The sequence below is a fragment of the Gobio gobio genome (assembly GCF_949357685.1).
Source record: "Gobio gobio genome assembly, chromosome: 7".
In the NCBI taxonomy this organism is placed as follows: Eukaryota; Metazoa; Chordata; class Actinopteri; order Cypriniformes; family Gobionidae; genus Gobio; species Gobio gobio.
The window spans coordinates 12,248,737-12,369,157 of record NC_137103.1 but is presented as its reverse complement, the minus strand read 5'-3'; the positions used below and the strand labels follow the sequence as shown (position 1 = coordinate 12,369,157).

The 120,421-nt window shown below is 37.8% G+C and overlaps 4 protein-coding genes across 16 annotated transcripts in view; 2 read left to right on the top strand and 2 right to left on the bottom strand.

The window, feature by feature from the left end:
- The window catches only part of tlk1a (tousled-like kinase 1a), an 83,974-nt gene extending 41,519 nt beyond the window's left edge, over positions 1 to 42,455 (bottom strand). For 5 of the 10 annotated variants that reach the window (XM_079822042.1, XM_079822046.1, XM_079822044.1 and 2 more), the window contains exons 1-2: positions 42,110 to 42,351; positions 6,283 to 6,404 (exon numbers count right to left, since the gene is read on the bottom strand). In XM_079822042.1, coding sequence (XP_079678168.1) covers positions 6,283 to 6,404; positions 42,110 to 42,245 — 258 coding nt within the window. In that variant the 5' untranslated portion in view covers positions 42,246 to 42,351. Of the gene's footprint in view, positions 1 to 6,282; positions 6,405 to 41,637; positions 41,681 to 42,109; positions 42,352 to 42,393 lie in introns of those variants that run through there. The other 5 variants (XM_079822045.1, XM_079822050.1, XM_079822048.1 and 2 more) reach the window with 2 other exon arrangements.
- A 1,350-nt stretch (positions 42,456 to 43,805) lies between these two features.
- Positions 43,806 to 77,070, bottom strand: mettl8 (methyltransferase 8, methylcytidine). Of its 3 annotated transcripts, none has more exons than XM_079822054.1 (10): positions 76,724 to 77,061; positions 76,279 to 76,411; positions 71,987 to 72,078; positions 71,625 to 71,878; positions 68,123 to 68,172; positions 66,121 to 66,181; positions 60,496 to 60,635; positions 51,582 to 51,688; positions 44,651 to 44,716; positions 43,806 to 44,544 (listed from the first exon to the last, which is right to left on the bottom strand). In XM_079822054.1, the coding sequence occupies exons 2-10, from the start codon at positions 76,395 to 76,397 to the stop codon at positions 44,354 to 44,356; spliced, it is 1,080 nt and encodes a 359-aa protein (XP_079678180.1). In that variant the 5' UTR covers positions 76,398 to 76,411; positions 76,724 to 77,061; the 3' UTR covers positions 43,806 to 44,353. The 3 variants fall into 3 exon arrangements, with proteins under 3 accessions (XP_079678180.1, XP_079678179.1, XP_079678181.1); XM_079822053.1 differs by having other exon boundaries at positions 43,807 to 44,544; positions 76,950 to 77,062; XM_079822055.1 differs by lacking the exon at positions 76,279 to 76,411 and having other exon boundaries at positions 43,807 to 44,544; positions 76,950 to 77,070.
- On the top strand, positions 76,532 to 89,492 carry dcaf17 (ddb1 and cul4 associated factor 17). Of its 2 annotated transcripts, none has more exons than XR_013816913.1 (14): positions 76,532 to 77,198; positions 77,270 to 77,373; positions 77,463 to 77,553; positions 77,637 to 77,773; positions 77,943 to 78,021; positions 80,673 to 80,762; positions 81,049 to 81,156; positions 81,252 to 81,351; positions 84,576 to 84,718; positions 86,445 to 86,554; positions 86,749 to 86,836; positions 87,025 to 87,105; positions 88,503 to 88,990; positions 89,070 to 89,492. XR_013816913.1 is itself a non-coding variant. In XM_079822052.1 (14 exons), exons 1-14 carry the CDS (start codon positions 77,034 to 77,036, stop codon positions 89,187 to 89,189), a joined length of 1,572 nt encoding a protein of 523 aa, XP_079678178.1. In that variant the 5' UTR covers positions 76,534 to 77,033; the 3' UTR covers positions 89,190 to 89,490. The 2 variants fall into 2 exon arrangements, 1 of the variants encoding a protein (XP_079678178.1); XM_079822052.1 differs by having other exon boundaries at positions 76,534 to 77,198; positions 88,835 to 88,990; positions 89,070 to 89,490.
- Positions 89,493 to 89,876: 384 nt separating this feature from the next.
- On the top strand, positions 89,877 to 102,842 carry cybrd1 (cytochrome b reductase 1). The gene is made up of 4 exons (XM_079821337.1): positions 89,877 to 90,106; positions 96,552 to 96,760; positions 99,506 to 99,660; positions 99,792 to 102,842. The coding sequence occupies exons 1-4, from the start codon at positions 89,920 to 89,922 to the stop codon at positions 100,051 to 100,053; spliced, it is 813 nt and encodes a 270-aa protein (XP_079677463.1). The 5' UTR covers positions 89,877 to 89,919; the 3' UTR covers positions 100,054 to 102,842.
- Positions 102,843 to 120,421: the final 17,579 nt, after the last annotated feature.

The window sequence follows — 120,421 nt, the reverse complement described above, 5'->3', positions numbered from 1 at the left end:
AATACATCAAACGGCGAAAGAGAATTGTGTGTTTCAGCATGAGGTCCACTGTAACCTGACACGGTCAGAACGTCCTCCTTTTCAGAAAAACCTTTTCTTAAAAAAGCTCATGACAAAAGTAGGAAGACATGAGTCTCTTCCATGAACATTTAAACCCGTTGCCTTATCAAACAGAATCCAGAAGTAAAAAAAAGCCACGTCTGCATCCAGTGTTTGTGTAACATCCTGTCTAGTGCAACTGTAATTGTCAAATCACGTAGGCTGTGAATAAATTAATATATGCACAACCGGTTTCAGAGTGAAGAGTTTCACACAGATTAGAGAGGGGGGGTGGGGGTATTTGGGGGGTTGGTGATTGGCACAAATATCGGCACAAATATTTTGATCTTGATTCAGTATCGATACATATGTATATAGCTTACTGTACATATAGGGAAAAATAAGTTTGCCTTTTTAGCACTATTTTAAACTTTTCTTGGGTTAAATTATATTTGCTCGGATTCATTAATATTCACTTGTGTGTACTTATATAAGTATTATTAAAAAATATTGAGATGTAAGTAATTAACGTTTTAAAATTTCACATTTAAAGAAATCTAGTGTTTGATCATGTCTAAATATGTATACAAATGCAAAACCTAAAAATAAGTAAGTAGTGATGGTCTGCAATACTTTGAGCACATAGATACATGTATATTTATTAAAGAGCCATACAGGCACCTATAGTGGGTAAACCATGGCATTACAAATTAAATGTATTATTTTTCCAGCCACAAAATGACTATGTTATACACTAATTGTAATATAAATAAGAAAAATATTTTAATTCATTAAATTGTCATTAATGGACCATAATTATTGCACAAATAGTAGGCCTATTTAGTACCAAAAGTACCAAATATTCAATAAATATTATTAAACTAAAATATAGAACATTTATTTAATTGAAAAATAGTTAAGGTGTATGGTCACATTTGACCATCAATGAGTAGGAGTGTGACCAATAAGTAAGGACTACCTGAGGGCTAAATACAAGAAAAACAGTAACATTAATGTTAACAATGTTGCATCTCCATCACTCTCCATAATAAAATGATGCTGTAAATGGTTGATTCTATCCATTCAAATGCATTGACAGCGCGGGTTTGTGTGGAACTATTGAGAGCTCAGTGAACCTGGCGCGCCGCCGGGAGATGAGAGCATGTCGCAACTGTTTTTCAACGCCTCTGGCTTTAACTGCCATATTAGCGCCAAAACACTATTTATTATTGGAATTTCGTATTAAAAATTAATTTTAAAAGCTTAGACTTTGTTTCATATCAAAAGCAGGTTTGGCCATTTGAGAGCGAGAGACGTGCGTGAGTGACAGAGAGAGAGCAGGGAAAGGAAATGCAGCTGAACGAATAAGCGTGTTTTTAAATAGCGTAAAAAATAAATAAATAAATGACAACGTGCAATGTGGCGGCCGGTGTTGATTCTGTGGCGCACCACCACGAATTATGTGTGGGAAACACTGTGATATCATGAGCTGCAAGCGTGTAAATGAACACAATGCTGAGCTTCACTTTGAAGCCGGCAGCACATATTCAAATTTCCCAGCAACCTATGAAAATGAAAGCTTGATTAGTTTGAAAATGAACTTGTAAAATGTTAGTATTGTAAGTTTATAGTAAAATAATTACTCTATTTTACTTTTTACTGTAAAATAGTTACTACAATATATTCCTTTTGTTTAATATTTTTAATAATATTTTATAGTAGGGCTGACGATTTAAGATTCATTAGTTACGGTAAAAAATAACGCGTTCAAATTTAACACATTCAACGCACTTGGCCCGCCCCAGACCTACTGGTCATCTTACAGTTCATACAGTTGATTGATGAAGAATATGATGCAGGTCAACTCACTGTGTGATGAAGCCTATAGAATTCAGTTAGAATGGCCCGAAAATTCAAGATATGGGTCAAAAATGCCCTTGTTTGAGTTTTAGTCTTATAAAATAATCAACACTATCATCCCTCATACGTGTTTTATTGAACTAAATACATCGTCATCTGATCAAACGCATGCGCAGGTTACTTTTCTTGCGCACCCGAGTCTTGTGTAGATTTCACTTTCACAGTTCGATTGCAGGTCGAGCACACATCCTACAGGCAGTCTCAAATTCGGTACCGCTAAGGTCTGCTTGAAAGCTTTCACATTACCAATTTTTTCATGTGAACCGTGCACCGTTTAATTTACGCCCTCACATTTACATCATGATACATGAATGCGATACTGATCTTAAACAAGTTTAATACAATAAATAAGTTAACATTGTGCTGTTTTTAGCCTGTTTTGCCAACGAAAAAATGAAGACAATGCAGAACTGTTCGTATTCGATTCCAAGCAATACACAGTGGCGTTCATTTCTGAATCCATTTCATTTCTGAATTAGTCATTTCTAAGCCAAATTTGATATGCGATTAATTAGATTAATGAATTGCCACATAGTGTAATTAATTAGATTAAAAATGTTAAAATCGCTTGAAAGCCCTGTTTTAGTCATATTGAATTGGTCAAAAACAGTGGGAATATGCCCTATGAAAACTCAAGTAGAGAGATTTTATTCCAACACTAGAAAAAAAAATTGGTGTAGGTTTTACATTGAAACGATTTTCACTCAGAAATTGCACAAATAATTACAAAGAAAGGGCAAGTAATACATTTAACTAAACATTACAATTTTGATGTAGAAAGACTGAAAAAGTATTTTCTTGTAAAACGCACTCAAATAATCTTACTTTTCAGTGAAGCTTTTCTTAAATCATTTAGCCCTAAAAGGATTTTAAAGTCTTCATAGTAAAAAGTTACTTTTAGCTTTTGTTGTTTTAATTATAATATATGCAGATATGCAGATGCAATCCCCCAAAAAACACTCCACAGACTCCATAATGATTCATTATTTCAAGTTGAAAATTCCAGCATTATATAATAATCACAACAATATCACAGAAAACCAAAATATTGCAATTTCAGTTGACTAATATCCTGCCTTCTAACATGCTTCCATTCTGGTTGATTTCTCCAAGAAGCCTACATTCTTCAATGCTCAAGGTGATAAGAGAAATGGAGCAGGGACCACAGATACAAAATGTGTAGATTAGAACAATGCATGTTATTGTTGTTGCACATGCATCATTGTCGGTATATTAACTTTCATTGTTAAAATTAAGATTTATGCATCACAACAGTAGGTGCGTTTACATGGAGCACTGTAATCGGTTTAGAAGTCCAATCCGAATTAAAATGCTCCATATAAACACCTCAATCGGAATAAAAATGGCCAAACCGCATGAAATTGTAATCGGTTTGAGAGGGGTGGGATAAAACTTTTCATGAACCGATCAAACGAAAAATTCCTCCATGTAAACGACCTAATCCGATTACTTTGAGTGCACGTCTTTCTGTGACGTGATATATAGCACGTGCGCCGCGCTCACACCAGGCTAATTTTGACGAGAGGAAAGTTCATTTTTCTGAGGTATTAAACTTTTTATTTCGTAACATGTTATGAGCATGATGTTGAAAAAATGACACAGAGATAGCCTGACTACACCAACTCATCTTGACAGCGTTTGTCCAATAGGCTTCAACTGCGTCTGACAGAAGAATTTATTTTTCTGAGGTGATTCTTACACTTCACAACAAATAATTAATAGCTTTTATAAAACTGTATTAAGTCCTGGTGGCCGTTGAAAGCTGCCATTTCAATGGGGAACATTCAAGCTGCTGGAGAGGACGTATCGACATTGTTTCTCGTAAGTTAGATATTAAAAAAAAGTTAAATAACTGCTTCAAATTGGTTAAGTAAGTCTACTTTAATTACTTTTGTTAATATTTATACCTTTGTGATTATGGTATCTTTCCTTAATCATCTGAAATATCTATGCGTTTAGTAGAGTATGCGGAGCACGTCTTGAATGCTTTCATTCTTGTTTCACCATGCATCCTTAATAATTTGGGTGAATTTTATAGTTAATTTTGTGTTTTTCAAAATAAATGAATTGAATTAATTTTGATTCCACATTCATCATTCACAGCTGTTGAAATAGCCATTGTATCGGACATAAATTAGTTTAAACTACTGCATGTCCACCCACAAAATAAATACATATAAAAATTACCAACACAGAACTATTGATCCACGATACTAACGTTACGAATCTGACGCGGCAGACAAACTGTGTGCGCATGTCACAAAATGATTCCGACTGAAAGTCAGCACATGTAAACACCAGATCGGTTTAGATAACGTCTCATGTAAACAGTCCACCGAATCTTTCAATCGGAAGGATTTTAATCGGAATGACAAAAAAAGTGCGCATGTAAACGTGGCTAATGACACAATTCATTAATTGTTCACAGTTGTTTCAAATCACATAATTTACTTCTCAATTGTCAATCTGACAGTAAAATTTAAACGTATGAATCTGCCAATCAAATGAGTATCTGAAATGAGTGCGTGTTCTCTAGTAAAGTGCAGATGTAATGTGTACAACAATAGCAATGTACAGTGACACACTTAAGATTATTTACAAGTCATTACTTTCACAAATAATTGGAATGGAATATCAAAAATGTGTTGATACAAATATATTAATCTGTTAATCTGCATTGCGCGTATCTATTTTGACATGCCATATTTTTGTCCCGTGCTTGTCATCACCATGTCAATTGCAATTAGTGTAGATGTCACTTCTGAACTTTTGCAGTGTGTAATTGCCGTCTGTCCTCTTAGCAGCAAGAAAAACAAAACCGCCTTGTGCCTTGAAAGCGCACATTAAGTACCGCTCCCTTTACAATGACTAAAAGCTGTCACTCATCTCAGCTTGTGATCTCACAAAGTTCCATTAAAGTCAATAAAGTTGTCTTCACTGCATAATGAATGGCTTGCTTTCATTGTGTATTTGTTTGTTAATGAGAGGATTTGTGATAGGGGTGGGAATCTTAAGGCACTTAACGATTCGATCCGATTCCGATTTCTGGGAGTAACGATCCGATTCCCAAAACGATTCTTAACATACATTTTTGGTACTAATTATACTGCTGTGCAAACACATGAACTTTTAAAATAACTTTTCGTTATTTTGGCTCAATTTCGTTTGTTGGTTTGTTGGCGCGCGGTGAAGTGGCCGTTTGAATTAAACACAGAATCGATTCTGAATTTTTGAGAATCGATTCTGAATCATTGGATAACGAATCGCGATGCATCGACCTTTTCTCCCACCCCTAATTTGTGAGCATGCATAACTCAGCACTGAACTAAAACTCTGGCGTTTTGAGCGGTGAGTGGATTCTGACTAAATTAAACACCTCTGATTGGCCATTGCAGGTCAAGAGGTCAACACATATGACTTATTTCTAACAGCTGCAAAAACACATTGTAATAATAAATTTGACGTTCTCCAGAGCGCAAACACAAAAACACAGTGAAACGTTTGCCAAATCTGTTTCACCAGTATGATTTTATTACAGTATTAACTGAGGGTGCGTTTGCTTTTTTTTATTTATATATTTTACACATTTTAATTGAACATAAAATGATTTGTGATCAGACATTAATTGGCAGTTTCTAAAGAAACTAAACCGTTCTCAATTTATAACTAAGTGTGACAATTTTTCATTCTTAATGATTGTTCTTTGCAATTGCAGTATCGCTACAGACCCCTGGTTGAAGACCCTTGGTCTATGATATCCCACAAGCCTGTGTGCAGTTTGATGAGTAAAAATGTTGTCTGAAGAACCAGTTGAAACAAATACATTTACAAATGTATCCTTTTTCTTTTGACTATTCCAACCAGGAAATAAGCATATTTACAGTCAATATTTGCTTGGTGTGCCCTAAACCTTCCTTGAATTTGTTCTAGATCAAACACGAGGCACAATGGTGCCTTTCATACAAAAACGCTACCTTCTCAATGGCTGAATCAGAAATCGCCCTCTAAACCCTTCAAATTCACTATTCCATATGTTAGTCCACTAATACAGTTCACTTGAAGGAGTGAATGAAAAAAAGTGAGTGAATTCGACAGCCGTTGTGTGTACAATTATTGCGGTGCAATGTGGGATTGAATGAGTGCACTCAATAATGTCCACTATGGTTTCGGACAGCACTACAAATGGCTGTCCCCTCAAATAGTGCCCTACTTAAGGGTATAGGGGACGATTTCAGTTTCAGCCATTGTCTGCAAAACTTGTGTGTTTGAAATAACAGTCCGGTGATAAACTCAGCCACTAACTTTGGTTCCGCCGCTAGCACTGCCAGTGCTGCCCACTGTGTTGCCACTGACTCCGCCCAGAAATCTGGCCTCCAGCAGCTCCTGCCGGCGCGGGTCCAAACTGTGCAGCTCCTCCATAGGACCTGAGTGACACACAAACAGGCATATATAGGTCACTCTAGAGGTTTGTAAACGGCTTTCACTTGTGCTCACGTCATATAGGCAGCCAGAAAAAAAGCACACAAGGTCATATCTTACAGTCTCCTGGGTCATGTGTTCACAAACACACAGGTACAGCATTCCCCAGAGCTTGTTCAAAACTAGATCACAAACAGGTTAAACCTCATGACCTGTGTCTAACAATCAATCAGAGACAGAAATATCCAGTCTTATCCAAACAAACAGGCTACGTTAATCCTGGTGTGTGCACTTTGAAAACATTATTCACACAAAAATATTCACAACATAAATCTCTATAACAGTTAAGAAAACTACTGCAAAAAGTCATAAATGGTTAAAGGCTGTATTAAAATTATACTATGACAACAAAATCATGGATCAGATGGAATTCAATTGATGGCAAAGATTCGATGGTAGCAAAGAAAAGAAGTCTTATTTTTCATTTTTCCCATGCTTATTCTCAGGTGCTCTTTCAAAGCCTTATCATCAAACACATTGATACTTCCATACATCAGATCTTTTATGCTTGGCACACACAAAAACTGGGCCTTATTCATAAAATATGAACAAAAAGAATGTCTGTGTAAATAATTCATACGTAGTCAAAACTCTGAAGACATCTTAATTCTATATTATATTACAATCTGCATCATGTAATGCTAAATAAAAAGTAACTTAAACTAAGAAACCGCACACAATTTTGTACTGACAAAAAAAAAGAAAGAAAAGAAATTAAACCTTATTTAAGCTTCTTCTTTGACCTCTTTTAAAATGCCCACTCTGGACATTCTCAACACGTATGTTCATGAAATGGCCTATAGAAATATATATTAGGCCGTTTTCAGTTTTCACACATGAAAGTCCGCACCAAGGTCCGAACCAAAGTTCATGTTTTGATACATTTTATACATTTGGTTAGTTTTGGTTTGGTTTCACACTGCAATTATGCGAGCGCACTAAAGAACTTTACATGACACACTTGTGTCCACTCGTCATCATCTATGTGGGCTGCATCTGGACATTGATTGGTTTGTAAACGAATGTGCGTCTGACGTCAGCGTCTTTGACAAGAATGAATGAACAGACGCATATCATTGCCACTAGTGAACAGTGCGCATTGCTTGACTATTTCTTTTCGTTTTGAATTGTTTCATTTAAAAGTGGACATTTCAAAATTTCCATACACATATTTCTCATGTCTGTGAGGAAAGTAGCCCATATGCTGAGTTTGGGTTTATTTATGAGACCCGCTCCAGTCCATGTGCAATGGAAGTGATCGCTTCCGTGCGCGTTCATGTCACGATTGTTGTCTGCTATAGCCCATTTGCTTCTTATTTATTAAATCCAGGCAACTGGCTGATGAAACCTTGATTAAAATTAAGATACAATTTCACTTTAAAGAAAGGCTTTCTATAAAACAAAACTTAATGAAGTGGTCAAAATCACTTCTGGTCTTCTGATATATTGCGCATCTTTACACTTTTCATAATCATTACAACCTAGATTAAATTGAAAAATAACATATAATTAGTGCTGTGAATCGAGAAAAAAAAAAGATTAATATTTTGATATTGTATTAATTTCAGTTACTCTACAAATTAATGAAGAAACTATTTATTGACAGCATATTTTAAATATTTGTTGTAATGGCATCTAATTATGAATGAAGGCCAGTATCACTGATGTCTCTATGAAACATTAATGACGTTACATTACAGTATAACTGAAAGCTACCAATTTCAACATTTATCAGGCTTTAAAAAATAACTTTTAATTGAATTGACCTTAAAACAATCTTTACATAAACCCATTATAATAAATGTTATATTTACCTGTGGCCTTCCCTGTTAGACAGATACATGAATGTAATAGTTATCAAACACCTTTCTTAAATGCATAAATAATAACTGAAATATAGATTAATCATCATTAAAGCTACAATTTTCTCTGTTCCCCTTTTGCTGTTAGGCCTGTCGCGAAAGTCAATAAATCAATTAAAATCGCACGATAAAAAAAAATTAGCTCGATATTTTTTCCGGCCGCGATAATTTCCAGCGTAGGTAAAAATAACATTTATTATAATGGGGTTATTTAAAGATTGTTTTAAGGTCACTTAAATTAAAAGTTGTTTTTTTTCAAGCCTAATAAATGTTGAAATTGGTAGCTTTCAGTTATACTGTAATGTAACGTCATTAATGTTTCATAGAGACATCAGTGATACTGGCCTTCATTCATAAAAATATTACAATACAACACATTTAAAATATGCTGTCAATAAATTGTTTCTACATTAATTTGGAGAGTAACTGAAATTAATACAATATCAAAACATTAAAAATGTATTAATCGTGATTAATTACAGAAAAAAAATGCAATTAATTAGTTAAATTTTTTTAATCGATTCCCAGCGCTATCTAAAACACAATCATCCGTTGCAGTTTTCCAGCTGTTTATTCAAGTGCATTTTTTTTGTTAACAGACTGAGAGTCCATTGCTTTTTTTGTTTTGGTTGTTTTGTTCGTTTATTGTGGATATTTAAAATGTTTTCCGTTTTCAGTGTTAAATATTCTTTACAAATAAAAGTTGATTGATCTTTGAAAAGGTGTACCTGCATTATTATGCCATTATCATTATTTTAGATGAAAATGGTCTCAGAATGACAATATTATCGTTTATTGCAATAATTTCTTGGCCAATTTATCGTCCAGCAAAATTTGTTATCGTGACAGGCCTAGCTGCTGTCACTTTAAGATCGGCCGCTGCCGAACATGATGCGGATCTGACGCGCTCTCACGCGCATCTCATTTTCTCACAAGTTAATTTAAGAAGTTATTTAACCCATTTAAGACTCCTAATATGAGAATACTCAACAAAACTGGCATTTTGGCAAAATTCTGTGCATGCGTGTGTCAGGGTGTCCCTCGATTAGCTCCATAGGTGGTGAATCAGTATTTCGTGTACATGAATGTGGCCGACACCCTGATCAGTGCCCTGACTACTGAACTAGGGATCTGATTGAGACGCACACACACACACACACACAGACAGGACATTGACATACAGCGCATTCTCTTGTGCCATGTCGCGCTTAGATGGTTTAAAAGCATTTACATGAATAAGAGTTTAATCATATAAATGTAACGCTGGGCAAAAATGGATATCAAAACGGACACTGCGTTAAATATTTTTAATGCGTTAAACTGAAAAAAAATTATCGCCCGCGTTAATTTGCCCAGCACTAATTATAATATTTAAACATAAACAGGAACTTCCTGTCCGAACCATACAGAAAGTGCTTTCACACTAGAAACTAACCAAACTTTGTACAGTTTGATCCGGATCGAGACTACCTCTTTTTGTCGGACCAAATTTTGTCTGATTGGTTTGGACTTGGTCCGGGGGACACCTGTAATTTTGATTCGGCTCAAACTGAAAAGTCCGAAAATCCGGACCAAACAAGGTAGGTGTGAAAGGGCCCTTATGCTGTGTTCACACCAAACGCGAATAGAGCGTCTGCCGTGAGTGATTTCAATGTTAAGTCAATGGAAAGGTGCGTTGACACGCGTCTGGAGGTCCCGCGGCGCGAAGGACGCGAATCCGCCTCATTCGCGTGAATTGAGCGTCTTGCGCGATACACGCGTTTGAAGCGAATTCGCGTCTGACGCCCGAGTTGAAAAATTTGAACTTTGGCGTCAAGTTGCGCCGCGTTAACCAATAAGGAGCCTGCTTGCTGCGGTCACGTGGTAAAGTGACGTGATGCGAAACACTGCATAATTTAGAAATACTAGCAGTGTGTCACAATGTAGTTAAGACTTTTTCAGGTGAGAATGTAGATGTTTAAAGCTCAAATCTGTGGTTTATTTATAAAGAGCGCATATTTTAAAAAAATTGTGAGATCCAGGTGATCACCGGGCAATCACCGCTCATAACCCCGGCGAGGGCAGCCTTTCCTCGGCCAGTCCTTCTGCCGTTGACTCTGATGTCCTGTAGTGGTGCGTCTTGTGTGGATCTAACGGGCGATTTTTGGTGTCATGAATCTATAATTTGTTGTCTGCCAAATCGTTTTGACTGAGGGCAAAGAGAAGTTTCATAACTTTATGTTTTAGGATATTTAAATATACATGTAGTGAAGATAATGTAGGAGTTGCCTGGACCACATGTGTGTGGCTATTAATGATTAATATATATTTTTAATGAAAATGAAAAGAGGCAGAGGTGTTTTATGACATATTTCTCCTGGAGTGCCTTGAACGCGCGTCAATTTCGCTTCCAGCGCTCGATTTCTACGCGCGTCCAACTCGCTGCGGACGCGCGAATGCATTCAAAATGTTCGCGCGTGAAACTAGACGCGGTAGACGCGATTTTGACGCTCTATTCGCGTTTGGTGTGAACGCAGCATTAGAGTTGCATGAGCAACGTTTCTTGGCCATGTCAAATCGCAGCTGTTTGACGGACGTTAAAGGGTGCGTTAAAGATTGCTGCTAGAATGATTTTAGCGGTCAAAAGGCCAACTGGACGGAAAAAAGGATGAACACTGAAAATGCACTAAAAGTTAGTTAAATTTGCTCTTTGTTGATAACAGAATAGCCAAAAAAATGGAAACATGGCTTATGATAATGAGAAACAAATTTAGTCAGATGGCCCCAAACGTTTGGTTTTACATATGAATACCAAAGAAAACTTAGTTCAAACTGTCAGTCTGTGTCGAGTGGAGATGGAGAAGTCGCGGGTCTGTGAGAGCATGCGTGTTAACATGCATTGAGGAAAACTATAGTGAAATGCTGCAGCACACCCAACACAAGCACATTAAAACTGACATTTGAACAAAAATACCATTGTTCGCATGATTACTGTCTCTACACTCCCATCCCTCTTTACCACTTCTCCCTCTGTTTTTCCTTCAAAATCGCCCACTTCCTCCTGCTTTTCCCTCCTTCCTTCACCCTGTTCTCTATCGGCCCCTGAGGTATGATGGAGCGAGTGTCGCTGTGAGGGTTCTCTGGGCGTTTTCGTCCGGGGTGGGCTCCTCGGGGCTCACCCTGCTGTCATTATCTCCATCTAATGAGCCGCCATTATGGCTCTCCTCCAAGCACAGCAGCGCAGTGCAGGAATCACACAGGAACGCTAGCACAGGGAAATACTCGTACGCTGCTGAGAGTAGACCAAGAAAATCCATAACAGTTAATTATAAGGTGAAACTTGTATATTGTTGAGACCGCAATTTTCTGGGTATATTTAGTAATATTGCACTGTTCCAAAATCTAGCAAGCTGCAATAGACAGGATTGTAAGGCATCAAAGGTACGCTCCTGACGTGAAGTCTGGTCCAAAAGGCATTTTCATTTCACTGCCAAACTCTATGGCAACACTGCATCCATCCTTCATGGAGACGGCCATAATGCACTATGTAGTGTTTAGAATTAGTTTTGGTGTTAACAGCATTTAAAAAGGTATACTTGTATACAGTTCATATAACAATGGGAAAATGTAAGCATTATGCTAACTAGATTTTTTGATACGTATCAATACAGACGTATCTGAAACTGTTCCAATACTCATTTTCCGCAGAATAACCAATACCAGCTGTGCCTCTTGCTCTCCGACAGCGAGTGGACACACCAGCCTCCTCTCACTCACTCTTTCATCCGCTCCGGTTGAATAGTGTTGGTGTTACAGAACAGGGCTCCAGACAAAAATATCAATTGAGGAGCCATTGGCTCCTATAAGAGAAAAAATTAGGCGCCACTTTTTTTTTTTTCAAGTGCCAAAAAAAATGATAAACACATTAAAAATTTTCACATGCAATTATATGGGCGGTGTTGAATTTCATTTTTAGCTCCTTCCATTCTCTCATGAAGACAACAGTTTAAGTAAAAAATATAAGGATTATTACATAGTGCATATATTTAGCAAAATGCCCCTTTCTATAGTTATTTTAATAGCTGACTGACGAGTTTATGAGCATTGAATGGCTTTTCTGAGGTAAATTTGACGTTACGTGACATGATTGTTCTTATTCTTAAGCCGTAATTATGCGAGAGCTGCCCTGGTCACTGTCTGCCGTTGTCTGTGATGTTTGTATACTGTTATATTTACTAGTAAATAGTAGGCTGCTAGGTACTTAATTTAATTCATAAAAACAACCGTATTATTATTTTTTCTTTTTAATTTCATTTCTATGAAAAGATTTCCCACAAATTTTGTGTTGTGTATTTTCTGGTAATCAAATGAAGACATAAGACATTAATTTAATTTATCTTTTAATTTATTTAAACTTTTTTTGTCAAAACAAAGTGCTGTACAACTGAGCTTTATACGGTTAAAATTAAAACATGAAGAATTTTTTTTTTTTTTTACTTAAAAAATAAAGTTTTTATAATGTATTATTATTACATTAGTGTCAGCATTTTTTTAACACTGAGACGTATCTAAATTCTACTGCACAACAGTGATGTATTTGTTAAGTGAAACCGAACTTTTCTTTTGACGGGTTGCCATGAAGACCTTTGAGTTTGTGTGTGTTTATGATATGACGGTAGTTTTTCTCAAATGAAACGGTAAAATGCTCATAAAGTGACTCTCAGTGGCTCTGGAGATGACGTTTGTGCGTTCATGTCCTCGTATGAAATGGCAGAGGTGGAAACATGTGACTGTCACGCGTGCGTGTGTGTGTGTGTGTTAAACCGCGCGTCTATGGCATTCATTCGCACAGACAAACAGGATTCGTATTTAAATAGTCTTTTTGCGGTTTAATAGTCACAGACACTAGTCTATATCATATCTACCCACATCTCAGTTTTCAAGAATATATCACTTTAAAATTTACTGTTTATATCCTTTTTGACCACTGCAGAGCACAGTGCGGTTGCGCTGTAATTTGGATGCATTTCTAGACTTGTATTTCTTTAAATGCCGGCAAGTATTTACAAGAGCAATTTATTTCATCAAAAAATAAAAAGAAGAAAAGCACGTTAACATTTGAATTGGGCCGTTATTTATGGCAGCATTTATTCTTCTCATACCAAGTAGGGATGCACCGATACCACTTTTTTTCAGACCAAGTACAAGTACTTACATTTGGGTACTTGCCGATACCGAGTACTGATACAAGTACTTAATAATACCATTACAGTTCTTATAACAATGTTTTATTTTCATAAGATGGTTTTCACTTTCTGACTGTAACAAAGTAAATACACAAATTGATGCTGTTGCTGACATTTTAACATTCAACTTGGTGTTTTCCTAAACAAACATGGCACTGCTGCCCAATTCACATAAATGTAACCTATAACATTCAGTGGATTCCAGTAGCACAAACATAGTAGCAGAACAACTGAATTAAATTATTATATGTTATCATAGCCATATGATAGGCAGGTTCTTTTTGATGAAAAGAAGCTTCTCTGCATTATCAGCTATGAGCCTGTTTCTGTTTTCATCTACCATGTGTGACACTGAGCTAACTTAGGGATGTGCGAGACTAGTCGATTAAACGTTAGTGCTGCAAGACGACTTGGAAAATAAAGATGTTTACATTTTTTTTGGCACATTTAAGGTTTTGCTTTAAATATAGGCTATATATTTTTTTTTTTTACAAAGGCTATGTTTAAATTACTGTCGTGTTAATGTTATATCTTGAATTTCATATATTATTTTGAAAAGTGTATATCTGCAGCAAAACAAAATCATTTAATTTTACCTCAGGTTTTGCATGCGTTGGCTTTCTCTAGCGCTCGCGGAGGCTTCAGATAAATCTCCACTCGGGTGAAGGAGGATTTTGAAAGCTTACACAAAACTTTTCCATTTTCTTCCATGTCATGTCAAACTAGTATAACAATTAAGCTTGCTTAGGCTTGCTTGCTACAGGGGTTAGGCTAGTCATTGCACACATCCCTACTAAACAGCCCTTCACTTTCAGCACTCACTACAGAGAGGATCTGCCTCACGGGCAGTTAAGCTTGGTTTATACTCGCCGCGTCCGCACTAGCACTCGGCAAAAATTAAGCCATACTATGGCAGTCGTGCGCTTTGAGAGCGCGAGACCCCTTTGCACTTGGCGCTGCGGTGTGCGGGTGTGCACGGCGAATTAAGTAACTTTCCGCGCGCCTCCGCATCCAAAGATACGTTGCCATAAAGTGGTCTCGGGGTGTGGTTGTATCGGGGTAGTTTTACGAGTACGAGTACTTCACAACAGTATCGGGCCGACACTCGAGTACTGGTCTCGGTGCATCCCTAATACCAAGCATATGATCTTTTATTTACAGCATACCATCATGTTATGGACCACTTGAGCAGCGCGTTCCCGATCACAAAACTCTCCCCTCCACTGTGAATAAATCAGAATGCACAAGTTTTAGGTTCTCACTGAGGTGGAGTGCACAATCTGCAGTTATTTTTACGGACTTCCATGTGAGAAACAGAGGCGAATGGCGCAGGACATCCGTCACGACCAAACTTTAGCGATTGGTTATGGCAGATCCAGAGTGGCTCAGGGCAGATCCAATAGTTTTAAATTTCAACAGAGTTCCCGCCTTCAAGGAAGTGAACGCTTGTCAATGGAGAGTGGCCAGACTCTCTGTACAAATGAAATGTAATTGAGTCAGGTAAGACCAGGCTAACCCAACCCTAGGTATTAGGGATGGGCAACAGTGGTCGAGTAATCGAGTACTCGAACGTGACAGCGATCATCGATCATGAGAACGATGATCGCCCTGACTTTAAAAAAATGTATTTGTCTTTTTTTTTTATTGGTTATTGCGTCGTTTTGCGCGGTACCGGAGGTCTGATTGGTTAGCGTTATACAGCGCCTCCAGACCGCGGCGAAATAAAGTGAAACTGAGGCGTGCACTAGAGCCCTGCGCGGGACTGTTTTCTTCATCCCGCTCCCTCTAGCGTGCACTGCAGTGATGTCTGGAATCACGTGATCATTGAATGGTTAGTGCAATATGCGCCAATCTGTCATAGCCTACATAGCATTATAATGAGAACACGATGGAAATAGAATGCTGTAAATTATCTGTGCTTAGTTCCCCGTGTATCAGCTGTTAAAGGAAATCCACAGACAAACTATAGCGAGAACACTCAGACTAGCGCGTGAAGTTCATGTGCGCATTCGCGTCCTTTTCTGCAGATGCACATTGTAAGATTATTTTTAGATATATCTGATTAATCCAATATAAGCAGCGTTTAGTTGAGCTTAAGCTAGAAAAGCGCTGCCGTTATACCAGCTGTTCATTCTCTTCAGTTTCAGCTCAAATGCATTAATGCTCGACATGATGGTTTAGAGACGGTCATATTCTTTTTAGATAGGCTATTTATTTCTCAGAATCATTGATATTAGTAATGCAGCAGTGCTATACTGATCTCATATTTTTTAACAGTAGACCTAGTTTATTTAAAGTTGCTTTTCATTATGAGTTCGAAAACGCGCAGTGATGTCTGTAAACACTAGGGATGGGCATTTCAAGCAAAAATAATATTCGAAGATCGCTGGGAATTATTAGATTTTTATTCGAAAATCGCAACTCCTCCCCCGCATGTATAGGCTACACACATAAACAGAGAGAGGGAGAGAGACCATTCACACTCTCAATCTGTATGATAACAAACTGTTTAATTCATTAGGGAATAGGCTATATCAACTCAAGCCATATTATTGTAACATGCTGAAACATATGACTGTAATGTGACATCGGCCCAAGTTACCTGATAAATGCCACAAGTCTACAGCGTGCGCGTGAGACGATGTGTTATTCTTCTGTTGTCTCAGTGCGCTTTTACTCTGGCATTTTAGTTCGGAATGGGGCACGGTTAGCATGAAAAATTGCTAATGTGAAAGCTTACCTACAGAGCTTGGTGTGCACTGAGGTGCCGAACCCGAGAACACACAACCGGAGTTCGGTTGCTCTCGGAGCTGAGCCGTGATTCACGTGAATGTGCAAACAGCACTCGGGTGCGCACTTGTTGTGGAAGAAAGTAACCAGCGCATGCGTTTTAGCCGATTACAATGTCATTAGTTCAATAACATACACGTAAGAGATGATAGTGTTGATGATTTAGCTGAGATACGATCGCGAGAGCGAGCCTGCAGTGTATTCGCGCATAGTGCAATCAGGGCAACAAATGAATGGCAATTCACCGTCTCCGCAAAAGAGTCTGTTTGCAAGCAGCAAAGCCGCCTTCAAGCGACACACATACGGTAAACCCAAGTGTCGTTTACTCAGCTGCACATAATAGCACCAAATTAATTGAAAAAAGCCCAATATATTGACCCGCATTCTGTTTTCTATCACGCCCGTGCACGTTTGTGATGACGTAAGATGAACGCAAACGCACCAGGGTTCAAGTTGAGTGTGAAACCAGACCAACACTGCGGAGGCGGAGGGAACAATCAGACTCGGACCGCAGCAAACGTGTCCAGTATAAAACACCCTGAGAGCTGACTGGCAGCTTTTAGGAGCGTTATTGGCAGCGCCTCTGGTTACATGAACGCGTCAGCACCACATCAGCACCGACAACATGGGGATTTTTTTTAACGTTAATCGCACATACTATTCGATATACTATAATTAAATAACTAATCGAATATTCGAAAATCGCGACCCATCCCTAGTAAACACTTCGGTCATGATTAATTAAATTAAGTGCATGATGTGCAGAGTCAATCTGTCAAAGCATTATAATGAGAACACGATTTTAATAAAATGTTTCTGTGTGCTTTCATTGTCCGTGTATCAGCGTTGTTAAGGGAAGAGCGCATTCAAAATATTCTGTTTCAAACCATAGCCTGTAAAATCTAGCACGCTGAAGTTCACGTGCACATTCACGTCCTTTTGTGTTAATTTATGTCGTAATAGATTCATAATAATCTTCACATTAATATTGATATAGGGTGCGTTTGGTTGAGTTTATTAACCAGCTAGCAAGCTCTGCCGGGTGGTGTTATTTCACAGTTTCAGCTCAAAGGCAATGCTCGATATTACTGACTTGGTTATTTGAGACGGTCATTATATAAAGATGTTTCTTTTTCAAAGACATTTATGCATCATAATCTAGCAGTTATTTTTTGCTTTATATGTTCATGTTTTCATATACCCGTTTTCATATCACGTTTGTATTTGTCAACAACCATTTTCATAACAGTGTTTTCATTATCTCAATGACGGACATGCCCCGCCCCAGAGTACTAGAGTACTCGTTTTTGAGACCTATCGATGATCGAAATGAGAAATTAACAAAAATGCCCATCCCTACTAGGTATTGGAGAATTTATGATCTTACATTTAAGGAAACTGATCCGCAGGGATTTTTTTATTCGCGCACGTGCTCCAAACTACATTTTACAGTTCGCGCACATCTATTTTTATCCGAAAATGCGACTGAATTGGTCGCACTGTCGAGCCCTGCCAATATCAAAACAAATGCTGATGCATTTTGCTCATCATCTCAAGTTCACACAGGTGCCCTAGAGCAGAGTAATCACAGGAGTAGAGAATCACATTAACCATCAACAGGAAACACTGACACTGGCAATGTTTAATAGAGTGATGATGTTCACAGACAGTGTCACAATACTGTTTGTCTTCATTTTAAACAGCATGACTCATCTAAAACCTATCAAACGTCTTTTTGTGAAATGTCTTATAACACTGACCAGTAGCAATTACTTACCCAGTAATTAACCAGCAACCACTATTGACAGTATTCATATTAGTGGTCAAACAATATGAGATTTTCTCAACCTTGGTGACACCACATCACTCTAGACTACATTACCAGTGTCAGATAACATCTTCATGAGCTTCCACATCAACCACAAACTAGAAAATGACTCCCTCCACTGGGACTCGTCTACACCCTAGAGCCTTTCTTGCACACCAGAGATGCCCAAAACAACACCACCATAAAATTAGCTTCTAATAATTCACTCAAAAAAAAAGAAGGGACAGATAATTCAGTGAGTGCAACGTCAAATTAAGCACGAGATGAAAGTGACTGATAGCACGGCTGAAACTGATGCATATTAACACTGATCAATTACTCTCATGTGGAATAATGTTCAAATAAATAACCACATACAAGCATGAGAGAATCGGATACAGGTCCAGATGCCACACACAAACATTCAATTATATCCAATTCAATTCACGTTTATTTCTATGGCACTTTTCACAATACATGTCGTTTCAAAGCAGCTTTATAGAAAATGCATGCGTCTACATTACAATTTAGAGGAATCTGTTATAAGATGTGACTGTGTCCAAGTTATGTACACACAGTGGGGAGAACAAGTATTTGATACACTGCCAATTTTGCAGGTTTGCCCACTTACATAGCATGTAGAAGTCTGTAATTTTTGATAGGTACTAGGGCTGAACGATACATCGAATTTTCATCGTCATCGCGATATGAACTCGCGCGATGAACACGTCGCAACACAGCCTGACACGATAAATAAGGGAAAACAGTTTATTACATGCGCCAATCTGAGTAACGTATTCTGAATACTTGGATTACTTCCACATTGAATTGCATTTTATAAGTCTAGGAATGCGGCCATCAAATTCATGCTTACTAAACATATATTATAAAATATTTAGCTGCCGTCAACGGGGCCAACGGCGCTTGGGCTGGTAAATCAGCGCATAGGAGAATGTAAAGTTGCACGTCAACTAAGCAGGCGGTGGTCGGCCAAAACACCTTTTTTTGTTTGTGAATGCTGTTTTACGTGAATATTAATGACACGAGTGAAGCACAAAGCTTCATTTACAAAATAAATAATAGGTTTGCAATTAAATGTTACATCGCAGCCATGGAAACATAAGGATTCATGCCGAACGAGAGAGGAAGCTTGCGTTTTGCTATCTGGTCACACGATTTTCCTCGAATTTAATAATAGGCTTAGGCTTACTCCATTTTATTCTACCGGACATGGAATCTCTTATTTGTTTCCCCAAATCCTCATTTACGTCTCTCACAGGGGATTAAACGTGTCTTCCTCGTTTGATTAATTTAGGAGTAGCCTAGGCTATATTCGCATCATTTACTGTGGTAAAGTAGAAACGGAGTAGGACAAATACATTTTACTTCAAACTTTACTTTATTTAACACAGTATGTGCTTGCTATTAGACTTGGTCAATTTTATGTGTATAGCGTAGTTCATACACGCCGGAGATTTTTAGTTTCGCTTTCTCTCAAAGCGCGTAATCAAACAAAGCCTGTTCTTGACCCTGTGGAAGATAATTTCGTTCTTCACATTTTACTACAAGTAGCCTATCAGTTTTGGAACATCAGGAGAAAACATTAAGTTATTAGAAAACGATGCTTCTTTCCTGCTCGTGTCTTCCCTTTCAGCGCAAAGAGGCATGACGCACGTCTGTGAGGAAATATAAACGAATTTTTTCTTTAACTAATATTTAACTTATACTATTTATATTTCGATTATTTACAGATATTTATTTAAATGTTTTACAGACTGTAGTTTGTTGTTTCACTGACGGAAGTAGGCCTACTAAAATAAACACGCATGTTTGTTTTTTTTCCGTTTTTCGTAAATAATATTATAAAGCTATATAAATTTGTTATATATTCGTTAAATATAGCTATATATAGCTAATATAGCTATATAAATATATATCGATATATATTCGTTAAATATAGCTAATATATATATAATTGATATATATCTCAATTAAATAGCCTACATTTTGAAAATAAAAAATATAAACGAATAATAGCTATATTTAACGAATATATAACGAATTTATATAGCTTTATAATATAGGCTATATAAAAAAAATATATAGGCGTGCGTGCGTGTATAGCCGCCACCCCAACCACCGCGGCACTGCACAGTTGCACTGCAGTGTTATATTTCGTTCTCCCTTCTCTTTCTTTAATATGAAATGCTGTTTGAATTTCCAACATAGAAACGACTCCATTGTGACTGATCACGCAAACTGTGCATTTTTTCGTTTTCATATTGGGGCGTTCTGAGAAATGCATTGAGTTGCCTTAATTTATTTAGAGAGTAAATAAACTCATGAAACAGAGAAGTATGGTTAATGTTATCCATTGATTTCAACAATGTAACTGTATTCTAAATATCAACTATTTAAATTGTAACTGTAACGGACAGTTACTCATTATATGTATTCTGAATATGTAATGCAGGTACATGTATTCCGTTACTGCCCAACACTGAACACGACCTATTAAAGACATGGGAACAGTATAGCTAACATTCACATTTGAATATTTATCGCAAGTCATATCGCCATCGCAATATTAAACAATGTTATCGCACATCGCAGCTTTTCCTCATATCGTGCAGCCCTAATAGGTACAACTTCAACTGTGACGGAATTTAAAACAAAAATCAAGAAAATCCCATTGTATGATTTTTAAGTAATTAATTTGCATTTTATTGCATGACATAAGTATTTGATACATCAGAAAAGCAGAACTTAATATTTGGTAAAGAAACCTTTGTTTGCAATTTCAGAGATCATACGATTCCTGTAGTTCTTGACCATGTTGGCCCTCTCTTCCATACAGACCTCCAGATCCTTCAGGTTTCGGGGCTGTCGCTGGGCAAAACAGACTTTCAGCTCCCTCCAAAGATTTTCTAATGGGTTCAGGTCTGGAAACTGGCTAGGCCACTCCAGGACCTTGAGATGCTTCTTTTGGAGCCACTCTTTAGTTGCCCTGGCTGTGTTTTTCGGGTCGTTGTCATGCTGGAAGACCCAGCCACGACCCATCTTCAATGCTCTTACTGAGGGAAGGAGGTTGTTTGCCAAGATCTCGCGATACATTGCCCCATCCATCCTCCCCTTAATACGGTGCAGTCGTCCTGTCCCCTTTGCAGAAAAGCACCCCCAAAGAATGAGGTTTTCACCTCCATGCTTCACGGTTGGGATGGTGTTCTTGGGGTTGTACTCGTCCTTCTTCTTCCTCCAAACACGGCGAGTGGAATTATGACCAAAAATCTCTATTTTTGTCTCATCAGACCACATGACCTTCTCCCATTCCTCCTCTGGATCATCCAGATGGTCACTGGCAAACTTCAGACGGGCCTGGACATGCGCTGGCTTGAGCAGGAGGACCTTGTGTGCGCTGCAGGATATTAATCCATGACGGCGTAGAGTGTTACTAATGGTTTTCTTTGAGACTGTGGTCCCAGCTCTCTTCAGGTCATTGACCAGGTCCTGCCATCTGTGTAGATCTGGGCTGATCCCTCACCTTCCTCATGATCATTGATGCCCCACAAGGTGAGATCTTGCATGGTGCCCCAGACCGAGGGAGATTGACCGTCATCTTGAACTTCTTCCATTTTCTAATAATTGCGCCAACAGTTGTTGCCTTCTCACCAAGCTGCTTGCCTATTGTCCTGTAGCCCATCCCAGCCTTGTGCAGGTCTACAATTTTATCCCTGATGTCCTTACACAGCTCTCTGGTCTGGGCCATTGTGGAGAGGATGGAGTCAGTTTGATTGAGTGTTTTGATTGAGTTTGTTTGAGTGTGTGGACAGGTGTCTTTTATACAGATAACGAGTTCAAACAGGTGCAGTTAATACAGGTAATGAGTGGAGAACAGGAGGGCTTCTTCAAGAAAAACTAACAGGTCTGTGAGAGCCGGAATTCTTACTGGTTGGAAGGTGATCAAATACTTATGTCATGCAATAAAATGCAAATTAATTATTTAAAAATCATACAATGTGATTTCCTGGATTTTAGATTCCGTCTTTCACAATTGAAGTGTACCTATGATAAAAATGACAGACATCTACATGCTTTGTAAGTATGAAAACCTGCAAAACCTTGTTCTCCCCACTGTATACAAATCACACAGTTAGCTATCAATGTATTAATTTAAGGCAGAAACAATGATCTTATTGAAGTAATGAATACATGTTAACATTCAGCTTTTCTCTCCTTCTCTGAGAACAACAAAGCCAGATCACACAAATACAATAAGGAGGGAAAACACAACACCCCTGAGACATACAGGATTACATCAGGGGACACAGGGAGACAGTAAGAGAGAAATGGATACAGAATTATGGCTAGTCTCCGACTAACACACTAACGTAATACTGCAACACATCATAACATAAAACCTCCTTTACTCCTCTCTGTGTAACTGGTCTGGTCTGCAGTGACAGAGTCGGACAGATACTTAAGAGAAACCTGAGAAATGTCACGTCACACGATGGGACTGAGAAAACAACATTCAAACCTACAAAGTATGGACTGGCGAAAAAGGTGATGGGGAGGAGGCAGGGATGGAAATTAGCACCCGCCACCAGCCAAATGCGGGTGATTTTGTGTTGTTGCGGGTAAACTCGCTTCACCTACCGGCCACCGTGGCGGGTAAATAAAAATAGCATAGCCTACTGTTAGAGGAGGCACACCTTCAAAAAAAATGTGGCGTTACAAATCAAATTCCCAATAAGTAGTAGAGAAGTTAATTTGCGCGTGGTTGCGTTTTAGCGGCTTTGTTGCCATAGCGGCGGAATCTCGAGAACATGAGCTGTAAACTTGCGCGGTTTTTTAAAAACATATCGAGCTCGCGTCGCGTCCTGAATAGAAAAAAGGTATCAATGGGTCTGTCCAGTAACTCGTGATGAACCTCAGGCGAACTGCACACTTTGCAGTGAAGCATTTCAGTGGCTCAGACTGTCTGACTTAAAGCAGCAGCGCTGACAGACCGGTCTATGTGACAGACACATCCGTGCTTCTAAAGGTATAGGCCTAATGTTTTTTTAAATGGATAATATATTTATATAATATTAATTCCATACATTATCAGAGCTTGGCAGACAGAATTATTATATATATTTTAGACTTGTTAAAATTAATAGATTATAGCCTAATTAATGTTATTATTAATGTATAATTTTAATCATACATAATAAATAATCCTGCCATATAAAGTTTGACATTTATTAAAATAATATTTAGATAAAAGTGGGACAAATAATTGCATAATAATATAGTCATAATTTAAGTAAATTAATAAAAAAATAGAATTGTCAGAATTGTCAAAAAAGTGATTAGTGGTTCAGAATGACTGCTTAAAGGGACAGTTCACTCAAAAATGAAAATTATGTCATTATTTTACTCACCCTCAAGTTGTTCCAAACATGTATACATTTCGTTGTTATGTTGAACACACAGGAAGATTACTATGGAAGTCATTGGTGCCCCCAAAGCAGCCTGGGTACAAACTTTCTGCAAAATATCTTCTTTTGTGTTCAGCAGAACATAGAAACTTATACAGGTTTGAAACATCATGAGGGAGAGTAAATGATGACAGAATGTTTTAGTTTTGGGTGAACTATCCCTTTAAAGTGCACCAAATAGGCTACTAAAGAGTTCTTTTTGAATAAATTAAATTATCAAATGTAAAATAATATAACATTTTATATTGTCGTGAATGGGTGTCCCTTATTTTGCCACACTGAAGGTGGCAACCCTAGTGTGTCGTCAACACGCTTCAGAAGATGCCAAAACTAATAGTTTCATTGTTGGGACTAAAAACCTAAAACTGGAAGCCATAAAAGACCACGAATCATCCAAATGCCACATCCATTAATCTGCCCTACTCATTTAATGAAATGTATATCAGTTCATGGTTTGTGTGTGTATAAGAGAGGAAGAGAAAATGTCAGTATTTAATTGAGACTTGAGATTAAATAAACTGCTTAAGTATTGTAGAGCTTGTAGTATTAATTACTAACCGGTTAAAAACAAGAAAGTGGCTGGTAAAAACATTGAGTGGCTGGTAGATTTTGAAATCCACCAGCCACAGTGGCCGGTGGACAAAAAAGTTAATTTCCATCCCTGGGAGGAGGTGGGGTTGGTGATGAAGCAGGTTGTGAGAAGGAAGGGGGTCAACTCTAATACTGCTAAATACTCATTAATAGGGTTCCCGGCATCCCCAAATTAAAGACTTTCCTAGTCAACTATTAGTCATTCATTTAAACCATTAGTCGACTAATCGCACGTTTATGTTCCATTAATTGCTTAAAGGTGCAGTGTGTAGTATTTATGAGGATCTATTGTAAGGGTGCGTACCTACACTGGTCTCGCGGTTCGGTTCAATTACGATTAGTATGCCATCGATTCGGTGTCAGTCAGTTATATGAACTGAACCTTTAATTTTACCTGCTCAAAGAAAAAGCGCTTCTTGAATGTATCAAACAAAACTCAAGTCTGGGCACAGAAGACAACAGGAGCATTTAGAACAAATACACAAAATACTAAAAGCCACTTCAGGAGGTGGTCTGGGCCGCATTACAGTCTAAACTAAAGTCTAAAAGCATCTGGTTGTTGAAACTACATGTAAATTTTACTCCTCGCAACAATGCTAAAAAAATTTACATGTGAGAGTGTTATGGGCTATATGACGTTATGTAGCCATTTTGCACCGCCATGTTTCTACAGTAGCCCTAAACGGACAAACTTCTCTACAGAGCGCTAGTCACTCTCTGCTGTCTCAGACGGCGACATCTTTAGCCGTGTTTCCACCGCAGGAACTTTCCCCAGGAACTAGGACCTTTGGGGTGGTACTCAGTGTGTTTCCACCGCAGGAACCGGGGTCTAAATGAAGTTCTGGGTAAATATTTCCCCCTCCGAAAGTCCCTGCTCGCGAGGTAGTAGGGGGACTGGGGCGCTGAACATGCTGATTGGTTGAGCTCGCGCAGCATTTTATTTCAACCGCTATTTTTAAAAGTCTTTTGCGAGGTTTGTTCTGCATTCAGTAAATATCAGTCTTGCTCCTTCTGTCCGATGGTGCGCGTTCGTCTCAGCAATCTCACGGTTAATGCCCGTAATAGCTGATAATAAACGTTGTCTTATTTTAAATCTAGCTTTACGAGCTTTCAGAATACGCTTTAGTATCAGTGCTCGTCTCTTTTAGGGCTGTACGATTATTTCGAAAAATAACCGAAACCGACATTCAGAACCTCTAACCGACGTATTTTTCCCATGTCGGTTATTTCGGTTTTCACGTGACTCCGCCCCGTCAGTCACATCACCGCCATTTTTGAAATAGCAGCTAACAGAGGCCCGATTGCAATCTCCGTCTATATACAAATAACGGCGAGCTGCACGAATGCGTTGGATTCGCTGTGTTTTGATGCCGATGTAGGATCGCAAAGCCATGTGCATCAATAGTAACGCAACGTATGACATCAAAGTACTGCGAGAGCCTACGACTCCTTATGCTTTTGACTCGCTCATGCGGTATTTTGATATCATGCACGGATCGGTTTGCGCAGCACCGATGCATCTCGATCAAGCCTGGTGTGTTTCAGTGTTTGTGTTTCCCGCTGCCTCGCTAGCGTTGCTGAGAAAGAGGAGACGTTTACCGTGACATAAGACCTGGCTCTGTGCTGACTCTCTAGCCCGTGGAAAGGCAAACCGGTTCTTAGAAGGCTCATCAGTCCAACCAACTCTGAACCGGCACTAGCACTAGCTCTGAACTAGCACCCGGTTCATTCTGGTGGAAAAGGGGTATCTGACATGCTTGTGCATTGCATTGCGACATGCATTTTTTTTATAAAGCCACACATTTTGGAGTTTTACTTTCACTATTGTGTTGTTTCTCAGCTGGTAAACTGAAAAATTGCGCTTCATTTGAGATACCGGTGTGAGAGCGGCTATGGCGGTTCATAACAGCACTGCTCACCATTCGAATGCGTTTTTATCTGTATAATATAAGTTTTAACATCTACCTCCACTACTACTCTCACTGTCTGTGTCCTAAAGTCTCAGAATGCATTGCTGACTGTTCCCATTCTCTACAAGTACACTCATTCCCTTATAAACTGGCACCCGAAAACATCAATCCGCTACAGACTGAATTAAAAGATTGTAGCTAACAAACTATTAGCTAACAATAGCACATATTAGCATGCTAAGTGCTTCTTTAGCAAAGCAGTAATGACAAGTGCTGTACCAGACCACAGCTTAAGCAAATGCTCCACTCTTCTCCACAATGGAAACACAGTTTAAACAGTTCTAATAATCCTAACATAATTGGACATTAAACACTACTAAACACTATTAAGTCTCCCTCTTTCTCATCTTGCTCAAAAACGCATAAAATACCACTTAATTGCAACATTTTTACTTTTATCATTAAGTACCAAGCAAAGCCTGATGGGAACAGTTTCACTAAAAATAATTTAAGTACTTGATTGGTTTACATTCCCCCTTAATTTAATCTAGCAGATTAGAGAATTACATTAATCGAAAGCAATGAAAAAGTTTTTTTTTTTTGTAGATCGCAAATAAGATGATTGAGTAAACGGTTTGTTGCTGCGCTGCCTGAGGCTCAGACCATCAAGCTGAAGTTTACACACAGCTCTGAAAGTAATGTGTCAAAGGACTAATGTTGCCCACAGTACAGATGGGTTTTATGATGCATGTTCATTGAGTTTATGTTTAAACAGCCACAATAAAACATTTATTGCAACGGTGTAAATGATAACTGTTCTTCTGGAGAGACTCCCACACACTCGGACACTAAATTAAATGAGAGTAGACACGGATAGTGTTAGTATTGCTTACTTCATAAAAAATGAGAGATCATTTAATCAGTGTCACTGAGAGTGATAGTGAGAGAACGTTGTGATTTTTGCAACACCATGTTACAGTGAAAATAAATGTGTGTGTCAATCCTAATTCTCCTAACAGTTTTAGATTGTCACGCTTTTAAACAAGAGTAGAGCGGCACGATTCTGGATAAATTGAGAATTTTTTTTTTGTTTAAATGGAGATCACGAGTCTCCCACGATTCTGAAGATAGAGCATTACAAGACAACGTGATTTACTAGTGGTTCTAACTACTCAATGTTCATTGCTACAGTCTATAGGGTTGGGCGATGTCCCGTAAATTGGCAGTTGACGATGTTTACAGTAAAACATCGTGATGGTCGATGATATCGTCGTTTGGGGGATTTTTACTAACCCAAATAATGACTCATCCGCTAGTTTGCACGTGAGGGGGAAAAAAATAGGTTCCTTCCACTTAAGAGTTGAGCTCTTTTTATTTTAATATATCTCTTTACAAAAATACTATTTTCTACTCTAAAAATTTTTTCGTTATTTTATTAACCCAGTGTTTTGTATGTGAATGCTGTTTCACGTGAATATTACCACAGGAGTGAAGCACAAAGCTTTATTTAGCCTAGAAAGGAAATAATGGTCAGAGAGCACTTTTTCATTCTGTTTTGTGATCTGGATATGGTCACTCGATTTTCAGTGATTTTTAACAATAGGCCTAGTCCATTTTATCCCAATGGACATGGACATCTTGTTTCCTTTCCCAAATCTTCACTCACATCGCCATTTTCGCAGGGGATTATAAACGTTTCTTCCTTTCGTTTGCTTGTAATTAAGTCTATTATAACTATTCACATCCTTTACTGTGGGAAAGTATAAAAAAAACACTGTGGGACAAATACCTTTTTACTTCAAACTTTATTTAACACAGTTTGCTCTTGTTATTAAACTTGGTAATGCGCGTCAAGTTTGGTTTATTTGAATAGCGCATTTCACACACACGCCACGGTGATTTTAGTTTCGTTTTCTCTGGCAGTGAATAATCAAACATTGCCTAAATGTCTTGACCTTGTGGAAGATAAAATCCGCTCTTCAGACATTTTACAACAAGTGTTGCCTTGCAACATCAGGAGAAAACGCGAAGATATATTTGAAAGGTGTCTATCCTGCTTGTGTCCCATTCCTCTCAAAGCGCAGAGCACGTCTTTGCGGGGAAATAGTATGAATCAAATATTTTTAATATTTAATACTAATATTTATTTTTCTTATATTCTTTAGGTAACCATTATTTACTGAAAATCGTTTAAATGTTGAATAGGCTGTAGTGTGTTGTTTCACTGACGGAAGAGCTAAAATAAACACGCATGCTTATGGATGTTTCAGCCTCAAATGATTTCAAAATTTAGGCTACACTAGGCTTGCTACGATAGTCGGTGTTGCCGGTGTTACCGGTGTCCAGACTCAACACCGGTTACATCACTTACCCACCGTGGCACCGCCCACCGTCTTTTTGATTTGTTTATAGTATTAAAATAATTTAGCTCCGTTAGAGAACAGACAATACAAATAAAAACTGAACGTATCTGCTTAAGAAAGCAGGATCCGACCGTGAGTCTCGGCAGCGGCAGGAGTCATTCATCAGATTTAAGAGTGAGGAGCTGACTGAGATGATCGCGGAAGATTTGGTTTCAAAGTGAAACGTAAAAGCGCCTATTTAAGGGAGTTTGTCATTTGTTTTGTTGTTGTGTTTTTCATTAAAAATAATAGGCTAATGAACCCACAATTCAAGCAACCCGCAGCCGAATTGGCGCTAATTAAAAACCGAAAGTAAAATGTGCACGGCCGCACAGAGCGCGCATTGTTTCCTTTCGCCTGGCTCCGCTGTTCGAGTCTCCGCTACGCTGACTGCGCGCATTTATTTTTGCCGCGCGCACCCTCGCGCTCGTGCGGGCGCGTCGAGTATAAAAAGGGCTTTACGGACGAACGGTTATTCATTCATGACGTGCTTCTCAATCATAGACTGATCAATGCTTGATCAGTGCCCTGACTACTGAACTAGGGAACTGATTGAGACGCACCCATTGCCTCACAGAGCGCGCATTTACAGACGAGCTGTCATTCACGGTGTGTGCGCACTGGCGGGTTTTCCGTTCAGAGCGGTCGCGTGTGCATGTTACTTTCGGTTAGATAGAATTAGTGATTTAAAAGCCTCCGCCGGTGATACCGGTATTACCGGTGTTGTCACACATCAATTAACCGGTGGGAAAATTTCCTCACCGTCACATCCCTAGGCTACACGTATATCTGGCATAGACTACCGTATTTAAAATAGCATATATGCATTAGTTACATTCTCAAATTAATTTACAGAGCAATCCCTGCTAAGTTTTTAGTTTAACTATAACTATAGAAGAGGATTAGGGTGCGTCGCACTCACAACAGACTCGCAACGGGGGCGTGACATCACGATGGTGGAGCTCCATTTTGATGTCGGTCAGCCATCACGATGGACGATGATATCGTCCATTGGCACAACCCTAACAGTCTATTAAAAAATACATTTATTTGAATGAAATAATGAAAGGAGAAGGAGTCAATGTCTCATTCATAAAGACTTTTTTTCGAAAATGAAGGAATCAGCCTTTGTGAATGAATCTCTTGAATGAGGGATTCAATGACAAACACTTGTTGTCGTGATTTGCCCTATTTGATTGATAGTACGACACCATATAGATTTCAGTGTTAGGGATGCAACGATTAGAGATTTTGTTGGTACGATGATAGTCTGAGGAATCACAGTTTCACGATTATTATGTATTCATTAATTTTTACAAAACTACAGGGAGTGCAGAATTATTAGGCACGTTGATTTTCTGATCATATTTTTTTCCAGGCACATTTGACCAATTCCAAACCACAGTAATCCTAATAACTACTATTGATTTAGTATTTAATAATGTATAAGTGATATATAATTGTTCATGAAGGCTGGAAATGAAAATCACCTTATATTCAGGTGTGCAGAATTATTAGGCATGTTTTCTTTTACAGATAAATTGAGCCAAAAAAGAGATTTAACTCAGACTGAAAAGTCAAAAAGTATTAAATGCCCATGAGAAGGATGCAATACTAATGCAATACTAGACATTGCAGTTAAGGCATGACCATTGGACAGTGAAATGCTCGTTGGGTCAGCAGGATCTGACAAAAACAGGTGGTGAAGAAAAGACACCTGTTAACTGCAAAAGAATGAAGAATTAAGGTGAAGAATTAAGGGTGAAACCATCAGGAACCCTTTAGTCTCCAGCGCCACCATTTTCCAGAGCTGCAACCTACCTGGAGTCTCCAGAAGTGCAAGGTGTCAGGATCTCAGAGACTTCAGTTAGGAAAAGAATCCTAAAAAATGACCCCCACTAGATAAGAATCACAAGCTGAAGTGTTGTAAAATACATGAAGAAGGTTTTTTTTATAGGCTTTATGGACAGATAGGTTGAGAGTGACTCTTGAAGGACCAGCACCACATCCTCTAGTACCACTGTTTGAAGAATTCATCTTCCAGAATCTGGCAGTACGTTTTGGGAGTTCATTTTTAGTTCATCTCTGCAAAACGGACTTCAGGATGGACTAAAATGAACTCCCAAAACGTACTGCCAGATTCTGGAAGATGAATTCTTCAAACAGTGGTACTAGAGGATGTGGTGCTGGTCCTTCAAGAGTCACTCTCAACCTATCTGTCCATAAAGCCTATAAAAAAGCAGGCTTCATGTATTTTACAACACTTCAGCTTGTGATTCTTATCTAGTGGGGGTCATTTTTTAGGATTCTTTTCCTAACTGAAGTCTCTGAGATCCTGACACCTTCACTTCTGGAGACTCCAGGTAGGTTGCAGCTCTGGAAAATGGTGGCGCTGGAGACTAAAGGGTCCCTGATGGTTTCACCCTTAATTCTTCACCTTAATTCTTCATTCTTTTGCAGTTAACAGGTGTCTTTTCTTCACCACCTGTTTTTGTCTGACCCTGCTGACCCAACGAGCATTTCACTGTCCAATGGTCATGCCTTAACTGCAATGTCTAGTATTGCATTAGTATTGCATCCTTCTCATGGGCATTTAATACTTTTTGACTTTTCAGTCTGAGTTAAATCTCTTTTTTGGCTCAATTTATCTGTAAAAGAAAACATGCCTAATAATTCTGCACACCTGAATATAAGGTGATTTTCATTTCCAGCCTTCATGAACAATTATATATCACTTATACATTATTAAATACTAAATCAATAGTAGTTATTAGGATTACTGTGGTTTGGAATTGGTCAAATGTGCCTGGAAAAAAAATATGATCAGAAAATCAACGTGCCTAATAATTCTGCACTCCCTGTACTAATGTATAAAACCACAGAAACACTCGTTAGATTTTAAAGTGTTATTTATTGCTGACTTTTGAAATAGAAAGAACACAATAGCCAAAAACTACAGCACAAAATAAACATTCCTTTTGGACTTGGGGTAGAGAACTTGGAAATTATGGTAAAAAAGGATTCTGCAACAGTTGGTTGTTGAACTGCAGCTACAGCACCACCAGTCTAAAGCTAAAAGAGCATAAGAAAAATGAAAATAAATAATCCATACAAAGATGAACTTTGACTGGACTTAATAACTAAGTGAATATGAGTAATGACTTAAGTTGATTTTCAATATTTGATTACATTAACGATTATATTTCTATAATATCTAAGTATTATAATTATTATTAATATAAAACTAATAATAGGGGGAATAAACTGAACTGTTATTGTCATTAATATGTAGTCATTTTAACAATCTTTTTAATAATTCATCTCATTTTACATGTGGCTTGAGAAAAGCATGTCTATTAGTGCTTGAATTCAGCAGCCGTCTATGCACAACCCACACGATGGGCAAAGTCCGACACGCAATTAATGTTCATGAGAAGATCAGTCCGTAAAATAAAATGAATGTGCAAAAATATATGAAAATGTATAATGGTGTGCGGGGGTGTGTGAGGGGAGCAGCTGCAGCGCCTCCTACCACACCGGCAGATGCTTGCGCTCTTAATCTTTGGTTCAGGGCCTAGTAGCTCGCCATCCATACGAGAACCTGGCCAGTTCCCGTCTCATTAAAGCACTCAACACAGCAGTCTCAACATGAAATGGAGGCATCTGCAGCAGCTCAACACATCGACTCCCACACACACACAAATCAACAGCGCGGCGCCATATTTAAAGGGAAATGACGCGGCCTCCGTATCAAGTCTCGCGATACTTGGGCAAATCTCGCGATAACAAACAGTGGGGAGTTGTGAGAAAAGAGTATAAAGCCAGGAAATAACCAGGGTTACATATAGGTTTGTCTGTTTGAAGTTTTAGTAAAAATGATGGAAAGAAACAGCTCATGTTATACGCTAGGGGGCGCTATTACGCATCTTCTGAAATGGTGCCGACTCTCCAGATCAAAACAGACGAAGAAGCAGAAAGAAACGAACTCACGTGCAAGCAGATGCATACGTAAAATAACGCGATCATCAACATTAAACAGCGTCTAAATCAAAACGCCCTAATGTTACTGAATAAAATGCCAGGATGAGCTACAGGACCGTGAAGCTCCGGGGTGTTGATGGACTCGATCTGCTCCATCTGTGTTTGATCATCGCTCTGAATCTGATCTGGATGTAGTCTTTGACAAAAACGTGATTTTCTCAGCTTTATGCTAAAATGTTGCATTTTTTAATGAGACGTGCCCACATTCAAGTGTTGATTAAAAAGGATTACATTAAGCTAGAATAAAACAGATTTTTATGTTTCAAAGCAGAGACTCCGTTCGTTCTTTCTTTCTATGCATTACATGTTCAGATATTCATATAATATTCAACGCAATGTTTCATTAAGTAATTTGCCACGCAATTTAACTCAGTTATTATGTATTTTCTTTAATTGAGCGTGTAAAGCTGGGTGATGATCCCGCAGGTGCTGCCTCCCTCTGCTATAGTTAATCTACGGTAGTAAAGCAGTAGCCTCCGTGTCTCCGATAAGCACGTCACTTAAACTGGCGCGCCGCGTGCTGGTGTAACCTTGTTTTCATTCCATACAACAGAAACGCGATGTAGTGGAACCTTTACGATTCATTAACCGTGACGTTTTTAAGCGCGGTTAATCGTGAAACCGGTTAATCGCTTCATCCCTAATCAGTGTTCATATCCCAGTACACTTTATCCCGTTAATCAAGGAACTTTGCTGCCGTCCCATGGGTGCAGCGGCGCAATGATAAGTGCTACCGCCAGACACGGAGATCGGCTGAATGGATTAGAAAACGGTAAAACTGTTTAACTCTATATTTTCAAAAAGAGTGGCGTGTTCCTTTAAGTGAGGCAGGCATGTGATCAGCTAAAGACAAAAAAATATTTAATAATGAGAGTTTTAATGAAGACTATGTTTTCACAACACTATGACACAACATTCTCACATCCATGCATTGTCAAAATTCATTAAAAAGTTACCAGGCAACTGGTGGATAACACCATTTCAGCGCTGATTTGTACACACTTGGTGCTTTGAACCATGAACATGCTAATAGTGTATCGCAAATGACAGTGAGAGAAGGCGGGTGTGAGTCACATTGCCGTCAGAGAGAAAAGAGCGAGAACGCGCAGCTGACGTTATTGCGCTGGCAACAAAACGGACTGGTCACCGTTCTGGGACGGTTGATCGGTGCATCTCTAGTTAGAACTACCTGAAAACCTGAAAAGCAATGTTTATTTCATTTATATCTTTGTTCAATTGTATTTACATTTACATTTATGCATTTGGCAGACGCTTTTATCCAAAGTGACTTACAGTGCCCTTATTTCAGGGACAATCCCCCAGGAGCAACATGGAGTAAAGTGCCTTGCTCAAGGACACACTGGTGGTGACCGCTGGGATCGAACCAGCAACCTTCTGCGTATCAGTTCCATGGTTTAACCCACTGGACCACTTATTAGTCTTCATTAATGTTTTACATTTACATCAACTTATGCTTTTTCTCATTATTAGATCGTTTTCTAAGGCTGCACGATATATTAAAACCGTTTAAAAACCATACTATAGCATAGCGTTGTTGTGAATTAATTTGAAAAAATTTGTGTCGGTTATGTGCGTCTCAGAACGGCTTCATTCTTCTCCACATGAAACGTTATAATTTACATGCCGTTTAATGAACCGTAGGTTTAAGGTCTGTTCACACTGGGACGATTTTCATGGGCGTTTTAGAGTGTGCACATCGACGCGCAAAACGCCAGGCGTAAAAGCGTCATTAAAAAAATTAAAAATAAAAAACACGCCTTGGGTTTGTTTTTTTGTTTTGATGCAACGAGTTAAAAACTGGCCGACCAATGAGATCTGCAAGAATACATCAATAGGTTTCTAATAAACATACACACTTTTTGTTGCCATTTCAAAATAATAGTCTAAACACTCACTCTTAGTTTGCAAGTTTTGATGTCCACATATTCTTGTTCAAGAAATTATAGTGGCTAACATTTAAGTAAACATTTCAATTAAATGAAGTTTGGCCAAAATTAAACAAGGATTTGATCTGCTAAACAATCATCTTATCTACGTTACGAATGTGTTGTTCTATAAAACCATTAGATTATTTGTTTTTGATACTTTATTTAAACCAAATATTAGTGCCTCATTATTATTATAATATGCATTTCATTATAAGTCACTTTAATTGCTATTGTTTGCTTAGGTCTATTTTTTTTTAACCACAAAAAATACCCGAAACGTTTCTGAATGTAAAAACCACGCAAACGTCATAAGTTGACCTCAGACAACAGTATAAAAAAAATTAAAAATCCAGTTCATTACCCCTTTAACAAAGTTATATAAATTAATTTAAAAGATAATGAAATAAAGCAATTAAATACAACTCTTATATAAAAATACAGAATTTTTTATTTCCTCTGCCTGCTCTATAACACGCTTTGATGATTGTCATAATTATGTAGTAACGTTACTAATAGGCTATTGTAGGCTACGATAGCCTATAATTTTTTATATTTCTTAATAAAATTGTGCCAGCTGGAACAAATGTTATAATGAATTATTACGGGTAGATCACCGCAGGATTAAAAGTGGTCGAAAGTTTTTTCAAAGAGCCAGAAAGTCACTTTGCAGCAGGCACAACAAATTAACAATGGTACTAACGTTAGCGTTTCAGGTAGGACAGTAGATATATCAGCAAATATCGTTCTCAAAGAGACTATTTTTGGAATATAATATAACAATTAGGGATGCCACAATTCTCAATATAATATTGAACCGTTCGCTACGGCATTCACGGTTCAATTCACGCTTGTGAATTGCGTTTTTTTCGGTTTCGCATTTAATTATTTTTCTACAAATTCTATCATTTGTCTCCATCCCACTGAACAACGCGACACAGATTCACATCACACGTTAGTGGTAGAGTTATACTCACGGATAGGGTTGGGTACCGAAATCCGGTTCCAATATGGCACCGGTACTTATATAACCGGTATGTACCGGACCGAATCAGAACGCAGATTTCGGTTCCTCATTTCGGTGCCAAAATTCAAACGTGCTTTCGCGCTTTGGCTGAGCCAGAGACAGACGCTCAGCGCTGGTCACATCACAACTCATGACAACTATTCAGTGTTTTCAACCACATCATGTTTATTCCAGGTTTCAGACATTTAAATGCTCATAAGTAGGCTACTAGCAAAAAACACACACTGATGTCTATGAAAGCGGCAATGACAATCCTTTCAGACGGTTATAATTTGACTAACTTTACGCGTTTTATTCACATCAGATAAATGCACATTATATAGTAACTATATAGTTTACTCTACTCTTCTTCCAGTTCACTGGTCACTTACTTTCATGTATTTCGTGAGACGAGAATGAACTCAAGTGTTGTAAATCCGACAGATCCGATTCTGAGGCGCAAACTAACATGGCGCCGCCCATTGCGCTTTATAGATCAACTAACACACATTCACTCACACGTTTGAACATCAGATAGTTCGTGACACAGTTAAGAAGTTTGTGAATATTTTGAATAAAAAGAAAAAACAAAATAAACCCGATACAGCTGAGCTGTCAGCGCTATTGCGGCTGCTGTGTGTCATGTGAGAAACATGACTCGTCACCATGGAAAGATTAAGGCGATGCGTTCTAAAATATTTAGCCAGAGAATATGATCATATTTCAAAATAAAGCTGAAGCTCGAAGCTGGTTTGTAGCAGAGCAAGAATACAGACGACTGCTGTTATTACTGTAACTGTTTAGAGTTATATTAGGCTTGTTGTAGTTGGGTGGCTTAGGTTTTACTGTGAATTTGTAAATATGTCAATTATAATTTGTAAATAAGTAAATTGTGTTTTGTATTTATTTATATTCATACATTTAAGTTTACATTAAACTTTTAATAAATGGTTCAATTTAAATAATAAATAAATAAATAAAAAGCCATTTAATGTCATCCACCTCGTTTGGTGGCCTTTAAAAAAAAAAAAAAAGTATCGGTTCAGGCACCGTTTAGGCACCGGAACCGTTGTAAAAGTATCGGTTTGGCACCGGAATCGAAAAAAACCCAAACGATACCCAACCCTACTCACGGAACACTATAGTTATTCACAATCACAAAAATGTATTATTTGCATGCGTTTTAAAGCCTTGCCGGTTTCATTTGTTTCATTTGTTTCACCTTGCCGGTTTCACCAGTTTAACAAGCGTTTTTCCGAGCGCGCACACTGAAAGCCTGTCAAACACGCGATTACTGGACTAAGTAGTCGTCTTACTGCGCTAATACTGTCAAATACACAGAAGGTTAACATTTAAACACAGTCGGTTATGTCTAAAGTGAAAGTAAAAATCGCAATCGTGTCTGTATATTAGATGTGTAGAGGTCTTAAATTGACAACAGGGCAGTAGTGAACACGCGGTCCTTAAAGGGACAGTTCACCTCTAAAATTATGTCATTATTTACTCACTCTGATATTGTTCCAAACCTGTACTAATTTCTCGATGACAGAATTTTAATTTTTGAGTGAAATATCCCTTTAATGTTAATACAACAACAAAAGACAAAGAGAAAAATCACTCACTGCTCTTGACTGAAAAACTAATACAGTAGCTTTAATAAGAATCGATGTATATTTTATAGTGACGTCTATGTAGTTTTATTTTTACATTCAATCATTCAATTTCATACTTAAATGCTGCTGTACAGCTCTGAGCTGCCAGTGTAAATCTCAATATATATATTTATTTTTAGGGATGCACCGATATGAAAATTTTGGCCGATACCGATAACCGATAATTCTTAATATTTGAAAGCCGATAACCGATATATTGGCCGATAAATCTAAATACTAATTTTAATAAACTCTGAGAGCCTGCTTACAAAAACAAAAGGCTCACCATTAAAAGCCATGTCCCAAACACTTCAACATAAATCAAACCTATACACTACAGTAGCCTATTTGAACCAGTGTGAGATTCCTTACCTTTTCAAATTAATTTTACACTCCTATGGCCAAATTTTTTTTTTAACACTTTACAATAAGGTTTATTTTTTGTTAGTATTAGTTAACCAACAATGAATGAACAATACTTCAACAGGATTTATTAATTTTAGTTCATGTTAATCTCAACATATTCAGACCCAAAGTTGTGTCTTTTAACATTAGGTATGAACTGTGAATGGACTGTTACAAAACACAAACATTGTATTACTAAAAGAAACAAAGGTTATTGCTCTCTGTTTGTTCATGATAGTAAATGCATTAATAAAATGAGACCTTATTTGTAAAATGTTACCAAAAATTATATTGTCTAAAAAATAAAAATAATATACCTAAATAATGCAAACAAGTAATAATAATAAAGCATATAAAGCATAAATGCATAATAAAGAATCAGAATGCAAGTGCATGAAATAACCTCCGCACAGACGATAAAGAAATGGTTTTAATCAAACCATATTGTTGATGGAAATGATACGAGAACAATAAAAGTGCTAATTATAAAAAATAATGCTTCTGTGTTTTTGAAAAAAAAAAAGTTTAATATTACAGTAATAGTAAACATCTGTAATATTAGTCTAGTCTATTAGGAATAATGTTGCTGTTTGAGAGCGCGCTGAAGCTGGAGAGAATGAACGAACAACCATAAACTGAAGCACTTAGAAGTTTAATTAACAACTAAACGCATCATTTATGAGAACAATCAGATATTTATGCAAAATAAATATAATATTGCAACTTATATTAGCACAAAATCACGCATAGGTGAAGGGTTATAACTCCTGTGGATGCTCTTCCCCTGTTTGAGAGCGTGCTGAAACTTAAGATGATCACCGGTTCAGTGAAGCACTGCGGGTTACTGACTTAACGAAACACATCCTATATGACTTTAATCAGATGTTTATACTACAAAAACGTAATATTACGACTTACATATGCTTAAAATGACGCGAATGCACAAGCGAACTTGACTGTGCTGGTCAGAATGCGTTGTTGACGCTTCCCACAACAGCGCGCTGAAAAACAACTAAACCCAGAGAATTCACTACGTTTTATAACCGAAATATTCTCATTGCAGTGTTATGTATAGGACAGTCCCAGTAGTTATTAATGCTGTGCATTTCTGTTTGAAATGCGCGCGCCGGTACAATGAAGTGCTTTACTGCATCGTTTATTAACTCAACCAAACGCATCCTAAATGATATTACATACACAGAATAATAATAAATATAATATTACAACTTACAATGGCACAAAAGGCTGTGAATGCACAAGCGAACTTGACTGTGCTTGTCATGAAGGTGTAACTCCGTGGGCGCGCCCTTCCCTCAACAAACGCGCTGAAACACAACGCTCTTTTACAGCCTATTCTATTCTCATTATTATTTTATGTAGATTATAGAAGACTTGCGCTGCACATGTTGCACATAACTGTATTTTCCTTTTCGAAGTGATTCCAAACATATTTAGAGCAATTCAAACCCATCATGGTGGACAGCGCGTCCGTCTCAGCTGAAGGAAATAATACATTATCTATCGGCTTGACTATATCGGTCAAATTTTCTTATTGGACCGATAACGATAACATCAAAAATAATCATTTATCGGCCGATAACGATATGTTGCCGATATATCGTGCATCCCTATTTATTTTATATTATCCAATACACTAGGAATGTGTACAAGGGGTTTTTAAAGTAAAGTTTTAAGTTTAAGTAAGGTTTTTCAATTATTTTAAGTAAAATAAAGAAAGAGTATTGCAATAAAAGAATAGTCTTTTTTCTCTTTAACCTCTTGCTGTTCCTGTCGCCTAAGAATAGAATAACAAAAAATGTATGTGACAAGCCATCAGAACCGAACCGAAAACCGTGGTTAAAAACCGAGGTATGTATTGAACCGTGGACAAACTGTATTGTTGCATCCCTAATAACAATGCACAATCTCAGTAGTGACGCCGACTTGGTTAAGCATTTACTGTATCTGAGGGAAATGTTGCAGCGCGATCTGCCAGTCTCTTCAAAAGAAGATTACAGGCGAACGGCAAATGATTACACACAACGATTTTGTTTTGGTGGTTTGCTTGACGATGTTAGTACAGGACTCTTTCACTTTAATGGTAACGTTAAACTTTTTTTTTATTTTAAATTTGCCTAAAACAGAGCTTTTTAGTCGCACCCTTGAAAATGTTGGGCACACTCTAGAGCCCTGTACACCACAGGTCCCCTTACAGTAGCCCAAAACGGACAAACTTCTCTACTGAGCGCTAGTCACTCTCTGCTCTCCGACGACGACATCTTTGTCCTGTATCGGCCACCGTAGCTTCTCTATGGGCTTCAAAAGGGAGGGGTTTGCAGTAGACGGTTGCAATTCACAACCTCACCGCTAGATGGCGCTAAAATTTACACACTGCACCTTTAAATATTACAAATGCAGTGAAAATACAGGTGTCGAAGAGTACCGAAAATAAAAGTATCAGCCTCGTTCTGGAAAAAGTGGTAACAGTGCATCCCTATAAATAAACATGACTTGACCACTATCAGCTGTGAATTCGGTTACTGTAAAACACGCATTGTGTAAATGTCATGCTGTGAACAGGACTGAAACTACAGCATTAAGAAGCGAGCGGTTCCCTGTGGCAGACACTGCTGAGTGAAACTCTCTCCTAGTCTGGCTGCAGTCTTTTAACCAGGCTTATCCCTCGCTCTCCAGAGGACCAAGAGCCAACATGGATGCCCGGCACATTCCCACTGACACAAAATGGCAGTGCAAAGATCAGTGGTGTTATCAGGCCAGGACATAAACAGGACTGCAGGGGAGGTTTATCATTAGAGTTCAGTAATGGAGGCAGATGGGAGAAGGTGAGGCTATTTTGAGCAGCCTCAGAGTCAGACTCTGTGGATGTGTTTCAAAGAGTGCTAAATAATCGATTTATACTTCAAAAGCAACACATCTGGGAGATACAGCTACAGTAAACAGATGCAGCTTAATAGCATCACCCAGGCTTGATAAATTACATTTCCACATCTTGGACAGAAAGTAATGTCAGACAACATGATTCCAATTGAAAAACCATGTAAGGTAAAGGACTCAGGAGCTAACTCTCAACACTGCCTCTTGCTCTTTGTCCTTTTTGCACTCTCTGGTGAAGAGGCATCATTTCCTTGACATTCTGCACGGGTCTCCTGCTCTCAGGCCCCTGCACAAGCACCCGGGTGAACCCTTACAATGCAGGGATGTCATTTTAGCTCTCTGCTCTTCACAGGCACAGTGTCCACCTGTTTCTGACACGCATACTCATGCTGTCAATTAAAAACACCTACTTTGGGGTTCATGCTATCACTTTATTTCACTGCATACTGTATTTATAATGCAGAAATCAGTGATGTTATTTAAATATGTTGATTGGCTATTGATAACTAACATAATTACTTATGTGCTTGTTCACAGTGCAGCTCTTGAGAGGTTCTCACATCAACATCTCCCTGGGGGAATATCGCTTCTCTTTAGTCTCTTTGCAATGAAAAACAACACAGGCAGAAGCAACAGCATGGAAAGAGTCTAGCAAAACTATCTCTTCCAGGTCTGTTGACAGACACACACACATTAGTGTTAGGATGTAATGCTCTGTGACAGGATGAAAGGTCAGCAGTGAGGACTGACACAAGTTGACAACTGGCCAACAACTCCAATAATATCCTAAATGCCATATGTGTGGAAGTGGACGACACCTTAAAACAGGCACAATGCCAAACTTGCACCCATTACAGCAAGACCAAGCCCAAACTGTTTGAATAACACCTCGGCGTGACAGTATTAAATATGCTTCAATACACATGTGTGCATAAACTTCCAAAAACAAATCAACACGTGACTTGACAAGAAAAAAAAGTTAATGAAACGCACGGTGGGAAACAAAACAAATACATCTGCTCCCTGTTTGCCATCATGAATCCCCAAGTCTCACTAAAACCTCAAATCTAACGTCAAAATCGCCAGTTTACAATGTAATCTTAAAATGCGATAGCACATTACCAAATATCATAACGCATACCAGTTCTAAAACAGTAAATTACCAGCTGACGTTTTCTTTATTTCTTATTTTGACTAGCTGGACCTCATTCTGAGCAGTTGCACTGTAGTACAGTACGAGCTTATGATGCTAATTAGCCAAAATGCTAAAGCTCAACTGTATGAGGTTGACATGCTAACAAGCTAAAATGCTAGCACGTTAGCCATCCAGAGACCACTTTATGCGATTCATTTTGACAGCACAAGCTAGGCGGCTAACTAGCCAAGAAACCAACACGCTAGCATGCTAAGGGGCTAACATGCTTGTCAGCCAATGCCGAGCTAGCCAATTAGCTAGAATGCCGTCCAGCTAAAAAGCTAGCCCAACCGCAGCCTGCTAACCTCATACTGTAACTCGTAACCCAAGTCGGTCGAGTAATTGTAACCTCATTTTAACTCCACCAACGAAACCTTCAACAAAAGTCCTTCTACTATCCAAAACTAGAGACTTATGAGAATAAAACAAGCACACTTTACCTTCTTTGGCTGGTGCGAGCGGCGCGCCGAGTGTGTGTAAAAGCGGCGCCGGGGACGCGCTCGAGAGCCGCTGCTGCTGCTGCTGGAGCCAAGATGGCGTCCCCTCCAAACTTCCACTGTTACTTTGCGCACTCATCCAGCCACTTTTAGAGAATCATAGAGCAAAGCATCAATCAACTGTCCACGCAAAACACATCAGGCAAAATGTAGGAGGTTAAGTGAATGATGGTGTTTTTTTCATCGGGGGAGGAGGGGCTGTCAACACTTGGGACAGACACACAAACCTTCATCGCCCTCTGCAGTGCGTCTAGAAGCGCCTGCTACTGCCGCTGCAGCTTCTGAAGAGGATAAAGATGAAATGAAGACATGAAACTGCTCTCTCTCTCTCTCTCTCTCTCTCTAGAGAAACACTATCGCGATACTTGACACTCATCCCATGGAAATTAGCTGGTCGGAGAGACTTGGGGGCCACTTAGAAATCACTGTCCCATCGGTCTAAACATCACACACACACACCTGCTTTGTCTATGGTGTAAATGTACTGGCCGGCCAAAAAAACTCGCTGTTTTTATTTAAATAGGCAAATTTTTTAAAGAGTCTATTATTGTATCATTATTGCAGTGATTTTAGCATGTTATATGCTTGGCAACAGTTCTTCTAACCCTAGTTGATGGAGTGTGCTTTTCATTTCTTAAACAACCATGTAGGAAGACACATTACGGCCAGGATGGGAATGTCAAGATTCATCTTGTCAAACTGTGAAAGAATGGTTGGGAGGGAGCATGAAGAATCATTTTCACACACAAATTTTCCAGACCTTAAATTTATTGAAAGTATTTGGGATGTGCTGGAGGAGACTTTACATGGACTCTTGCATTTTCAATTCAAGATCTTGAGCAAAAATTGATGGAAATAACACCACAACATTTATTTCCACTCTTAAAGCCACAAAATGTAATTTTTTACCACTAGAGGTCGCCTATTCAAAACAAAGGCGTAGCTTGATGACGCCTTGATTTCATGGGACGCTTTTATTATGCCGCAGACGACACTTCCTCTTCTTCCACTCATGCATATGTGGAGTAACGCAGCGCTGTTTATCACATTAGATACATTTGAGTAGTGTGTTGAAAGTTATGTTATAAAACTACTCTGTGCGTTCACTCGGTGGCTACTGTGAGACACTTGTTCACACTGCAGTGAGAGATCGATATCAGGCATGATAAAACATGGTACTCGCGGTAAATCAAGAAAACCAGATTTAAACAATAAGACTAAATGTGTTGAATAGCTGTATAACAATTATTCGTTTTCTGTCCATGAATGTATCCAAACAGTTGCTCACCTGTTGAATAAAACACATATATTAAAGCAACTTTGATGTTTCCATGATTTCTACAGAATAAAACCAGAAATCGAGGGTAACACGGGTATGATGTCCTTAATAGGTGGCGCACGGACACGGTTCAGGGTCCTGGTTAAAATTGCTTATTTCTCTGGAATTAAACATTCTTGGAAACATTTGGGATAATGTAAGTACAACAAAATATATAACATTGTTTTAGTGGTTTTTGGATATTTTAATCCAAAAAATAATAAATGTATAGGCCTACTGACATTTATCATATAAACATCATATAAATTGTATAATTATTATGACTGTGAAGCATATTTGTGAAATAAATCTCAAATAATTTGAAAAAAATTGCATTTATTTCTAGGCATTTCTTTGCAAACATTACAAATAATATTCAATATAAATCTTAAACAATTTTATAAAAGCCTGAGAAAATACAAATACATGTTTAAAGAACAAAATAAAGTAAAACCTTTTGTGACACTATCAAGATGGAAGAGAATTGGCCCTTCAGTGAGAATGAACAGTTTGCATATTTTGTTGTAAAAATAGTAAAATGGCATGGCAGTACACAATATATCTTTTTAGGACTTAAATCATATCATGTATGCGATGGTAATGTGGTCTCTATAAGGTGACTTTTAGAAGAGCGGCTGTTAACTTTCAGAACTCTAATGTACATTCACTCAAATAACTAATAATGCAAAGACAATGCATTCATTACAAAGGGAGCAACTGTTCCGTTTTATTGAAACCTGACAAAGGCCAAAAGCGGCACATCAGAAGTTAAAATGAACACAAGGATTGCTTTCTGACGTTTTTGTAGTGTGATCTCCATCATGTACTATACCTGAAGTCTATCACAAAGGTAATGTCCTTTAAAATCTTCATAAGACTCCATTTGTGTAGAGCTCAGTCTGCTTGACAGATGCTGGAATCAGATAAGGCTTCCGGTATTTGCTTTGCATCCACACTCTGTGCATCACCACCTTCTTTCCTCTGTTTACCTGCAGTCTTCGGTCTTCCAAATTCTGAATCTCCTCCAAACCAGCATTAGAAAACAAATGATGAACCTCATCTGTGGAGGGCATGAGTAGATTCAGCATGAATAGGTGTTTATGCAAGCCAAAAAACTGCATGGAACCCAAAAATATTACGTAAGGAATCTGCTGAAACGGTTCTACCTTTTGTGAAGAAATACACACAGGTTCCATCCTGTCGCGTATAGAAGTTTTCAGACAAACATTGACCTGTAGAAAGTGGATCAGTGGTCATGCACGGCTATTCAAGAATCAGTCACAATCAAGTTTGATGTTGTTTTTGTTAAATCTATGAGAAGATATAGCTGCCATTATCAGGGCCAAGCGCAAAGAAGAAGACAAGACATGCCAAAAAGGCTGGGAGTGTCAGATCAACTGCAGCAATGAGCAATTAAACACATTTTAAGATGATTTTAGGCAAAAAGGCTGAAAAATGCATTGTAGTCTATGGGAATTTCATGTTTTGTTCTATTATAGCGCCACCAAGAGGCACAATACCACCATTTTTTATGTGTCCTCGGAGTGAGCCCATACATTTTTGTGTCAATTTTGGTGAAAATATCTCATTTCGTTTTGGAGTTATAGACATTTATATGAAAAATAGCCTATATATATATATATATATATATATATATATATATATATATATATATATATATATATATATATATATATATATATATATATATATATATATATATATATATAAAGAGTAAAAAATTACTGACACCTGACTTCAGTATTTTGACATTTGGACATTAGTGAATAGCTATGGACCTATGTTTTTGAACTTCTGACGCTGGTTTTGTCTCAATCAGACTAGCTAAATTACCACGCTGCACAAACCATACGCCGAAACCTGGCAAGTCTGGTATCGTTGGACTCGGCAAGGAGACAAAAAAAGTTACTCCCATGAAAATAAGTCAACCACACCCAAAGTTATAAGCATTTGGGGGGAAAAAATCCTCCACTAGGTGGCGCTGTTTCAAAACTTCTCAGGGCATCGTGCTGATGACCCATACCGAGTTTCGTAACAATCAGTTCATGTGTTCATAAAATACAGCATTTTAGCACACAATTCAAAATGGCAGACAGCCAAAATGGCCGATATGGTAAAATTGGATATCAGTTGACTCGGCATGATCTAAGAATCTAAGGAGACAACTTTTTGGACAAATGGTTCAGAAGTTATAAGCAAAAATAGGCATTTTTTTGTATCTCCAGACCAGTAGGTGGCGCTGCGCCGAAACGCTTCATGTTGCCTCAGGTCATGCTTGTGATGACATGTTTCAAGTTTGGTTTGAATACGATAAAGCGTTGTGGAGATATCCTTATGTGTATTTTCGCAACCGCTACATAAAATTTGTTCGCACGTTTATCGAAAACGATTTGACAATTGGACGAACGTCATAGGGTGCAATCGTACGGAGCCCCTAAAGGGACGTGGGGGTGGAAAAAAAATTGGATATTTTTTTTCCAAATCGTTTGCATTCCCTCGCAAAACTTTTGCGTTCCCCCGAGAAACTTTGCGTTCCCACGCAAAGATAGATGTCCCACGGGCCGTTTCAAACAGCTCAGTACGTTAACAATTCAGCGGTTAGAGTTAGGCTATTTTGAACTTGGACTTAGGCTTTAGGCTATAAATAAATACAGTCAGTGCTTAGTTCAATGAGTTCTGTGAGCTAAACGTTGTTAAAACACAATGTCTCTTTAACGTAGACAACAAGCTGCAACCTAATTGTCCTCAAAACGAGCCTTATAATATAAATTGGTCTATATGAGCGGGCGGCTGAGAGACAAGTCCGAAGGGACCGTCTGCAAAGTGCAAAACCGAAAAGCGTATAACCTACTACAAGTCATTAACTTCAATGTTACACACTGTGTCTCCAAATTCAGTTTACACATCAATGGTCACTTAGTTTGATAAAAACACTTAGTTTGATAAAATCTGCATGAGTTTGAACATAATTTATTATGAAAAATATCCAGCTAACTTCACTGAAATGCACTGTAGCCATACTGTCACCAAATTCAGTTCACACATCACGCTCTCCTGCTGGTTATACTACAACGCTTAGTTTGGCAAGTAATAGCACATAGCCATGGGCCTATTCTTTACACAAATGATGTTGGTACCCAGCCAAAATACAGTAGTTGCAAGTTGCAACCATAGCTTTTGTATGATAATTACTTGCTGATTTTGATGGCATTACACTGTATACTGTATTAGTATATTGTAGTAGGAGAGCATTGATGTGTAAACTGAATTGTTATTGCCTATTTTTTAGTAACTCCTTTCGGGTTTTGCACTTTGCAGACGGTCCCTTTTTACTTGTCTCGCATATTATAAGCCTCGTTTTGAGGAAAGTTATGTTGCAGCTCGTTGTCTACATTAAAGAGGTGTCATTTGTGTTTTAACAACGTTTTTAGCTCACGAGTTATTGATCCGGGAAGTTCAAATTTGTGAATACTTTGCCAACTACTGAACTCCGAACTAAGCACTGACTGTATTTATTTACACTTAAGCCCAAGTTCAAAATAAAACTCTAACCGCTTCATTGTTGACATACTGAGCTGTTTGAGAACGTAAATATTTTTGCGAGGGAACGCAAAGTTTCTCGGGGGAACGCAAAAGTTTTGCAAGGGAACGCGTGGTGGATTTTTCCACCACCACATCCCTTTAGGGGCTCCGTACAATCGAATCATGAGCTCAGGAAAAATAGGAAAAAATAATTTTGTTTCTAGCCCTTAGGGTTCAAAAGTTATTAGCATAAATATGAGTGAAATTTTGGACAGGTGGTGGCGCTAGAGGGAATGAGTTAGAGACTCCAAATTTGGTGTGGTTACTATTGGTACTGACCTCTATCAGTGTACCACATTTCATAACTTTCACGCAAGCGGTTCTATGGGATGCCATAGACTCCAATGGCGGAATAATAAGAAATCGAATCACCTTCGGTGCTTGGCCCCTAATTATCTTTTTTTACTTTTTATTTGAGTGTTCATCAGAGTGGTACAAGACTCTGGGAATTTTGTCACACTTGAACTTGGAAAACACAATACACACTCAAAAAAAGGTAGTAAACAAGTTTGTAAATAATAAAGTAGTAATAATAGTAACAAATACTTCCCTCTCGGGTCAATTTGACCCCCCTATAGGAATTGGTAGAAGGAGAGGATTTTTTTCTTTAATTTGTCAAATAATATAAAAAATCTGGCACAACCCAGAACAAACACACACACACACACACACACACACACACACACACACACACACACACACACACACACACACACACACACACACACACACACACACACACACACGCACACACACACACACACATGCAGAAGACACTCACATGCATACACACACACACACACACACACACCTAGGAAATCCCATTAAAATGAATGGGGGGTCATATAACGGGCAATGTTTTTTTTTCTTCATTTTTTTCAAATAAAAATCAGTCAGATACAAAGTGGATAGACTTGAACACATTTACAATGCAGAACAACTGCATATTTTATTATTTTCAAATAAATATTCTTCAAGGTTTTATTTGTTTTCCCCCCCTTACTAACAGTCAATGTCTGACACTTCAGTATAATTAGAAAAACTTCACCAAAAATGATTTTATAAGGGCTGTCAAACGATTAATCGCATCCAAAATAAAAGTTTGTGTTTACATAAAATCACTCACTGCTCTTGACTGAATAACTTTTAATAATGGTTAATCTATATTTATACAGTGACCTGGAAAGAACTGTTGTTCATGTTCACTTTTGACTGGTATTCTACTATAATAAAAATGAAGAATATCAGCCGATATATTAATAGCGGACTTATTTTACTCCCTAATATTGACCTCACCCCCAAAAACCCATATCGGTCAGGCTCTAGTTGGCATATCATGCAGCCCTAGACTGAAATGTTTGTGTCATTCACTGAAACGCAAATTTAGCTGCAGCTAGATGACTTTGCAGGACCCACTCTGTGACCCAGTTTGAAAACCTCTGGCCTAGACTACAGTTACAATGTAGTGTTAAGAAAATAAATGTCTTGTATTTGTAGTTTTTACAACAGAGATTAATCAAAAACTTACTTTAGCTTTTCATCTAATACAAAATTAATTTCCCATCATCACTGTAAAGCTGCTTTGAAGCAATCCATGTTATGAAAAGAAATAAAATTGTGTTGTGAAATAAAAATTTAAGGTGACATATGTATGTGTACGGTGTATTATACACACACATACATGTATGTATATTTTTAAGACATATTTGCTTGTATATATATATATACTGTATATCAATATAATTTATATTATATATAAATATTTTATATATAAATAACAAATATTTCTTAAACATATACATGTATGTGTGTATTTATATATGCATAATAATTATATACAGTACAGAGTACACACACATATATTATGTAATCACAAACTTTTATTTTGGAAACGGAAGAACGGAAGAAATAGGAGTCAGGCTAACAGTTTATTTGCTCCTGTTACTGACAAGAGTCGTGAAATATCATGTTATATATATTTTTTTTTTTTCACAAGAGTTCGGTAGAGACACCCAATGTGAGACTTTTTGAGCTGTTTTAACAAGTTTTTGCATGTAATGGAGAGTTTAAGATTTTAAGAATGTGCTAAAATTATAGTATTAAATTTAATTATTGATAAAATCTAGTCATTTAGAGGTAAATAAAATAAAATATAAAAAAGCTTCGGGTCATTTTGACCCAAGAGGGAAGGATTTTTTTGACAGGTACGGGTGCTGAGGATGAATGTTAAAATAATAAAAAATGTATAATAATAATTCATAATTAGAGGCTTAACACATTCAGTTATTTTTTAACCCCTGGCGCTCTTTTTTTATCATATATTTTAGTAATTATCATAAATTCGGTATCATTTGAAAGCTTACGAACTCAAAATTCATCCTGTGAAAACCGTTTTGAAATCTGACATTGCGTTACCATGGAAACGGTACTCGTAATTATTCTAGCGGGCTCCTCCCCTAGTGGGCGGTGTCATGTTTCATATTACAACATTTATTTGAATGACTTTATAATCCAAATTTTTTCTAATCTTGACAAAACGCATATCATCGGAAAGGTCTGAGTCTCAAGGTTCCATATTTGGTGACTGTTTTGTGATGGAAATTTACAAGAAATTGCATCAAAAATGAAACCCGGTGGCTGTTTTTGGTACAGCGCCTAAACAAAATCTCATGGGAACTTACAGTTTTGTGATATCAACTTCAAATTTGGAACACAACTTGGTTAGACATATGACTTTGATTTAATAGTAATTTTAGAGTAAATTGTTTTGTAAAATATATATTTTATATAAAATAAAAAATATTTAGTACAGTATTTTTCATTTACAGTAAATTTAAACTTCCATAACTTTTTCATACTTTCATATTTTGAATTGCTTTCACTTCACCAATAGTCTGCCGCACAAGACCAAACGTAGGTCTATATTCCAAAGCATTCTTGAATTATAGCACTTTAAGTTTCGATAGTGTATTTTCATGTCTATTCTCAAAAAGGGGGGTGACAGTTAAGGGGTTAAGGAAAGAAAACATAAAGCGTTGTCTATTGACAGTGTTGTATATTGTATGGATGATTTGGATGTCAATTAAAATTGAATCACTGTAATAATGGATTTTGTAATAATATTAATTAATGCTAATTAATTTAGTGTAGATAAAAGGGGACAAGAGGCAAGTCATAATGCTAATGTGACTGGGCATGAGAGGAAAAGTGTGTGTATATACAGTGTGTGTATGTGCACACCTCCATACAATGAAACTGGTTTAATATGCATTTTAAATAGAATAAAAAGGGTCTGGATCTGTTTTGAACATTCACAGCTAACACATGACATATATATATATATATTAGGGATGCCACAATTCTCAATATAATATTGAACCGTTCGGTACGGCATTCACGGTTCAATACGCGCTTGGGAATTGCGTTTTTTTCGGTTTCGCATTTAATTAATTATTTTTCTACAAATTCTATAATTTGCCTCCATCCCAATACTGAACAACGCGACATACATTCACATCACAGGTTAGTGGTAGAGTTATACTCACGGAACACTATAGTTATTCACATTCACGAAAGTTCATTATGCATTGCGTTTTAAAGCCTTGCCGGTTTCATTCGCGTGCGCGGTTTTAACAAGCGCTTTTCCGAGCGCGCGCTCTAAACGCCTGTCAAACACGTGAATACTGAACTAAGTAGTCGTCTTACTGCGTTAATACTGTCAAATACACACAAGGTTAACATAAACACAGTCGGTTATGTCTAAAGTGAAAGTAAAATCGCAATCGTGTCTGTATATTAGATGTGTAGAGGTCTTAAATTGACAGCAGCGCAGCCAGTGAGCACGCGGTCCTTAAAGGGACAGTTCACCTCTAAAATTATGTCATTATTTACTCACACTAATATTGTTTCAAACCTGTATTCATTTCTCGATGACAGAATTTTCATTTTTGAGTGAACTATCCCTTTAATGTTAATACAACAACAAGAGACAGAAAATCACTCACTACTCTTGACTGAAAAACTAATACAGTAGCTTTAATAAGAATCAATGTATATTTTATAGTGACGTCTATGTAGTGTTTTATTTTTACATTCATTCATTCAATTTCATACTTAAATGCTGCTGTACAGCTCTGAGCTGCCAGTGTAAATCTTTATATATATATATTTATTTTATATTATCCAATACACTAGGAATGTGTACAAGGTTTTTTTTTTAAAGTAAAGTTTTAAGTTTAAGTAAGGTTTTTCAATTATTTTAAGTAAAATAAAGAAAGAGTATTGCAATAAAAGAATAGTCTTTTTTCTCTTTAACCTCTTGCTGTTCCTGTCGCCTAAGAATAGAATAACAAAAAAATGTATGTGACAAGCCATCAGAACCGAACCGAACCGAAAACCATGGGTAAAAACCGAGGTATGTATTGAACCGTGGACAAACTGTATTGTTGCATCCCTAATATATATATATTTATTAGGTAATAAAAAGACAATCACCTTTCTTAAATCTTAGTTGTGACAGATCATATCTGCCATAGTCTCTGAAGAGCACGATTCCGCCCTGCTTCAGCTGTCCAGCCAAACTCTTCACCACACCTTGAGCTCTGCTGAAGGAAACCAGAAGGGTTAGAGGTGTTTAAGAAGATTCATATTTAATTGAAGCTGCAAGCAGCGATGAAAGGGCCCTCGCACCCGTGCCAACACCACCCAGTGGCTTTAGGAAAACAGAGCACCGTGGACAATTTGCATTTAAGTGTATAAAAATAGGAGGACTGTATCAGTCATTTGTATTTGCCGCACTTCCTGCTACCAGCTGGTGGCGCAATGACTATAACAAAATTTTGGCATGTAGATGTCTTCATGCCAGGGCACTTATCAAACATGTGAAGTGTGGGTCGGACATTGTATGCTTGAATTACAACAACTTCCTGTTTCATGGCGAAACATCGAATTTTGTCAGGCCGCCACGGACACGCCCTTCAGGGAAAACTTAAAGGAACACGCTGACTTTTTGGGACTTAAGCTTATTCGCTGTATCTAACCCCCAGAGTCCATACATACCATTCTCATCTCCGTGCGTGCCATAACTCTGTCTGACGCACCCACCGCTAGCCTAGCTTAGCACAAAGACTGGAGGTAAATGGCTCCAGCTAGCCTACTGCTCAATAAGTGACAAAATAACACCAACATACATGTGTATAGTTACATCGTGTACTAAGACCGACGGAAAATGAAAAGTTGCGATTTGGCAAGACCAATATGGCTATGAACTATGCTCTCAGGTTGTCACATCCCAGATAGCATTGTGACATTGAGTCAATGTTGAAATTCCATCAGAATCATCAATTTGGTTGAGGTTGAAACGTCAATGCTAAGTAATATTGGATCAATGTTGAAAATTCGATGCTAAAAAAATTGTGGACCAATGTTGAAAATTCAATGCTTTTCAGTGTTGAAAAGACAAACATTGAATCAATGTTGATTTTTGGTCAACTTAATTCCCCACTGGTGAGGCTTACTGTCAATCTATCTGTCCCATCATTCAACATGTTAAAGCAAATCCAAAACAATTGGGTACATTTCTGTGAAATGTGAGCACATTCATTCTCCTCAAAGGATGAATCTCCACCAACGAGTGTGTGGATTAACAAAGAACTCCTACCATAAATTCAACTCAATGGTACAAACCAGTTGATTATTATTAGTAGGCATATTATTGATATTAATGTTTTAATTATTGTTTTAAAATCTCCTCCATCATGGAAAACATCTCCAATCCTCTAGTGTTTTCGACTAGCTACAGCACATGCAGAGAGATATATAATGACTGTCACAGAGTCCTTAATTCTTGTGGTCATCCAGTTATATAAATCATAGCCTGTTTTAAATTTATAAAATGTAGGCTATTATTATTATTATTATTATTTTAAAAATCATGTATAATTTACATTTAATTAATTTATTTTATTTAATTCATTAATTATTTATCAAAAGAATACAGGGTTAATAAAGAATTTGAATATTTTCCCCTACAGATCGAATGCGCCACAATCCAATCCAGTAGGTGGCGGTAATGCACCTTCAGATCAAAGCACGGCTTAGAGGGTTAGTTCACCCAAAAATGAAAATTCTGTCATTAATTACTCACCCTCATGTCGTTGGACACCCGTAAGACCTCCGTTCATCTTCGGAACACAAATGAAGATATTTTTGTTGAAAGCTGATGGCTGAGAAAGGCTTCAGATAGGCCTCCATTGGCATTCAGTACATTCACACTCACAAGACCCATAAAAGGCACTTAAAACGTCGTTACAAAGTCCATCTCACCACAGTGACTCTACAATAATTTTACGATGCAACGACAATAGATTTTGTGTGCAAAAAAAATAGAAATAACGCATTTATCCAACTTGTTCTTGTCTTCCGTGTGTGCCTCCACGACGCATGCGCGAGAATATGACGCAGATCCGGCGTTCGGACACATGACCCAGAAGCGATTTGTTTACAAGCAGAGGAAGACGCGCGTGTCTAAGCTGTTGAATTCTACATTAATCGTGCTTTAGGTCTCGCCGTAGTGCTCAAATGGGACTAAAGTGTGCATTTCATGGATTCCCGAACCCCGGATCTGCGTCATATTCTCGCGCATGCGTCGTGGAGGCACACACGGAAGACAAGAAGAGGTTGAATAAAGTCGTTATTTAGATTTTTTTTGCGCACAAAATCTATTGTCGTTGCATCGTAAAATTATTGTAGAGTCACTGTGGTGAGATGGACTTTGTAACGACGTTTTAAGTGCCTTTTATGGGTCTTGTGAGTGTAAATGTACTGAATGCCAATGGAGGCCTATCTGAAGCCTTTCTCAGCATCAGCTTTCAACTAAAATATCTTCATTTGTGTTCCGAATATGAACGGAGGTCTGACGGGTGTCGAACGACATGAGGGTGAGTAATTAATGACAGAATTTTCATTTTTGGGTGAACTAACCCTTTAACAGACTTCAAGCGTGAAAAAGACAGAGACAGGACAGCGACAGTGTTTTTTAGAGGTAAGTACAAAAAGATTAATACAATTCATCTCAGTTTTAATTTCCTGTTTTAATTTATCTTTATTTCTTACAACTTGTGTGCTTCTGCTGGGCGAGTCAGAGTGAACTGCGATGTTAATAGAGTCACGTGAACGCCCTCCTTACACAACCAATGGCCAGGATATTCTTTAATACATTGAATTTCAGTTTCTGACTCGTGCAACTCTTATTTGGGTCGGGATGATTTTCAGCTTTGTCGTGCGTTGTTTTTTGTGAGGTGTACGCATGATTTAAGAATCAAAATTATTAATTTGTGCGTGCAACCTTAAGCCCTATTCGCACGGGATTAGTATTATCTGGGGACCTCGTGTGATTTAGAAATTACTCCCCCATCTGAGTTTTGCGTGGCGCATTCGCACGGGATAAGCTGTGATTTTACTCTAATTTACTGACTTATCTCCCGGATATGATGTCAAGACTTGTAATTGTTTTTTTCGTTATAGATATAGCTGTGTGAAATTATAAACAGTCGTATCGATATTATTTTGATTGTTTTATAGTAATAAAAATAATTTAGTTCAGTTAGAGAACAGACGCTACAATTCAAAACTGAACTGAGCAATATAATAACAATATACGGTGGAAGATTCAGTTTCAAAGCTAAATGTAAAAGCGCCCATTTAAGCAAGTTAGTCATTGTACTGTTCTGTTTTTGTGTTTTTCATTAAGAATAATATTAAACACACCATTCAAGCAATTTACTCCCAAATTGCTCATTCTAAAGTGAAAGTATAATCCGCGCGGCCGCACAGGAATTCATAACGGTGCGCATTATAAATCAGCCTAGCGCCATTCTTCGTGAAAGATAAAAATAAAAATGCGCACAGGACACAAAAACCTTGCAAAAATTATATACGATCCGCCAAATCCCGGCCAAATCACAGAGATGCCGATTCGCACGGGACTAATATTATCACTGGACCTCGTGTTCGGCGAAATATGGTAGGACATTTGCGGGGGAATTTTTACTTTACATATTACTGACATGGCCGATTCGCACAGGATTAAGATCACAGACATTCTCTGCAATTATTACAAATCACCAGATGTCCCCAGATAATACTAATCCTGTGCGAATAGGGCTATAGACAGTAAAAGAAAGTGCGTGCAACGAGTAAGATGTGCTTTTGTGGATCAGGTGCCACGCATGCATTCATTGCCTCATTTGTGAGTTGATCCTATTTGATTCATTTGGATTTTGAGACAATAGGATCGACTCACAAACGAGTCAATGAATACATGTGCGGCACCGGATCCACAAATGCACATCTTACTCGTTGCACGCAAAGATTCTGACCAACATTAATACAAAATCGAAGTTTTGCATTCACAATTATGTCTATTTGTACAAAATGCTGCACATTTATGTAATTCTGTATTTAATACACACAAGTTGAAAGGCATGTGTTTGTGGACAATAAAACTATCTACAAAATGTATCAAGTTCATGGATAATTGTGTGTGCATTTATTAATCAATCATATCCCATATTTGTCCAGTGTACAGGGAGAAACGAGAGGCGATCGGATGGTCGGATACATTTCTGGGATGTTCTTCTGGTCGCCCCTCGTGCGGGTATCGCACAGCTGAAGCAGAGCTACCTGATTGCCCTGTTGGCGGTGAGGGGAAATGGGACAATCAGTAGCTCTGCTTCAGCTGTGCGATTAGCTCACGAGGGCCGACAACAATTACTGAATTCCAATATAATCTTTAATACAGCAAGAAAGAAAACGAAAGAATAGTGAGATCTTTAAGTTCTGTAGGCAGCTATATCAAACTGCAGAAATTTAGCAAACTGCTGCACCTCCAGTTTGTTGTAAAATGGATAATCTCTTCCAAACCACTGTGTAGCCTTTCCAGCTCCTCTTTTATTCATTTAGCTACTTGATTATTGATTTACTTGTTCACTTACACACTTTATTTGTTTATTTAATATTATTTATTATTAAAAACAGTATTAATAATAGATAAAACTAGATAGATATTTGAAGATATTTTCACCTTGCTTTTCCATTCATTCCTCCTGTGTCTGCATGTGCTTTAAAGGGAAACGTCCATAATACAATTTATTAAAATATAATTTAAATTCAGCGTGTTTTAACTGGAATGTAAAGATTTTGATCACATTTCAAGTTTCACTTCATTTTGTAGTACATTTGTAATGTATAATTAGTCACATTTCCAAATATTTACTAACATCTTGTTGTTTTAGGTGCATTACAAGTGAATGCTGATAAAAAGGAGGCATCAGAGTTGATCTTTGCTGGGACGGTGCAAAAATGGCTCTGTTACGCCCCTAAAAGGCTTGGGGGCATTGCTTGTGGTGGAAACCCTTGAGTTTAGAGTATTCCGAGTATTTCTTTCAGTAGTACTGTCCCATTTCTGTCTTTATTGGCGAGTTTCCATTTGAATTTACTTCCATTTTGCAGATGCAGGTTGTCATGTTTTTCACTTGTGTTATAAATTCAGATGTAATAGTTTTAAGTCAATGTGAGATTTCCTGTTGAAACTGTGGGGGTATAAATAAATACATTTGCATGTAAACTGAAGGATGTTGTTTACTTTGAGTGACTTTTTGATTCAAAATCATATCAATTGCAGCCATACATGAAAATTAACTGGCATAGAATCCTGCTGTTCATAAAGCAAGATTGATTTTATAGTGTTTGCTGAAGTAATATACTATATAAAGTATAGTAAGCTGAAAAAATATCAGGCCATCTGTATTCTATTTTTCATTGTCGAAATAACATTATTTCAAGGTGCAAACCTGATGAAATATCTATGTTAAATATCAACATTGTTTCAATGATAATTTGATTAATGAATTAAAGGGTTAGTTCACCCAAAAATGAAAATTCTGTCATTAATTACTCACCCTCATGTCGTTCGACACCCCTAAGACCTCCGATCATCTTCGGAACACAAATGAAGATATTTTAGTTGAAAGCTGATGGCTGAGAAAGGCTTCAGATAGGCCTCCATTGGCATTCAGTACATTTACACTCCCAAGACCCATAAAAGGCACTTAAAACGTCGCTACAAAGTCCATCTCACCACAGTGGCTCTACAATAATTTTACGATGCGACGACAATAGTTTTTGTGCGCAAAAAAAAATCAAAATAACACCTTTATCCAGCTTGTTCTTGTCTTCCGTGTGTGCCTCCACAACGCATGCGCGAGAATATGACGCAGATCCGGCGTTCGGACACATGACCCAGAAGCGATTTGTTTACAAGTAGAGGAAGACGCGCGTATCTAAGCTGTTGGATTCTACATTGATCGTGCTTTAGGTCTCGGCGTAGTGCTCAAAATTGGGCTAAAGTGTGCATTTCATGGATTCCCGAACCCCGGCGCTACGTCATATTCTCGCGCATGCGTCGTGGAGGCACACACGGAAGACAAGAACAAGTTGGATGAAAGGTGTTATTTTGATTTTTTTTTTGCGCACAAAAACTATTGTCGTCGCATCGTAAAATTATTGTAGAGTCACTGTGGTGAGATGGACTTTGTAACAACGTTTTAAGTGCCTTTTATGGGTCTTGTGAGTGTAAATGTACTGAATGCCAATGGAGGCCTATCTGAAGCCTTTTTCAGCATCAGCTTTCAACAAAAATATCTTCATTTGTGTTCCGAAGATGAACGGAGGTCTTACGGGTGTCGAACGACATGAGGGTGAGTAATTAATGACAGAATTTTCATTTTTGGGTGAACTAACCCTTTAACATTGATTCAATGTTGATTCAGTGTTAAATAAGTGATTTCATTTTAGTTGAAAAATATTGATTTTAAGCCCATCTTGATCTATTTTTCATCATTGAAATAACATTATTTCAGGGTGCAAACCTGATGAAAAATCAATGTTAAATTTCAACATTGATTCAATGATATTTTAGTTGATGCATTAACAATGATTCAACGATGATTCAGTGTTGGTCTGCTATCTGGGATTGGTCATGTTGACGGAAGTTAAGAGTTATGGCACGCACAGAGATGAGAATGGTATGTATGGACTTATCTAACTCTGGGGGATACGGTGAATAAGTCCCAAAAAGTCAGCGTGTTCCTTTTAGATCTTCACAATTTAACTTCACCAAGGCGTTTGGATTAGACTGTGCAAATATGATGTTGGTCTGATTAAATCTCTATAGGAGGATTTTGTTAAAGTACAATGTCTGCAAATGGCAAGAACTGCAGAAAGTTTGCACAGAAAATTCAAAATATCTCACTTCCGGTTGGGTTTCCGATTTTGCTCCCTGGGACTTTTTTGTAGGTATTGGGCTGTTGCATGCCTAGTCTACCGGATTTCATACTTGCTTGTACGTGAAACGTAGCGCAAACAGCTCTTAATTGAGATTTTGTAGGTGGCACAATCAAGCCATTTTTCCTAATTCTGAGACCCATATCAGACGTAAATTTTCGCCACTTCTGATTCAAAGTTTCATGAGTTTTCGAGCATGTTTAAGCCCTCAAAAATGCGATTCATTTCGGAGAAGAAGAATAATAGACAGAACAATTCCAATAGAGTCCTCACTCCATCGGAGCATCATGAATAACAGAGATGTTATTAAGCTTCCATATGTTTGAATATAATTGCAATTTCTTCATATAATTTGTATAGAGACAAGTTTGTCCTTTTTGAATCTTGACAGCATGAATTGCTGTTGTATGTGGAAAAAACAGAAGTTCTGCTAAATAATGAGTTTGGAACGACATGAGGGTGAATAAATGACAGACGATTAACACTTTTGGGTGAACAATCAAGCCAACTCAACCAAAGACAATTCAACAGATTTAGAACCTAAAAACAGATTTAAGGTGAAATTATAATTTGCTATAAAAATTAATGTACCAGCTCACCAACACATGTATTAGTATCATTGGGAAACTATTATAGCTTCTATTAATATTTTGAATTAGTTTTTATTTTATTTGTCTTCATTTTAATTTTAAGTAAAGTTTTAGTAATTTTGTTGTGTTTTTGTTATTTTTATTAGTTTTTAAAAATATTTCTGTTTAAATTGGTATTTCAGTTTTTGTTCTTTTAGCTAATTTGCATCAAGTTAAATTAAAATGTTGCCTTAAAAATAGTAAAATTTGTATGTATTTTATTATATTTTATTTAATTTAACATATGTATTTTTGATGATTTTTATGCAAATGCTCAAGCAAAAACAGGGATTCCCTGCCAATTATGTGCACTATGTTCAGCCACGTTCCCTGAAATGACTGTTCTGATGGAGAGGCTTAAGATCTGAGTTTCTATCAGTAGATTCAAATCCTGTAAAGGTTTACCCATAAGCTATATCACCATGTAACCTTGATGAAGGCACTTCAGCTCAGTCTAGAGGGATTGAAGCTGTAATAAGTGCACTGTATAAATAACTCAAAAAAGGCCTCCAGACTCAATATCGTGTAAAACTCAGTAATTTATCTGTGAATCTGATGAGGAACAAGTGGAAACATTACTTCAACATCTCTGAGTACAAAGCGAGGCTAGGCACACTTTGCTAATGCAAACAAAAGAGAAAAGCATCTACGGTTCTGCAAGCTGTGGTAAAATATGTAAACTGACAATGTCAAACACTCGATTTCCCATAACATTGCTCAAGATCATGTTTATGTTTGAAGATGTCTTTGATAACTTCTGAAGCTACAACGCTGGTTATCACATAAATAAATCCGAGAAATAAAGTCGATCATGTTTTAACTTAACCTTCCACATAAATCTATAGACTGGATAATACATTTGTATATTAACGCTAAATATTAAAAAGTAAAGGTGACGCAATGGTGAAATAAAAACATATGTTTCTTCTCATGATATTTAAAGTATATTCAATATTTTAAAGATATTAAATACATGTTGCGATAGGTGGATTTGGCTGAAGGATGTAAGAGTGAGGTAATGGAAATGGCTGCTATAAACGAGATGGCAGTAATGGACACTGGGCATATTAACGCTCTAATGTCAGATGCATGTTGGGAAAGTGTGTTACAGTGTTAACATAATGAGTGTGTGTGTGTGTTTGTATGAATGCAGTGTGTATGAACCTGAATGCACACTGACTCGTAGGGACTAAATTGAGGTCCCCATGAGGAAACAAGCTTATAAATAATACGGAATGAGTTTTTTTTTAAAAATGTAAAAATGCCTGTAGTTGTGTGTGATGGGTAGATTTAGGATAAGTGTAAGGGGAGAGAATATACAGTTTGTACAATATAAAACCATTACGTCTATGGAGAGTCCCCACAAAGATAGTGAACCAGATATGTGTGTGTGAGAGAGAGTGTGTGTATGTGTGTGTGTATTTGACCTTTATTACCGTGCTGGATGGATGGCAGAGAGCACAAAGACCACCAGAATAATGTCCAAACTCTCAGGGGGGAAGGGAAACGGGGACGTTGTGTCACAAATGTCCCGCACGAATGCATGACACACTGCAGGGTCATAGTCTGGGTGCTCCTGCAAGGGAAAAATTGTCCTCAAATGGCTGAAGTTTTAGTGGGACATTTTAACGACTGCCTCGGTGGACATTTTATCATACAAATACAATTAACAAACACTATGAGCTTCATTTATTTTAACATGAAAGCTGTTGACACTTTGGGAATTGCTTTAATTACATGTCAAATAGACTAAATAAAATTACTTTTAGGGTGAATCCCATAATGAAATATTTGATATTTCACCCCGGAATCAAAAGGAAGGGAAACAGCATACAAATGAAGCCTGTGAAGAACTGTATCAAAGGCAGGGTAGGTGATTTGTTCCAGACACATGTTTTGTTATGCTGGTTGAAAGTCTCTTCACATCCTGATAGCAATCACTAAGTTAAAGGGATGGTTCACCCAAAAATGAAAAATGTCCAGGCTAATCCAAGCTTTATAATGGCAGCCCAAAATTTGAACAAAAAAAAAGTGCATCCATCCATCAGTGTTGGAGTACTCGAGTCCTTATTCTCTGGACTCGTGACTCGACTTGGACTCGCGGACTGATGACTCGTACTTGGACTCGAGTCTCGAGGATATATAAAATCGCACGAGCATTCATCAAATTAATTTCGTTGTTTCTGACTAAATAGGTTATCAAAATTTGATATAAGTTGTTACACTTTTCCTGTTTCGGGCTCCCAAGACCGGCCGTGATCTATTTTTTCCCTCACAGACACTGCTACCGCTCGCTCTCCTTGCTTGACAACACACTCACTGACTGACGTCACTCACTTTACGCCGCATTCTTGTGCATTATTCGCGGGCTAAATGTTGACATTTGTCGTGAAGTTCGCCTACACGGATTTTGCATCTAATGCTGAAAAGAGCAGCGCTAAATGTTGTGTGTGTAATCGCACAATTGTGGAAAAGACTGAGACAACTTCAAACTTTAACAGACATCTGTCACGGATGCACCCAGAAAAGCAAGTAAAATGCTTTCCATTGGCTAACATTAGCTTTAAAAAAACTATTATTGCCTAATGCATATATGATAATAAACAGAGGAAGCTAGGGTTGGGCGATGTCTGCCTATTTGGCATCAGACGTCGACGATGTACAGTGAAGCGAATGTACAGTGACGTGACAATAACTGCCAGATTCAAACTGCTTTCTGCAATGGCTGCGCTGAGCCAAAGACGGACGCGCTCAGCTTAATCCCGCTTATGTTTATTTTAGATTTCAGATATTTAAATACATATAATTTATAGCAAAACAATACATTTATAGTTTGTAAAATACACAATGGTGTCTATGGAAGCAGCAATAAACAATCCTTTCAAATATATTTGCCGAAATGACATACACTACAGGCCAAAAGTTTGGACACATAACTATTTGTAATGTTTTTGAAAGATATTTCTTCTGCTCATCAAGCCTGGATTTATTTGATCAAAAATACAGAGAAAAAAAAAAGTAATATTGTGATGATATATTATTACAATTGAAATTATAATTTAAAGTATAATAAATTGAAAACCAAATATTTTAAATTGTAATAATATATCACAATATTACATTTTTTTCTGTATTTTTTCTGTATTATCGAACACGGGACTCGACTCGGACTCGAGCTCAGGTAATGGTGACTCGACTTGGACTCTTCTTTGGTGACTCGGACTTGGACTCGACTCGGAACACTGGGACTCGAGACTCGACTCGGACTCGACAGTTGGTGACTCGACTACAACACTGGCATCCATTATAAAAGTAATCCACATGGCTCCAGGGGGTTAATAAAGGCCTTCTGAACAGGGCCGGCGTTTACGTATAGCAAAGTATGGCAGATGCCATACCCTGGAATTCAGACAAGCAGGGGAAATAAACAGCTCATGATGCCGTTTGTTAGTTATGCTTTGAAACGCAAATTTAAACAGCCTGAGCCTAAAGCCAGGCGCAATGTGACAAGGTTTTCAGCATTAAACCAGACTCGACCCGAGATCAATCAATCAAAAATTACAGCCAATCAGAAGAGCGTGTGGGTGGGCTCTCTGCAAGCGCACTGACAGCAGTCGCAATGAAATGGATAAGTACAATATCGAATTCCTAAATCTTACACCATTTTAGCATGGGTGTTTCGTTTCATTTATTTTCAAGATCTGAGGTGAATCACGGGCCAATCTTGTTACAGTATTGCGCCCCGAACTAATCTAATATATGATTAGAACCAAGATGGCGCCGAGTATGGGTGACCTGTTGCAAGCTCCGAAAAAACAGATTATCCATTGTTGTTTTCATTAAGGCTGTCTGTAAAAGGTAACACAAATGATATTCAAACTCACTTTTTTTTGCAACCCCAAATCAGAAAAAGTTGGGACAGTATGGAAAACGCAAAAAAAAAAAGCGTCACACCTTAAGACTTGTTTGCAGGAAGAATGGGACAAAATTACACCTGAAACACTTTATCACTTGGTGTCTTCAGTCCCTAAACGTCTTTTAAGTGTTGTGAAAAGGAATGGCAACATTACAAAGTGGTAAATGCTTTACTGTCCCAACTTTTTTTGAAATGTGTTGCAGGTCTGAATGACAGGAAAGGATGCATATTTACAAATGACATGAAGTTATTTGAAATATTTTGTGTTCATATTGTCTGCAATGAAATACAAGTCAAAGTAAATTTAGAAATCACCTCTTTTGTTTTTTATTTGCATTTTCCATACTGTCCCAACTTTTTCTGATTTGGGGTTGTAGATATTTGAGGTCTCTTACCCCCGTTGTTGTCCACAAAACTTCAGTACCGACACTTTGAAATAAAAGACAGGGAAAGCAATAAAGGGCATTGCTAACAACACATCCAGCCAGCCACCTAACTTACGTTTCTCATAACAAGCACGTGGAGCTCAGAGTGCAGCTGCGTCCTGTCACTGGCCTGTGCTGGATTTGTAAATCGCATTGGTCCGGTTTGGGATCTTCCGCCTTGTGAAAGAATTTGGTTTAACTGCTGCCATCTCTACGAAACTGATAATCCTAAAAAGGTTTTGGCGGAGTCGGAGTGACTGTGTCGCCTGTGCACTTTCGCTTTAGTGGCCAAGAATGGAAAGTTGAATGACAGGTGACGAGAACCAATCAGATTGGATAAAATAACACGCATCCAATTCTGATTCGCCAGGGACGCAACAACCTGCGTCCGGAGGAGGATCTTTAAGAACCAATTAGAGACCAGCTTCAGGTCACATGCTGCCCGTATATTTTTAGACTCAGATAGACATCCATTTGTCCGGCGTCCCTCACGCATGAAACCGCATGACACATATTGAAGAACATATAAAATAGTTAACCCATCAAAGCCAGTTTTTATTAAATGCTGAGGCTCTTACTAACAGCCAGCACATCGTATGAGTAAACGATTTTATTTTTATTTCACTTTTATATTATTTTTGTATACATGTATATAGGCATGTGACGGTATCACATTTTCATGTTGCGATTAATTGCTGAAGCTTTTATCACGGTATACGGTATTATCACGATATTGAAATAAGTTGCAAAAAAAGTGTTGTCATACTATAACAGGTTTAAAAACTTTCTTATAACAAAAGAACCAAACATTTAAATACAATAAAGCAATACACAAAAATGTATAAAGTAAACAAAAAAAACAAAAAAATATTTAAAACAGATTAAGTGCAAAAGTATTATAAAGAACAACAGATAACACTTTACAATAATGTCTCACTAGTTAATGCATTAACATTAACAAAGAATGAATAGCTACATTTTTACAGAAGTTATTCTTCTTTGATAATGTTAATTTAAAAAAGCAACTGTTAGTTAGTGTTAGCTCAGGTCCATTAAATAATACAGTTACAACTTTTGATTTTAATAACGTGTTGTTAAATGCTGAAATGTACATTTAACTAAGATTAATACATGTTTTAGAAGTATTTTTCATTGTCAGTTTATTAATGAATGAACTAATGTTAAATAATGGAGCCTTATTGTAAAGTGTGTGACTGAACAACAGTCAGAATATATTCAAACAATATCTAGGGCATGTAATTTAGTCAAGATTAAAATATAAAATGTTTAAGTTTGAAAATGAATAGCCTCGAGTCTTTTCACAGTATCGTTTTGTTTATGAGGGTTACCGGGGAAACGGCTGCATTTCTGCTGTTCCGTCAGCGCCCTCTGCTGTCAAAGAGTGAACGTGCACTTCAGCGTCACCCATTCCGCCATGTGCTCAGTCCATTCATGCACGTTGGGTTTGTTTACATCAGTGCGCGTTCCTCTTTGACGTGTTGTTCATTTTAAACGGTTGATGGGTAAAGTATTCTTAAAATGCATTCTAAAAATCGTAATAATTCGTAATAAATAATTATTCACGGTATTTTGAAGTGCCCACGATAACAATATTGTGCATGTTCATTATTGCGGTATATCGTATTACCGTTTACCGGCACATGTCTACATGTATATTTCTGTAATTTTGATGGGGGCGGCGCCCCAGTGCCCTTTATTGACCAGCCGCCACTGGTGCTTTGAGACATGAGGTAGTTTAACACCGTCTCTCGTCTTGTGACGCTTTGCAGAATCTGCTGCGTGCGTTCATGTGTTTTGAATGTCATGCCTTCAGAGCTTACTATTGCTAGCCGCTCCGAAAATTGCCTACTCTACCTTTAAAATTAAAACGAACGTAAAATAAATGCAGTACTACCATGATATTTACATCTGTACTTTATATATTGTATATATTCAAACTGCATACATTTTTTTAAATTAAAAAGTAATTATAAAATATTTCATTTAATTTCAATATCCATACATTTATTTTAAGTTCCATGAATTCCTCTTGGTTTAACACATAAAATAACTGCTTTATATTTGAAAAGTAATGTAAAATGGAATTCATTAAATATAATTTATTCCTGTGATCAAAGCTGTATTTTCAGCATCAATACTCCAGTCTTCAGTGTCACATGATCCTTTAGGAGTCATTCTAATATGCTGATTTGCAGCTCAATAAATATTTCTGATTATTATCAAGCCATATTCAGGGTTCAGAATACCATAGAGACTCTGGGAGGGCGCTTTTGACTTGGACCAACACCCAAGCAACACGGCTGTGACTTCTGCACAGGCAAACTCAAATTTTCTTCACAAAATGTAAAAATATTAGTTTTTTATATTAGAATGAAAACCAAAGCATATATTCAGCACTGCCGCTGCATTCTGTGGATGTCACTTCCCCCGCCATTCAATATGTTCTGCTGCTGGCGTTCGATGAAGGTCTCTGCATACCAAAAAGCATCAAGCACCAGGAGACAGAGCCAAACTCCCACACGACTGATCAGCCGTCATTTATACAGGGCTGGAGGACGGGATATGCTGCCCTCCCCATCTCGATCCACTCTCAGAAGCGTTCACTAATGTATATCTGGGATGTGTGTGGGCTCTTTTTGATGGAAAGGTGGCAGGTATAATTATGTGCTGAGAAACAAAGACATGCGACTGTGATTTACCTGGATGAGCTCAATAGCTCGAGATGAGAAGTCACAGCAGTACAGAAACGCCTTACTGCCCCTAAAAATACACAAATATATCTTTGATATTACTTGCTACTCCCAATAAGTGTTTCTATTACAACTTTTTGATTTCATCTCCTTTCGCCCTATTTTAAAGATCAGAGTGCATGGCCTGAAGCGCATCCACTTTTGCTAGTTTGACGAAGGAAAAAATGGTTGCCGCGCATGCCGGTACATTGTCTAAAAGGGTTGTACCTAGTCTCCAAATGAGTCATGGGTGTGTTTTGGGCATAAAGTGCAATAAACCAATCAGAGTCTCATCTCCCATTCCCTTTAAAAGCCAGTTGTGCTCGCACCATGGCGGATTCGCTGTTTACATGGAGGAATATGCGAGTGGAAAGACTGAACGCTTCTCTAGAGAGAAATCCTTTTATTTTTTATATTTAAAAATGTGTGTGTGCTGCTGCGCATCGCTGTGTGTGTAATAAGCGTTGTGCACCCGCCTATAGGCGCATATTACTAACACACCCTTTAAATAACACAAAAATACTGCGCTATTGTCTTTAGAGCAGGTTTTTATTGGTCAATGGCGCAGTCTTCAGTTTTCAGTTCCTCAAAATAGCAACGCGCATGTTTTCAGACCAGCACAACCATAGGCGAACATATGGGCGCGAGTGCATTTGCTATTTAAACAATGTGACGCTGGACGTGAAAATAATAACTGCGTCAGGCTGAAACTAGCAAAAAACACTTGCGTCGCATCTGGTGTTGCATTGCGCCGGGTGGCCTCTTATCTAATGATTTAAAGCATTAGTTCACTTCAAAATGAAAATGTCCTGATAATTTACTCTTTATAATTTTTATTTAGTTTGCTTGGGGCGATACTTCTGCCTACGTCTAGCGTGACCTTTCCGACGTGATTTTCGCAATCCGTGGTGTGACGCAGAGCAGCGCAAGACGAGCAATTTAGGTTAAAAAGTATACAAATGTTTATTTTTTCTTGAAAATGGCCAATGGTTTCGCTAGATATGACCCTATTCCTCGTCTGGGATCGTGCAGAGCCTCTGAAGCCCTTCCTTTGAAACTGCATTGATTTGGACCTTCAATATTTTGGTTGCCATTGAAGTCTATGATGTGGAGAAAAATCCTGGAATGTTTTCCTCAAAAACTTAATTTCTTTTCCACTGAAGAAAGAAAGTCACGAACATCTTGGATGAGATGGGGGTGAGGAAATTATGAGGAAATTTTCGTTTTAAAGTGAACTAATCCTTTAATCCTTTGGGATAATGCAGAGTCAGTCTCCACTTTGTGTCCAGGTCATCCAGTTAGGGTTTATTTTGCCAATGATTGACCTGAACTTTATTGACTGAACATTATACCACTTATTACATCGATACTTGCAAAAAAAATTGACATCAAATATGGATTTGAGATTAAATAATTAATTACATGTTCACAAGAATGTGAAAAACAACTTATACTACTCAAGACAACTTATAATACTCGAGATATACTGTAGTTCCTCACACGAAGCTTCATTCAGTATGTATTGTATGACTTTAGAAGCATGAGATCTACACTAATGTTTAAATGTTTGGGTCAGTGAGATTTAATTAAAATAATGTATTAAATTGACCAAAAGTGACAAACATTTATAATGTTACAAAAGATTTCTATTTCAAATAATGTGGTTCTTTGGTCGTTTCTATTCATTGAATAATCAAAAAAAAAAATTATCTTCGGTTTTCACCAAAAATTATTAAACCTTTATTTCACAATATTGCAGGTTTTACTATATTTTTAATCAAATAAATGCAGCCTTGGTGAACATAAAAGACTTCTTTCTAAAACATTTTTAACAACATTTTACTGACCCCAAACTTTTAAATGGTAGTGTATTTCATGTTGCTTTTTGTCCTTTGCTATAACAATTGAGAGACAAACTTACATCATTTCTCCCAGTAATAAAAATGAGAAACAGTAAAGCTGACGCTCTTACCTGATGGTGCTGATGATGGGAAACACACTGTTACCTGCCCCACAGCCCACCTGCAGAAACACACAAGTCAAAATCACTGCAAAACAAGCTACACTACAGCTTAAAGGCCTGTTCACACCAACAGCGATAACTATAATGATCAATGTCCAGTTTTGTCATCTGCCACTTTAAATGCTCCACTTTAAAACAGGATGGATCCTGATTGGCTGTCAATGTTGTTATCATTCATCAGCTGGACAAAAAAGTGCTGAAAGTGATTCCAACAATACTGTTTCTCTGTGCCCTGCGCGGGACTGTTAATCCCGCACCCACAAACATTCTGCTTTAGGGCTATGCAAAAAGTTCAGAATAACAAAGATAAAACACTGCATTTCATTAAACTGAGCAGAAGATAAAGTAAATGACTGCACTAAACCCTAATTCTCAAAATAATTCATTGCTTTGAGTAGAGCCAACTTAAATTAAACAAATCAGTTCAATCAAATTCACTTTTATGAGTATTTAGAACTTTCTTAGTCTTTTGAGTTCACAAAACGGACACATTTTGAGTAATCTGAATTGTTTCATTGTTTTGAGCTTTATGAACGTGTTTCTTTTCATTTAGACTAACTTAAATTGAATTGAAACTGGGCTCGGATTTATATTTCCCAGGATGCTTTGCCATGACACTCAAAAGAGAGAGTAAATGCTAAAATTACGTGTTATATATATATATATTTTTTTTTTTTGTGTGTGTGTAAGATTAATGTTAAGTGGGAGATTTAGTAGTGTGTAATGTTGAGCTATGCTAATTTAGAAGAGTTTCTATTATGGGCCGTTTTTTGGAGGGTTACCATCATGGTGACGAGTGGAGCATGAGCTTAGTTTGAGAACAGGTCCTAAGGCCGTGTGTCCACCAAAGCATTTTTTCACGCGGCTGGCTGGCGTATTCAATTGTTTTCAATGGGAGCGCCGCATTTTTTGAACGCCATGAGCGTAACGAGGCGCTGAGTGAGTATTTCACGCTCAAGTGCTGAGCGCTCTAGCCTGGTCCTACCAGACTCTCGTACATTTCAGTTGTACAGAGAGTCTGGCCACTCTCCATTGACAAGCGTTCACTTCCTTGAAGGCGTTACTCTGTTGAAGTTTAAAACTATTGGATCTGCCCAGAGCCACTCTGGATCTGCCATAACCAATCGCTAACGTTTGGTCGTGACGTATGTCGCCTCTGTTTCTCCCATGGAAGTCCGTAAAAGTAAATGTGCAGATTGTGCATCCATCTCAGTGATAAAACCTACAACTTGTGCATTCAAATTGTGATTTATTCACAGTGGAGGGGAGAGTTTTGTGATCGGGATTTGTGATGTGCTGCTCATGTGGTCCATAACATGATTGCAGTAAATAAAATATCATATGCTTGGTATGATAAGAATAAATGCTGCCGTAAATAACGTCCCAATTCAAATGTTTACGCGCTTTTCTTCCTTTTATTTTTTGAGCGGTGATGAAATATATATTGCTCTTGAAAATACTTCCCAGCATTTAAAGAAATACAAGTCTAGAAATGCATCCAAATTACAGCGAAGCACAAACCTAAGACTATACCGCAGTCCCAGATGGAGTACTGAAGAAAAATTAAAATTGAGCGGAAGTAGGCAGGAGGGCGGAGCCAGGCTATGAGTGCTCAGCGTTTTTTACAGGTCGAAGTTGAAGAATGTTGAGCTTTGAGTAAAACGCAGCGCTCATCACTGTCAATTTTCACCCAGCCGTCCAATCACAGTGGAGGAAGGGCGGGACAAATACAACACCGACCAACCGCCACATTCATCAACGTCAACAGATGACAACAAGCAGTATAATAGCCGAACAAAATCATTTAAAACAAGAGCCAGAGCAAATACTTTACATTATATCAGCATTTTTATATAGAATCAATACAGAAACAAACTATCTGTGAAATGAGATACTAGTAACATTTCCGCGGATATTCCGTATCATAACAAGCAAAGAGTCTCAACTGAAAAAAACACTGCACTGCCAAAACGCTCTCAAGCGCCCACGGCAAAGCGTTTTCAGCAGAGCTAAAAACACTTTGGTGGACACGCGGCCTAACCCTAACCTTTCCATATTGCCGTACTCTTTCAGCAATTGCTATGCTAATGCTATCAAAGCATTGTGTTACCAATTAGCAAGTTAGCATTTACTGATTTAGCTTGTTAAAGCTAGCCACGGTTCCACTACTAAAAATATTTAAAGGTACAGTGGCATCTAGCGGCGAGGTTGTGAATTGCAATAACACACCACTCACTCCTCCCTTTCGAAGCACAGAGAAGCTACACTCTAAAAAATGCTGGGTTAAAAATAACCCAAGTTCGGTTGTAAATGGACTAACCCAGCAATTGGGTTGTTTTAGCCCAGCGGTTGGGTTAAATGTTTGCTTAAAACAACCCAATTGCTGGGTTAGTCCATTTACAACCGAACTTGGGTTATTTTTAACCCAGCATTTTTTAGAGTGTACGGTGGCCGACACAGGACAAAGATGTCGTCGTCTGCTGAGACAGCAGGAAATAGCTAGCGCTCTCTTTAGAGCAGTTTGTCCATTTAGGGCTACTGTAGAAACATGGCGGTGCAAAATGGTGTCTTCACTGTAAGGGGACCCGCGGTGTGTGTAGATAGAAACGGCTCATTCTAAGGTAATAAAAACATAACGGTTCATTATGTAAGGTCTTTATACACCACTGAAAACAGAGTTATGTATATTTTATTGCATTTCTGTCAATAGATCCTCCTAAATATTACACACGGCACTTTTAAGTCGAGATTACATGATCATTTTAAGTATGAATTAGCTTACTCAAACATTTCAAGTTAAGAGCTATTAAAATGTACAGAATAAAACTCTGCAAGTTCTGCTTAAACTTAAAATATTTGATGTTATTGATTACCTACATTTTTTCTGGTTTACAGTGTGTTAAAACAAATAAAATAATCACAACTAGTGGAGCCTAAAAACATATTTAAACGTATGAGTCACAAAACACACAGAACTATATATTTATGATTATCATTATCGCTCTTGGTGTGAACAGGCCTTAAGAAGCCAATCCTAAATTAACACATCAGAAATGATTTATTTAGCAATAAAGAAATTGTTTTTGCAAGACTGAATGGAGGTCAGTAACTACTCTAGTATCCTAAAAGCAGCATGTTCACCACTGAAAACATTGTTATGTATATTATATTGCATTTCTGTCAATAGATCCTCCTAAATATTACACACGGCACTTTTAAGTTGAGATTACATGATCATTTTAAGTATGAATTAGCTTACTCAAACATTTCAAGTTAAGAGCTATTAAAATGTACAGAATAAAACTCCTGCTTAAACGTTTAATTTTTTTTTATCATTATCGCTCTTTCTGTGAACAAGCCTTAAAAAGCCAATCCTAAATTAACACATTAGAAACGATTATTTAGCAATAAAGAAATTGTTTTTGCCAGACTGAATGGAGGTCAGTAACACCTCTAGTATCCTAAAAGCAGCATGTTGTCCAGGGAATGTGTCTGCATCACTGGTTAATGTGCTGGAACCGCAGGGCTGCTGCTTTTCTCTGTTCCCAGAACACGAGTCCAGCTTTGGGATATCCATCCCTGCAGAGTCTGGAGGGAGAAGCTCTGGGAATTCAGCGAAGAGCCAATTCCGGTTTCTGAAGAACTTGCTCTGGTGCGTCTCATAAAATCGGTCCCAATATTTATGAGCTTCTCTGTCATATTTTGCTGATGAAAGCAACAAGGAATCAAAACTAGAAAAACAAGCTGGCCACCACTAATGGGTTTAAGATGCTTTAAGATGCATCATCAGGATGTTGGGTTTTGAATACTTACGTTGCTCTTCTACAGGAATCTTCTCTTTGGAGTTCTCCTCTGCTTTCTGCCGGGCGTTCTCTCTCTCCTCTTCAGTCCACTGCACATGATCCCTGAGGCACAGCACACATTTCTCCTAACTGATCCAACGCTTCTGTTTCAGAGCTTGCAAATATGATTCAAATTTCATTAAGCATTAAGCATCTGCTGGGCAATAAGAATCATTTTAATGTGGGATTATTTTCTAAAAAGAAAAGTCAAGCCAAATCCCCTTTATATATACAGTATATAGGCTAATACTTTATACATAATACAGATCGTTTCAAAGCAGCTATACTGTGATAAACAGGAAAATAACAGGATCAATGAAGCAAACTTTATTAAAGATGAGACCAATTCAAATTGTGCTGTAAAAGCAGCTCTACAGAAAACAATAATGTCATTATTCAGCTCAAGTTCAGTTCAATAACTGTAAAGCTCGTCAATGAGATCCATAAAAAGCTCTACAGAAGACAATGGCACTGTTTTTCAGCTCAATTCAGTTCAAGTTCTCATCCAGAAGTGTTCAATCAATAATATTACTATTGAATATTAAGTGTCTTTTTCCTTAGCCACAAATAAATCAATCTGTACTATTAATGTTATCATCAAATAAATGAAAGCTTGAATTATGTGTTGAAGTTCTTAATTTGTGGTACATTTGTGATTTACGCAACCCAAGGAGGAGGGTTTCCCCAGCCACTTCGGTTCCTCTTAAGGTTTCTTCCTCAAACACTTGCACATCCTAAGAAGTTTATCGGTTTTCAGGTTGATTTATGTATTTATGTGCCAGTGTAAGCATTGGCTTGCTCACTGGGGAGCTGCTTCTTTTTTTTTATTTTTTATTTTTTATCTTTATTTATTTTTTACATTTCTATAAAGCTTTGATGGAGCAATGTGTATTGTAAAAATAACAATATAAATAATAAATGTAGTTCAAACGGAGATTAATATGTAGGCCTGTCACGATAACAAATTTTGCTGGACGATAAAAAAAAAAGCAATGGACACTCAGACTGCAGCGGATGATTGTGTTTTAGGTAGTGTTGGGAATCGATTAAAAAAATTAACTAATTAATCGCATTTTTTTCTGTAATTAATCACGATTAATACGTTTTTAATGTTTTGATATTGTAATAATTTCAGTTACTCTCCAAATTAATGTAGAAACAATTTATTGACAGCATATTTTAAATGTGTTGTATTGTAATGTTTTTATGAATGAAGGCCAGTATCACTGATGTCTCTATAAAAACATTAGTGACGTTACATTACAGTATTACTGAAAGCTACCAATTTCAACATTTATTAGGCTTGAAAAAAAACAACTTTTAATTTAAGTGAACTTAAAACAATCTTTACATAAACCCAAAATAACAAATGTTATATTTACCTGTGGCCTTCCCTGTTAGACATATACAGAAATGTAATAGTTATCAAACACCTTTCTTAACTGCATAAATAATAAATGAAATATAGATGAATCCTCATTAAAGCTACAATTTTCTCTGTTCCCGTTGTTCTTTGATGGACATTAATTACAGACATCATCATCAGTGCTGCTGTCACTTTAAGACCAGCCGCTGACGAACATGATGCGGATCTGACGCGCTGTCCCGCGCATCTCATTTCCTCACAACTCTTTAAGTACATTTAAGACGTTATTTAACTAATTTAAGACTCCTAATATGAGAATACTCAAAATTCTCTGTGTTGTTGTTATTGTTTGTTCATGAGCAAAAGAGAACTCGATGTGAGCAGGAGACTGACGCGAGTCTGTCTGTGTGTCTAGTGTGTGTGTGTGTGTGTGTGTGTGTGTGTGTGTGTGTGTGTGTGTGTGTGTGTGTCAGAGTGTCCCTTGATTAGCTGACATGAGACGCAGCCACACAGACAGGACACACACACACACACACACACACACACACACACACAGACAGGACATTGACATACAGCGCGTTCTCTTGTGTCTTGTCGCACTTAGAAGCATTTACATTAGGGATGTGACGGTGAGGAAATTTTCCCACCGGTTAATTGATGTGTGACAACACCGGTAATACCGGTATCACCGGCGGAGGCTTTTAAATCACTAATTCTATCTAACCGAAAGTAACATGCACTCGACCGCTCTGAACTGAAAACGCGCCGGTGCGCACACACCGTGAATGACAGCTCGTCTGTAAATGCGCACTCTGTTCGGCTATGGGTGCGTCTCAATCAGTTCCCTAGTTCAGTAGTCAGGGCACTGATCAAGCATTGATCAGTCTATGATTGAGATGCACGCCATGAATGAATAACAGTTCGTCCCCTTGTTTATAATCGACGCGCCCGCACGAGCGCGAGGGTGCGCGCGGCAAAAATAAATGTGCGCAGTCAGCGTAGCGCGGAGGCTCGCACTGCGGAGCCAGGCGAAAGTAAACAATGCGCGCTCTGCGCGGCCGTGCATATTTTACTTTCGGTTTTGAATTAGCGCCAATTCGGCTGCGGGTTGCTTGAATTGTGGGTTCATTAGCCTATTATTTTTAATGAAAAACACAAAAACAAAACAAATGACAAACTCCCTTAAATAGGCGCTTTTACGTTTCGCTTTGAAACCAAATCTTCCGCGATCATCTCAGTCAGCTCCTCACTCTTAAATCTGATGAATGACTCCTGCCGCTGCCGAGACTCACGGTCGGATCCTGCTTTATTAAGCAGACACGTTCAGTTTTTATTTGTATTGTCTATTCTCTAACTGAACTAAATTATTTTATTACTATAAAAAAATCAAAAAGACGGTGGGCGGTGCCACGGTGGGCAAGTGATGTAACCGGTGTTGAGTCTGGACACCGGTAACACCGACTATCGTAGCAAGCCTAATTTACATGTATAAGAGCGTGATCTTATAATGTAACGCTCGGCAAAAATGGATATATAAACGGACGCTGGAAATTATCGCGGCTGGAAAAATTATCGAGCTCCTTTTTTTTTTTAATCATGCGATTAATTGATTTATTGACTATTGCGACAGGCCTATTAATATGCATCTACATTTGAACGGTCTACAATTATTTTAAAGTTTATTTTTACCAAGCAATTGATATGACAAGCCTTCATTTATTTTTAATATAGTCTTTTAACACATTTTCAACACCATGATTTTACAGTAAAATTAATTTATATGAATGTATAAAGAATGATGTGCATTCTAGATTCTGCAATGTATTGTTTCTTTTTCTTCACTTTTTTTTGCTGTCCACTTAAATAGTCCAGTGGTATGAAAAGTGTATTTTTAGAGTAAATATATGCCATGCAGTTTCTAAATGAATATGAGGTTATATATACACTTTAAAGTCTTTAAAGTTGTGATTAGTCTTTTCTTCCCTATTTTGACATATCTGAGTGAAACAGCTCCTCAAACAAACAAAAAAAAGTAGGGCAGGGTTTGATTTTGTTTATGTGGAATGACTGGATGGTTGTGGTTTGCTATTGCTGTGATCTCATGTGAATGACACATGATTTGTCATTTAAACTCAAAATGGAAGTTTTTTTGGCTTTTAATATGAATATTCTTACTGTAATCTATAAGCTAGTGTGCTCCAAAACGTTTGGAACTTTTGACTTTCAGAGTAAATATATCCCATGCCGTTTCTAAATGAATGTCAGAAATCTAGCATGTACATAAAAAAAAAAATTACAATTAGAAAAAAAGTTTAAAGTGTCACATCATAAATAATTCTAAAATGCTGATTTATCATCAATGTTGGAACGGGTTGTGCTGCTGAATATTTTTTTATAACCTGTGATACTTTTTCAGGATTCTTTGATGAATAAAAGAACAGCATTTATTTAAAATATAAATATTTTGCAACAAAATACACTATCGTTCAAAAGTTGGGGTCAACCGTTTTTGTTTCCGTTCCTTTTTTTTTTTTAAAGAAACAGGATGTGTTAAGTTGATAAAAAGTGATAGTAAATATTTAAATTGTTAGAAAAGATTTGTATTTTGAAAAAAATAAATGCTGTTTTTTCATCAATGAATCCTGAAATCCCAAAAAATATTCAGCAGCACAACTGTTCCCAACATTGATAATCCTCATATCAGAATGATTTCTGAAGAATCATGTGACACTGAAGACTGGAGTAATGATGTTGAACATTCAGCTTTGATCACAGGAATAAATTCTATTTTAAAGTATATTAAAACAGAAACACATTATTTTAAATTTTAATAATATTTCACAATATTAGTCCCCCCCCACAAGACTCAAGCATTATTCAGTTTCAGAAGACTGTACCACATGTTATGCTGAAAGATGTCACCGGGGTCGGTGAGGATTCTTCCTCCTAGCGGGGCAGGGGGTCTTCCTCCACTGTACAGCCTCACAGCACGGACGGCCAGCTTCACAAACCTCATTTCTCCACACTCATCTGAGAACAGCAATGAATGATTACTATCCAAATACACTGTTTCTACTACTATTTATACTGATGTGAAGCATTGAACTACACATCCCAGCGAGCAACAGCGACGAGGCGCCTTCGGATGACGTACACCCGGAAGTTTTTGTAAACATAACATGTGAGCAGTGTGTAGGTTGATTACAATTTCAAGCAACCAAAAAAATTACACTAGAAGCGGACAACTGTAAGATTTTACGCGAATGTAATCTATCATTTTGCCACGTTTTGGAAGTGCATGCTATGAGGATTTTTGTAAGCAATTGAAATGTTAGCGGTTACCTGTTAGCCCAATGTCTCGTGAAAATACACCTTTAACTTTAATAATAGCAAAAACAACAAACGCATTTGCGTATATTTGACTATTTAAGTCACAGGGAGCAGATTTTCTTCGGTATATTAGCTAACGTTAACTATTGTAGTTTTGGATATAACATTTGAGCAACGCTACTATGATTCCAGAGTCTGCGTATAAAAAGACAGAGAGTTGATTATATCCAGCACTCACTTAAATCCCATTTCTGAAGAATAATCCGCTTAGTTTTGTGGTATTCAGTGCGTTTTACATGAATGGTGTGAAGTGCCGTTCCCTATGTGCGCGCTCCCGTCTCCATGTGCGCAGCGCCCCCCTGCGTGCACCCGCACTAGTAAGAACAGCTGTGCAGTTCTGACTTCAAGATCCAGTGGATCCTGCTCCAATGACTTTGGCAGATTACTGGGAGCAAATCTTAAGATCCTGAGAAACATCATTCTGCAAGTAAGTATTGCTGTGTTTAATACAGTTTTTTATTATTTAGTTTGGTGTTAATTTATGTCATGGCTTTATAGGATGACACAGAATTCGTAAAGGTTTGGAGCAAGACTTCCAAGTCCCTCATCGCTTATGAAAGTGGCCGGATATACTTTGATAATTACAGGTGTTGCTACAGCAGGTAAACGATCTGATTTTAGGAAAATTATGTTTTTTCCGAAAATATGACATCTGTTAATAATATGGTTTAAAAATTATGACAACTCACAGCCTGTTGCCTGAGCCAGAACAGCTGTATGAGCTCCACAAAACTCCCAAAACCGAGAAGATTGAAGACGCATTATTGTGCCAGTGTCCTCTAGTAAGTTTGATCTGCTGCACGTCATTCATTTGCATGTATGGTAACTCTCTACGTAATTGATTTTTGTGTGTGTTTGTTTGCAGGAAGATGTTCTACCAAATGCTTCAGAGCAGAAGTCGTGTCTGCTGGCTCTCACAGCTCATAACTGGTTATATCGGCTCTCAGCGGACACAGGAAAAATGCTCCAGCGGGTCTACCTCTCCTCTCGTTTCAAATTCAGGTGATCGCTCATCTTCCCTGAGGTGCTAAAGAAAAGATAGTGCTAATCATTTTTGGTAATAATAACAAGCTCGATTTTGTTTCATGTACCAATACAATGTGTGGCAAAAGCAGCTCATTAGCGTAACATCTGAAATGTTTTTGTTGTACTAATATGAGTTTGTTAACAGATCTTTAGGTTGGGACTGCCCACAGGAGACATTTTATGTCAAATCCATTCAGAGCAAACAGACGGCTCTGGAACGACAGGTCAGACTTTACTGAGACTCATATCTGTGTTGTGTTTATTTCATATGCAGTTGGGTCACTCTCTTAAAGGGACAGTTCACCCAAAAATGAAAATTAGCCCATGATTTACTCTCCCTTAAGTCATCCTAGCCTAGGTGTATATGACATTCTTCCTTCAGACGAATACAATCTGAGTTAGATTTCTTGCGAATCGCCTTCCGTATTCAACTTTCGGAAAAAGTGTAAAGCCTCTCGCAGTTCGAAATGCTTACGCTTTGTCTGACAAGCGTAACTGGTGTGTAATGTCGTCAGACGTGGCGTAAGCATTTTGAACTGCGAGAGGCTTTACACTTTTTCCGTAAGTTGAATACGGAAGACAATCTGGAGGAAGCTAGATAATTTACTTTATAAAGTTTTTAAAGAACTATCCCTTTAATTCAATTGAATGTTTTTCAATTCAGATGTGCTTTATTGGCATGACAATTGTTGCAACGTATTGCCAAAGCATTCCTAATTTTTACAGTAAACTAAAACAGATTATTGTAGAATTCTATGAACAATTTAGAATTCCGTCTTCTGTGTTTGTGAGTGTGTGTGTGTGTGTGTGTGTGTGTGGGAACTTCACTGATTGGTTGACTCCTCACTCTTTTTGGAGAAGGCTCAGTCTGCGTACCACAGTACAAGCCACGCCCCTGCAAATTACGCCTACAATAACAAGTTACGCCTCCCGCGAAGAAACAAACGCAGATGTCATTGACTAACACAATCTTTTGAAGTACAGTTATTTATTAAATGTTTGTAAGACGAGCTTATATTGCCTTTGAATCTTAAAGGGATAGTTCACCCAAAAATGAAAATTAGCCCATGATTTACTCACCCTCAAGTCGTCCTAGGTGTATGTGACTTTCTTCTTTCAGACGAATACAATCTGAGTTATATTAAAAATGTCCTGATTCTTCCAAGTTTTATAATGGCAGTGACTGTTGTCTCGTTTATGAAGTCCATAAAAGTGCATCTATCCATCATATAACTGCTCCACGCGGCTCCGGGGGGTTAATAAAGGCCTTCAGAAGCGAAGTGGCGCATTTGTGTAAAAAAAATATCCATATTTAAAACTTTATAGATTAAAATAACTAGCTTCTGAGTAACCCCCGATGCGATGTACAGGAGCATCGCAAGCTTTGACGCAGTGTTTGCTTTTGCTCAATACGCATGCACCAAGGGTTCAAGGGTGAAGGGTTATTCTTTCCCCATAAGTCGACTTGCGTACCGCTGACCACCGGAAGTTAGTTATTTTAGTCTATAAAGTTTTAAATATGGATATATTTTTTTTACACAAACGTTCCCCTTCACTTCAGAAGGCCTTTATTAACCGTCCGGAGCCATGTGGAGCAGTTATATGATGGACAGATGCACTTTTATGATGGACAGATGCACTTTTATGATGGACAGATGCACTTTTATGGACTTCAAAAATGACACAACCATTCACTGCCATTATAAAGCTGGGAAGAGTCAGGACATTTGTTAATATAACTCAGATTTTATTCGTCTGAAAGAAGAAAGTTATATACACCTCGGATGACTTGAGGGTGAGTAAATCATGGGCTAATTTTTATTTTTGAGTGAACTATCCCTTTAAGTATGAAATAACAGCTAGTAGTAAAACATAAAATATTAAATAAATTATACTACCAAATTAATACAGACGCTTTACTGTAGAGTTTCTTAATTAAAATACTTTAAAGGTGCTGTATGTGATTTTTTTTTTTGGACTGTACTGAAGCATAAAAATACTATAGTGTGTTTCAGATATTTAGGAAACATGTTAAGTTCACATACCTGTTTTTCTGAAAAACACTGCTACAGCCAGTTATTCTACTTTGAAATGAGCGCGCCGTCACGTGTCAGAATGTCTGTTTTTGATTTCGTCTGTGATCCCGCCCACTGCCAGTTTACCCAATAGTATTACAACCCTCCTTCATTGTAGGGGGCATAACTTGAGGTAGGGGGCGTAATTAGTTGGGGTGTGGTTTGTAGTACTGCGGGACACAGTCGGACACCCATGGCTTTTTGTGATAGGTATGCATGTTGCTGCTAGGAAGATACAATGGCTGCGTCCGAAATCGTGTACTCTTTTGAGTAGGTACTTATTTTAAACAGGAATTACTTCACGACCACTAAAAAAGTATGTTCTATATAGTATCTATGTAATCTGGACTTACTACATCCTCCATGTTGTCATTATTATGTGATCAACCAGTGTCATTCATAAATCTTCTCTTTCTCCTTCTATTTTGTCAGATACTGTTTTTCGCCTACTATAGTAGTAGGGAAGTATATGATTTCGGATGCAGCCAATCTCTTTTTAACTTAATAAATATTGAAGTTGAAATTTCTGAAGTCAGGGCAAATTATTTTCTAGTCAGGATGTGCTACCAACACTATATTTGCATGGGTAGTGTAAGGGTTTGGAGCCAAACAATATTCAAGTTTACTTTGTTTTTCAGTTGTTTCAGTCCAATATGTCAATTTTTTTTTCCTTTGAGCTGAATTTTGTGAAAGAGTGTGTTGGCTGTTGTTAGTGTTTGTATCTTCAGGAATGAAGGGACTTTTTTTTCAATGGTTATTTCATGTTTCTCTCTCTCTCTCTCGCTCTCTGTCTCTCTCAGGCTGGTGTTGATAATAACATCCTAATGCAAGTGGCTGTGTTTCAAGTATTTCCACTGGAGCTTGTTGGAATGCTGGAGATCAATAAAAAAGTAATATATGCATAAGTACATTCATATAGATCTATTTTAGTTGAAAGGGAATGTTATGCATTTTTATAATTTATCATATTTTTTTTTAAATGTATTTAAATTTAGCTCCACTTATATTATAATGTCACATATTTTAGTGAAACCTCAAATGTAATCAGTTTCAATAAATAGTATTTCTCTATGGTCTATTTCTATTATTTAAATATATTTAAATGGGCATTGTCCAATGAATGAATCCATATAAAAGTGTTATGTTATGTTATGTTTTATGTTATGTTATGTCCAGGTCTTTGGTAAGACGGCGGTGGATGTGCTGCTGTCACAGGGAGTCTTAGCTGTTTCTCACAGCTCAAGACATGTCAAACTTTACAGTTTTGAGTACATAGTTAATAAGGTAATGGAAACATTATTCTTTTTTGTGAATGTTTGTTTTATTGGCCCTGTTTGTGTTATCATCTTTCCATATGTGTTCTTTTCACTTGACTTCAGTTTAGAATTGAGAAATTGGCTCTGAGACAGCAGTGTAATGGTGGAGAGGGAATTGTGGGAGAATCTCCATGTGGTATTCCGGTCAATATTCACATTCATGGTGGGTGGATGATATTTTATACACAGTGAAATTAACCTAAAATAACTGCCTCAATGTGCTCCAAAAAGTCTTGAAGAAGTGTGTGGATAAAGTTTTATATGTTTATTCAGTATTTATTTCTTTAACAAAATGTATCAAACCTTAAATAGGTGATTTCTATTTATGCAAAATATTATTTATTATCTTTAGATTTTGAGGTGACATTCTTGACAGGATTTGTGAGATTCACACAAATTATTAAATTGTGACATTTAAAAACGCATAATCTATATAAGTGAATCTGTCAGTTAATTTCAGCTTTGGTTATACATTCAGGACCTCGTGCCTCATGTGTGATGGGATATTTTGTACCCATTATGTTGAGAACACTCAACTCACTCTGACAGTCCAGGGTCATCATAACATGAGCCTACAGACTCATTTTCTTACCACTGAGCTTATTATTATAAAGTACGTATTTATTCTATATGACAAAACTGAGACTGTTTAAAACATTACTTTAGGGCCTAGTTTCACAGACAGGGTTTAGATTAAGCCAGGATTAGGTATTGTTAAATTAGGACATTTGAGTAGCTTTTATAAACGTGCCTTAGAAAAAACATGACTTATGTGCATCTTGAGACAAAACAATGGCACTGACTTTATTTAAGATATGCTAGTGCAAGTCAGTTAAAACAGCACAAACATGCATTTTAGTTTGGGACTATCTTAAGTCTTGTATGGGAAACCAGGCATAGATCACCTTTATCTATGGAATATTTTATAGTAACAGGTCCTGTTACTTTCTTTGGCTTTTTGGTGAACAATCATGGCTGCTCTTCATTTTTCAAAACATCCAATGTTTTTCCTACTTTTTTTTATTAGTCACCTCTGTAATAACTATGCAATATTACTGAAAAAAGTTGCAGACAGTTGTAGAGCTGATGTGTGAAAGAGTTTACACATTCTGAGGAAATCAATTGAATGACTTGTGTACAAGTACAATGAAAAATATCCAGGCACTGTGTAGATGGTGTGACAAATAATAATTAATTATTTTCATGAGTTGACAATAGTGTTAATTTCGTTAAAGAAAACTATGACAAAAAATGTGACACCGACATCATTAAACACTAACTGTGACTATATAAACATTATTTTACATTAACGTCATTTACAATTATTGGATTTACTATTAGGAATGACCAGTTTTCATAATGTAGAAAGTATCTTAATTTGGGCTGTGCGATATTGAAGAAAAATGCGATATGCGATATCCTTGTTAAATAATGCGATATTCGATAAGTGATACGATATTGCTTTAAGTGTGTAAAATCTATTTCTTTCCCCAACTGATATCTTTCACTTAAAGGATAACGATTGTGTTTGCATGAATACTCATCAAGACAGCCATTTTGACACAACTGTGTGTGTTTTTGACAGTTCGAGTGTGTAACAAGACACGAAAAAATGAATAGCTTGTGCGCACGTTTTGGTGTGCGTGTCAGACAGCAGACAGCGTGAGACTGCAAGTTGTTTTTCGCAAGTTATTGCATTTAATAACTCTTTTTTTAATGTCAAGCAAGTCACATAAGTAACAGTCGTGTGCTCAGTCTATTCTCTGCTATATGCGTCAACCTAAAACATACACTTTTCACAATGTTGAAGTAGCCTATTAAAGTCATTCAGATATTGCGTGCCCTTGCGATATGCATATTGCGATATGTACATTTGCGATATTTCGATATATTGCGCAGCCCTAATCTTAATTAATATGATAATATTGTAAATCAGGAAACTAGTAGAGTAAATGAGTAAAATGAGCCATGCGTGAAAGTGCAATAACTCTTCTGAATCATGCCCAGTAATCGAGATTACAATTTTGAGCAAAATAATTGTGATTATCAGTTTAACTATTACACACCATGACTTGACTAGTTCATTGACTACATTGAATTTCCATGCTTTTAGTCAACTAAAACTTGACTAAACAAAAAAACAGGTTGACTAAATGATGAAACTAAAAGGGACATTTGAGACACACTGCAAAAAATGCTTTTCTTACTTAGTATTTTTGTCTTGTTTTCAGTCCAGATATCTAAAAAATCTTACATTAAGAAGCATTTACTAGACAAGCAAAAGTTTTTGTCTTGTTTTGGGGGAAAATAACTCAAAATTAAGGGAGTTTTTGCTTAAAATAAGCAAAATAATCTGCCAATGGGGTAAACAAAAATCTTAATTCAAACAGAAAACAAGATTATTTTGCTTACCCCATTGGCAGATTATTTTGCTTATTTTAAGCAAAAACTCCCTTAATTTTGAGTTATTTTCCCCCAAAACAAGACAAAAACTTTTGCTTGTCTAGTAAATGCTTCTTAATGTAAGATTTTTTAGATATCTGGACTGAAAACAAGACAAAAATACTAAGTAAGAAAAGCATTTTTTGCAGTGCAAGACTAAGAAATGCTATGCAGGTGTAGCATTCAGTCCATTATAGAACACTACAAATAATGCATGTCTGCCTATTATAAATAAAAATCCACTTTCAGATCGCAATCTGAAGTTATTACAAGCACTCGATGATGGTTTAAACTTGAGCGATTTGCTTTATCACGTCAAGCTCAGTGTAAAAGGGCCTTAAAGGAACACGCCAACTTTTTGGGACTTTAGCTTATTCACCATATCCCCCAGAGTTAGATTCTCATCTCTGTGTGTGCCATAACTCTGTCTGACGCACCCACTGCTAGCCTAGCTTAGCACAAAGACTGGAGGTAAACGGCTCCAGCTAGCCTACTGCTCAATAAGTGACAAAATAACACCAACATTTTCCTATTTACATGTTGTGATGTGTATAGTTACATCGTGTAATAAGACCGACGGAAAATGAAAAGTTGTGATATTCTTGATTATTGCGCAGGAATGAGAGTATAGTTCCAAGCCATATCGGTCTAGAAAATCACAACTTTTCATTTTCCAAATAGGTAGATGTTGGTGTTTTTTGTCACTTATTGAGCAGTAGGCTAGATGAAGCCGTTTACCTCCAGTCTTTGTGCTAAGCTAGGCTAGCGGTGGGTGCGTCAGACAGAGTTTTGGCACGCACGGAGATGAGAATGGTATGGACTTATGTAACTCTGGGGGATACGGTGAATAAGCTAAAATCCCAAAAAGACGACGTGTTCATTTAAGACTAAATTAAATAAATAGCTGACAAAATGAACACCAGTTGTCAATGCTTCTCTCTACAGAGTGTCCTCCCGTATTGTTCGAGATGTCATACTTTGAGAACGGGGTTCAGATCGGAGGTCATCCCTGGCACTTCATCTACACCCCCAACCACAAGAGACACAGAGGAACCCATCATATCTGCGCGATCACGGACGGAGCGCTGGTGATTACCTTGATTCATACACACATTCTTAGGAATATCAATCTTACGAAAAAGTCAATCCTGGACATGCAGTGAGAGTCAGTGTGCGTTACCTTTATTCTGCATTTAGGTTGAAATTATTATCTATTATGGTAGACATATTCAACTTTTAGGGCAAAACAAGATAAATAGTATTAGGTTTATCTCATACTTATATTACTCATAGAATTACACAGCAAATTAAAGTGGTACTTCACCGCTGGAAAGATGAATGTGTATTTAAATTGGGTCATTATGTAGTAGAAATGTGAAATTATTTTAGAAGTTGGTGCCTTCTAGACTGAGAATGAAAGACAACAACTCCCAGAATGCACTTGCTTCGCTGCCCGAGGCCACTCCCAAGCCACGCCTACCGGTTACATCACTTGCCCATCGCGGCACCGCCCCCACCGTCGTTTTGATTTGTATAGTAATAAAATAATTTAGTTCGGTTAGAGAACAGGCACTACAATTAAAAACTGAGCGTGTCTGCTCAATACAGCACGAGCCGAACGAGAGTCACAGCACAAACGCAGCAGGAGTCAGATCTCATTCATCAGAGAGCAAACAACGGACAGACAGACAAGATGATCGCGGAAGATTTGGTTTCAAAACGAAATGCGCCTTTTTAAGTGAGTTTGTCGTTGTACCGTTTTGTTGTTGTGTTTTTCATTAAAGGAACACTCCACCGTTTTTAGAAATAGGGCTTATTCAACATCTTTCCTACATTTAGATATGTGGGCAAATGCATTTTTGTTTCAGTGCATGCATTGTTTTAGTTTGGCAGGGTCGCCGTTAGCTTAGCATAATGAATGGAATCATATGTTGCCAGCTAGCATGTCCCGAGTAAAAGTGATCCCCAAAAAAAAAAAATCGGCATAGAGTGACATTTTCCACCACACTCACACCACCAGTTTGTGTTGGCTCTCATCCTCATGTCATCCGGCTGTTGAGCGATCGCAACCTCCTCCTCCTGTCGTCTATTTCCAAAGCATGCAGATAAATAGCCCGCTACTATTCACGCCGGTATGTTGACGGAAGTTGTGGGATTTCATGTGTTGCGTGATATCTCTGCGCCCAAATAGCAGTGCTTCGCCTGTGCTTCCCCATAATATAGTCCCAAGTCAATATCTGCCTAGGAAATCGCCTAGTCTTAATCTGCATCGCTATTTGTACTCGTTGTAAACACGCAGGCCACAAGAAGTAATTAGGTGGTTTTTTTGGATCACTTTTACTCGGGAAATGCTAGCTGGCAACATAGAATTGCATTCATTATGCTAAGCTAAGCTAGCGGCGACCCTGCCAAACTAAAACAATGCATGCACTGAGACAAAAATGCATTTGCCCACATATCTAAATGTAGGAAAGATGTTGAATAAGCCCTATTTCTAAAAACGGTGGAGTGTTCCTTTAAGAATAAAAGGCTAATGAACCCACAATTCAAGCAACCCGCCCCCGAATAGGCGCTCATTCTAAACCGAAACTAAAATGATCACGGCCGCCCGGCGTTCATTCATGGCTGCATTGTCATTCATTCACGGCCTCGCAGTCATTCACGGTGCGTGTCCAGTTTGCCGCTTTTTCAGTTCGGAAGCTTAACTTTCATAGGAATTCATTGAAAACACTCACTTTGCTCCGCACCGCTCCGTTATGGCTGAGTTGCATTTTCTTTGATATGTGTCTATATAATCCAATGATCTGTCTTCAGGCCAAGAACGGTGTCCAGGACATGAAATGTGACTCTCTGGAAGCAGACTGGATCTTTTTTCACCCAGATGATTCGGGCCGAGTTGTTCATGCAGGGCCCAGCGCAATAAAGTGAGCATAATTATCATATATGGCAAAAGAGAGACGAAGTTGCACATGGAATATTCTTATGTAACAGGAATCTTATTATAAACAGTGTCCTTGGACAATGATAAACAAGTGAATGAGGAACAATGGACCAATCGGAACAATGTGGATGAACGACTTTTCTCTATAATTGCTGTTTTTAATGTTCTCTTTTACAGTGTTCTGAAGATCATGGCTGAAACGGGATGTGACTGGAAGTATGAGATGGTCACGGACTTCTCCATCACCGCTGCTCGTGACAATAGTGTAATTGTTGTCTGTGGATTCAGTACCAGCTGTGGCAGCAACAGAATGTTATTGAAATTTTGATACTATAGTTTTTTCCCCCGTTTTTAAACTGCCAATCTTAGGATTTTGTCACCTTCAGACTCACTCGGCTGCATAGAAGGTTATTTTTTGGATGGTTTGTAAACGATGGATCTTTGTCCCCACAGGCACCTCAGGTGATGGTGACCTCTTCTGGTCGTACAGTGATAAGGAGATTCCAGTTGTTAGATGATGACCCTACACAAGAGGTACTTCAGACCACCAGCCCACACACACACTCTAAAATAAAGGTTCTACAATAGAGACGGTTCGTGCAGAATATAACTATTTTAGTCTAGTCTAGAGTTCCTGATTGAGAGATTTACATTAAGGTTCTTCAGATCAATTTATTGGTTTCTGTGTTGTTTTTTTACAGCACCACAACATATTTGGTTTTATAAAGAACTTCAGAATAAGGGTGCGTTCACACTTGTAGTTCGGTTCGTTTGGTCCAGACCAAAAAACAAAAACAAAACATATAGTCCTGGTCCGCTTAGTGTTCACACTGGCATTTTTAACAGCGAACCTAAAGTCACCGAACCAAAGGCATAGGGATACGGTCACAAGCTGATTGGTCGGCTTTTATGACGTATATTTCGCGACGGAGCTGCTTACCGAACATTCAAAACAATGCTGTGTGCTGATTAAACACCATCATTTTATGCGTGTACATATGGTTTTATTTTTACCAGCTGAGAACTCACAAAGAGCTCTCAAAATGTTCAAAACAGCAGCAGGATTTCCTCCGTCGTGTGCAGAAATGAAGATCTGCATATATTGATGAGGCACTTTACCTCCTCGTTGCTCCACGTTTGCCCTCTACTCATTTTCGATACACCGATCTTTCCGCGTCGTCAAATCAGCTGACTTGTAGCGTCGCATCTTGTGACATCACGTCCTGTTTTTGGTTCCTTTACATGTCTTTGGTCCGTGTTGCGTTGATATGTCAATCGAACCGCACCAGAGTTCGTTTGGAAGGGGACCGAGACCCATCTTTATAGCGGTCTCGGCCCACTTGTTTGGTGCGCACCAGGGTTCGGATGGCAGCGTTCACGTGTGTTCAAATGAACCGCACTAACCGAGCAATCACACCAGGGTTCGTTTTAATCCAACCAAACACGACAAGTGTGAACACACCCTAAGATAATTGTGGCACTCAAAAGGGATAGTTCACCAAAAGAGAACTTTTGTAGAATGTTCCCATCGCACTTTTCCACAAAATATTAATGACGATATGGTCTCATTTTTTGCACTTTGGCGTAATCAGCCTTGACATATCAGAGATTGTGACAGACAAGAACCAGTTGACATGATTGATGGCAAACCTGGTGAAATGAGTCTTCATGTGCCACGTTGGACATTGTATGGACTTCTTTGTGGTACTTTTCTATCCTTTTTGTAGCCCTTGACCACTGTATGACCACTCTTGTGTTCTATGGAAGAAAAAGTTACACTTTTTTATGCAAAATTCACTTTTATAAGGAGATTGGAGTTTATTTCCATAACTGTTTATTTCACACCAACATAATGAGTTGTTCCGCTGTAAACTGTACACACGGGAGTGTGGGCGGCGTCTTGATATTTACATTTACATTTATTCATTTAGCAGACGCCTTTATCCAAAGCGACTTACAACTGAGGACTACAGGAAGCGATCCATCATGAAGAGGCAAAATAACACCAACATTTTCCTATTTACATGTTGTGATGTGTATAGTTACATCGTGTACCAAGACCTACGGAAAATGAAAAGTTGTGATTTTCTAGGCCGATATGGCTAGGAACTATACTCTCATTCCTGCATAATGATCCAGGAACTTTGCTGCCGTCCCATGGGTGCAGCGGCGCAATGATATTACCCAGCGCCTGAAAATAGGCTAACTTCCGTCAACATAACCAACGTGCTTTGCCGTAACTTGGAGGTCTTATCTATTCTAGACTTTCACCATGGTGAAGTATGAAGATGAACTCGATCTGTTGGCTGTGATAGACATCACTCAAGCTGAAGATGAAGGACAAGCCCATCTCCGTCTACATGACAATAAGACAGGGATTTTATTGAAGAGAGTTCCTCTAAAAGAGCCATGGGATGTGGTATGACGTTTAAATGAATGTTTTAGATATCAATCATTCACTCCATTTGTCATAACCTAACCTCACTCTTGTTTTTCAGACCTACAGTCACGATGTAGACTTTGATAGAGACACGATTATCCATACTGTCCAGGAGAAAAATAACACCTTCTGCTGCTATGTTTATAAAATGAAGAGAAGACCTTCAGATGAACCATAAGCACATTTCATATTCCTGTATATGTTGATTACTAATGGACTGCAGTTAAAAAAAAAACACACACATTTGTATATCTGGTTCTGTATTATAATTGGTTTATTTTTCTATGTGAATTTTTGACAACTTATGAGCAGAAAACGTTTGTTTTTAAATAGATGGTTATTGCACACTGTCATTTGGACTGAAAAAAATGACTCCGCATTGGACAAACATTTATCTGCTGGTGGCAACGGAATTTTCTATTTAGTTATTTTATCAAAAAATGTACTCATAACTTTATAATTAAAGACCAATTTGTGACAGATACTCTCGTCATCATTGTGAAACCAGTGATGTTACATAACACTTTAATGTGGTTAAAGTTTAAGTTACAAAATTGTGTTACAAAATAAAGGAAATAACCCTCTGTGTGTCCCAAAACCTAGTGAGCTGCCTACCTAGACAGCATCTTGCAGTATCATCGTCATTATAGTTATGGATCATACTTAAGGCTACGTCTTTTTTTTGGATACCAGTGAGCTTCCCTAGACATTTTTGGGTATCACAGGCACAATCCGAAGCAGCATTTTGATGCAATTCATTTTGGCAATGCTGCCCAGATAGGAAGCTTCCTAGGATTTGAGACACACCCTGTTTGGGTGATAATGTTGGATAAGTCAGAAGTGACCCAGCCCCCCGTCCGACGTGTCTCGTGTCGCTGCTCTGCTGTACTTCAGTTCAGACTGCGAGGATGGAGAACTACAAGCAGTTTCTTATTTTCTTCACTCTGGCGTTGGCGGTCGGTTTTGTGTCGATTGCGTTCGTTTTAACGTGGGTTTTACATTACAAAGAGGGGCTCGGATGGGACGGAGGAGCGGCTGAGTTTAACTGGCACCCGTTGTTAATGGTGATCGGGTTTATTTTTCTTCAGGGAATCGGTAAGGAGTTTGTATGTTTACATTTCATTCAGCAACCAGAGGTTCACATTCCTCAGTCTTTAATCACTATTTAAAGTTACAGCACTGAGACTGAAGTTAGTCAAGTAGAGTGTTAACTCACAAAAAGTAAACAAAGTAGCCATTTCCTTATCTAAAAAGTTGTTACTTTTTCTCAGACGATTCTGGGACCATGGTACGGACGACCGTAATTTCTTTGAGACTCTTTTGCGTTATGTTCGACTTTATGCAACATGTTGTTTCCGCCACGAATAAAACAATTCAGAAGATAATTGCGACCTTTTAACTCACAATTCTGACCAGTGCGAGTTATAAAGTCCAATTCTGCTTTTTTTAATAGGCTATGTTTGTTTATTTATTGTTTGAATGGGGGCATTCTACCCCAATTTTTTTTTAATACTTTTTTTTTACTTTTTTTTGAGGAAAAAAAAGTATCAATTAGGGTAGAATGCCCCCTAGGGTGGAGTAAATTGCCCCCATATTTAAAAAAATAAAATTTACTTCATACATTTACAGCAAAATCTGATTAGGCTACAAGCATTTTTACCTTAAAATTACAAAGACAAGCCAAAATAACAGTAGATAAATATGAATATTTTTTCAATGAACCATGCTGAAAATCAGCCTATTTGATAAATATTGTTGGATGATGCTAACTTGAGGTCATTTTTAACTATAAAGTCCAAATATTTTTATTTATCCACCTAGTTAGATTACATTTGATGGAGAAAAAACATAACAAAAGATGTGATGTTCAGACCATGGTTACCTCATAGTGGGAAGTAATGCCCATAGACTAGGTTTGAAAAAATATATAATTCTAAAAATATGATTATATTTTAATTAAATAACATGTAGGCCTACTTCCTAACTACAGGCCTTACTATTCTCATATCATAACTGTGATGTTCTGCAAAACAACAAGCTTTAAAATGCTTAAATTTACTGCTGAAAATTAGATCACTTCCATGAAATCGGTTTCCTCTCAGGTCGCCAGGGCAAGCTTCACAGTGAATACTCCTACATTACTCTTGTCAACTTAGTCCATCGCAACAATAAAGTGGTTATTTTTGGAAAAACAGTAGGGGGCATTTTGCACACATTTATTATGCTCGATTCTGATTTTTTTATTTATTTTTTATTATTAGAAATTATATATTCTGTTCTAAGGTAATTCTGTAAATGAATGCTTTTTATTGTTTTTCGTTGTGTCGATGTTGCGCTGCACTGAAAGCATATGCTGGCACAGGAAATTTTGCCAATTTAATTGAGCAAAATGTGAAATGCAAATCCTGAATGCAGTCAGTGTGTTCGTTTCCTCTCTAGGCAGGTATTTTTTTAGGTTTATTTATCAAAATGTTCTTTTATATGTTTGTGTGATGTTCTGTATTTCGATTGCGGCTTTAAAATGTTATGAGAAAACGTTTTACGAATGTTTACCACCACATTACCTTTTATTTAAACCTAAATAAGAAAGCCATTGTCAGTTCGTCTGTCAGTTGGCAGGCAGTTTTGGTCGCTTTATTAAAAGTTGTTGCAGTGTTTAAAATAAAATAAAAATAGTTTTACCCTCCTGCTGACTACCTAGTGTTGTGTGCCCCATTCACACACACATAGATGATTCGACTATAGAAAGATTCAACAATTCTGATTCGAATGTGTAAATCCTTAGTCGGGGACACCCCTAGTCCACTGTAGTATGCTACCACTGTCAGAACGACATCTTCACCTTGCTGAATTAGACCCCAACTCATCTGTTAGTCTAGCTCAACAAGGTTCAGCCCCGTGGCGTGCTCACAAGCATCATGCATTAGCAGCGGCTGGCACACCTCCGACAAAGAAAAAACCCGCATGCTAGCACTTCGATTTGGATGCCCTTTCTACGAGTGCTTCAAATTCGCATTTCCATAGTGTAGAGTTGGTGGAGCCTGCCATGCAAGCGCCCCCTCAAGATGTTTTCTCCAGCCTGTCTGTTGCAGGCGGTTGGAGTGGCGGGTCTGGACATTCATCAGGAGTTGGGCCATCCTCTCCGAATGACACATTGTCTGTTCTACAGATGGTGGTGGCGGTTTTGGGCCTTGATGAATCACTGGCTCAGCCTATTCAGACCAGTGTGTTTTTCAGATGCAAATGTGTTTATGATGCCACCGTGTAAGGACTTTGTAACAATTCTCCAGTGCACTTACAGGTTCCAATGTGCCTAGAAGGAGGTCAAAGACAGCCCGTACTCTAGCTTTAATGGCGGAGGCTGATTCTATTGGAGTAGGGCGAGATCGAACAGCCAGTAGCAGCTTTGGTGGTATCTCCTGATGAAGCACTAAGAGGCAATGTACTCTGCCCAAGTGCACAATTATCCCTTTTCCACCGAGGCAGTGCTGGGGATGGTTCGGAGCCAGAGCCTAGTTTCAAATCGGTTCTTTGTCTTTCCACACCCAAAGCACCATCTCCGAACCAGGAAAAGTGGTTCTTAAGTAGCACCAAAACATTGCTGGTCTAGAAGTTCAGCCAACTCAGAGTATGTTAACCGTGAACACACAAGACATTCTCAACAGAGCAACGGATCGATGATTCACCATGGAAACAGATGCTAAGAAAAAGCGTGCCATTCTACTTCCTCCTCTTCTTAATGGCGATTTACATAACCTACTTAGTGCACATCGCCACCTATTTGGTGGTTGTGCAATCATCTTTTCGTTTAATAAGTAATCTTAAAAAAATATCTATTGTTTGTTTGATGCTAATTAATTGAATGCATATCCATGTGTGAGCTCACATTAAATGTATATATTAAATATATTTTAATTGAATACCTAAACTTACATTGAACATTTAAACTTATTTTTTATTTATTTTTTATTCTAATTCTTTAGAATTTATATATACTATTGTATATTATTAGCCTGGCGTGGCCATACTCAATTCTAGTCAGAATATGAGTCTGGTACCGCTCCATTGAGCTTTGATTATGGGGCGTGTTTCAACCGAGCCAGGAAAGACCTCAATTGGATAGACCCACAACCAATCAGAGCAACGGAGCGACGCGTAACGTTAGTTGTCAAATGTCAACAGAACTCAACTGCACTGTGTTGCCAAGTCCGTGTTTTTCTCCATGTCCGCGGGTTGAAGCGACCCCAATTATGTGATTATATAAACCCAGGAATGCGAATTTTAGCAGGCAACCTTGCCAAAATAACATTTTGCCAACCAAACGCCATTTTTTTTCCAGAGAACACCCCGGAAAGTTATTGTTTTGGGCTATAGTTTTGAGTAGCAATTGTGCGCGACATTGCAACAACACTTGGAAACCCTGTCTGCACGCACGCTGGATTAAGTAACGTTACAAGAAAAATATGAGTGTAAACGATCTTTGCCAGTAATACAATAATTTAAGGATACACAAAGTACTTACCAACACGATCATCGTTTCTGAGAGAAATAGTGAAGGTGAATGCATATACGAACAAGTTCTCCATTTAGGATAAGAGCAAATTCAACCCAAGAGCCTTCGATGACGTGGATGATTACGTTACTGTTGCTCATCTGTCCATCATCATCTAAAGCCCGCCCTGACAATTTCATTGGTCCGAACAGTTTCTGTTCGGGCATAATTACTCCTCTATGGAGCGAGTCCAGACCGAATTGCCCGAGCAAAAAAAATTGTGGGCGGGGCTAAATTCGGCTGGCATCCAGGCTAGTATATTATATAACTGAAACAAATTTGGTTATATTAATAATTATATTAATATTTTAATTATATAAAACATATCTGACATCTGTATGTCAGGTTATGCTCAGAGAGTGAGTTGCCATGGTTACTTGCATTCCCTGAAAGTTACCTCTGTTTTTGGAACTGAAAGTGGAGGTTATCTGCTAACTTACTCTTAAACATACCCAGGTATGCCACATAACCTGCTTTCTGGAAAACCCCCCAGGGTTCAAACATGATTGCTGCACTCGTGCTGTATCATCTGCTGGATTGTCAGGATCATGTTTATAACACCGATCTCAAACACACACTTGAAGAAATCATGAATGGGATGGTCGGGTTAAATGATCTCGGGTACGGGCCGGGTTCGGGCTTCAGTTTAAAGCCTGTGCAGACCTCTAGTTGGTATGTGTCATTCCCTAGTGCTTAGCACCGCCTCTGGTGGTCAGTTACGTATGTAACTGTGGTTCTGTGAGTTCTGAACGAGTTCTTTTGTCATTCGGAAAGCCTCAGAATGCGTTCTCGCGCAGGGCCCGAGCTACTGTGTATTATATCCTCGCAGCTCGGTCGGTGATGTGACTTTGTTGTTATATTCTCTCGATCTGTCTGGCTGGCGCTGCAATAATCCACTAGTGCTAAGCACCACCTCTGGTCAGGGACGGATTGACAATCTGTGCGTTCTGGAAAAGTCCAGAACGGCCGTCCAACCGAGGGCCGTCACCCGGCCGTCGGCAAAAAAAAAAAAAAAGAGAAAGAAAAGAGTCTAATAATGCAATATGAACAGCCAACAGCAGGGGCACTAATACAATCACTTATATGCTGCTTTGCGCAAAAAAAAAAACCTGAGAAAGAAGAGTCGGCCTACTAGTAGCCAGTTTGTGATTGGTCCCCGGATTTCCAGAATTGGCACGGGCGTCACGGCTCGGTGCATGAATTTACACGGAGAATACACGATATAAAAATAAATAAAACTTGCGCGAAAATTAATGTAATGCGGAGAACTACTGTTAGAGAGAGACGTGTGTGTGAGTGAGTGAGAGGGAGAGAGGGAGAGAGAGAGAGGGATGAGGCCCGGACGCGATGCCGCGATCGAACAGTGGAAACATAAAAACAATACATACTCCGTCATTTTGTTCATACAGGACATCATTCAAACTGCAAAGTGTTTGCTTATATTTGTGTACACTCGCAATAAAACAAAACATTGTGCTTTTGTCAAACTGTAACCTACAACTGTGATCTAACCAAAATATCTCTCTCTCTCACTCACTCACTCACTCACTCACTCACTCACTCACTCACTCACTCACACACACACACACACACACACACACACACACACACACACACACACACACACACACACACACACACACACACACTTTAAAAGCAAAAAATATGTATCCAAACTCATTTAAAAACAGTCTGTGGGTGTCATCTTTTGGACATTCATCATCGTATTGCATTGGTTTTCATTTCTTTCATTCACGTTGTTGTATATGAGAGGTTGTAGTGAGCTCACATTTTCTGGTGGAATGAAGACTAAGGTATTGAATTAAATGGGAAAACATCAGGCATACATTGCTACCACTCTAAACGTGCTAACATACAAGGAAGGGGGCTAAATAATTGACTACGTTTTTGTTTAACCAAAAAATCCTAGCTTGCACTTTCTGTCTTCATCAGAGTGCAGTTTTTCCTTGTCTTTCATATTTGTGTTTATTATTGTGGAATTGGCAAAGACATGGTGGTTGTTTGTGAAAGCTTCACTGACAAAATTAATAGGGCCTAGCCATAGGTTTTGAGATGTCACTTGTTGTGAATACCTTGTCTGATAGTCTGACAGTATTGTGGCATAGTACATCCTTGCTAGTTTCTGTTGCGCACGGCTAGGGGCGAATGGCCGGATGATGGGCCTATTTGGGAGAAAGTCCAGGGCTGTTTTTTAGCCCCAGTCCGTCCCTGCCTCTGGTGGTCATCTGGAATTCACAGAGCCACAGTTACAAACCTTACTAGCGTTTTACTATGACTTCTGATTTGTTATGTTGCCTGAATCATAATCATGCACTGTTTGTTCGTTGGCCAGAGGAGAACTGGCACCCCGACTGAGCCTGGTTTCTCTCAAGTCTTTTTTTTCCATTCTGTCACCTGATGGGGTTTTGGTTCCTTGCCAGCGTTGCCTCTTTTACCTTTGGCTTTTGGCTTGCTCAGTTGGGGACACAACATGTTCAACTATATTACTGATCCGCTCGCATTGACACTGTATGAGAACTGAACTGAGCTGGACGATGACATCAGCGTTTTCTCCAGAGCTGCTGTGCAGCTGAATCAAATTCTGTTGCATTATTTTCCTGTTTAACACTGTGAAGCTGCTTTGAATCAATCTGCATTGTAAAAACCGCTATATGAATAAAGGTGACTTGACTTGGTGGAAACAAGCTTCCATTGCTATGTATGTGGTGAAAAGAAGGGGCAAAAATAATTAGACTTTTAGAACACCATTTGAAGTTAAGGATTTCAGTAGCCTATGTCTCAAAACATACTGAACTGCCTACCTACAGCAGGGACGTAACAACAGTCACTGTTGCCTATTCTAATTTGAAGGAATGTAATTAATCAGTTGACTGTATTTATAACTATGCCCATGATTTTGGGTATCATCTTAATTAAAAAGTAGTATTCATACCAAAAGCTCACTTGTTTCTCCTTGTCTTTCTCCAGCAATTGTTGTGTACAGGCTGCCATGGACCTGGAGGTGCAGCAAGCAGATGATGAAGTTAATCCACGCAGGGCTGCATGTCCTCGCCTTCATCTTAGCTGTCATATCTGTGGTGGCTGTGTTTGATTTCCACAATGCAAAGAATATTCCCAATATGTACAGCCTGCACAGCTGGGTCGGCCTGGCGGCTGTCATACTCTACCCAACACAGGTATGGTTCACACACACACTCGTACATCTTCTGTTTCTGTTTTGTTAATATTAGAACAACTGTATATTGTAAAAAAGGGGCGCATCAAGAGGAGATTGCATTATTCCACTCAGACGGCAATTTTATTATCCTACACCTTTGCAGCATCCAGTCCACTTCCAGTCCACTTCCATGGAAAACAGTCATAATTACACAATTTAGTTTCATTTAAACAAATGTCCACCCTTTTTTCACTCATTTTCCACTAGGGCTGTCAAAATTGCTCAAAAATGACGTTTGAATATTCCCTCTAAAAAAAGCACGAATATTCGAACTATTCGACCATCTGGTTGCGCATTTTATCAATGACGCGCATTACGTCAATAACAGGACAAATGAATTCAAAGAGACATAACTACTTATATAGGTAGTCTATTTAAGTTTAAACATATTTGACAACGTATTACCTACACAAAAACAAGTAAATCAACTAATGGCTAAAGACCGCAGACCTCTCTCTCTCGCCCTCACCCTCTCTGCTCATAACGGGTTAAATGAACAAACACATTTTGAGAGCTGATCAAGAGTTTTGTGCAACCAATTTAAGGTCGCGACTCTTGTCCCAAATATAGCAGGCCTCATTCAGTGATTGAAACAAATATTAATATAAGTTTTACAGCATATTATTGAACGCTCCGAGCGAGCTGTGCTGTGGTAAACATGGAACTTTTCCTTGACATGAAACGGTAAATAATCAAACCAGTGGAAGCAGTGCATTTATCTTTATTCATGCAATATCTATTCAGTCAGTACCTCGGTTCCATTGCTTGACAGAACTCCCTGAAGCCGCCCCATCCACGACACTGATCGCTCTCATGTCCTTACAAATGAACAAAATTAATTTCTCCGTTATGGCCTCTTGTCGTGTTGCAGACAGAGAAGCTTGTGGCGGGCGATGCAAAGTAAGGCTGGTCCAGTTTGCACATACAAATTGGTTGCTTATATTTACAAAACGAGCCTACAAAAGCATAAAAAAGCCCGTTTAATAAAGAAATGTTCACGAAACTAAGTGAAAACTCACTAAAGTGTTTAGTGAAATTAGGAAACATTTAGATATCATAAATTGAGTTGTATAAGTTAATGTTACATTTCTACATACATTTTGTTCTCATGTCACAAGTAATATCAAGGTTTATTTTGATCTGTTTTACATGATTCTTTTGTAGTGTGGTTTTCGGTGAAGTGTACTAAAATAAATATCGTCACCTGTGTACATTAGCCCACTTCTTCTCAACGCTTTTCCTGATAGTTTATAGAACAATTACTCCGAGTCGCCATCTGTCGTTTCAAAGAAAAGCACAATGGAGAGCGCGTCAAGTATAAACACCTCGTCCGTTTGGGGAGGAGCGCGCACAGTCAGCGGAGGCTCGCGCTGCGGAGACAGGCCAAAGTACACAAGGCTTCAGGCGCGCTAGTGCGCCCACTCGCAAAGCAGACAGCCACGCCTCTACTACCGCGGGTGTTTTTTTCCCCACATTTTATTATTTATTTGAATATTAATTTTCACCTTCGAAATTCGTTTTTTAAAAACTATTCGAATATATATTCGAATTTAGAATATTCGTTGACTGCCCTATTTTCCACCCTCTCTCTGGCTAGTAAAATCAAATGATACAGGCTGGCTTTGCTACAGTATCTTCGAGACTTTAAAGGGCTAGTTCACCCAAAAATTAAAATTCTGTCAATAATTACTTACCCTCATGTCGTTCGACACCCGTAAGACCTCCGTTCATCTTCGGAACACAAATGAAGATATTTTAGATGAAATCCGATGGCTCTGAAAGGCCTCCATTGGCACAATGCACTGTGCACTCTCAAGACCCTTAAAAGGTACTAAAGACGTCGTTACAAAGTCCATCTCACTACAGTGGTTCTACAATAATAGAGTGACAAGAAGTTTTTGTGCGCAAAAAAAAACTAAATAACGACTTATATAGTGATGACCGATTTCAAAACACAGCATCATGAAGCTTCGAAGTGTTATGAATCAGCGAGTCGAATCATGACTCGGATCGCGTGTCAAACCGCCAAACTGCTGAAATCACGTGACTTTGGCGATCCAAGCTGCTGAATCGAGCTTCATGATGCTGTGATGCCATTTTGAAATCAGTTTTTTTTGCACACAAAAAACTATTCTCGTTGCTAATGCAGTGCGGTGAATTATTATAGCTCTTTATTGTCTATTTAGGGTAATTTAATACTTTAAATAACATGGGTTATCTTAATATGTGATTAATGACATTGTATTATAATATTACACCACCCAAATATGTATTTATTGCCTTCGAATTACCGTTGTCATTGCAGGCTGATTTAGCTATAGTCACCAAAAAGTGATTAGTGTAGCTTGCTTAAAATAGCATAAAACAACAGGACAAAAACATAGTTGATGACTAAAAATAATAATTTCATGACTCCAGACATTACTTTTGTGAAGACAATGGCATAATACAGTGACGTAATAAAGTTTTTTAGCCATATTAAAACAGTACAGTAATCATGTGCATGGGTAAATTTGACCCGCTGGTGGTTTTAGGGATACTGTTATTTTAGGGATAGTGTTAAAGGGTTAAATAGAAACTCAGTTGTTTTCTAATCGCTTAGCAATGTATCAATATTTTATATATACAGTTGATTTAATCTTTGTAACATTTATGTTGTCAGAGCCCTCTAAGGTGTGATGTGTTCTTCTCTCTCATGATTTAGATAGTGATGGGCATCGCCGTCTATCTGATACCTGCAACTCCAGTGTACGTGCGTGCAGCTCTAATGCCTGTGCACGTCTACAGTGGCTTGTTCATCTTCACCAGTGTAATTGCCACAGCTCTCATGGGCTTCACTGAGAAGCTCATCTTTGGCCTGTAAGTACAGCTTCAGACACAACACAAACCATACAAATGCAAATGCATATTGTGTCATGTGCGCTTTGAAAGACGAGGCAAATTTGCATTTAGTAGTGGTGTTTCTAAGTGTTGTTTGGAATGTCTTACAGGAAAAGCCCAGCTTATAAAGACTCTCCTCCAGAAGCCATTTTAGTAAACGTTCTTGGGCTGCTCGTTGCTGCTTTTGGTGGTCTTGTTCTCTGGATCGCAACTCGCCCCTCTTGGAAGAGGCCAAGAGAAGAAAGCGCACAAACTGTGAGCAATAACAGCACAAACCCAGAGGACATTAAAGCGGGCACTGCCGTGAGCACAAGATCCCTCATGGACCTCGAGGCACGCAGACGCAACGGAAAAGCAGAGGAGTCTGGATGAAACCGCTTTTCTAAAGGAAGAGTTCAGAAACAAGTTTGGAAGGTTAAAAGGGTAGTTCGCCCAAAATAATGACTCGCCCTCATCATGCTGTTCCAATCCTGTATGGATTTTCTTTTGTTTGATGTTTTGGTTGCCACTGACTTTTGTTGTATGGACTAAAAACAAAAAACACAGAGACATTTTTCAAAATGTAACCCTGGAGCACAAACCAGTCATAAGTTGCACGGGTATATTTGTGGCAATAGCCAACAGTACATTGTATGGGTCAAAATTATTAATTTTTCTTTAAGGTGCACTATGTAAAACATTTTCAGTAAAATGTCCAAAAACCACTAGGCCAGTGTTATATATTTTGTTCAGTTGAGTACTTACAATATCCCAAATGTGTCCAACTATTTGTAAATCGTGAGAAAATTGCTATTTTAACCAAGGAACCGGGACATGTGAGGGAGTCGCCTGTCAATTGCATTATATCTGCGTTACCCTCGGTTTCTGGTTTTATTTTGCAGAAACGTTTTACTCTCACTGCAGTGTGAACAAGTGTCATAGCAGCCGCCGAGCGAACGAGTAACGTCATAACATCATTTTCAACACACTCAGACGTATCTAATATGATAAACAGAGCTGCGTTACCTCATACTCATGACCGGAAAACCGGAAGAGGTTCCGGCGACTGTGTCATAATAAAAGTCCTGCTGCTCGCGAGGCGTGTGTTCCGCTCTTCTTATTAACAATCGCTCCTGCGGCCTTGCTCAGCTCCACAACACTCAGTCCTGCTCTGCTTCTTTTCCACCGGCTGTGAGCTGAACACCACATGTCCCAAGATTCTGCACTCAAACTTGGCATCATCAAACTACGCCTTTGTTTTGAATAGGCGACCTCTAGTGGACGGAACAGTTACATAGTGCAGCTTTAATGCCAAAAATTAGGATATTAAGTAAAGATCATGTTCCATGAAGATATTTTGTAAATTTTCTATCGTAAATACATAGAAAATGTATTATTATTAGCAGTGTTGGGGGTAGCGCATTACAAGTAACTTGAGTTATGTAATCAGATTACTTTTTCAAGTAACTACTAGTAAAGTAACGCATTACTTTTCAAATGTACAACAAAATATCTGAGTTACTTTTTCACATTTATTTGACTGACAGCTCTCCTGTCCCCATGTTGAGAAAAATCGAGAGTTAGTGCAGAGGCGTTGTGTGTAAACATGATGGTTATTGTAGCATTATTCATCTCACTTGCATAATAAAAATAGCCTGGTCCTACCAGACTCTCGTACATTTCATTTATACAGAGAGTCTGGCCACTCTCCATTGACAAGCGTTCACTTCCTTGAAGGCGGGAACTCTGTTGAAGTTTAAAACTATTGGATCTGCCCAGAGCCACTCTGGATCTGCCATAACCAATCGCTAACGTTTGGTCGTGACATATGTCATCTCAAACTAGCGCACAACATCAACGTCATCGCTCTCAGCCACTCCTTCTGTTCGCTGATTGGAGTGGTTCAAATTACATCAATACTCCTCAAAATGAATAAAATCAGTCAAATGCAAAATCAGAGTACTATGCAAACCTCCAATAATTAAATGTTAAATAAAACAAATATTTGTATGCATTTAAACTACCTTTATTGACCAATGTCTTGCTGCTGACCTTTGATGATTCAGTTAAACCATGAGCAAAAATGTTTTTTGTTTTTATTGGTAAAATCTTTTTCTCCTGCTTCCTATTCTTCCATTATCCAGAATCATGGCAGCAGAGCTGCGCCCTCTACTGTTCATGCGTGAATTAGCATTTTACTTCAGCCTGAGGCTTATTATTTCAATTTTGGTATGAAGAGGTCTTTACAGAACTTTTTTGTTATAAAAGAAAAAAACCCAAAAAACAAGCCCAGGCCAGGTGAGAAAAAGTAACACAATGCATTACTTTTCTTAAAAAGTAACTAAGTAACTCAATTAGTTACTTTTTAAGGGAGTAACGCAATATTGTAATGCATTACTTTTTAAAGTAACTTTCCCCAACACTGATTATTAGCAATGTGTTGCTAAGGACTTCATTTGGACAACTTTAAAAGGTGGTTTTCTCAATATTTACATTTTTTTGCACTCTCAGATTCCAGATTTTCAAACAGTAGGCTATTAGTGAAATTGCCTTTCCGAAGATGTATAAATCTCAATTTCAAAGAAATTACCCGTATGACTTTTTTGTGGTCCAGAGTCAGAAATGTCTTAATTATTGGGTGAACTATCCCTTTAATATAATCTCAAAAGCAAAATATCTTTCCAAACATTTTAAAAGTTTATTCAGAAGAGCTTCAGACCACAGGTACCAATGCTGAAATCTCGCTGATGAGGGCATTTTAAACTGACATCTCTTATCTGTGCTGTGTATAAAAAACATAGAGATGCATGTACCGTCTCTCCCTGCTGCTTTTAAAGATTTGTATTTTTAGATATTTTCAAGTATTTGCACTATATTAACATTCATTACACCGTATATATTAAGTTCAATAACATTATACTGCATTATTACAGTCATTAGTGTTTATATTACTCCTGATTGGCCCATTTGTTTATTTTAGATGTATAAGATTGTGCTCTAAATGTTTTAAGATCGTAATATGCTATTGGAATGTACATAAAAACAAGTAAAACTTACAATAACATTTCTGTATAATTGTTGGGACACATCAAAACCAATATTTGTATTTTTTTATTACCAAAGTTATAATTTGATGTATGAAATCTGTATGAAACACTCAAAATCATTAAATATTTTAGCATATTTGTGGTCTTTTTTCCCCTTAAATGAAAATATGAGTGAAACTTCAAACAATAAAATCCTGCCTATTTAGGAAGCCAAAAGCATGGTTGGATGAGTGACCAAGTAATCATCAGGGGCCGTATTCACAAAGCGTTTTATCTCACCACTATAGAGTTCTCCTAAATGGCAGTAAAATTTCTTAGTTAAAGGATTAGTTCACTTTAAAATGAAAATTTCCTGATAATTTACTCACCCCCATCTCATCCAAGATCTTTCTTCAGTCGAAAAGAAATTAAGTTTTTGAGGAAAACATACCAGGATTTTTCTCCACACAATGGACTTCCATGGCAACCAAAATGTTGAAGGTCCAAATCAATGCAGTTTCAAAGGGAAGGCTTCAGAGGCTCTGCACGATCCTAGACGAGGAATAGGGTCTTATCTAGCGAAAACATTGGTCATTTTCAAGAAAAAATAAACATATACTTTTTAACGTAAATTGCTCATCTTGCGCTGCTCTGCGACGCACCACGGATTGCGCAGTCACGCCAGAAAGGTCACGCTAGAAAATGACACATGGTTTGGCTAGATAAGACCCTACCGTCTGGGATCGTGCAGAGCCTCTGAAGCCCTTCAAAATGGCATTGATTTGGACCGTCAACATTTTGGTAGCCCACGGCATATGAAATATAAAATTTTTATGGAAAAAAAAAACACTTTAATGCTGATCACAGTTAAATATGAGTTGTTTCTGGGTATTGATCTAGGTGTTAGAGGCAGAATTCTGCCTTTTTTTTTTTTGCAGTATAAAAAATGTATATTACATACATTTTGAAAGTCAGTGTAATAACCATATTCTTCCAGCAGAGGCCCCATAGAGATCCATTCATTTTTCTGGATGGCCAACTGCTCTTATAACAGCTTTTGTGATGAATAGTTTGTGAAAATATATATACTTAAACATTGTAAAAAAAACATTTAATCAGTATTTTTGTCAAAGTTTAGAATTAGTGTTGTTGTTTTCTTTTAGTGGCAATTATATCTCTATATTGTAGTCACACCTCTGTCTCTCTGAGTGTGACTTATTAAAACTTAACTCATACAGACCCCAAAAGACCACACGATGTTACGTTGTAAGAGACCACTACAAACGATTCAATGCGTGAGTGAACTGTCCAAATGAATCTGAACTGAATCGCGAACAAGTTTAGACCAATGCTGCCTTCATGTGTTATCGGAATCAATGTAGTGCATATTTACATATACGAGTAATCATTTGAAGCGTATTGTATGTTTAATAAACAGCGAAAATAACCTGCGTTTGATCGAAACAGAATCGTCAGAAAGCGGGCTATCTGGATAGCATCTTAAATGTTTGGTTGTCAGTGCCAGTGACTATATCATTTTGGTTTTAAGGCATGAATAAACCTGGTGTCCTCCATGATTCCTGTTCATCCCGACAACAAGTCCTTGAATGCAACAAGCTCGTAATTACGACTTCAGAAGTGGGAAGTAGGGAATTTCCGATCACACGTGAAGGCAGCACTTTAGAGGCTGGAACGAAATTGTTGAATGAAGTCGTTATTTTTGTTTGTTTTTGCGCACAAAAAGTATTCTCTCCGTTTCATAAAATTAAGGTTGAACCACTGGAGTCATATGGACTATTTTAACGATGTCTTTACTTCCTGGGTAGGTTGACAAAATTTTGATTACCGAAAACCAGGACACTCGGCCCGGCAATGAGCTACTCAAATGATACTCAAAGTTTACTCAAAGATTCCTTATTATGCTGCCTTCACGTGCTATCGTAATTATTGTAAATACGAGTTTCCGGGGTAAAAAAGTGCACATGAACGCCCTCTGATGTCGTGTTTACCACTGGGAAGTTCGGAAATAATTTTGATACCCCAATTCCCGAGATGGGCGTGTCATAAACTTTAAACGTGCAGGCGGGGAGAACAACTATGGCAGGTGTGGTTTTATTAGTTTTTTCCCCCCAAAACAGCTTGATCATCTTGTCTTGACATTAATGTAGTGCATATTTACATACGAGTAATCATTTGAAGCACATACACTCACCTAAAGGATTATTAGGAACACCTGTTCAATTTCTCATTAATGCAATTATCTAATCAACCAATCACATGGCAGTTGCTTCAATGCATTTAGGGGTGTGGTCCTGGTCAAGACAATCTCCTGAACTCCAAACTGAATGTCAGAATGGGAAAGAAAGGTGATTTAAGCAATTTTGAGCGTGGCATGGTTGTTGGTGCCAGACGGGCCGGTCTGAGTATTTCACAATCTGCTCAGTTACTGGATTTTCACGCACAACCATTTCTAGGATTTACAAAGAATGGTGTGAAAAGGGAAAAACATCCAGTATGCGGCAGTCCTGTGGGCGAAAATGCCTTGTTGATGCTAGAGGTCAGAGGAGAATGGGCCGACTGATTCAAGCTGATAGAAGAGCAACTTTGACTGAAATAACCACTCATTACAACTGAGGTATGCAGCAAAGCATTTGTGAAGCCACAACACACACAACCTTGAGGCGGATGGGCTACAACAGCAGAAGACCCCACCGGGGACCACTCATCTCCACTACAAATAGGAAAAAGAGGCTAATATTTGCACAAGCTCACCAAAATTGGACAGTTGAAGACTGGAAAAATGTTGCCTGGTCTGATGAGTCTCGATTTCTGTTGAGACATTCAAATGGTAGAGTCAGAATTTGGCGTAAACAGAATGAGAACATGAATCCATCATGCCTTGTTACCACTGTGCAGGCTGGTGGTGGTGGTGTAATGGTGTGGGGGATGTTTTCTAGGCACACTTTAAGCCCCTTAGTGCCAATTGGACATCATTTAAATGCCACGGCCTACCTGAGCATTGTTTCTGACCATGTCCATCCCTTTATGACCACCATGTCCCCATCCTCTGATGGCTACTTCCAGCAGGATAATGCACCATGTCACAAAGCTCCAATCATTTCAAATTGGTTTCTTGAACATGACAATGAGTTCACTGAACTAAAATGGCCCCCACAGTCACCAGATCTCAACCCAATAGAGCATCTTTGGGATGTGGTGGAACGGGAGCTTCGTGCCCTGGATGTGCATCCCACAAATCTCCATCAGCGGCAAGATGCTATCCTATCAATATGAGCCAACATTTCTAAAGAATGCTTTTAGCACCTTGTTGAATCAGTTCCACGTGGAATTAAGGCAGTTCTGAAGGCAAAAGGGGGTCAAGCACAGTTTTAGTATGCTGTTCCTAATAATCCTTTAGGTGAGTGTATGTTTGGTATACAGCGAAAATAGCCTGCATTTGACTGAAATTACAGAATGTTTATATGGTTGTCAGTGCATATGATGTTGTTTTTTTTAATAAGACTTTCCCAATAAATAGGCAATAATAACCTGGTGTCCACCATGATTCCTGTTCATTCCAACAACAAAAACACTTGAATGCAAGCTAGTAATCACGACTTCTAAAGTGGGAATTAGGAAATTTCCGATAGCACGTGAAGGCAGCATTAATTTCAATACATTTAAAGGGGTGGTAAAACACGATTTCACTTTTCTAACTTTAGCTAGTGTGTAATGTTGCTGTTTGAGCATAAACAACATCTGCAAAGTTACAACGTTTAAAGCAAAGGGAGATATTTGCTTTTAAAGAAATCAATTTCTAAAGACTACAGCAAACGGCCGGTAGGGACTATAGACATTCCTCCAGGGTTGGTGACATCACTAGGCTCAATATTTACATAAACCCCTCCTCCGAGAATATTAAATAAGGGGGGCGAGGCCATTTTTTTATTTTATCTTCAAAGTAATCAGGATTCAGAGAAGTATTGAAAGGTTTAACAATTGTTTATTTCCTACAAGTAAGGTGTTCATCACTCTGAGCATTCAGAGAGAGAAAGGCGAACTTCGCTCTGTGTCTGAAAGCTTTATACCCTCACCCTCGCGCACACAAGCTGCCACACTCAACATCCTCTTTATTTTCTTTTGCAGCTTGCACACAGAGGGTTCACTAAAGTCACGTATCAAAAACACATAAACATAACATGACATATTCCTTAAGATAAATACTCTCTGTGTCTGCCTGTTGCCGGGCAGAAGTTTCCTCTTTTACAGTTTCTCTGAACTAGGCCCTTTTCTTGTTATTTAGTTTGGGCGAAACTAAGCAGAACTTAATGTTCTCTGAAGTTTATTTTAATAAGGCATCGGTTACTGAAAATTATTTAAAGCATGCATTAAAATTTCCATTACATCCCTCATAATTATTACCCAAATCTCGCTCTCTGTGCTGCACATTTCACGGAGGAAAGCTTCCAGAATGTTCGCAAGTTCAATGTAGGATTGGCAAAAAGGCTTGTCCTGAAAGATGGATTTAAAAACAGAAGCTGTTTACGGGCCACAACCTGTAAGAATGATTTATTTTTCGTCAATGTGTTTTCCTGTAATAGTTTGTTTTGTTAACTGTACGTTGGAGCAAGGAAGTAAACAAATGACAACACTGTTCTGCAAACCAGTCTGTTAAATGCTCATTCATACTTAACGTTATCCGACAAACACCTAACGTTACAAACTTTTTTAAATCTCAACAGCGAACTTGGCATTAGTGTAAATGATTCTTTGATTAGAGCTTTTATGTATTGTTTATCTACAGGCATGCTAAACATGGTTCTGTGTTTGATTTGGCTACTAGTAAAGCCAATGTTTAGTGTTTGTTGTGGGTTAATAGTTCTTGCGACAAATATTTGGCTATAATCGTTCTAAAAATACAAAAGTAACGGTGCCATTCAGTAGTGATCACTATAGATCTGCAGTCTTTACTCTTGAGGACTGAACAGGTTCTGCTCGATCATCTTCACTCAAATGTTCTGGGTCTGATTCGGGCTCATATGGTTTTATTGACGCCATTGTTTCTAATACTGACCAAAGCACAGTCTACCGGTAAAGGTAAGGGGCGTGACGTTTCCGACAAACGTGCACTGCGGTTAGCGATTCACAACACACTGGGCCAGCTAACCAATCTGAGCCCATTGCTTATTTATGAGGGACTGGCTTCATAGAATCTGGAAACCATCAGACCGTTTTTACAAGGAGGGACAGAGCAGTGTAGAATAAAGGTCAAATATATGAGATATAATGCAATTTTTCTAAAACGAAGCATGAACACGTTACAGTGCACCCCACAAACACAATCAAGCCTTCAAAAGAATGTGTTTTTTACCACCCCTTTAAATAATGTCAATTGATTAAAAATGGTAAACGTAAATGTTATAGACTTGACGGTAGAGAAAAAGTGACAAATTGGCTGAAGTCACTATCTAAATCATCCAGAGACTCCCTCAAATTTCTGAAAGGCCGGAGGGCGACCACAGAGATAACTTCTAAAGGAAAGGTTTTATTTTTATTGAATTTTTCAGTCATGATATTTTGATTTTTATAGAGAACCACAATTAATGTTAAAGAAGCAAGGGACTTTAAGTCTTTCTGTGTGACTGGGATTGAGATAAGAGGAATATAACATTTTGGTTTCTGCAGAGCAGTAGAGATAAGAAACAAGAATGATCATATGGTGCATCTGCAGACCATCTTTTTGATAGAGGAATAATGTGACAAGTTAAAACAAGAGAGAAATAGCCCCAAAAGATAGATTTTTGTGAAAAAGTGATTTTCGGACAGAATTCATGAACACCTGTAAAGTTAAATGGAGTTAATATAGACAAAACGGCTTTAAAGAAATTGATGATGACTTATAGTACAAATTTGAATACTTTATAAAGTGATATGGGAGATTATGAAAATGTGTAAGTTCTTGGTAAAGTTATTACAATTTTGGTGTAAGTGGCAAGATAAGGCTAGTGGGGATTTGATGATAAGTATCACTGCCAAATGACATGAATTAAGAGGTTTAAGATTTTGGTCATTTGAAGCTTACACCTGAAGAGTTTTAATCAACAAGACATTGAGAATAAAAAAAAAGGGTACTTTAAAGAAATCCCTGATGAATGATGTTGAATGTTTTACCAATAATATGTTGAATTTGAATAATAAATGGGTATTGAGTATGATTAAGCATAATGCCAACAAGATGAAGATGAGTGAACAAGCTGATTGAATGTAATACGAAGTGATAACTAAGTCATTTTGATGAAAAGGTTTTAACATTAACCATTTTTTTATGGTTATGTTCATTTATGGTTAAAAATGATGTGGGCTATGATGATATGTGAAAAGTTGGGTTTGATGGAAATAGCAAGTTTAACAAGAAGGTTCTTGAGTATGTGAAAATAATGATTGAGATGGATGAGATGAATGTTCTAGTTCGGTTCTATGTTTGAAGAAGGAAGGTTTAGGATGTGAGGTAATTAAGATGGTACACGTATGTAGACTGTAAACTGAAGGATGTTTTATGTAGAGACTGAATGCTATTGGATGGACTATTCTGTTGTTTATTTTGATTTATTTACTTTTTATTTTTATTTCAGGCCACTATTGTGTTTTGAACCTGAAAAAGATCTGTGTTTTGAAAAAACTTTTTTTTACAATCCCTATTTTTGAATGATATATCTTGGTGGTAATGATGGCATGGGGTGTTAATTCAGTATGTCCTTGTGAGGATGAATATGTGCTTGTTGGTAATCAATCTAGCCAATGATAAAGCCAAATTATCCCTGTTAAATTCTTGAAGGAAAAAGAGCTTTTATGTTTTTCAAAATTATAACTTGACAAGGGGGGCATTGAGAATTATGAAGCGGCCTAAATTGGTAGACCAAAAGTTGGGGTGCATGGGGGCCTAAGGGGGGACTGAAAGGTGGATTCGGAAATCCACTACCGCTTCAATATAATTGTATATATGTCCTAATTAAATTCATAATCAAAGCCTCAATCAATATTCATCCTCCTATGTAATTATTATGATTATAATGATTCTTTCCAGTTATGATTTTGCTTATATCAAGAAGACCAATGATTGTTTCTTCCTTTATATTTTCTAAAGTTTGTATTTGGTCTCTGGGTGGTGACTGAGGGTCTGTCCTGGGCGTGTGTGATGTTTCGCAAAAACACTTGATTTCAGAACATGTTGTTGTGTGTTTGGATTTTGGAGGCATCTCACACCTCCAACTCGACAGGAATGCAGTAACAGAGATTGCTCATTTAGCCCGGCTTCCAGAGATGAAATATGGATTTGTCTTTCATTTTATTTAATTTGATTTAAATTGATATTTCCTTTTACTGAAACCCTAAAGAATCTAAATGAATATGGTTTGTATAATTGTCTGTCTCTCTCACTGAGAGAAAAGCACATGTTATCAGCATGTTTTGGTGAAGTGCTTTGTTGATATGTAGTTAAGACTCTCCAACCTTGGGAGAGCTGTGATTCTAGTAGGGAGCTATTGTGTGTGTGTGTTGCATGATCTGTGCAGGCCCAATATTGAAGATGGACATTTTCTGCACACAACACCAGACCTTTCTGCAACCTCCGAGGTCAACAATGATCTAATTCTAGTGATGGGGCGACAACTAGTCTACCTAGTTTAGTGATATGCTCTGCTGTCTATCCTTGTGTGGAAGTTTACTGTGACTGTGCCTTTTCTCTGCCAATCAGAATCATTCCACATGGCAATAATGACGTGGTTAGACCTTGAAAACAGTATAACTGTTTTTAGCTTATAGCTTAAACACGGCATCATGAAGCTTCGAAGTGTTATGAATCAGTGAGTCGAATCATGATTCGGATCGCGTGTCAAACTGCTGAAATTTGGCGATCCAAACTGCTGAATCGACTCACTGATTCATAACGCTTCGAAGCTTCATGATGCCGTGTTTTGAAATCGTCATCACTATATAAGTCATTATTTAGGTTTTTTTTGCACACAAAAACTATTCTCGCCGATTCATAAAGTTATTGTAGAACCACTGTAGTGAGATGGACTTTGTAACGACGTCTTTAGTAGCTTTTATGGGTCTTGAGAGTGAACCGTGCATTGAGCCAATGGAGGCCTTTCTGAGCCATCAGATTTCAACTAAAATATCTTCATTTGTGTTCCGAAGATGAACAGAGGTCTTACGGGTGTCGAACGACATGAGGGTAAGTAATTAATGACAGAATTTTCCTTTTTGGGTGAACTAACCCTTTAATGAGTCATGGGTGTGTTTTGGGCGTAACGTGCAATTAACCAATCAGAGTCTCATCTCCCATTCCCTTTAACCTCTTAAGCTCTGGGACCATTTTTGGGATTTCCGCCTGGATTTGGCCTACTCAAATTGAAAAGCTTCCCATACATACAGTGGTCTAAATACACAATTTTGGTGTCATTTTAAAGGAAACCCTTTGAAGTTTCATAATTCACTGCTAAAAGTGATAAACATATGTATATGTTGTCTAAGCTCAGGGGCGTAGCCATCTTTTCAGAAGTGAGGGGGACAGAAATGTCAGGTGTAATACCAGTTTTTTTCTGACCTTTTTTGTCTAATTGACAGATTTAATTGATCTCATCTCTTGCTTTTAATTCAGTAAGATATCAAAAACACTGCTGAACAATAACCACTAATATCTATAATGTTTTCCCTATATGTTATGCCAATTTTATGATTGGTTTATGTACTACAAACACTTGTGCATTAAGTCCCCATGGATTTTATGCTTTGTAAAAAAAATATCACTGAATAAGGCAGAAAATATACAGTACCTATCAAAAGTTTGGAAACATTACAATTGTTAAATGTTTTTGAAAGAAGTCTTCTGCTCACCAAGGCTGCATTTATTTAATAAAAAATACAGTAAAAAAAGTAATACAGGGAAATATTATCCCAATGTAAAGCAGCTGTGTGAATATATAGTAAAAAATAAAAAAATTATATTATTCCTGTGATCAAAGCTGAATTTATCATAATTACTCCAGTCTTCAGTGTCACATGACCTTTCAGAAATCATTCTAATATGTTCATTTGATGCTCAAGAAACATTTATGATTATTATCAATGTTGAAAACAGTTGTGCTGCTTAATTTTTGTGGAAATCATGAAACTATTCAAACATGTGATGAGAAAGATAAAAAAGAGAGAAATTAATACTTTTATTCATCAAACATGCTTTAAATTGATCAAGTGGCATTTATAATATAACAAAAGATTTATCCATGCTTTATTCAATGCAAATAAATGCTGTTCATTTAACTTTCTATTCATTAAAAAATCTTGAAAAATAAAATCCACAGCTGTTTTCAACAATGATTATAATCCTAAATGTTTCCTTTTCATCAAATGATCATATTAGAATGATTTCAGAAGGATCATGTGATACTGAAGACTGGAGTAGCAGCCTTGGCAAGCAGAAGATACTAAACACTAAAAAGGCTGTCAGTTAGCACTGCATTATTCATATTCTTTATTGTCAATAAATACCTTGAGATGGCTGGAAAAACACAAACCATATAGGCTATTGTCGCAATCGTGTTTGATGTCACGTTTCATCAGTCATAGCGATTATTCAGCACCTGCTACAGCGCTGAATGCCTTTGGAACGTGACAGGGTTTTACTTCTACGAAACAGTTTAGTTTTTTCTTTGAGAGAGCGCCCTATGGCTTCGAGTATGAATTGGAGTGTTGCACGAGAGCGTTAACACTCCATGGTGTTCAGATAGCCTCGTTTTTGGATACGAATAAAATAACAGGTCATGTATAGAAGCTTTAATAACCCCTGTAATAACCAGGCGGGAATTACATAAAAAAGGTCATATTCTCCATTTAGATTCATTTGAATAAATCTTGCATACATGATCCAGACAAAAATCTTTGGTAACACTTTATAATAACTACACACTATGAAGTAGTTAATTCATCATTTATAAAGCATCAATAGACATTAATAGGCAATTTATAAATACAGTTATAAATTCTTTATTCTTGATTTATAAGCATATCTATAATGTGTTTAATAATTGTATTTTCATACTTAATAAATGATAAATGTATCATTTCTAAATTAAGTATTACATTATTTACAAACCAGTTATTTAGGAGTTGTTAGTGGTTCATATTATCATTTAGAAAGTGTAAGTAAAGGATTAATAAAATATTTAAATGTACATTTATACATCTTATTATTTAGACATATAGTAATAGTTACTCATTGTTTTAATAAATGCTCATCTAAAGTGTGGACTATTTATGCCCCGTAAAGCTTTTACAGAGGAGATTTAAAGGCTCAGTTCTCTTCTGAACAGAAAAAGGAAACAAATACAACACAGGAGGAATATAGCACATATAAATATTTATTTCAGAATGCAAAAATGGAGACTGTACAACTAGTAACTTAATATAAAATTAAAATTAAACCTCTTCAATGTCATAGAAAATAATATTCCTGTAGACCGCCAGAAACCATAACTGCATTCAAATGAAACTATATAAGCTTCTACAATCTGATATAAAAATGCATTTCTGTAAAGTGTAAACATTGCTGAATAAAAATACACCAGTTGATTACACTGGATTACAGGAGTGTCAAAATACAACACACACAATTTAGATAAAACAATAATAATATAATACAATATTTTGTAGTGTCAAAACAATACTAACTTTAAAACATTAGAGAACAGCAGAGCAGAAGAGAACTGAGTCTTTAAATATGTACTTTGTAAAAGCTTTACGAGGCATAAACTCACTTTAGATGAGCTCACAAAAAGAGTTAACTGACAACTACTAAATGTTTTATACTACCTGAATTAATCATGAATTACAGTGGAAATACATGTTTAAAAAGTATTTATTAACACATAGAGTAACTATTACTATATGTCTAAATAATAAGATGTGTGAATGTACATTTAAATAGTTTATTAATCCTTTACTTAAACTTTCTAAATGATCTGATGAAGCACTGACAACTCCTAAATAACTGGTTTGTAAATAATGTAATACTTCATTTAGATATGCTAAATTGATCATTTATAAAGTATGAAAATACAATTATTAAACACATTATAGATATATTTATGAATCAAGAATAAAGCATTTATAGCTGTATTTATAAACTGCCTATTAATGTCAATTAATGCTTTATAAATGATGAATTAACTATTTACTAATGCTTAACTAATGCTTCATAGCGTGTAGTTATTATAAAGTGTTACCAAATCCTTTTTCCAGTATGTTCTGGAATCTAGTGGAAACAGCCCAAACTGTCTGCAGGGTGCTAGAGCACTGAGGTACACACTTTCAAAAATGAATTTATAACCAAAAAAATCTAAAAGCTTCTCTTTTTTGGGGGGGTTATTACAGCTCAGACAACATATACTTACATGTTTATCACTTTTAGCAGTGTTTTATGTAACTTCAGAGGGTTTCCCGTAAAATGACACCAGTATTGTGTATTTAGAGACCACTGTATGTGTGTATGGGAAGCTTTTCAATTTGGATAGGCCAAATCAAGGCGGAAATGATAATTTAGTGTAAATAACTTACTTTGCGTAAAACAAATGCCAAAGTGATGCATATCTCCAGAAAGCAGAGACTCTAAGCTTTCAAATGGTACCACATATGAGTCAGAGCTCCACCACAGACATTTAAAATTGAAAGTATATACATGATGTCATTCCGGACATTTCTGTACAGGGTCCGCAGAGTTTAAGTTAAAAGCCAGTTGTGCTTGCACCATGGCGGAGTCGCTATTTACGTGGCGGAATTTGTGAGCGGAACGACTGAACGCTTCTCCAGAGAGGAATCCTTTTATTTTTTTATATTCAAAGGGGTGATGAATTGAGAAATCAACTTTTCATTCAGCCTTTGCTATAAAAGTTCATCATGATATAAGAATATCCTGTAAGTTTCGGAGCTGAAAACTTCCTTGTTAGTCAAAGAAAAGCTTTTATTGACACCAGACCCAACAAGCGTTCGATCTCAGAATATGCCAACCCTTGACGTCTGAGTGTGGTGAAACGCCGCCTCAACAGAAAGAAAAGTACGCCTGATTCTGTAGCCCCGCCCACCGACTAGTGGAGCTAAACGGGTCGAGCTTACGAGCAATAAACCTGCTGAAGATAGCAAGATATTGCGCTGTGCCTGGTTGTGGAAGAACACAGTCGCTGCATAAGTTTTTTTCGGAATCTAATATTAGGAATGTGTGGTTGAACTTTATTTTTAATGAAGTTCCAGCTCACGTGGGGAAGACATTGCACATTTGTTTGCTTTATTTCACTGTGGAGAGACTGGATTTGCAGACATATTGAGATTAAAACACAATGCTGTGCCTTCTATATTGGATCCAACAGGAATAGGGCAACACACTAATGTGAGTAAAACGTGTTTTTATATGTGAGAGTATTGCATTGTTACAGATCGTTTGATATCTACTGATTATGTTGCGGAAGTTTTGAACATGCTGATTTGTCTGCAGTGAAGTTTTGCTGATGCACGTACTTGCCGTGTGTGTGTGTGTGTTAGTGATGCGTGGTTCGCGGATATATCCACCGATCGGGCGGGCCAAGTAATCAGAATATGAATTGCGTGTGGATGGGAGATAAATCCGTGTGTTTGTTTGATAAAGACATTTTGTGAGCCCTGTGGGCGGATTCCGGTTGCCGTTTCTCCACATTGGAAGTTTTCAAAACAATTCCCCACATGTACTGACGAGAGCCGAAACTCATTATTATGCAAAACTGTTATCCAATCATAGCAGTGGGTGTTTACTTCCAAGTCTTCAGTGCGGCACGCCCAAAAAAACCGAGCTTTCCAGGAGAGAGGCTTAAAACCAGGGCAGAAAATAGCCTATTACTTATTCATTATGATGTTTGGCGCGTAATAAGTTTACCTCAGACAACAGTATAAAAAAATGAGTGCTGGGAATCGATTAAAAAAATTATCGCGATTAATCGCAAGTTTTTAATAATTTCAGTTACTCTCCAAATTAATGAAGAAACAATTTAAAGACAGCATATTTTAAATATGTGTTGTAATGGCATCTTTTTCTGAATGAAGGCCAGTATCACTGATGTCTCTATGAAACATTAATGACATTACAGTATAACTGAAAGCTACCAATTTCAACATTTATTAGGCTTTAAAAAACAACTTTTTGAACTTAAAACAATCTTTAAATAAACCCATTATAATAAATGTTATATTTACCCATGGCCTTCCCTGTTAGACATATACAGAAATGTAATAGTTATCAAACACCTTTCTTAACTGCTTAAATAATAAATTAAATATAGATTAATCATCATTAAAGCTTAAATTTTTTCTGTTCCCTTTGTTCTGTGATGAACATTAATGACAGACATCATCAGTGCTGCTGTCACTTTAAAGGATTAGTTCACTTTCAAATAAACTTTTGCTTATAATTTACTCACCCCCTTGTCATCCAAGATATCCATGTCTTTCTGTCTTCAGTCGAAAAGAAATTAAGATTTTTGATGAAAAGATTTCAGGATATTTCTCCATAAAATGGAAGTCAATAGACCCCATATGGTTCAAGGTCCAAATGAGAGGTTCAGTACAGCTTCAAAAGGGCTTTAAACCACATCAAACGGTACCAGACGATCAATAAGGGTCTTATCTAGCGAAACGATCGTCATTTTTAAAAAAATAAATAAAGTTTAAGTTTTATAAGCACAAATGCTCGCCTTGCTCTGTTCATTGATGCGCGCTCGTGACGTGACGTAAAACGCAATTACGTTGAAAATGTCACGCTAGACGCAGGTGCAAAGTCGTTTGAATATGTGGAAACGGTCCTCCTTCCGCTCATTTGTAAACAATGACTCGGTACTTCCGCCTGCGTCTAGCGTGACCTTTTCAACTTTTTTGCTAGATAAGACCCTTATTGATCGTCTGGTACCGTTTGATGTAGTTTAAAGCCCTTTTGAAGCTGTACTGAACCTCTCATTTGGACCTTGAACCATATGGGGTCTATTGACTTCCATTTTATGGAGAAATATCCTGAAATCTTTTCCTCAAAAATCTTCATTTCTTTTCGACTGAAGATAGAAAGACATGGATATCTTGGATGACAAGGGGGTGAGTAAATTATAATCAAAAGTTTATTTGAAAGTGAACTAATCCGTTAAGATCAGCCGCTGTCGAACATGACGCAGATCGGACGCGCTGTCACGCGCATCTCATTTTCTCAAGTTCATTTAAGAAGTTATTTAACCCATTTAAGACTCCTAACATGAAAATTCTCTGTGTTGTTGTTGTTATTGTTTGTTCAAGAGCGAAAGAGAACTCGATGTGTGCACGAGACTGGCGCGCGCGTGAATGTGGCCGGCTCCCTGATCAGTGCCCTGACTACTGAACTAGGGAGCGGGTTGAGACGCAGCCACACAGACAGTTCAGCGCGTTCTCTTGTGTCTTGTCGCGCTTAGATGGTTTAAAAGCATTGACATGAATAAGAGCGTGAACATATAATGTAACGCTAGGCAAACATGGATATAAAAACGGACCCTGCATTAATTGCGTTAAATATTTTTAATACGTTAAAATGAAAAAATTAATCGCCTGCGTTAACGCGTTAATTTGCCCAGCACTAATAATAAAAAAAAAAAAAGCCAGTTCATGACCCCTTTAAAAATGTTTGTGTGCCCTGTATGTGTAATACGCACGTTGTGCTCCCACCTATAAGGCGCATATTAATAACGCACCCTTTAAAATAACATACTATTTAGTATAGTAGTATACTAAAAATACTGCGCCATTGACATAGACAAGGTTTTTGTTGGTCAATGGTGCAGTCTTCAGTTTTCAGTTGCCTCAAAATAGCCATGCAGAATAGCTAAACATGAGCTAGTCCATAACTTCTGATCATTTGAATCTCTCTGGTGCTTCTGGTCATGCGCTTTCATGTCACATCCTCAATGCGCAAGCTGGAGGATCGACTTAAAAGAGTTTTTACTGTCCTGCACCACAGATGTGGGTTAGTTCATCAAACATCTGCCCTCTGCTGGACAGTTCTGGAACACTCACCTGAATTAGTCAAGGCCGCATCAGGAAGAAACTTGCTCTGAAAATCAACATTTGAATAATGTTTAAGCATTGAACATGATAGATAGACAGAGACAGACAGACAGTTTTGAGGAGGAAAGGAACCAGATCTAAAGCTAAATATCAGCTGAATGAAGATCCTCCTGTACGTCCTGCAGCCGCCAGCCTCTAAACTCCGGCTCATCCGTCTTCCTCATGGTCATCTTGGGCATCGCATCTCTCCACCAGAACATCTGTTTGCAAGGCCAGTTTCTTAAGGCAATTTAGTCGATTGGATGGCCTAGCTGTACTTCTGCATTGTTCTACATGGCCTTCCTCATTGGAGAGATGCATTCATCTACATCTGTGGTTCATCACATAACCCCAAGGAAAGCAGGCTGTAATGCATTTGGCACTTAATTGAAAAAAAATGAGAAGATAATCAAAAGTGCTTTCTCCATCATGAGAGCTTCACATCTCAATGTGACAATGTGACAATATCGATAGACGACATTTGCAAGTTTAGTTTTCTACAATGGATTTTAGGTAAATATCTACCCCACACAGTCAACATCCCATTACTATTTCGGTGAGAGAAACCCCTGCAAACGAGTCAGTACATGACCGAACTGTGCAAATGAATCAACTGAATCGTGAACAATTTCAGACCTTTTTGCAAACCTGTTTGACCGATTCGATCAAGAGTGATTTGGACGCTAATCTGGCATTGCTTATTCTGATGCTGGAGAGCAGGTAGAAAACACATGATTGCTGAAGAGAAAAGGTTTCTCAGGTCGGTATAGAGCTCCGGAGATTGACGTCACGCAGCCTAAACTCCGACCATTTTGGCAGGCAATCAGGGGAGCGCTAAAACCTGTACAATCTACAGGTTCATATGAAAAAGTGTTGTGAGCAAAAGCATTTATGATACAATTGCAACATCATGATTAAATCATCACCCATATCACAAACTTGATTGTTTATTAGTCCAGCTGTTTAATGCTGAAATATTGAGAAAATATTGAAAAGACTTTCTTGCACTGAAATCACTGAGACTGAATGTTCATGAGCTGTTCTGTGCTGTTAGAAGCTCATGTGTGGATCATAATTCAGTTGAGTTCGGGTATGGGTATTTTTTGGTTGAATGAGGTTTACAATGGTGACATTTATCAACACGGTCACTTATTGAAGCTTGGTCAGGACCCCTCTTCGGCACTTTTTAACGCACAGGGTACCCCTTTGGCGTCGTTTTCCAATAGATAGATCTCCATTTGATTTCAGTTGTTTGCCCAATGCGTCAGATCAAGACACATTTAAATATTTGCATTTGTAATCAATAGACATGATTTTATGAATATTTATAGGCTACTTTTATATTTTGGAGCAACTAACCTCACTCCTACCCTAAACCTACCCACTTCTCAACAACATCATGAACAATTTATTTCAAAAGTTTTAGAGAAAATTGTGCTGAATCAACTTCAACACTTTATGACTAGCAATTCTATTTATGAGGTTTTTCAGTCTGGCTTTAAGTCTGCTCACAGCACTGAGTCCGCCCTTCTGAGAGTTGTAAATGACATCTAAATCTCCACTGACTCAGGGGACTCTGTGGTTCTTATTCTTTTAGATTTATCAGCTGCTTTTGATACCATAGACCACTCCTTACTATTATCTAGACTAGAGTCTTGGGTAGGTCTAAAAGCAAACGCTCTGAAATGGTTTCATTCATACCTATCTGACAGAACATTTTTAGTGAAATTGGGTAACTTTTCATCTTCCGCCGCTCCTCTGACCTGTGGCCTTCCTCAAGGCTCTATTTTTGCTCCCTCTCTATTTTCTCTGGACATGCTGCCTCTGGGCTCTATTCTAAGAAAGCATGGTGTGTCCTTTCATTTCTACGCAGATGACACTCAAATCTATCTTCCAGTAAAGAAAACTCCACTGCGATCACCTCTCTTCTCCAATGTTTAGAGGAGGTTAAATTATGACTAGCCCAGAACTTCCTCTTCTTAAACGAGGACAAGACTGAGGTGATTGTATTCAGTCCAAGTGAAAACTCTCAGTGTATAAGCCCTGAGCTAGAAAGTTTATCCGCTTTTAGATCGACACGGGTGAAGAACCTAGGTATTATTTTTGACCAGCTTTTAAAATTTGACAGACATATCTCCTCTGTTGTTGGATCCAGTTTTTATCAGCTTCTTTCACTGTCAAAAATTAAAAACTTTCTCTCCCCAAAAACTCTCGAAATGGCTGTTCATGCGTTTGTTACGTCGTGTCTAGATTACTGTAATTCCCTATATTGCGGTATATCTAAATCTCAAATTGCGCGACTTCAGCTTGTCCAAAATGCTGCTGCCAGACTGCTTTTAAAGTGTCGTAAACATGAACACATCACTCCGATTCTTAGATCCCTTCACTGGTTGCCGATTTGTCAGAGAATAGACTTTAAAATTCTCCTCTTCGTTTATAAATCCCTACATAACAATGCTCCTGTCTATTTATCTGAACTCCTTCACTCCTATACTCCACCCAGAAGCCTCCGTTCTTGTTATCAGACTTTTTTCAGTTGCTAGTCTGAAAAGTGGCTTAATTTAGCAAAACATTTGCATCACTTCTTACGGGTT

What these genes read in the sequence shown, in the direction of transcription:
- cybrd1 (XM_079821337.1), top strand. Translation starts at nt 89,920, where the DNA reads ATGGAGAACTACAAGCAGTTTCTTATTTTCTTCACTCTGGCGTTGGCG. An exon ending in TATTTTTCTTCAGGGAATCG is followed by an intron (nt 90,107 to 96,551) that starts GTAAGGAGTTTG and finishes GTCTTTCTCCAG; the next exon opens with CAATTGTTGTGTACAGGCTG. An exon ending in TCATACTCTACCCAACACAG is followed by an intron (nt 96,761 to 99,505) that starts GTATGGTTCACA and finishes CTCATGATTTAG; the next exon opens with ATAGTGATGGGCATCGCCGT.
- mettl8 (XM_079822053.1), bottom strand. Translation starts at nt 76,397, where the DNA reads ATGAGGTTTGTGAAGCTGGCCGTCCGTGCTGTGAGGCTGTACAGTGGA. An exon ending in CCCATCATCAGCACCATCAG is followed by an intron (nt 66,182 to 68,122) that starts GTAAGAGCGTCA and finishes GTGTATTTTTAG; the next exon opens with GGGCAGTAAGGCGTTTCTGT. An exon ending in TCTGCCATCCATCCAGCACG is followed by an intron (nt 51,689 to 60,495) that starts GTAATAAAGGTC and finishes TTCCTTCAGCAG; the next exon opens with AGCTCAAGGTGTGGTGAAGA.
- dcaf17 (XM_079822052.1), top strand. Translation starts at nt 77,034, where the DNA reads ATGTGCGCGCTCCCGTCTCCATGTGCGCAGCGCCCCCCTGCGTGCACC. An exon ending in GGTCAATATTCACATTCATG is followed by an intron (nt 81,352 to 84,575) that starts GTGGGTGGATGA and finishes TTCTCTCTACAG; the next exon opens with AGTGTCCTCCCGTATTGTTC. An exon ending in CGATCACGGACGGAGCGCTG is followed by an intron (nt 84,719 to 86,444) that starts GTGATTACCTTG and finishes ATCTGTCTTCAG; the next exon opens with GCCAAGAACGGTGTCCAGGA.